A 127,247-nucleotide genomic window follows, 5' to 3' on the forward strand; every position below is an offset into this window, starting at 1 on the left:
CGGGCGGAGCCCCCGGGGCCATTTTCCCCCGGATCCCCCGCGGTACCGGTGTCGGTGATCCCCGCCGGTGCCGCATCCCCTCCGGAGCCCTCCCGGTGCCGGTGCCGTTTCCTCCCCCCCCCCCCCCCGGTCATGCCCCCTCGTCGCGTCTTGGCGGACATCGTGGCGCTCGGTGAGTTCCCCGCGCGTGGGACCCCCCCCCCTCGCCCACTCCCCCGTGGAGCCGGGGAGCGGCGGGGGTGGGGGGCTTGGAGGATGCTGCGGGGCTGCCGCAGGGCTTGGGGGGGGCGGGGGGGGAGGGGCTGCGGCCTGGAGGGGTGGTGCGGGAGGGCTCTGCTGCGGGTGCGAGGCGTGTTTGGGTGCTGAGACCCGAGTCTGGGGGCAGGAGGGTCCCCTATGGCCCCCGCTGTGGTGGGGGGAGGCGGCGCCAGGCCTGGGGTGGAGGGGCTGCTCGGGGGACGTGGGCGATGGAGCCGGTGACTCAGGCTTGGCACCGCGCTGTCCCCCACGCCCGCCCCCCCCCACCTGCTTCCCCGCACTTACGCCCCCACGGCCGCCCCCCATCTCCTCCCCACGCCCACCCCCCGCCGCCACCCCCCTGCCGGGGGTGCCGGTGATGCCGGTGATGTCGGTCACTCCGGGGTCCCAGGGAGCCGGGAGGGCCGGGCGCTGTGATGTCGGTGATGCCGGTGGCTCCCGGTGCCGGGCCCGGTGGTGCCGGGCCCGGTGACTTTCCCGGATTCGGAGCTTCTGCAAATGGCGCCTCGGCCGCGGCAATCGCCCGGTGCTGCCGGCTCCCCGGGGAACGAGCCCGAGCCGGTGTCAGGGCTGCGGAGGTGGGATCGCGGAGGTGCCGGGATCGCGGAGGTGTCGGGATGCTGGGGGCAGGATCACGGAGATGCCGGGATAGCGGAGGCAGCGGGATGGCGGAGGTGCCGGGATGGCGGGGGCGGGATCACGGAGGTGCCGGGATGATGGAGGCGGGATGGCGGAGGTGCCGGGATGGAGGGGGCAGGATCACGGAGGTACCGGCAGCAGAGTCATCCCCGCCGCTACCGGCACCCTCCCCTGGGAGCACTCCCGGCACCGAGGTGCCGTAACCGGCACCGACCCCGCGGGCCGGCCGAACCCGGGCCGAACCCGGCAGCCGCTCCGAGACACGGAGCCGGCCTCCCCGCTGCCCCGCTGCCGGTGCGGTCTTGTCTCCCACGGCTTCGGTCTGGCTGTGCTTCCCGTGCGCTCCCCGGCTGCGGCGGCACCGCGGGCGGTCCCAGGGGCGAGTTCCCGGTGCCGGACTAGCCATCACCGCGGCTCCCTGCCCGTCCCTTTGCCGCCGTGGCCCCGTGGGGATCGTGTCCCTAGCGACACCGCCCTGCACGGCACGGCTCGGCACGGACCCCGCTTCCCCGGGGCTGTCCCGAGGGGTTCCTCCGGGCGCCCCGTGATTCCGCCGTGTGCTGCACCGGGCGCGGCCGGTGCTGCGGTCCCGGTGCCCGGTGTCCCTGGCACCGCCTCTCTACCGCAGGAGCCGGGGTCGGTGGTGCCGGGGGTCCCCGAAGCGAGAGGGGGGGGCAGTGGCGGTGCCGGGGGTCCCTGGTGCTCCGGTACCGGGGGTCCCCGGAGCGAGAGGGGGGGAGTGGTGGTGCCGGGGGTCTCTGGTGCTCCGGTACCGGGGGTCCCCGAAGCGAGAAGGAGGGAGGTGGCCGTGCCAGGGGTCCCTGAAGCGAGAGGAGGGGGCAGTGGGGATGCCGGGGGTCCCTGGTGCCCCGGGGCCGGGGGTCCCTGAAGCGAGAGGGGGGCAGTGGCGGTGCCGGGGGTCCCTGGTGCTCCGGTACCGGGAGACATTGAAGCGAGAAGGAGGGAGGTGGCCGTGCCAGGGGTCCCTGAAGCGAGAGGAGGGGGCAGTGGCGGTGCCGGGGGTCCCTGGTGCTCCGGTACCGAGGGACACTGAAGCGAGAAGGAAGGAGGTGGCCGTGCCGGGGGTCCCTGGTGCCCCGGGGCCGGGGGTCCCTGAAGCGAGAGGGGGGCAGTGGCGGTGCCGGGGGTCCCTGGTGCTCCGGTACCGGGAGACATTGAAGCGAGAAGGAGGGAGGTGGCCGTGCCAGGGGTCCCTGAAGCGAGAGGAGGGGGCAGTGGCGGTGCCGGGGGTCCCTGGTGCTCCGGTACCGAGGGACACTGAAGCGAGAAGGAAGGAGGTGGCCGTGCCGGGGGTCCCTGGTGCCCCGGGGCCGGGGGTCCCTGAAGCGAGAGGGGGGCAGTGGCAGTGCCGGGGGTCCCTGGTGCCCCGGGGCCGGGGGTCCCCGAAGCGAGAAGGAGGGAGGTGGCCGTGCCAGGGGTCCCTGAAGTGAGGGGGGGGGCAGTGGCGGTGCCGGGGGTCCCTGGTGCCCCGGGGCCGGGGGTCCCTGAAGCGAGAGGGGGGCAGTGGCGGTGCCGGGGGTCCCTGGTTCCTCGGGGCCGGGGGTCCCTGGTGCCCCGGGGCCGGGGGTCCCTGAAGCGAGAGGGGGGCAGTGGCGGTTCCGGGGGTCCCTGGTGCCCCGGGGCCGGGGGTCCCTAGCCTATGAAGGCGATAGTCCCGGTACGGGGGGTCCCTGACGCCGTCCCTCTGTGGCAGGAGCCGGGGTCGGCGGCGATGGCGGAGGAGAGCTCGAGTGGCAGCAGCGGCTCGCCTGGCGCCGGGGACACGCTGCCCTGGAATCTGGGCAAGCACCAGCGCTCCCAGCGCGCCAAGGCGGCCGCGGGCAACGGGACGGTGCTGGACCCCGCCGAGAGAGCCGTCATCCGCATCGCAGGTACGGCCCGGGGGACGGGAACGTGTCCGGGGCCGTCGGGGTGTGACAGGGGAGCCGGGCCGTGACTGGTGGGCTCGGCGTGAGCCGCTGTGCGGGGGTGGGGGGCCCGGGAAGTGTCCGGGGCTCTGGGACGTGACCCGGGGGGACTCAGCGTGCGCGGGGGGATGGAGGGCTCGGCGCCGCCGTGGGGCGATGCCGTGGGAGTCCGCGGTGGCCGGGGGGGGGGGGGGGGTGGTCGGGGGGTGACGCAGCGCTGGGAGCTGTGCTGAGGTCGGGGCAGTGAAGCCGCTCTGGGGGATGCCGAGCCGCGCCGAGCGGTGCCGTGCCGTCCCCATACGGCTGCCAGAGCGTGTCCCCAAAAAATGCTCGGCGTTCCCCTCCCACAGAGCACTCAGCCCCCCCGCGGCACAGAACCCTCCCCCCCCCCCGGCTATTTCCGTTACACCTCCCCGTCCTTCCCCGCCTCCCTCCCTCCCCGTCCCGCCCCCCCTCATCCCCCTCCCCCCCCGTCGCTGTCCCCGCTCGAGTTTCGGGGCATTAATGTCTATTTTTAGGGATGACGATGCCCCGTCCCATGGGGCCGGTGTGTCCCCCCACCCCCCCCAAGCTCGCCCACGGCTGGGACTGGGCTCCGAGGGGGGGCCGCGGTGGGGCCCCCCTCAGTGCCCCTCAGGTGGCACTGGGGGTCGGAGCTTTAAAAGTCCCTCGGTGCTCATGGGGCTGCGGGGGGAGTCCCGGGGGGGGGCGTGACGCCCCTGTCCCCACCAGCAGGAGGGGACGCGGGGGTCTCGGTGAGGGGCTGGGCGTTCAGTAGGGGAGGGGGCGCCCGGTCTGCCCCTCGAGCGAGGGTGGGGAGGTTGGGGTGCGAATCGGGGGGGGGGGTCCCTGCGCCGGCTGTGGGGTGCACCAGGCATCCCCCCACCCCATCCCTCACCACATGCGCCCCCAGCCCCACACGGTCCCCTATCACCGGCGCCCCCAGCCCCACATGGTCCCCTATCACCTGCGACCCCTGTCCCTTATCACCCACCCCTCGCCCACCCAGCCCCGCGCTCCTCTGGGCACCCGTGGGTGCCCCACGGACGGGGCCAGCAGTATCGGGGTTCGGGCCGTGCCACATCCGCAGCACCGAGTGACCCGTTTTGGGGGGCGTAGAGGACTTCACTCGCCCCGTGCCCCACAGGGTGCTCTGCCCCACGGTGCCGTGTCCGTGGGTGCCGTTTTCCGCGAGTCGCGGCGCGCCTCGGGGCGGTGTCCGGCGGTTCCTTTAAAGGGCTGGGCGGGGGCACGTCCCGTCCCCCTGTCCCGTCCCCCTGTCCCGTCCCGTGCCCCTGCCCAGCCCGCGGGGTGCGGGGCCGCCGAGCCGCCGGACACGCCGGACACGCCGGGCACGCCGGACCCCGGCCCCGGCCCCCGCCCTCGCCCCCCAAAACCGCCCTCCGCCGCCATGGCCGCCGCCTGCCCCCCTCCCGCGCCCGAAGAGCAGGACTTCATCCAGGCCTACGAGGACGTGCGGGAGCGCTACAAGGGTACGGGACCCCTGCCCCACCGCGGGCCGCCCGGGGGGCGCAGTGGGGCGCCGGCCGCGGGGATTGGGGAGGGGGGGCCGCGGGGGAGCGCGGCCGCTCATTCCCATAATTGGGCACGACGGGCACCGCCAGCCCCGGCACGGCCGGGGGGGGCCGGGGTGGGGGGGCCGGGGGACACGGCCCGGCACCGCGGACCCCGCGGGGAGCCCCCCGGGGCCGCTGCCCTCGCCGGGGCTCGGTGCCCGCGGGCGGGTGGGGGAGCTGTGCCCGCGGCCCCCGGAGAGACTGGCGGGGTCGGTGGCGGCGTGGTGGGGCCGGGGGGGGGGGGGTCCCTCCGAATGTTCTGGGGACGGGCGCGCTGCCGGGGGCGGCGCGGAGGGGGGCGCGGGCGGTGAGGGTGCGGCGGCGGGGGGCGGCGGAGCGCCACAGCGGTGCTCGGCCGTGGCATCGGCGGCATCGGTGGCGTCTCGGGGTGCGAGCCCCGCGCCGGGTGGTGGCTCTGACCCCGGTGCTGTCCGCAGTGCCCCCGGTGCCTGCGCGTGGCCGAGGGCGCCCCGGTGTCGCGGCGTGGGGCCGGCAGCGGCCGCGGCCATGCCCTTACATGGGAGCGGGCGCTGCCTGCGGGGGGAGCCCCCCCCCCCCCGGCCCCACGCCGGGGGTCCCAGCTGTCCCCGCTGCGGGGTCCCGGCCGCTCCCAGCGGAGTGGGACCCCGGTGTCGGGGTGGTGGGAACGGCCTGCGGTCCCTGCTTGGTGCCACCGGCAGTTGTGCCGCAGCGCCGGTGTCCCCCGGCTGAGAGGGGGACACTTGTTGCTGTCAGGAGCAGCTCAGCGCGTCTGAGCCTGGCAGATGTCATCACGGTCCGGGTGCCACCGGCGGGGATGGCACACGGTTCGGCAGCTGCTGTCCCTCAGCGGTGCCAGGGCACCGTGGGATGGGTTGGTGAGACTTGGCTGGCGGTGCTGGGCAAGTGGCAGGGGTTCATTGTCACCTGGCTGTCCCACCTCCATGGGTGCTGGCAGGGGTTCATTGTCACCTGGCTGTCCCACCTCGATGGGTGCTGGCAGGAGTTCATTGTCACCTGGCTGTCCCACCTCTCCAGGTGCTGGCAGGGGTTCATTGTCACCGTGCTGTGTCACCTCTCCAGGTGCTGGCAGGTGTTCACTGTCACCGTGCTGTCCCACCTCTCCAGGTGCTGGCAGGGGTTCACTGTCGCCGTGCTGTCCCACCTTGATGGGTGCTGGTGGGTTTGGCTTTGTGGGTCCTGACGTGGGAGTTTGGTGTCATTCTGCTCCCACCTCACCATGTGCCACCAGGTTCAGTGTCACTCTGTGGTCCCCTCTCACCAGGTTCAGTGTCACTCTGTGCTCCCCCCTCACCATGTGCCACCAGGTTCAGTGTCACACCGTGGTCCCCTCTCACCAGGTTCAGTGTCACTCTGTGGTCCCCTCTCACCAGGTTCAGTGTCACTCTGTGGTCCCCTCTCACCAGGTTCAGTGTCACACCGTGGTCCCCCCTCACCAGGTTCAGTGTCACTCTGTGCTCCCCCGTCACCAGGTTCAGTGTCACTCTGTGGTCCCCCCACACCAGGTTCAGTGTCACACCGTGGTCCCCTCTCACCAGGTTCAGTGTCACACCGTGGTCCCCCCTCACCAGGTTCAGTGTCACACCGTGGTCCCCCCTCACCAGGTTCAGTGTCACACCGTGGTCCCCCCTCACCAGGTTCAGTGTCACTCTGTGGTCCCCCCTGACCAGGTTCAGTGTCACACCGTGCTCCCCCCTCACCAGGTTCAGTGTCACACCGTGCTCCCCCCTCACCAGGTTCAGTGTCACACCGTGCTCCCCCCTCATGCTGTGCCACCAGGTTCAGTGTCACTCTGTGGTCCCCCCTCACCAGGTTCAGTGTCACACGGTGGTCCCCCCTCACCAGGTTCAATGTCACACCGTGGTCCCCCCTCACCGTGTGCCACCAGGTTCAGTGTCACACCGTGCTCCCCCCTCACCAGGTTCAGTGTCACACGGTGGTCCCCCCTCACCAGGTTCAATGTCACACCGTGGTCCCCCCTCATGCTGTGCCACCAGGTTCAGTGTCACTCTGTGGTCTCCCCTCACCAGGTTCAGTGTCACACCGTGGTCCCCTCTCACCAGGTTCAGTGTCACACCCTGGGACCCCTCACCAGGTTCAGTGTCACTCTGTGGTCTCCCCTCACCAGGTTCAGTGTCACACCGTGCTCCCCCCTCACTGTGTGCCACCAGGGTCAGTGCTGTAGGTCCCGGGGCAGGTGTTTGGTGTCACTGTGTCACCCCCCCCTTGTCAGGTGCTGGCGAGTTTGGTATCACCACGTAATCCCGCCGTGCTCCGTGCCGGGGTTTGGTGCTGTTGGGCACGGGCTGGGCTCCGTGCCACTCCTCAGTGAGTGCCGGAGGGTTTGGTGTCACTCTGCGGTCCCACCTCACTGGGTGCCGGTGGGGGGCCGCGAGCGGGGGTTCCTGTCACCCCTTGCCGGAGGGCAGTTTGTCCGGAGGGGTGGTGATGTCAGAGCTGAGCCAGCACAGCCGGGAAGCCTCACGAGCCAGGCCAGGCGGGAAGGGTGACACAGTGGCGGTGGGCACGGCGCCCATCGGAGCCGGTGATCCCTGCCAAGCGCGGCTGGCACGTGCCGTCCCTGAGGCTCAGAGCCACAGGGCACCCAACACCCGCTCTGCCACGCATGGGGCAGGGCTGGAGGAGCTGGAGGTGGCCCCGGCGTGGGGCTGGGCGCTGGGGATGCCGAGGGTACTGGGATCCCCGGGTGAGATGGGCGCTGGGCACCTCGTGCACTCTCCGTTAGAGCCATTAATGTGGCACAGGGCCTGTGGGCACTGAAGCCAGGCTGGAGGACACCATCTGCACTGCCACCATCACCACTGTCATTGTCACTGTGGCAGCTGGGCCCCGGGCTTGGCATCCATAGTCACCTGTGGGGGACAGCTGGGCCCCTGGGACACCCCGGCTCTTCAGCAGGGGTGTGGAGTGGAGACCGTGCCAGGGTCCCTGCCAGGGTCCCTGGAGGTGGCTGGGGGGTCACAGTGGCCACAGTGCAGTGGCCGTGACACAGTCCTTCCCAGTGTCCCTGGGAGTGGACAGTGGCCCAGTGGCTGCACTGTGGTGACTGTGCCACAGACCCTCCTGGTGTCCCTGGGGGGCTGGCTGGTGTCCCTCCTGGTGTCCCTCCTGGTGTCCCTCCTGGTGTCCCTCCTGATGTCCCTGGGGCTTGGAGGTTGGCCAGTGTCCTGAGTGTGGTGGCCAGCAGCTATGGTGGCCGCAGTGTGGTGGCTGTTCTGCAATCTCTCCTCAGAGACTGGCTGCAGTGGTTAAGGTGTGGTGGCACTGTCCGGGTCCTTCTCAGTGTCCTCAGGGCTCTGGGGGTGGCTGTGGCGTGGTGACCAGTGGCTGGTGGCTGTGCTGGCTCTCTCCTGGTGTCCCTGGGGCCCAGGGGTTGGCCAGTGGCTGTGGTGGAGGGGCTGTGCTGAGTCCTTCCTGATGTCCCCAGGGCTGGTTGGTGGCCGCAGTGTGGTGGCTGTACTCGGTCCTTCATGGTGTCCCTGGGGCTGGCTGGTGGCCACAGTGTGGTGGCTGTGCTGGGTCTTTCCTGGTGTCCCCAGGGCTGGCCGGTGGCCGCAGTGTGGTGGCCATGCCACAGTCCCTCCTGATGTCCCCAGGGCTGGCTGGTGGCCACAGTGTGGTGGCCATGCCACAGTCCCTCCTGATGTCCCCAGGGCTGGCTGGTGGCCGCAGTGTGGTGGCCATGCCACAGTCCCTCCTGATGTCCCCAGGGCTGGCTGGTGGCCACAGTGTGGTGGCTGTGCTGGGTCCTTCCTGGTGTCCCCAGGGCTGGCCGGTGGCTGCAGTGTGGTGGCCATGCCACAGTCCCTCCTGATGTCCCCAGGGCTGGCTGGTGGCCACAGTGTGGTGGCCATGCCACAGTCCCTCCTGATGTCCCCAGGGCTGGCTGGTGGCCACAGTGTGGTGGCTGTGCTGGGTCCCTCCTGATGTCCCCAGGGCTGGCTGGTGGCCGCAGTGTGGTGGCCATACCACAGTCCCTCCTGATGTCCCCAGGGCTGGCTGGTGGCCACAGTGTGGTGGCTGTACTCGGTCCTTCCTGGTGTCCCCAGGGCTGGCTGGTGGCCACAGTGTGGTGGCTGTACTCGGTCCCTCCTGATGTCCCCAGGGCTGGTTGGTGGCCGCAGTGTGGTGGCTGTACTCGGTCCTTCCTGGTGTCCCTGGGGCTGGCTGGTGGCCACAGTGTGGTGGCTGTACTCGGTCCTTCCTGATGTCCCCAGGGCTGGCTGGTGGCCACAGTGTGGTGGCTGTACTCGGTCCTTCCTGATGTCCCCAGGGCTGGCTGGTGGCCACAGTGTGGTGGCTGTGCTGGGTCCTTCCTGGTGTCCCCAGGGCTGGCTGGTGGCCACAGTGCAGTGGCCATTCCTGGCTGGGTTTGGGGCTGGTGTGGCCACGCAGAGCTGAGGCTGAGGCCTGGCACCACCAGCTGGCACCGTGCCGGGGCTCCTGCCAGCCCCCCCCCCGAGGGACAGACGCCCACCCAGCACTGCTGGCCCGGCAGAGCTGGACTGAAGCCTCACGCCCTGGGGGTTGTCCTGGGCTGGGTGAGCCTGGAATGGGGGGCCGGGCACGGGGGGGGGTGGGGGGGGGCACTGTGTGCGCTGGGTGCGAGGGGGGTCTGCGCTGTGGGGGGGTCTGGGAGGTGGGAGCACACTGGTGGAGGGGCTGTGATGTTCTTGTGGGGGGCAGGGGGTCTCTGCTGGTGGGGGGGGGGCTGCGGGGCCGGTCCCAGCCGCTGGAGGGGGGGGGGGGGGCGGTGTCGGTGCCGCAGGGGCGGGGGTCTGCGGCGGTGGGGCGGGGCGGGGCGGGGCCGCGGCCGGGGGGGGGCGGGACGGACCCGCCCCGGGGCTGCGGGACCGGCCGGCAGCGTGCGGGAGTGCGGGCGGCCATGGAAGGGGCGCGGGGCATCCACCACGAGATCGCCTCCCTCAAAGGTACCGGGCGAGGGGGTCCCGGGGCCAAGCCCACGGCGACCGGCGGGAATTCCGCGTCCCGGGGAGGGTTCCGCGTCCCGCGGTGGTGGTGGTGGGGGGGGGGGGGGACCCGCGTCCCGGGGAGCTCCAGCCGCGCCGCATCCCTCCTGTGCCAATGTCGCAGCGCGGGCAGGAGGGCGGGGGTCACCGGGGACGCCCCGGCATCACCGGCATCACTCGGAGTTACTCGGTGCCGCCAGGCCCCTGCCGGGCTCCGCCGCGGCGGTGCCGTGTTACCGAGCCGTGCTGCAGAGCCGGCGCGCTGGGGCGTGAGTAACGGGCGCCGGCGGATGCCGGTCACGGGGCTGCTGGCGGCCACCGGCCCCTGTGTCACCGCAGCGGGCAGAGAGCCACGGCGGGGCCCGGCACCGCAGCGAGCCGCCGGGCCGGGGTCGGGCCGGAACGGGGCCCGGCGAGGGTCGGCGGGAGATGGGATGGACGCCGGGAAAGTCGCGATGGAGCCCGGGAGCCTCCGGGTGAAGTCAGCGAGGGTTTGGGGGTGGGATGGACACCGGCGAGGGTCGTGATGGACTTCGGGAGGATGGGGATGGGGTGGACCTCGGCCGGCTGGGGATGATCCCGGCAAGGTTCGGGATGAACCCGCCAGGGTCAGGCGATGTCGCAGGCCCCAGCGAGGGATCCCAGGTCGTGTCCCCTCCAGCAGAGCCCGGGCTGCGGCGAGACTGATTTACGGTGAGAAGGCGTCCCAGCGCCGGGATTCTCGCCGGCGCCGGGACCCCTGCCGGCGCCGGGACCCCTGCCGGCATCGGCCTCATTACGAGCCGGCCTCTGGCCGCGGTGCCCTCCGCGAACAGCCGCGGCTTTGTTCCGCTGGGCACGGGGAGCCCGGCGGCCCCGCCAGACCCCAGCACTGGCACCGGCACCGGCGCTGGCACCGGCACCAGGACGGCAGCGCCGGGCCCGTGGCCAGAAGCCGCTGCCACAAGCGCTGCCCGCCCCACATTTGGGGGGCTGCCCGAGGGTTCTGTGCGTCGTAGGGGTGAGGGGCTCGTGGGGCGCACCGGGATTTTGGGGGTGCCCCCAGCCCGTTGTGCTGGCAGCCGGTGCTCCCGGCCTGCCCCGAGACGCGAGGCGGCGAGCGGAGCTGCGGGGCCGATGCGGGAGGGCTCTGCCCCGGTGGGTGCGGGGCGGTGCCGGCGCCCTGCCCAGCACGGGGCAGCGGCGGGACGCTGGCGATGGCCCCGCTGTCACATCGCGTTGGATCACGGCGGGCGGCGGGCGCTGACGCGGCACTTCCCGGAGGGAGCCGCCGGCGCGGCCGTGACCCCGCTGCGGGCTGGGGGTGCGGGGCCGCGGCTGGGGGGACGCGCTCCTGCTGCCCCCATCACTTCTCTGTAGATGCCCCCATTGCCTCCTCCATCGCAGACACCATCGCTCCCCCGTTGCTGCTCCCCATCATTTCTCATCCCTGCCCCCCTTTGTCCCCATCCCTGCCCCACTTTGTCCCCATCCCTGCCCCCTTTTGTCCCCATCCCTGCCCCCCATCACTCCCCCTCCCTCGACCCCCAGCCGCTGCCCCCCTCGCTCCTGCCACCTATCCCACCCCGCTGGGATTCTGGGGTGCTGTGGGGCCCTGTGGGAGCAACATGCCGAGGTGGGGCTCAGACAGGCACCTGCTGCTCTCCCAGGGGATTCCCTCTTGGGGGGGGGGGGGGGTCTGGGCACCCCAGTGCTCCCAGTGCCCCTGCACCAGCTGTGCCGGGGGGGTCTCGCAACGGGAGCCCTGCTCTGCCACCCCCGTCTGCCCTCTGGGATGGGGAAGTTGTGCAAGTCCTGGTGGGGCCCCCGGAGACGCCAGTGCATGCACATCAGCCCCGCGGCTTTGGGATCCCCGGGGCCTGGCAGCTCTGGGGCGGGCACCCCACAGGCAGCAGCCCCCCATGCCTGGGTCGCTGCTCCCCACCAGTAAATCCCAGTAAATCCCAGTAGATCCCATCGGCAGGGACCGGCGTGCCGGGGGGGTGTCTCTCCATTCCCCCAAGGCTGCCGGGGGGCTCCTGCTGCAGCCTTGCAGCGTCCCTGTGCCCCGACCTCACTGCGCTTGGCCGGGGGTGCTGAGGGAGCCTTGGGGGGATTCCTCCCCTTTTGGCGTCTGTGGGCCTGGGATCCCCCCGGCGTGAGGGACACACCCTGGCACCCCAGTTCCTCCCACACAGTTCCTCCTGCTCTGGGAAGGGTGTGCCACCCCCACATCCCCTCACACGGAACCCGCAGAGGGGGGGGGCCGGCGGTGCCGGGGGTCCCGCTGCTGTGCCGGGGGCCATGCTGGGGTCCCCGCGGTGCCGGTGGGGGCTGTTGGGCGGTTCTCGGTGCCGGGGGTGGGGGGGGGGGGCTCGGGGGAGTGGCAGCTGCCGCGTCCCCACCTGCCACCCGGAGGGCGTGGTGTGGCGCAGCTGTGGCACCGCCGGGGCTGTGTCACTTGCCGGGGGGCGTGGGAGCCGTGGGGTCCCCCTGGCGATGCCGGGACAAACAGGGGCAGGAGCAGAGCAAATATTGACGTGGCAGGATGTGGCTGCCGAGCTCTGCCTGTGCCCCTGTGCCCGTACACCTGCTCGCGCCCCTGCCCGACCCCTGCCCGTGGCTCTGCCGGCAGCGCGGGATGCTCGGGCGAGCCTGGAGGGGCCGTGCCCGCCTCAGGGACAACCCCCGGCTCAGGGTCCCCTCCGGGGCACTCCACGGGGCCGGTCCCGGGGCGGGGGCAGGGCGGGACCCGCGGGGGTTCCCACGCAGGAACCGGCCGGGTGGGTCGGGGCAGGAGGGGGGGAAGCGGGAGGCGGGTCCGGCCGTGCTCCCCCCGGGCGGGAGCCGGGGCCGGGGAGGGGCCGGTGGTGAGTCAGGGCTGGGCCTGGGGCCCCCCCTGACCCCTCCCGACCGGGGGTGGAGCCGCAGCCGCTCCCGCCGTGCCGGCAGCCAGCACCGCTCGGTGTCGGATCGCGCCGGGACGTGCCGGGCCATACGGGGCTGTACTGGACTGCTGCTGGGCTGTGCCAGGCCATACCGAGCCGAACTGGACCGTGCCGGGCTGGGCTGGACCACACTGAGCCGTGTCGGACCGTACTGGGCTGTACTGGACCATAGTGAGCTGGGCTGTGCTGGGCCATACTGGGCTGTGCTGGGCCATACTGGGGTGTGCTGGAGCAGCCTGGGCCGTGCCATACGGAGCGGTGCTGGACTCTGTTGAGCTGTGCTGGGCGAGACGTGACCGAGCCCCGTGCCCTGCTGCCGTGTGCCGTGCCCTGTGCCGCGCTGCCCGCGCCATGGTGGCGGGGATGCTGATGCCGCTGGAGCGGCTCCGCTCCATCCTGGAGCTGCTGTTTCGCGAGGGTGTTCTGGTCGGCGAGCGGGACGGGTGCCCCCGGCGCACCCACCCGCAGCTGCCCGGCGTGGCCAACGTGGAGGTCCGGCGCGCCATGGCCTCGCTGCGCTCCCGCGGCCTCGTGCGCCAAACGGCGGCCTGGCGACACCTCTACTGGTACCTGACGGACGCCGGCGTCGCCCACCTGCGCCAGTACCTGCGGCTGCCGCCGGACGTCGTGCCGCGCTCCCTGCAGCGCGTCCCACGCCCCGCCGCCCCCCGCCCCGAGGCCCGCCGCGCCGCTGCCGCGGCCGGCGCTGGCACCCACCGGGCGCGTCCTGCCGGCGGCGACCGGCTCTACCGCAGGAAGGACGAGGGCGAGGGGCACGTGGAACCCGTCGCCGTCACCGCAGGGCAGGGGGTGTCCCAGCCGCCCCCCCAGCCCAGCCCGGCCACAGGTACCGATCAGCGCCCCGGGGTGCTCCTGGTGCTCTCGTGGGTGGCGGGGCACTCGAGCCCCTCTGCTCCCAGGGGAGGTCTGGGACAAGGACAAGTCCTTAAGCTCCCCTAAACCCCCCCGCGCTTCCTAGCCAAGGATGGGGTGGGGGGTACCTGCAGGCCCCGGCGCTCTCTGGGGAGGGAGGAGGGCGCCGGGGGGCTCCTCACTGTGCCCCCCAACCCCACGGGGACGCTCTGGGCAGGCGTGGTCTCTGGGGGATGACGGGGGGCCGGGGTGCAGGGAGGTGGCTTCCCGGGGTCCCCGAGAGGCCGGTGGGGTGACGGGACCCGGGGCGCTGCAGGGGTGGCATTGCTGCCGCCCTCCCGGGCTCCACCGAGGTGGGGAGGCGGGTGAGGCAGGGGAGCTGGACTGTGGGGGGCTGGAGGGGGGATGTGCCGGGGGGTGCCCGTGCCGTGGGGGGCGCGGGGGGGGGGCATTCCGTGGGGATTTTGCTCCCCGAAGTCCCCACTGGGCCTAGGGTGGGTCGGACAGACGGCGGCAGCTGGGGCGGGCAGTGCTGCTGGGGAGGGGGCTGCGACTGCGGGGAGGGGGGTCCCCAACCCCGCCTCCCTGGCGACACGCGATCCCGACACACGATCGGCGGCAGCTGGACCCGGCGGGGGTGCGGGGCGTCCGGTGTCCCACCCCCCCCCCCGCCCCGGGCGGGGCAGCTGTGGTGTCGCTCCGAGGCTGCGGTGAGGGGGCCCCCCCCCCGATCCCCCCGGGCTGTGAGTCAGCCCGTGGCCGTGGGCAGCCGCCTCCGGTCCAAGTTTCCAGCCTGGAGGCGCCGAGCCCGTTCCCTGCCAGCGCCGTGAGTCACCGGCCGGCGCGGGGGGGCCGGGCCCGCGGCGCTGCTGCCCCGTGGGTGCGGGTCCTGCGCGGGCGGCACCCACGTCCCGTGGGCACGGGAGGGGTTCCCCCGAGCTCTGTCCCAGGGCGGGGGGCTCACATCTGGCGCTGGGCTCCGGGGCTGCGGTCGCTGCCCGACCCTCGCGTGGGACGCGATCGCGGAGCCCCGGCCGTCCCGTCCAGTCCCGCCGTGCCAGCGGATCCGGCTCCGGGCTTTCCCTCCGCCCCGAGAGCCGCTGCCGGAAAGCCCGGCCTGGAATCCCGGCTTGCGAGGACGGGGTCGCGCCGGCGGCGGGGCGATTTCGGGGTCCCCGCGGGGCGGAGGGGATCCCGGTACCCCCCATCGGCCCCATTTTTCCCCCTACCCGGGGGGGCGGCCTCCCTCGGCGGCGGGGCCGTGCCGGGGCTCTTAGTCCTGATGTCACGGCGACCCCCGAGGTGACAGCCTGGTGACCCGCCCCGGTGCCGGGGGGTCCGGGGGTCCTGGGGCGCCGCCGCGGTCGCCCCGTCCCGCCCCCGCCCGTGTCATGTTCTAACTCGGGCTCGGTGACGGGCCCCGGTTATTTATATCGACACCCGCTCCCTGCCCGCCCCCCCCCAGCCCCCGCCGCCACCGGCGGAGCCGCGCTGCGCCCTCGCTCCGCGCTCCGCACCTGTCCGCACCCTGCCCGCACCTGCCCGCACCCTGCCTGCCCATGAAGGTCGTACCGGGTGGGTGAGACCGGTGGGGCTGCGGAAAGCACGGGGACGGGGTGGGGGGGGGGGGGCTGGCGCCGCCGGGGCGCCTTGTCCCGGGATATAAAAAGCCGGGATGAAGGGGACACTCGGGGGGGGTGGGGGGAGAGACGCGGAACGGGGGGGACACGGGGGGGGCCCTGCCGGTGCGGCGGGCAGGAGGCGTCTCCACGCCGCGGTTCGGGAGGGGTTAAGGCGGAGAGGGCGCTGCCCCGTGGGGGCGGGCGCTGGTTCGTCCCTGACCCGCGGAGCCCGGCCGGTGCCGAGCCCGTCCCGTGTCCCTCATGGAGGACACCGGGTCCCTGTTCCCGTCGCTGGTGGCGGCGGGGCACGCGGCATCCCTCGCCCTGGTCTGGTACTGGCGGCGGCAGCGGGACGAGCCGGGGGGCACCGGTGAGTTCGGCTCCGCTCGCCCCCCCCCCAACCCGCTCGGCTCGGCCCCTCGCCCCGCCCACCCGCCCCGGGGAAGGGGGGAGCCACACGACACCGGCAGCCCCGCTGGGTCCCGCGTGGGTGGGGGTCCTGGGGGGGACACACTCACCGTGGGGTGGGGGACAAGGGGAGAGACGTGCTGCCCTGGGTTCCGGGGGGCTTCACCTTGCCGTGGGGGAGCATCCCGGTGGGAGTGGTACCCAAGTGGCGGGAGCGATGGTACCCAAGGGTGACTCAGCACTGGCAGAGTGTGCCCCCCACGCCCGCCCCCCCAGTGCCGCCGCCCCGTGCCCACCCCGTCCACTCGGGCACTTTTTCGAGTGGAGGTCCCGCCAGGAGCTTCCTGGCACTGAGCTGGCTGCCCAGATCTTCCGCAGCATCCCCATCCCGAGGCATGAAGGTGCCAAGTATTTTTGGGTATCTGGTGACAGAAGGGGCCGGGATGGGCCGAGAGGATGCCGGTGCCTGGGGGTCCTCTGAGACCCCCACACGCACCCCCGGCGCGTATCCGTGCTGCCGGGTGCGCTGCCGGCGGCCCCGGCCCTCCCCGCCGGTACTTTCCAGGGCGTTGGCTGCGGCTTCCGTCGGTCTGTGTGTGGCACTGGGCACCGTCACGCGGCCGCCGCCTCTCCGGGATGGCCCCGCTCCCGCGGCCGCCGCGCTGGGAATCCACCGCCGAGCCCGCGGCCGGTGGGAGCCGCGGCGGCCGCTGCCGGTGCCGGTGCCAGATAAGGCGGGCAGGGGCACCTTGGCCGGGCCGGAGTCCCCGCTGCTCCCGGCCGGGGGGGGGCCGCTGGCTGTCCCTGGCGCCGGTCCAGCCCGAAGGACACCCCCAAGGTCGCACCTGCCGGGGCCCATCATCGCGCCGCGCCGCGACCCCCCCCCCCCCCGGGCTGGGAGCTCCCGGGGGGCTCCGGCAGCATCGGCTGCGCCGGGCGGTGCTGAGGGAGGCGCTTCTGCCGTCCCTCGGGGCTCGGGGCTGTGCCCCCGGTTGGTGCCCGCGCTCGGCTGCGCCACGCCGGGGCAGGGGGATCGGTTTAGAGCGCTGTTCGTGAAAGCCTGGTGGGGGGCAAGGGGGGCCGCCCGGTGCCCACGAAGGCGCTGCCCGGTGCCAGCAAGAGGCTGCCTGGTGCTTGTGGAGGGCTGCCCGGTGCCCGCGGGGGGCTGCCCGGTGCCCGCGGAGGGCTGCCCGGTGCCCGCGATGGGTTTCCCGGTGCCCGCGATGGGTTTCCCGGTGCCCACGATGGGGCTGCCCGGTGCCCGCGGGGGGCTGTACCGGCTGCCCTCGGTGTCACTTGTGCCACACTGTCAAGGCAGGTGCTTTCGGGGGACGCCACAGCTCAGCCGGAGCTCCCGTCCGGGTCTGCATCCCCGTGCCCGCGGGGCAGAGGGCTGGAGGGCAGAAGGCTGGGGGAAGCTCGGGCGGGCGAGGCAGAGCTTGGCAGCCCGGTGGCGGCGCCGGCTGGTTTTGGCAGCAGGATGCCGCTGTTTGTTTGGCTCCGCGCCGGTTTCCAAGGCTGCCAGAGACGTGGCGGCAGTGGGCGGGTGGGGGCCCCAGAGGTTTGGGAACCCCCCCCCCCCGGCCCGTGTCCCCCCTTCCGCTCCACTCAGCTTTTCCACCGCGCTGGCGGCTCCGGCTGTGCCAGGCCGGGAGCGTTGTTGGATGTTGCTTCTGGCCGCAGCAGTGACTCACCAGCCTCGAGGGGCCGTGGCTGGCAACCACCGGCATCCCCGGCGCGGGCCCCCCCCGACACGGCCTCCGCCCCCCGGCACTGCCTCTGGCGGCCATGGGGAAGCTCTTCCCGCCGCTGTCCCACGTCCTCCGCGGTGCAGCCGTGGGAAGCGTCCCGGAGCCGTGGGAAGCGTGTCGGAGCCCTGGCAGCGTGCGGGAAGCGTGGCGGGCGTGGCGGCAGGCGCATCCCACGGGACACGTGTCCCGTTCCAGGCGGCGCTCCCCGCTGCCCGGCTGCTATCGCCCCGGCTCGGCCCCCCCCCGCCCCCCGCCCCCTCGGGCTCCTTATCTCCGCAGCGCAGATGGGACGCCGCCGCTGCCGTGGGTCGGCACCGTGCCATGCCGTGCCGTGCCGTGCCGTGCCCAGCCCCCACTCCTGGGCCTCGCTGCTGACCTGGTTCATCCTGGCTGGCTTGTGCCATGTTGGGTTTTAAGGCTAGACCCCCCCTCCCAAGCCCCCCCGAGACCCCCCCAAGACCCCCGTGCTCCCCGCAGCAGGGATGTGCTTTGCTCCAGCAGCCCCCTCAGTGCCCAGGGTGCTGGCAGGGGCTGCAGCCGACCTCAAACTACTCCAGTGCCTCGCTGACCGGGGATCCTGTGCCATCCCATGCCCATGCCCATGCCATGCCCATGCCCATGCCCATGCCCATGCCCATGCCATGCCTGTGTCCCTGCCCGGTGGTTCCAGCCCCTCCAGCTTCGTCCCAGCTGCCCGCTGCGCCCTGCCCACAGCCGTGCGGGACCGGGGGGTCCCAGCAGAGCGGCCGGGGTTGGGCTCCGCGCTGCCCAGGAGCAGGAGGAGCCGGGCTGGCGGAGGCCGTGGGCTGTGTGAGTCACTGGCCGCCGCTCTGGCCGCGCTCCGGGCACGGATTCCGCTGCACTCCCACCAGACGCGGTGGGACGCCGAGCGGGGCGGGGGGACGCCGGGCCAGGACGCGCGATGGGCTTCTCGCTCTGCTGCTGTTGCTGCTGCGGGCCAGGAGAAGGTGACCTGCGGGCCGCGGGGGTTGGGGGGATCGGGGTGCCGTGGCATCCCCCAGGACCCCCGTCCCCGCCGCAGGCCCCTTCCCAGCACAAACGGGCCCTGCGTGTGCTGGCGGGCCCGTCCGACCGCGGGGCGGGGGCACAGGGGGTCCCGGCAGCTTGGGGGGCGTCGGTGGGGAAAACACCCACCGGAAAACACGCTGAGGGCTCCCCTTGGCACGGGGACCCCTGCGGGGAGAAGAAGCCGGGAGGAATGGGTGCTGGGGTAAGCGGTTCGTGCTGGGGGGCCCCCGGGAGCCCCCCAACACTCATGTCTGGGTGAGCTCTGTGTGTGCGGAGGGGCAGGGACGCGGGTGCTGGAGATGTCGGGGTGCCCCGTGACTGCAGTACCGGCTGGTCCTGGGGGCTCCGGCCGGAGGGGTGCGGCTGGGGGTGGGGGGCGAAAGGGGAGTGCGGGGTGCCGGCTGTGCGGGGAGCAGAGTCCCAACACGGGGGTCCTGAGTGCAGGAGGGGGTGTCCCGCCCGGACATCGCCCCGGGGTGTGGGATGGAGTTCCCCCGGATTGCAGGGACGGGGTGTTCCCCCCGGATCCCTCCGGTCTCCCCGGGTGCTGCGGGCGGTGGCGCAGCCGGGGCCGCTGAGGGGAGGGCGGGGCGGAGCGGGGCGGGTCCCGCCCGTTTCCCCCCCCCCGCCCGTCCCGTCCGCCCGGTGCCGCTGGTCGGTCCCGGCCGTGGGTCCGTCGGTCGGTCGGTGGATGGTGGGTCGCGTCCAGTCCCGTCCGGTGGAGCCATGTCTGGTCCCGGTGGGGACTGGCTGAGCGGCGGCTCCGGGCCCGAGCGGCGGCGGTACCTGAGCGCCCGGCTCTGCTGCACCGGTGACCGAGGGGAGCGGGGCCGGGGGGACGCGGGGGGAGGGAGCGAGGGGGTCCCGGGGCGGGAGGGGAGCGCGGGGGGGGGGGGGTTCGCGGCGGGGGTGCGGGAGCGGCGGGACGGGGGGGACCCGGGAGGGCGGGGGGACACAGGGAAGGGCGGGGTGTGCGCGGATCCCCCCCCCCATCCCGAGCAACGCCCCCTCTGTGACCCCGCCTTCAGGGCCAGGCTGGGCTGCGCTGAGTTTGGGGCGGGTTCTGCCGGGAAGGGGTGATTGTGTAAATGTGTGCGTGTGTGTTTGTGTGCGCCTGTGTGTGTGTTTGTGTGTGCCTGTGTGTGTGTTTGTGTGCGCCTGTGTGTGTGTGTGTTTGTGTGCGCCTGTGTGTGTGTTTGTGTGTGCCTGTGTGTGTGTGTTTGCGTGTGCCTCTGTGCGTGTTTGTGTGCGCCTGTGTGTGTGTGTTTGTGTGTGCCTGTGTGTGTGTGCTTGTGTGTGCCTGTGTGTGTGTTTGTGTGTGCCTGTGTGTGTGTTTGTGTGCGCCTCTGTGTGTGTTTGTGTGCGCCTGTGTGTGTGCGTTTGTGTGTGCTTGTGTGTGTGTGTTTGTGTGCGCCTGTGTGTGTGTTTGTGTGCACCTGTGCGTGTGTGTTTGCGTGTGCCTCTGTGCGTGTTTGTGTGCGCCTGTGTGCGTGTGTTTGTGTGCGCCTGTGTGCGTGTTTGTGTGCACCTGTGTGTGTGTGTTTGTGTGCACCTGTGTGCGTGTGTTTGTGTGTGCCTGTGTGTGTGTTTGTGTGCGCTTGTGTGTGTGTTTGTGTGTGCCTGTGTGCGTGTTTGTGTGCGCCTGTGTGTGTGTGTTTGTGTGTGCCTGTGTGCGTGTTTGTGTGCGCCTGTGTGTGTGTGTTTGTGTGCGCCTGTGTGTGTGTGTTTGTGTGCACCTGTGTGTGTGTGTTTGTGTGCGCCTGTGCGTGTGTTTGTGTGCGCCTCAGTGCGTGTTTGTGTGCGCACACGCACCTGTGTGCGGGTGCAGGTCCCTCGCCTGTGTCCACCCGTGTGTGTCCGTGCACTCGGGTGCGTACAGGCGTGCATGTGAGCGTGTGTGAGCTGCACGTGTGTCTGTGAGGGGATGCGTGTGCGTGGGAGTGAGCTGCTGCACGCTCGTGGGCGTGCGTGGGTGGTGTGCATGTCTGTGTGTGTGTGCATGTCTGTGTGTGTGTGTGTGTGCTTGTCTCTGTGTGTGTGCAAGTCTCTGTGTGTGTGTGTGCATGTCTGTCTGTGTGTGCATGTCTGTGTCTGTGTGTGCATGTCTGTGTGTGTGTGTGTGCAAGTCTGTGTGTGTGCATGTGTGTGTGTGTGCACACATGTGTCTGCACCAGTGCACACGTGTGCGTGAGCATGTGCACACCTGTGCAGGCCAGCGCGGGTGTGTCTCAGCATGCACACATGTGTCTGTGTGCGCACACAGGGCTGTCCTGGTGTGCGTGTGTGTGTGTACAAATGTGTTACACGCAGTGGCACACAGATGTATTCTCCGTGTGTGTGTGTGTGTGTGTGTGTGTGTGTGTGCGCAGTGTGCCCTGGTGCGTGTGTGTGTGTACAGATGTATTACACGCAGTGGCACACAGATGTATTCTGTGTGTGTGTGTGTACAAATGTGTTACACGCAGTGGCACACAGATGTATTCTCCGTGTGTGTGTGTGTGTGTGTAAGCCCCTGCACACCCACATGTGTTTGTCTGCACACGTGTGCATGTGCCGCTGTCTGTGTGTCTGTGTGTCCGTGTGTGCACGCCGTGTGTCTGTCCCAGCTCATCTCCCCGTGCCCGCCCACCCTGGCGCGCTCCCACACCTTGGGGAGTCGCTGCCCTCAGTGCCCCGCGTGCCCATCCTGCCCTGTCAGGTCCCCCTGCGTGTGTCGCCGCTGCTGCTGACCCCCTGCCCGGTGCTGTCCCCCCGCCCCTGGGCCCTGACACTCCCCCCGGTGCCAATCCCCGCTCGCTGCTGGCGCCCGGTGCCTCCTGGCACTCCCTGGCGTAGGGCTCGAGGTCTCCCCCGACCCTGGTGCAGTAGGGTCCCCGGGCCACCGCAGCGCTTTGCTGCCCCGGTGTCCTGGCCTGGTGCGTGGCGGTGTCGCCTGGCTGTCACCACGGCGCTGGGTGCAGCCCCGGTGGCGGCGGCAGCGCCCGTTCCGTGCCCGCGGGTGCCGCGGGGCGAGGGTGCCCGGCGCAGTGTCGAGGTGGGGGCGGCTCGGCGGGTCCCGGGGGTTCCCCCGGAGCCCTGAGGGTGGGAGACGCCGTGGGAGGGAGCCGGGCCGGCCCGGTGGCGTCGGCACCCGCGGGCGAGACTGAGGCGCTCCTGCCCGGCCGGCCCGGCTGGCCCGGGAGCCGCCGGAGCCGGGAGCTGCCAGGGCCGGGAGCCGGGCGCCGCCTGCCCCGGGAGCCGCCGGGGACGGTGCCAGGAGCCGCCCCGTCAGGTCTTCAAAGCGCTCGCTCTGACGCCGCCGCGTCCTCCCGGTCGGTACCTGCCGGAGCCGGGGTGCCACAGCCGGGGGGTGCCGCGGCCGGGGGGTGCCGGTGCTGGGGGCGCCGGTGCTGGGGGCGCCGTTCCGCCCCTCACCCCGCAGCCGTGCCAGGCTCTCGGTCTCGGCTCAGAACCCGTCGGTCCCGGCTCGGCACGTCGGGAGCGGTTCGGCCCGTGCGAGCGCGGTGCCAGACCGCAGCGGTGCCACCCTTGCGACCGCCCTGGCAGTGTCACCGCCGTGTCCCTTTCTCGTCCGGCCGCTCCTTCGGCCGTGTCGCGGTAGCCGCGGCTCCGGGGTGTCCCTGCCTCCCCCGACGTGCGTCAGCAGGGCTCCCACCGCGCTCCGGGCGCCAGATGTGCCTCTGCCAGACGTGCCTGTGCCAGATGTGCCTGTGCCAGATGCGCTCTCGGCGGAAAAATGTGCGTGCCGGGGCCGGGGCCGGGCCGGTGCCGCCCGCATTCCGCGGCGGCCGCGCTGGCTCTGTCCCAGCGGGCATCGGCCCGGCCGCGGCTGCCGCTCCCTGACGGGCCCCCGCACCCACAGCGTGTCACGGGTGGGTGTCGGGGTGGGTGTCACGGGTGGGCGGGGGCCGGCGGGGCTCCCGGGGCGCCGCCGGCGCGCGGTTGGACCGTGAGTCACGGCAGGACGAGGCCACGGCCCCGTGTCCTTTGGACTCCGCACTGAGGACGGGCGATGCCCGCCGCTGCAGAACGGGGGTGTTGGGGTGCAGACATGAATGTTGGGGTGCAGACATGGATACTGGGGTGCAGACATGGATACTGGGGTGCAGACATGGATTTTGGGGTGCAAACATGGATATTGGGGTGCAGACATGAATGTTGGGGCGCAGACATGGATGTTGGGGTGCAGACATGGATACTGGGGTGCAGACATGGATACTGGGGTGCAGACATGGGTGTTGGGGTGCAGACATGGATATTGGGGCGCAGACATGGATATTGGGGTGCAGACATGGGTGTTGGGGCGCAGACATGGATATTGGGGTGCAAACATGAGTGTTGGGGTGCAAACACGGGTGTTGGGTTTCAGACATGGGTGTCGGGGCGCAGGAAGTGAGCCTTAGGGCACTGACGTGTGTGTTGGGGTGCAGATCTAGGTACTGGGGTGTTGCCAGGCTGGCAGCGCCCAGGGCACCCGCAGCTGCCCTTTCCCCAGCAGCTGCCACCCCTGCCGTGGGTGACGTGGGTGACTTTGGTGACTTTGGTCACATGGGTGCTCTGATGGGCAGGACTGGCAGCTCCGTGTCACCCCAAGGGGCTGGGGATTCTCAGCCCGTGCCAGCCACCCTGGGGGTCCCCGGGGGGGGACATCCCGGGGGGACGCAGCACCCCATGGGGCACAACCCCTGAATTTGCCCTGTGGTCCCCTCAGCTGATGTTGTCACCCACTGGGGGAGGGCGGTGGGAGGTGAATCCCTGGGGAGGGGGGATTCCTACACTGCTGCCAATGCCCCCACCCGACGTGAGAGCCCGTGGGTGCTGTGGGGCGCAGGGCAGGGTGTGGGGTGCTGTCCTGGGGTGTTTGGTGGGAGCGGAGCTGCTGGCGGGGCTGGTGTGTGCATGGGGGCACCCGGGGGAGTCTGTGGGGATCAGTCCCCCATCCCAGAGATCCTGCAGCCCAGGGGATTGTGACCCTGAACCCCTCAAGAGGGGCCCCAGGGATCTGAGACCCCCAAATGTGGGACCTGGGACTGGGGCTGGTGAACCTGGGGGCTTGAGCCACAGGTGGGGGGAGCAGGGGTCCTACAGCTCCAGGGCGTGGGCTGGGGGGTTCTGGGGTGGTCCCTGGGCTGTGGCACCGGGTGGTGCCAAAACCCCCACAGGGACTGAAGGTCCCAGCTGGGGCCTGGGGTGCCGGGGAGCTCCTGACCATGGGGCCAGAGGGGTTCTGGGGACCCTCTGTGAGGGGCAAGGAGGGTCTTGACCTGGAAACCTGGGGGACCTGAGCCTCCAGAGCTTGGAAATCTGGTGGTCCTGAGGTGTGGTGGCTGGGGGTCCAACAGGCTGTGGGCCCCACCCCCTCGGACTTACGGGCCTGAGGGTCCCAAGGCCCCGAGGTGTGGGGCAGGGGGTCTGGCCGCCCTGGGTGAGGGGTGAGGGGTTTCTGAGCACCCCGATCTTCAGGAACCAGGGTCCAGCTCCCCGCGCTCGCAGATCCGGGGGTCTCGCGGCCCCGTGTGTGGGGCTGGGGGTGCCGGCTCCCCGTGGAGCGTCCCGTGGCTGCTCCCGTGGGTCCGTGTCCCATCCCGCCTGCAGGCGCAGGGAGGGGAAGGGTTAAAGCTCAGGAGTTTCCTGTGGGCAGGGTCGGGGCGTGGGGCTTGGGGGGCGGGGGGAGAGAGTCCCGTCTCCTCCCCGGGCCGCCCCACTCGCGGCGGGACCGGCGGCGGAGCGGGAAGGGAGAGCAGCTGTGTCGGGGCTCAGCATGTCCCGGCCGCGGCGCAGCTCGGAGGACGCTCCGGCGGTGGCCGCCCGAACGGGCTCCGAGGACAACCTGTACCTGGCCGTGCTGCGGGCGGCCGAGGGCCGCAAAGGTACGGCGCGGGGGGCGTGGGGGGGAGGCCGCCCACCATCGCATCCCCACCTGGGGCGGTGCCCCCAGGGCGGGCTGCGGGGCAGACCCCCGCACCAGGGCGGGGTCCGCAGTGCTGGCTCCGTGTCCCCGGGGCTGTGGGCCCCCAGGCGGGCCGTGGGGCAGCCCCCCCCCCCACACCAGAGCGGTGTCCCTGGGGCAGGGACGGTGTCCCCCAGGTTGGTGTAGCCAGGGCAGGCTGTGGGGCAGACCCGCACGCCGGGGCGATATCTCCGGCCAGGCTGCGGGGCAGACCCCCGCGCTGGGGCGGTGTTTGCGGGGCGGGCTGTGGGGGCGGACGGCAGCAGACCCCCCCCCGCCGCCGCCCAGCTCCATCCCCGGTGCCCTCGGTCGCTTCCTGCCACGCCCTGCCTGGCCGCCCCGGCCTGGCCGCGGCTCTCCCTGTGCCGCCGCCGCGGGGTGGGCGCCGCTCCGGGGACCCCTCGGGTGTCAATGTTGTGGGCGCGGGTGCCGGGGTACGGTGTCGGTGCCCCCCGCTCGGCGCGCGGTGTGCCCCACGTTTCCTTCCTTCCTTCCTTCCTTCCTTCCTTCCTTCCTTTCTTCCTCTCGCACCGTGGCCACTCCTGGCCCGGCACGCCCTGGCTGCGCCGCTGAGCGCCCGTGGGCCCGCGGGGCGGCTCGGGCTGTGCAGCACCCCGGGGTGCTCTCCCGGCGGGGAGTGTTGGCTGTGGGGCGCCGGGCGCCGCGTGGGCAGATCCCGGCACGCTCCAGCGGGGCAAGACCCAGCACGCAGCGCCCGGCTCGCCACGGCGAGGGCAGGGGCGCCTTGCGGCTGCCGCGGCACCGGTGGCATCGCCCCACGTGCGTGGGGTGGCACTTCTGGCCTCCGACCCCCCTTGGGCGTCAGGCTGGGTGTGGCACTGGCGGTGACACCGGGGACCCAGGGGGACAGGAGTGCTGGCAGTGGGGCGCTGGGGGTGCAGGGCAGTGGGCGCTGGTAGCGGGTGCTGTGGGGTGGGTCCTGTGGGATCCCAATGCGTCACCATTCCCATGCCATCCCCTAATGACAGGGCAGCGGGCAGGGAGCGCCGTGACTCACTGCAGCCCTGCTTGGCCCTGTGCCCGCAGAGAAGGGTGTCCCGGGGGTGTCCTGGGGCGTCCCACAGCTCTGGCAGTGCAGATGGTGCGTGGGCGCACCCCAATCCCTTACATGTCCCACTGGGGCCCTGCCTGTGGGGCTGGAACGGTGCCAGGGTGGTGCCAGGACAAGCACCCCGTGGCCTCGTCTCCGTACCATACCCAAACCGCTCAGTCAGTGCCCAGGGCAGTGCTGGGGCTCCTCAGAGCAGCGCCAGAGGGCTCAGGGTTGGGTGGGCACCTCCTGCTCCCAGCAGGCACGGAATATTCCGAGCTGAAAGGAGTTCCACAAGGATCACCAAGTCCAACTCCTAATTTGTCCGTACTGGGGTTGAACCTGCAGCCTTGGCGTTCTTAGCACCACGCTCTGGCCAACTGATCTAATCTCAGCGCTCAGAGTTGAGGTGTTGGTGGGTGTTGGCATGGTGCTGGCATGGTGCTGGCACGCTGGGGCCGATCCCCGTTAGCTGTTTCCTCTCCCCACACCCCCGTGACTCACCGTGGTTCCCCAGAGCGGTTGGCTCATCATTTCCTGCGCCAGCCGTGCCCCGCGGTGCCACCGGCGGGGCCTGGTTTTTTGCTGTGCCACGACCCTGGTGCCACTGGCTCACCTGTCCCTCTCCTCTCTTGCAGATGAGCGAGATCGTGTCCAGAAGAAAACCTTCACCAAATGGGTCAACAAGCACCTTATCAAGGTACGGGCACCGCCAGTCCAGCAGGCACCACTGCCCCAGCAGTCCCCGGCCCCAAATCACCCCCAGCCACAGCCCCGTGTGCTGGTACAGCCGAGGACGTGGCAGTGGAGGGTCCCCGGTGCTCCTGTGCCACACCTGAGGTCAAGGCCTCTCAGCTGCCTCCTTGGTGGGGTTCTGCCCTCCAGGTGGGATCTGCCCTCCCGGTGTGCCAGGAGGGAACGGTGCCCTTGGCACCTGGGGATGTGTCCTGTGCCTTGACGCCCTCAATCCCGTCCCAGCGCTGCCAGTCCCCAGTCCCTGCCCCAGGCAGAGCCCCACCTTGGCACCTGGCACACACTGGGACATGGCCCAGCCCCCCAGAGCGTGTCTCCACACGTCCCTGACCCTGCAGGGCCATCGTGGTGCCACCACGCTCTGCCCATCCTGGGTCCCCTCTCAGCTCTGTCCTAACTGCTCTCTTCTCTCTGCCCTGCGCAGCACTGGCGACCAGAGGTAGGTCCTTCCCCTCTCTCTCTGTCTGTCCCGCTGCGCTCCTCCTCTTTGCACACCCTCCTTTCCCCTGGGGCTGCCACTGTGGTAGGCAGTGGCCCTGACCCCTTCACGGTGGGTGTCTGCATGCCAAGAGTGATGCCAGAGTGATGCCGGAGTGATGCCAGATCCATCCCGGCAAAGGGGGAGCTGCTGCGTGTGTTTGAGGGGGATCGTGGCACTGGGGACACCAGCTGCACTTGGGGCTGTGTGTGAGCACCCGCTGTGCTGGGTGGGGTCACCGGGCACCCACCCCGGTGTTGGCTGGCAGGGGTGGGGGGTGCTCAGCTGGCCCCGGCCCCCCTGACACCGTCGCCTTCCCCGCAGGCGCAGCGCCACGTCAACGACCTGTACGAGGACCTGCGGGACGGGCACAACCTCATCTCGCTGCTGGAGGTGCTGTCGGGGGACACGCTGGTAGGTGCCACTCCGCCCTGCCCGCGCTGTCCCCCAGTCCCCGCACACGCGCCGGCACCCCTCCGCCGGCCGTCCTCATCTTCATCCTCGTCCTCGCCCTCGCTCGCTGCCTCTGTTCCCTCTCGTCCTGCTTGGCCGTCGGTCTGTCCCGGTGACCCCGGAGTGCCCGCGCCCCCCCGCCCCCGCCTCTAACCTCTCTTTGCTTTGGTGCCCTCTCTGCTTCCTGGCGCCGGCCCCCGGCCCACCGCCGCCTTTGCCTCCTCCTTCTCCTTCCTCTCTCTGCTCCTCTCCGCTCGGCTCGGCCGGGGCAGCCCCGGGAGCGCGACGTCCTCCGGACCTTGCGGTTGGTGAGTGGTTCCGCCGTCAGCTCTTGGCTGGACGGAGACAGCAGTGCCGTGACAGCGGCACGGAGCAGTGCCGAGCACGTCCCAGCGCGGTCTGCATGCCACGTGCCGTGTGCCGTGCCTGTCCCAGTGCTGTCCCAGTGCTCTGCTGCATGCTTTGCCTGTCCTGGTGCCCCCTGACGCCCAGAGCTGTGGGGGGTGGGTTTCCCTGGGCCAGAACTCGGTGGCAGCAGCAAGAGAGAAGTCATCCTCCACAGGCACCGTCACTGGGAGTGATCCCACCACGCTGGGTGTCAGGCTGGAGCCGGACTCTGGCTCCTGGCGTGCCCTGCGGGGTGGCTGGCAAGCGGGGTGGCACGTGGCCACCAACTCCCTGGGTCTCACGCTAGGGCCGGCCCTGGCCCCGAGCGGCTGCGGGTCCACGTTGGCCCCTTTCTGTGGGACGGGAGCGACCCTGGTCTGCTGCTGAGTGGCACAAGGGGGTTCATGGAGTCCCCAGCTCTCCCGGCAGCCAAATCTGGCCTTAGTTGGTGCAACATCGGCATTGCCGTGGGGCGGGAACATATTTGGGGGGTCTGGGCAGGACCCAGGGGACCCCGGCCGGGACCCACAAGTTTGGGGGGGCTCACCCAGCTTGGCAGTTCCCGGTCCTGCTGAGGGGACACTGGAGCGTGCTGGGGAGCTGCATGGCGAGCGAGGGACCGCGGTGGCCACACGTGCAGCGCTGCCAGGACCGCGGTGCACTGGCACCGGGGCCAGCAGCAGCCCCGCACACCGGGCACTCGGCTCCCCTTCGGGACGGCTGGGATGGTCCCGGTGCTGCCGGGCGTGGCGTGGGAACAGCCTGCGCCGCCGGGTTCGCGGGGGGAGCATGGGGAGCGTCCCCACCCCGGCAGGGGCAAAGTGCGAGGGCGGGTGCCATCGGCATGTGCGGCGCTGGGAGGGGCCGGACGGCACCGGGGGTGGGGGCGGCCGGGATGGCAGGACGGTGTGGTGGCATCGAGGCAGGGCGGTGGCCGCGGAGGGGGGGGCCGGGGGTGTCACGGGGTGGCAGGACACGGCAGGGATGTGTCCAGCGTGGCCGCGCTCACCACCCTCCTCTTCCCCAGCCCCGGGAGAAGGGCCGGATGCGCTTCCACAAGCTGCAGAATGTCCAGATTGCCCTCAACTACCTGAAGCATCGGCAGGTGAGCATGGGGAGGGACCCCTGGGATGCCCATGACCCCCGGGGCTGTGCCGGGCTCCCCCATCCCTGAGCCGCGTGTGTCCTGCGCTGCAGGTGAAGCTGGTGAACATCCGGAACGATGACATCGCCGACGGCAACCCCAAACTGACGCTGGGGCTCATCTGGACCATCATCCTCCACTTCCAGGTGAGCCCGGCGGGGTGGGGACGGGGACAGTGGTACCGAGGGGCCAGGATTCCGTGGTGCTGGGGGCCTCCCCGGGCTGGTCCGGTCCCCAGTGGGGCAGGAGTGGTGTCACTGGTCACTGGCAGTGCCATGCAGCGAGTGTCACGGTGCCGGTGCCAGTTTCCAGAGTAACAGCTGTGTCCTGGCAGATCTCAGACATCCAGGTGACGGGGCAGTCGGAGGACATGACAGCCAAGGAGAAGCTGCTGCTGTGGTCACAGCGGATGGTGGAGGATTACCAGGGCCTCCGCTGTGACAACTTCACCACCAGCTGGCGGGACGGGCGCCTCTTCAACGCCATCATCCACCGGCACAGGTGGGTGCCGTGGTGGTGCCGTGTGATCCACGGGCAGGCGTGTGCTCGTGGGGCGGCCGTGATGATCCCGTGCTCATGGGGCAGCCATGCCTGTGCTTATGGGGTAGCCGTGCTGATCCTGTACTCATGGGGGTGGCTGATCCTGTGCTCATGGGGCAGCCATGCCTGTGCTTATGGGGTAGCCGTGCTGATCCTGTACTCATGGGGATGGCTGGTCCTGTGCTCATGGGGTGGCTGTGCTGATCCTGTGCTCATGGGGCAGCCGTGCCTGTGCTCGTGGGGCAGCTGATCCTGTGCTTATGGGGCAGCCCTGCCGATCCTGTGCTCATGGGGCAGCTGTGCCTGTGCTCATGGGGTGGCTGTGCTGATCCTGTGCTCACTGGGGTGGCTGTACCTGTGCTCATGGGGCAGCTGTGCCTGTGCTTATGGGGTAGCCGTGCTGATCCTGTACTCATGGGGGTGGCTGGTCCTGTGCTCATGGGGCAGCCGTACTGATCCTGTGCTCGTGAGGCAGCTGATCCTGTGCTTATGGGGCAGCCCTGCCGATCCTGTGCTCATGGGGCAGCTGTGCCTGTGCTCATGGGGTGGCTGTGCTGATCCTGTGCTCACGGGGGCAGCCGATCCTGTGCTCATGGGGCAGCCGATCCTGTGCTTATGGGGCATCCGATCCTGTGCTTATGGGGCAGTCATGCTGATCCCTTGCTCATGGGGCAGCCTTGTTGATCCTGTACTCACGGGGGTGGCCGATCCTGTGCTCATGGGGCAGCCATGCCTGGGTTTATGGGGCAGCCGTGCTGATCCTGTACTCACTGGGGTGGCTGTGCCTGTGCTCATGGGGTGGCTGTGCTGATCCTGTGCTCATGGGGTGGCTGTGCTGATCCTGTGCTCATGGGGTGGCTGTGCTGATCCTGTGCTCATGGGGTGGCTGTGCTGATCCTGTGCTCATGGGGTGGCTGTGCTGATCCTGTGCTCATGGGATGGCTGTGTTGATCCTGTGCTCATGGGGCAGCCGTGCTGATCCTGTACTCACTGGGGCGGCTGTGCCTGTGCTCATGGGGTGGCTGTGCTGATCCTGTGCTCATGGGGTGGCTGTGCTGATCCTGTACTCACTGGGGCGGCTGTGCCTGTGCTCATGGGGTGGCTGTGCTGATCCTGTGCTCATGGGGTGGCTGTGCTGATCCTGTGCTCATGGGGCAGCTGATCCCGTGCTCATGGGGCAGCCGTGCCAATCCCGTGCTCATGGGACGGCCGTGCTGACCTTGTGTTCACCGGGGCAGCTGTGCCAATCCTACTCGGGGTGATGTGAGCACGTGCTCCTGACGAGTCCCGGCCCATCGGCCTGTGCTGCAGTGTGCCGTGCCCGCTGTTGGCGTGCCAGGGCGGTGGCAGGCAGGTCCCCACGGGTCCCGCTGGGACCGCTGCGTGCTTTTGGGGAGAGCAAATATGTGCAGGCCTGTGCCAGATGGGGGGGAGTCACCTGCACTGTGCCGTGTCACGGCTGTGCCGTGCTCTGCACCACGGCACTGCCACGCTGAGCTTGGCCCCACCGTGGAGCCCCACGGTGTCAGCCCCACAGGGGACTGGGGTGCCAGCCCCATGCAGGGTTGGGGTGCCCAATTCACAGGATGTGGGGGCTCTGACTGTGTCGGGGTTCCCACTGGGAACTCTGTGCATCCCCAGCCCGTCCTGTCCCTGTGCTGGCTGTGGGGGTCTCCCCTGCCACCGGTGTCCCCACCGGTGTGGGATGGCCAGGCAGGAGTACAGGCAGGGGAAGGGAGGCCCCAGAAAAGGGGGGACCTGCCCTCCTCGGGGTTTTGGGGTCTCCACAGCCCCACTGACCCCTGCTGACCCCCACCCGCAGGCCAATGCTGATCGACATGAGCCGGGTGTACCGCCAGAGCAACCTGGAGAACCTGGACCAGGCCTTCACCGTGGCCGAGCGGGATCTGGGGGTGACGCGGCTGCTGGACCCCGAAGGTACGGGCTGGGGTGAACTGGGGGGGGTCCCTCTGCAGAGCCCCATCCCTCCCCACCACGGGGTCCCCCAGCTGAGCCCCTCCCTCCCCACAGACGTGGACGTGGCGCAGCCAGATGAGAAGTCCATCATCACCTACGTGTCCTCGCTGTACGACGCCATGCCGCGCGTGCCCGAGGTGCAGGACGGCGTCAAGGCCAACGTGAGTTGGGGTGCTGGGGGGTCTGCTGCCACCCCCTGCAGCGTCACCCCCCAGCCTCACATGTGTCCCCCTCCCCAGGAGCTGCAGCTGCGCTGGCAGGAGTACTACGAGGTGGTGACGGGGTTGCTGCAGTGGAGCCGGCAGCACTCGGCGCTCTTCGAGGAGCGTCGCCTCCCCGCCAGCTACGAGGAGATCGAGGTGAGGCCACCGGCATGGGCATGGCAGTGGGGACAGGAATGGAATGGTGCTGATGGCCTGGCATGGGCACGGGGATCACGGTGCTGCCACAAGGGTGACCGACCCCGGGAGCCACTGGTAGCTGGGGCAGTGTGTGGGGCTAGCTGGCCTGTGGCCCCGTTGTGGGTGGCTCGTGGCCAGTGAGGGGTGCCAGCCGGCCGGCAGCTCCACCGTGGGTGGCTTGTGTCCAGTGTGGCAGCCCACGGCCAGCTGAGCTGTGCCAGGCAGTGGGTCACCGTGAGACCGGGGTGCGGCTGTGGCACGGAGCCCCCTCCGGTGCCAGCCTGGGGGTCTGCGGGGTTCGGGGACTCAGAGCCATGACAGAACCGGGTGCCCCATGAGGGGGGGGGGCCCCCCTGTGACTCACCCTCCTGGTTCTGCCGTGAGTCACCGCTGGCAAAGCCCAGCGCGGCCACTTCCTTCCCGCCGGCTCTGCGCACATGGAAAATTGCGGGGTGGGGAGGGCGGATGCTTGGGGAGGGGGCAGCAGCGGCTGGGGGTCCCCGCTCAGCTGTGCCCCCCCAACCCCCTCCCCCCCCCCGGCAGATCCTCTGGCGCCAGTTCCTCAAGTTCAAGGAGACGGAGCTGCCGGCTCGGGAGGCCGACAAGAACCGCTCCAAAGCCATCTTCCAGGCGCTGGAGGTACCGGCCAAGGGCTGGGGCGGGGCTCGGAGGTGGAGTCCTGGGTGCTTGGGATCCCAAGGGGTGGGGGGGGGCTGAGGGGGAGACCCTGCGGACCTCAGGTCCTGAGGGGTGGGGGGTCCCGGTAGCCGGGGGTCTCGAGAAGCTGGGGATGTGTCCCAAGGGGATGATGGTCCTGGGGGCCTTGGGGGGCTCTGGGTGGGTCCTAAGAGGATGATGGTCCTAGGGGCTGTGGGTCCTGGGGTGTCAGGGGTCTTGGGGGTGTGGGGTGGGTCCCAAGGGGATGACGGTCCTAGGGGCTGTGGGTCCTGGGGTGTCAGGGGTCTTGGGGGTGTGGATCATCCCAAGGGGATGACGGTCCTAGGGGCTGTGGGTCCTGGAGTGTCAGGGGTCTTGGGGGTGTGGGGTGGGTCCCAAGGGGATGATGGTGCCGCGGGTCCCGCGGCAGTGCCCCTTGGGGCAGCGTGTGACGTTTGGGGTGTGCAGGGCGCGGTGCAGTCGGGACAGCTGAAGGTGCCCCCCGGGTACCACCCGCTGGACGTGGAGAAGGAGTGGGGGCGGCTGCACGTCGCCGTGCTGGAGCGGGAGAAGCTGCTGCGGGCGGAGTTCGAGAGGCGAGTAGCGGGGGGGGGGGGGGGGGCCGTGGGGCCGGGCAGGGCCGCGCTGGCACCCACACCCCCCTCCCGCTGCCAAACCGCGGGGCTGGGCCGGGGTGGGGTGTCCCGGCCCCCCCGAGGGGGAACCACAGGGCTGTGAGTCACCGCTCCTGCTGGGAAACCTCTGCGGCCGCCGGCCTCCGGCACGGCACGGCACGGGCACGAGAGGGATGGGGGCCGGATCGGGGACAGCGGGGATGGGGGTGGGATGGGATGGGGACAGGAGGTGGGATGGGGGTGGAGGGTATTGAGAATGAGATGGGGGGGGCAGGATGGGGATTGAAGTGGAATGGGACGCGGGGGATTGGGATTGAGGTTGGAAGCAGGGTGGGGATGGGAAAAGGAAGATGGGGATTGGGAGCAGGATGCAGCGTGGGACAGGACCCATGCCGTGCATGGCCAGGACAGCTGCCCCCTTGGGCAGGACCTGATCTCTGCTGACCGTGTCCCTCTGTGTCCTCCCCCCCCCCCCCGCCCCCGTGTCCCTGCAGGCTGGAGCGGCTGCAGCGTGTGGTCACCAAGCTGCAGATGGAGTCAGGGCTCTGTGAGGAGCAGCTGAACCAGGCGGATGCTCTGCTGCAGGCAGTGAGTGCCGGTGGCACCGACCGGGGCAGGGGGGGCCTGGTGGGAGCAGCCCCCGGCCATGGCCCTGCCCTTACCGTCCCTGCCCCCGCAGGACGTGCGGCTGCTGGCGGCTGGGAAGGCTCCACAGAAGGCGGCAGAGGTGGAGAGGGACCTGGACAAGGCGGATGCCATGATCCGGCTGCTCTTCAACGACGTCCAGACCCTCAAGGACGGGCGGCACCCCCAGGGCGAGCAGATGTACCGTCGGTACGGGCGCTGCGGGGGTCCCCCACGGCTTGTCCCCGTGGCCCTGTCCCCCCAGAGCCCTCCTTGTCCTTCCTGCCCCCCATGTCCTCCTTGTCCTTCCTGCCCCTCAAAGCCCTTCGTGTCTCCCGTGTCCCCCATGCCCCCTGTGTCCTCCACGCTGCCCATCCTCCCCATGCCCCCCATGCTCCCTGCACCCCCAGCCACTCCTATGCCCCCCAAAGCCCTGCAAAGCCTCCTGTGACCCCCCCCATGTCCCCTGTACCCCTCAAAGCCCCCCATACTCTCCCCAAAACCCCCCTCCGTGACCCCTGTACACCCCAAAGCTTCTCATGCCCCCAAAGCCTCTCGTGTCCCCAAAGTCCCCGTGTCCGCTGTACCCCCCTTGCAAAGCCCTGTGCACCCCAAAGCCCCTGACGCCCCCCGAGTCCCCGTGGCCCTTGTGCCCCGGTGACACCTCCCTCCCCGCAGCGTGTACCGCCTGCACGAGCGCCTGGTGTCCATCCGCACCGAGTACAACCTGCGGCTCAAGTCGGGGGCGCCGGTGGCGGCGGCGGCCGCCGTGTCGGTGACGTCGGCGCAGCGGCGGCCGGAGCCGGACGAGGCTCCGCTGCGGTACCTGCAGGAGCTGCTGGCCTGGGTGGAGGAGAACCAGCGGCGTGTGGCCGCGGCCGAGTGGGGCGTGGACCTGCCCACCGTGGAGACCCACCTGGGCGCCCACCGTGGGCTGCACCGCGCCATCGAGGAGTTCCGTGCCAAGGTGGAGCGGGCACGGGCTGATGAGGTGAGGCCCCTGGGCGCTGGGGACCCCCTGCTCCCGGGGGTGACGAGGTGAGACCCTGCAGGGTGCTGGGGTGCTCCCAAGTCCTGGGGGTCCTCTGGGGCTGTCCCCACTGTGCTTCAGTGGGTCCCCCAAGTGCTGTGTCCTCCCCTCCTCATGAGCATTTCCTGTGGGGTGCCTTTGCTCTGTGCCTCGGGGTCCCTGAAGAACCATGGCCACCCCTCTTTCTGCTCCCCAAGGCCCCCAGGGCTCACCCACCTCTGCTCCTGGGGCTGTGCACAGCCTGGTGGGGAGGGGGTGGTTTGGGAAGAGCAGCCCAGCCCAGCTGTGCCCACAGCTGTGCCCTTGTTCTGGAGCCCCGTGGGGCCCGGGGTGCCCTGGGAGGGTGGGGAGGCACCGTGCCCCGAGGGCACCACCCCGCAGCCCCTCTACCCCTGGTGTGGCCCCTCCGCTGCCCTCCCCAGGAGTCCCCGCTGTCGCTCCCCTTGCGGGGCGCAGGGGGGCAGCTGGGGTGGGGGTCCCGGGGCTGACGGCGTCTCCCGCAGACCCAGCTGTCCCCCGGCCCCAGCGGCGCGTACCGGGAGTGCCTGGGCAAGCTGGAGCTGCAGTACGCCAAGCTGCTGGTGAGGCCGGAGGGGTGGGCGGGAATGGGGGGCAGACGTGGTGGGACCTGCTGGGGACGTGTGGCCTGGGGGGGGTCATGGGGGGTGGTAGACGTGAGGGGACCTGCTGGGGAGGGGGCCCTGCTGGTGGGGTGTGAGATGGGGGGGGGACCTGGCGGGGTGGGTGACATGGGAGAGAGCTGCTGGAGGAGGGTGTGACAGGAGGGGGGACAATTTGGTTGGGGGGTTGTGCTGGGGGTGAGTGCGGGGAGGGGGATGTGGGGCAGGAGGATGCAGGACTTGTGGGGGCAAGTGGGGAGGAGGTTAAGGGGGGGGGCAGAGGGTGTGCAGGGGGCAGCCGTGTGGGGATGAGGCCGCGCAGGGCGAGGGCGGAGCTGCAAAGCACCCCCGTGTGCCTCCCCAGAACTCCTCCAAGTCGCGGCTGCGGCACCTGGAGAGTCTCCATGGCTTCGTCAGTGCCGCCACCAAGGAGCTGCTGTGGCTGAGCGAGCGCGAGGAGGAGGAGGTGGCCTTCGACTGGAGCCACAACAACCCCGCCATGGCTGCCAAGAAGGAGAGTTACTCGGTACGGGCACGGCGGGCACGAGCACAGACATGGGAATGGGCAGGGACATGGGCACAGTGACAGACATAGGAATGGGCACGGACACGATATGGACACAGGGACGGGCATGGACATGGGCATGGACACAGGGATGGGCATGGACATGGCATGGACACAGGGACAGGCACAGGGATGGGCACGGGCATGAGCACAGACACGGGGGTGGGCACGGACACAATATGGACACAGGGATGGGCATGGACATGGCATGGACACAGGGATGGGCATGGACATGGCATGGACACAGGGACAGGCACAGGGATGGGCATGGACACAGGGATGGACACAGGGATGGGCACGGGCATGAGCACAGACACGGGGGTGGGCACGGACACAATATGGACACAGGGATGGGCATGGACATGGCATGGACACAGGGATGGGCATGGACACAGGGATGGACATGGGGATGGGCACGGACATGATATGGACACAGGGATGGGCATGGACACAGGGACAGGCACAGGGATGGGCATGGACACAGGGATGGGCATGGACATGGCATGGACACAGGGATGGGCATGGACACAGGGATGGGCACGGGCATGAGCACAGACATGGGAGTGGGCACGGACACGTTATGGACACAGGGATGGGCATGGACATGGGCATGGACACAGGGATGGGCATGGACACAGGGATGGACATGGACATGGCATGGACACAGGGACAGGCACAGGGATGGGCACGGGCATGAGCACAGACATGGGAGTGGGCACGGACACGATATGGACACAGGGATGGGCATGGACATGGGCATGGACAGAGGGATGGGCATGGACACAGGGACAGGCACACAGGGAATGGGCACGGGCACGAGCACAGACACGGGAGCAGGCACGGACACGTTATGGACACAGGGATGGGTATGGACACGGACACAGGCATGGATACGGGGATGGGCACGGACATGGACACAAGGACAGACACGAGGATGGGCATGGACATGATATGGATACAGACATGGGCATGGACATAACGTGGGCATGGACACAGGGACAGACACAGGGATGGGCATGGACACAGGGATGGACATAGGGATGGGCACGGACACAGACAAGGACAGGGACAGACACGGGGATGGGCATGGACACGACATGGGCACAGGGATGGACATAGGGTGGGCACGGACACAGACAAGGACAGGGACAGACACGGGGATGGGCATGGGGATGGGCATGGACACGACATGGGCACAGGGATGGACACGGACGTGGACATGGGGATGGGCATGGACATAACATGGGCACAGGAATGAGCATGGACACGGGCACAGACACAGGGATGGTCATGGACACGGACATGGACACAGGGATGGACAGGACATGGACCCAGGGATGGGCATGGACATAACATGGGCACAGGGATGGGCATGGACACAGACATGGACATGGACCCAGGGATGGGCATGGATACGGACACGGGGATGGGCATGGACACAGGGACAGACACGGGGATGAGCATGGACATGGGGATGGGCACGGACACAGGCATGGACGTGGGGATGGGCATGGACACGGGCACAGGGATAGGCATGGCCATGACATGGACATGCATGTGGGCAGACACACATGGAGGACACAGCTGCTCCACGTGGACACACCCATGGACACACACACACACGTGCCATCCCCGCACACGGACGTGGCTGCGTCACGTGGTCCCCTCCCCGCTCTGCAGCGCTGAGCCCCCGTGTGCCCCCCCACACCCAGAACCCCCCTAACCCTCTGAGCACCCCCAGAGCCCCCCTTGCACACGCAGCCCCAGGTGTAACCATACACACACAGAGCTGGGCACACGTGTGTGAGCCCTGGCCCCCCCCCACCCTGGCCCTGCACACGTGTGTGAGCTCTGCCCCCGGCCCAGGCGCTGATGCGGGAGCTGGAGCTGCGGGAGCGGCGGATCCAGGAGCTGCGGAGCTCGGGGGAGCGGCTGCTGCGCGAGGAGCACCCCGGGGCGCAGACACTGGAGGTGGGCGTGGGGCTGGGGGCAAATGGTGGGGCATGAGGGAGGGCTGGGGGGCTGCAGGGACGGGCTGTGCTGGGGCGTGTGGGGAGTCTGGAGGGGGCCTCGGGGTCTCAGTGATCTTGGGGGACTTGAAGGGGCTGGGAGAACCTGAGGGGCACCTTGGGGCCTTGGTGGGTTGGGGAGGGGGTTCAGGAGGGTCTGGGCACTGGGGGTCACTGGTGTGGGGTGCAGTGGGCACTGGGCATTACTGGTGTGGGGTGCAGCAGGCACCGGAGGTCACTGGTGTGGGGTGCAGCAGGCACTGGGGTCACTGGTGTGGGGTGTAGTGAGCACTGGGCGTTACTGGTGTGGGGTGCAGCAGGCACTGGGGTCACTGGTGTGGGGTGCAGTGGTCACTGGTGAGGGGTGTAGTGAGCACTGGGCATTACTGGTGTGGGGTGCAGCAGGCACTAGGGTCACTGGTAATGGGTGCAGTGGGCACTGGGGGTCACTGGTGTGGGGTGCAGTGAGCAGGGGGTCACTGGTGTGGGGTGCAGCAGGCACTGGGGGTCACTGGTGATGGGTGCAGTGAGCACTGGGGGTTACTGGTGTGGGGTGCAGTGGGCACTGGGGGTCACTGGTGTGGGGTGCAGTGAGCAGGGGGTCACTGGTGTGGGGTGCAGCAGGCACTGGGGCTCACTGGGGTGCAGCAGGCACCGGGGTCCCCGGTGTGGCAGCCTGTAGCGGTGCGGGTGCAGGTGTGGGTGCAGGCCAGGCGTGGGTGTGGGCACCGGTGCCCTCGGTGCCAGCCCCGGTGTCCCCCCCCCGCCACCCGCAGGCGTTCCTGGCAGCGCTGCAGACCCAGTGGAGCTGGATGCTCCAGCTCTGCTGCTGCATCGAGACCCACCTGAAGGAGAACACCAACTACTTCCAGGTACTGGGGGCGGGCTGCCGGGGAGGGGCTGGGAGTGGGAAGGGCGGGCGGGACCCCAGTGCTGACCCCCGGCCCCCCCAGTTCTTCGCCGAGGTGCGGGAGGCCGAGGAGCTGCTGCGAAAGACGGAGGAGGCGATGCGGCGCAAGTTCAGCTGCGACCGCGGCACCACGGCCACACGCCTTGAGGACCTGCTGCAGGACCTCGCGGTGAGGGCGCCCCCGAGACCCCCAGGGAGACCCCACCCCATGTCCCGGGGGACCCCCAGGGTAACCCTGCCCAGATCTGCAGGGTGACCCTGCTGCGTGACCTTGGAGCGAGGGCAAGTGGGAGCCCGGGGGGGACAGCCCAAGGGGACCCCCCCCAAGATCCTCAGGGCATCCCCAGCCCCATGGCAACCCCAGGCTGACCCTGGCCCCCTGCGACTCTGAGGTGACAGACCCCCTGCAGCCCCCAGGGTGACCCCCAAAATCAGAGTCCCACAGCTGCCCCTTGGGTGTCCAGCTGCAGAGTGCTGGGGTGCCACCCCCACTGCAGCCCCTGGGGTGACCCCAACACGTCCATTGCTGCAACAGACCGGGGTGACCCCCCTGCCTCATATTCCTGACCCCTCCCTAAACTCCCAGGATCCCCCCCGCAATATCCCAAGGGCTCCCAAAACCTTTGGGACCTCCTGATACTGAGCTCTCTCTCAAAAAAAAAACCTGGTATCTCCCTAAAATTCTGATGCCCCTCAACGCGATGGGACACCCCAAATCCTGAGGGGTCCCAAATCTGCCCCCCCACAGGAGCAGAAGGAGCAGCTGGCGGAGTTGGGGGCGCAGCTGGGGGGTCTCTCCCGCCGCGCCAGGACCATCGTGCAGCTGAAGCCGCGCAGCCCCTCGACCCCCCTGCAGGGCCGGCCCCCCATCCAGGCCGTCTGCGACTACAAGCAAATGGAGGTGTGGGGGGCACGAGGGTTGGATTAGGGTTGGTTCCCCTGGGGAGGCCGTGGGGGGGGTCCAGCACCCCACTCTGATGCTGACCCAGCCCCGTGGGGGGACACAGGAGGAACCCCCCTCTCGTCAGACACCACCCTGGGGGACAAGGGGACACATGGGGGGACCTCCCACCCTTCTCTCACGCTGCCCCAGCCCCATGGGGGGACACAGGAGGAACCCCCCTCTCATCAGACACTACCCTGGGGGACAAGGGGACACATGGGGGGACCTCCCACCCTTCCCTCACGCTGCCCCAGCCCCATGGGGGGACACAGGAGGAACCCCCCTCTCGTCAGACACCACCCTGGGGGACAAGGGGACACATGGGGGGACCTCCCACCCTTCCCTCACGCTGCCCCAGCCCCATGGGGGGACACAGGAGGAACCCCCCTCTCGTCAGACACCACCCTGGGGGACAAGGGGACACATGAGGAACCCCCCTCTGGTCTGACACCACCCTGGGGGACAAGGGGACACAATGGGGGACCTCCCACCCTTCCCTCACGCTGCCCCAGCCCCATGGGGGGACACAAGGCGTCCCCCACCCAGACTGAGACCACACCAGTCCCACAGGGGAATATGGGGGGACACTGGGGAATGTGGTAGAGGCACAGGTGGGCGCAAGGGCCCGCACCCCCACCCTGACCCCCTGCCCCGCAGGTGACGGTGCACAAGAACGACACCTGCGCCCTGGTGAACCACGCGCAGCCGCAGCAGTGGCGGGTGCTGAGCGCCGGTGGCAGCGAGGCCGTCGTCCCCTCGGTCTGCTTCCTCCTGCCGCCCCCCAACAAGGAGGCTCTGGACGCCGTGCACAGGTGGGGACGGTGACCCTGCACCCCACACGGGCTCCCCTGTGTCCCCCCGCCCCTTCCTCTAACTCCAGGTCCCCACAGGCTGGAGACCACCCACCAGCAGCTGCTGGGGCTGTGGCAGCAGCTGCACCAGGACCTGCGCAGCCTCCGCGCCTGGCAGTACCTGACCCGGCACATCCAGCAGATCCAGTCCTGGACGCACGTCACGGTGAGTTCCTGGGGGTCCCACAGCGCCACGGGGGTCCCGGGGGTCCCGGCGGGGGCTGACACGGCCGTGCCCCCCGCCCCCAGTTCCGCACGCTGCCGGCCGAGGAGGTGCGCCAGGTCCTGTCCAGCCTGGAGAGCCACTACCAGGAGTTCCTGCGGGACAGCCAGGACTCCCAGAGCTTCCAGCCCGACGACCGGCTGCAGGTGGAGCGCGACTACAACGCCTGCACTCACAAATACGAGCTGCTGCTGCGTAGCCAGGAGAAAGGTGGCTGTGCCCTCCCTGCCTCCTCTGAAGGGTGGGGGTTCCCCAGGGTTTCCCCGGGTGCTGAGCATCCCCAGGTCCCCGCGGTGTCCCTGGGGTATTGCCATGGTGCTGAGCTGTCCCAGCCTCCCCACTCCTCACACTGGCTCTCGGGGTGTCCCCAGGGTGCTGAGCCATCCCTGCATCCTCCCCTTCCCGACACGGGTCCCCGTGTTGTCCCCGCAGTCTGAGCCATCCCCGTGTCCCCTCTCCCTCCTCTGGGTCTCCAGGGTGTCCCCAGGACATCCCTCTGTCCCTTCTCCCTGCTGTGGGTCCCCAGGGTGTCCCCGGGACATCCCTGTGTCCCTAGGGTGTCCCCATGATGCTGAGCCATCCCTGTGTCCCCTCTCCCTACTGTGGGTCCTCGGGGTGTCCCCAAGACATCTCCCTGTGACCCCTCTCCTTGCTGTGGGTCCCCAGGGTGTCCCCAGGACATCCCTGTGTCCCCTCTCCTTGCTGTGGATCCCCAGGGTGTCCCCATGGTGCTGAGCCATCCCTGTGTCCCCTCTCTCTGCTGTGGGTCCCCAGGACATCCCTGTGTCCCCTCTCCCTGCTGTGGGTCCCCAGGGTGTCCCCAGGACATCTCCCTGTCCCCTCTCCTTTCTGTGGGTCCCCAGGGTGTCCACATGGTGCTGAGCCATCCCTGTGTCCCCTCTCCCTCCTCTGGGTCTCCAGGGTGTCCCCGGGACATCCCTGTGTCCCCAGGGTGTCCCCATGGTTCTGAGCCATCCCCATCTCTCCTCTCCCTGCTGTGGGTCCCCAGGGTGTCCCCAGGACATCCCCATCTCCCCTCTCCCTGCTGTGGGTCCCCAGGACATCCCTGTGTCCCCTCTCCCTGCTGTGGGTCCCCAGGGTGTCCCCGGGACATCCCTGTGTCCCCAGGGTGTCCCCGGGACATCCCCATCTCCCCTCTCCCTCCTCTGGGTCCCCAGGGTGTCCCCACGTTGCTGAGCCATCCTGGTGTCCCCGCGGTGTCCCCGCGGTGTCCCCGCGGTGTCCCCGGGCACTGAGCCGCCCCCCGTGTCCCCGCAGGAGAGCAGGACGAGTCTCTGTGCAGGAGCTACATCTCGCAGCTGAAGGACATCCGTCTGCAGCTGGAGAGCTGCGAGAGCCGCACCGTGCACCGCCTGCGCCTGCCCCTCAAGGCCGACCCCCTGCGCGAGTGCGCCCAGCGCCAGGCTGAGCAGCAGGTGTGTGACACGCCCGCGACACGCCTGTGACGCGTGTGGCGCGCACAGATGGGGGGAACCTCGGTGCCAGGATGGGCCCGGGGGAATGGTTTGGGTCGCAAAAGCCCTCAGAGCCCACCGAGTCCACCCGGTCCCCCGGCACTGCACCCCTGACACGTCCCCAGGTGAAGCACAGGGCTGTAAAACCTCCCCAGGGCTGGCGCTCCAGCCCTGCCCTGGCCAGCGGTGCCAGGGCTGGACAGCCCTTTCCAGGAGGAGTTCTCCCAATATCCTAAACCTCCCCTGTCCACCTGCACCGATGGGCTGCAGAGCCTTCCCCTGCTCCTCCCCTCCTGGGGTCCACGAGCATTTGGTCGGGGGTCGGCCCTGTCCTGCAGCCAGCAAGGACTGAGGGACTCCTTCCCCTGCAGCAAACACACCTGGAGCTGGAGGGCATCCAGAAGAACCTGGCCAAAGTCAGCGAGAAGACGGAGCAGGTGCTGGCGCAGCCGGAGCAGGCGGGCTCAGCCCCTGTCCTGCGCTCCGAGCTGGAGGTCACCCTGCGGAAGATGGAGCAGGTGTACAGCCTGTCCAGCATCTACCTGGAGAAGTGAGTGAGCCCTGGCAGCGGCACTCAGCGGCTCCGGGGCTGCCAACGAGCCTGGGCAGCTGGGAGGCCATGGGGAGCCTGGGGAGAGCCAGCATGCCTTTCCCTTTTTTTCCTTCCCTCTTCTCTTTTTCCCTTTTTTCCTTTTCCTTTTTTTTTTTTCCTTTCCCCCTTTTTTTCCTTTTCCCATTTTTTTTCCTTTCCCTTTTTTTTCCTTTCTCCCTTTTTTCCTTTTCCCCCTTTTTTTCTTTTCCCTTTTTTTTTCTTTTCCCTTTTTTTTCCCCTTTTTTCATTTTTCCCTTTTTTCTTTCCCCTTTTTTCTTTTTCCCTTTTTTTCTTTTCCCTTTTTTCTTTTCCCTTTTTTTTCTTTTCCCTTTTTTTTTCTTTTCCCTTTTTTTTTCCTTTTTTCTTTTTTTCTTTTTCCCCTTTTTTTCTTTCCCATTCTTTCTTTTTCCCTTTTTTCTTTTTCCCCTTTTTTTCTTTTCCCTTTTTTCCCTTTTTTTCTTTTCCCATTTTTTTCCTTTCTCCCTTTTTTTCCTTTTCCCCTTTTTTTCCTTTTCCCTTTTTTTCTTTTCCCATTTTTTTCCTTTCCCCTTTTTTTTCCTTTCTCCCTTTTTTTTTCTTTCCCCCTTTTCTTATTTCCCCTTTTTTTCTTTTCCCCTTTTTTCTTTTCCACTTTTTTCCCTTTCCCCCTTTTTTCCCTTTCTCCATTTTTTTTTCCTTTTTCCCCTTTTTCTCCTTTCCCCCTTTTTTTTCCTTGTTCCCTTTTTTTCCTTTCCCCCGTTTTTTCCTTTCCTCCTTTTTTTCCTTTCCCCCTTTTTTCCCTTCCCCCTTTTTTTTTTTTTTCCTTTTTTCCTTTTTTTTTCCTTTTCCCCCTTTTGTTTCCCTTTTCCCCTTTCTTCCCTTTTCCCCTTTCTTCCCTTTTCCCCTTTTCCTTCCCTCCTGGGTCTGCAGTGCTGCCCTTGCTCAGCTGCCCGCTCCCACCCCGATCCCGGCTAATCCATCCCGCTCCCACCCCGCTCCTGCTCCCGGCTGATCCCGTCCCCGTGCCGCAGGCTGAAGACCATCGGGCTGGTGATCCGGAGCACGCAGGGGGCTGAGGAGCTGCTCCGCAAGTACGAGGAGCAGCTGAAGGACGTGCAGGCGGTGCCGGCTGACCTGGCTGAGCTGGAGGCCAGCAAGGCTGAGCTAAAGGTACCAGGGGCTCTGGGGGGGTGCCAAGGGGAGCCCCAGAGGGTGGCTGGGGACACCGTGGCTGGCCCTGACCAGTGCCCATCTGCCACAGCGGCTGCGGGCGCAGGCCGAGGGGCACCAGCCCTTCTTCAGCACGCTGGAGACCGACCTCGGCAAGGCCAAGGACGTCAACGAGCGGATGGTCCGCGGCCACAGCGAGCGGGACGTGGACCTGGAGCGGTACCGGGAGCGCGTGCAGCAGCTGCTGGAGCGCTGGCAGGCCGTGCTGAGCCAGGCTGACCTGCGCCAGCGCGAGCTGGACCAGCTGGGCCGCCAGCTGGGCTACTACCGGCAGAGCTGCGACGCGCTGCGCCAGTGGATCCGCGACGCCCGGCAGCGCCAGGAGGCCATCCAGGCCGTGCCCATCACCGACAGCCAGGCCGTGCGCGAGCAGCTGCTGCAGGAGAAGGTAGGGCTGGGCTGGCCGTGGGGCGAGGGGCGCTCCCGGCCATCCCCAGTGGGGCGAGGGGTGCTCCTGGGCGCTCCCCAGCAGGACGAGGCGTACTCTCAGCTATCCCTGGCCGTGGCGTGGCAAGGGGTTCACCTGGCCATCCCCAGCAGAGTGCAGATCTGCCCATCTCTCTCTGTGGCAGAGTGAGGGGAGTGCCCAGCTGTCTCCAGCCATGGCACGTTGAGTGTTGCTCTCGGGTGGCTGCAGCAGGAGGGGGACCATCCCTGGCCATGGCATGTAGTGGGTGCTCTCAGCTATCCCCAGTGGGATGGGGGGTGCTCCTGCCTGACCATTTTTTGTCGGAACCCAAGGTGTCCCTCAGACACTCTCGGATGTTCCGGGTCCAGGGCAGAAGCCTCTGAGACCCTGGCAGGCAGCCGGAAACCCCTGTGGTTTTGAGTTTGACCCATGGAACAATTTACCAACTTTGCAGGAAGAACAAGAAATCACAGAAGTTTAGATATTATAATAGAAGTAGTCACAAAGTAAAAGGAAGGATTTTTGAGTGCTGTACAGGGGGGTTTTAGGCCTTGTACAGAGGGGTCTGAGTTTTGTACATGGGGGTCAGAGGTTCTAAGATGGAGGGATTTGGGCGTGCCCTGTCCTCCTTCTTTCTCCTTCCTATTCCCCATGTTCTTGGTGATGTTGGCACTCCCAGATTGGTTTAGAGTGGAAAGCCACTGTTCAATATAGGTGATAGGCATTGGGGAAAACTATAAACATTTAATACATAATGTGTGATATAAAAGATGGCACCAGCCCCTTGGGCGGGGGAGACGAAGACGGAGGGAGACGGAGAGAGATGCAGAGGGAGAAGGAGCCAGGGAGAATGTCAGGGAGTCTGTGTGCCTTGAGATAACATGCAATAAACTGCCTTGAGACCAGACGACTGAAGACTACTGAGTCTTTCTTTGAAGGCACAGCTTGGAGGAGAGACTTTACCACCACCCGGAGTCACCCCAATCTGGGGGAGACTCCGGCAATTTTTGGCTACATCAGGGTGAAGGGTGCTCCCGGCCATTCCCAGCCATGGCAGGGCAAGGGGTGCTCTTGGCCATCTCTGGCCAAGGTGGGGTGAGGTGTGCTCCAGGGTGGCCCTGGGGTGCCCGGGCTCACCCCCACATGTCTCCCCAGAAACTGCTGGAGGAGTGTGAGCAGCACAAGGAGAAGGTGGAGGAGTGCCAGCGCTATGCCAAGCAGTACATCGATGCCATCAAGGTGAGCCCACTGCCTGGGGAGCTGGGGAGGCAGCACAGTGTCCTGCAGGGGGTGGGCTCGCAGCACCGTGGCCAGGGGGCTCGTCCCACGTAGCAGAGCTTTGATCACCCTCTCCTCATCAGGACTACGAGCTGCAGCTGGTGAGCTTCAAGGCGCAGGTGGAGCCGGTGGCGTCGCCGGCCAAGAAGCCCAAGGTGCAGTCGGCATCTGACAGCATCATCCAGGAGGTGAGGGAGGCGTCTCACTGCCACTGCCCTGGGACGTCCTGCAGCAGCTCCCGGGGCGTGGCTGCTCACTGAAGGGGTGGATTTGGGGGTGTGGCGCGTGGCCGTGCCTCCGTGCAGCCCCGCGATTGCTGGGGTACCCGGTGGGCCACGGGGCAAGCCCCCCTCTCTCGTGCTGACCCACTGTCCCCACAGTACGTGGACCTGCGGACGCAGTACAGCGAGCTGACCACGCTCACCACCCAGTACATCAAGTTCATCACCGAGACACTGCGGCGGCTGGAGGACGAGGAGGTAGGGAGCGGTGCAGGGCGGCATGGCCAGCTGTATAACCAAAAGTTCACGGGGCCTCTGGCCCCATCGCTAACACCAGCCCACGGCCATGACTCCAGCCCTACCACTGACGGTAACTCACGTCCATGACTCTGGCCCCACCACTAACGCCAGCCCATGGCCGTGACTCCAGCCCCATCACTAACCCTGGCCCATGGCTGTGACTCCAGCCCCGGCCCCATCACTAACCCTGGCCCATGGCCGTGACTCCAGACCCGGCCCCATCACTAACCCTGGCCCATGGCTGTGGCTCCAGACCCGGCCCCATCACTAACAGTGGCCCATGGCTGTGACTCCAGCCCCGGCCCCATCACTAACCCTGGCCCATGGCCGTGACTCCAGACCCGGCCCCATCACTAACCCTGGCCCATGGCTGTGGCTCCAGACCCGGTCCCATCACTAACAGTGGCCCATGGCTGTGGGTCCAGACCCGTGACTAATTCTGGCCCATGGCCATGACTCCAGCCCTATCACTAACACTGGCCCACGGCCTCTAGCTCCTGCTCCCTGCTGGGCTCCTGGGAGCAAGGCTGCTGGCTCTGTGTACAGCGGGTCTCTGAGCCAAGCTGGCTCTGGGCACCGGGGGCTCTGGTGTGACTGGTGGTAGGAGGCACTTCCCAGATACACGTGGTGCAGTCAGCACCTGCCTGCGCATGCTGCTGTGCTGGGCGCTGGCCCGCGGGGTCTGGCGCGGGGTAACCTCTCTAACTCTTGGTTTCTGCCCTTGGAGCCGCTTTGCCAGCGCTTTTTCTTGGGGAATATTTGTGTTGGTGGGGATCTAATGGAGGGTAAAAAACCAGGATGACTCTGGCAGCCGTGCACCAGGTACTCACTCTGCGCATGCCTTCTCCCCGCGGCACCCTCCGCCTCCCCCACGGCTCACCCTCTCTTCCTCGCCCTCCTCTACATCTGTGCTGCTCCGGGACCAGGGGTCCGCTGTGGGGTCTGGCTCCCCTGCATGCGCTGCCCGGGCCCTGTGGAGCGTGCGGCTGCCTCGCTCGTAGTGCATGTGGTGCACGTGCTGCGGCACGGCCCCAAGCCGGGCGCCAGCTGCGTTGGCCCTTTGGCAGACCCTGCTCCCGGTTGCCTGGAGAGGGCTGGGAGGGGTTTGAACCAGCTGAACTGCTCTCTCCTGTTGAGGCTTTCCCGGCAGGGAAGGCTCTGCTGGCACCGCCCTCGCACCGCTCCCCTCTCTTCTGCTCCCAGTGCTCCGGCCGTCTCTCTCCTTTCCCCACGGCAGCGCTGTCTGTGCCAGGCCCCTCGCAGGGGGAGCCAGGGTGGTGATGTGCACGCTGCTCGCATCGTCTTCATCGCTTGGGCTCCGCTCGCTCTCTGTCCCTTCTCTCTGGAACGTGGCTTCCTGCGCTGCTGTCTGGCTCCCGTTGCCTGTCTGCCTGTGCTGTCGTGTGTCCCCTGTCGTGCCACACATCTTCTGGAAGCTGGCGTCACCGGCTCGTGCGGTGGCCCAGGGGCCGAAGCCATTCCACGCGCATCTGCCACCCCTCGGCTGTCTCGGCAGTGTGCGGCTGGGCCAGCATCGATTCCACGGCGCGATCGCATCCCTTGTGATTTGTCTCTCTCTCCCCTCTCTGTCCCCTGCACCCTCTTTCCCCTCCAGAAAGCCGCCGAGAAGCTGAAAGAGGAGGAGAGGAAGCGGCTGGCGGAGGTGGAGGCGCAGCTGGAGAAGCAGCGGCAGCTGGCCGAGGCCCACGCCAAAGCCAAGGCACAGGCGGAGGCGGAGGCGCGGGAGCTGCAGCTCCGCATGCAGGAGGAGGTCACCAGGCGGGAGGTGGTGGCCGTGGATGCCGAGCAGCAGAAGCAGAACATCCAGCAGGAGCTGATGCAGCTGCGGCAGAACTCGGACCACCAGATCAAGTCCAAGGTGAAGCTGATCGAGGAGGCTGAATACAACCGCAAGAAAGTGGAGGAGGAGATTCGCCTCATCCGCCTGCAGCTGGAGAGCACCGAGAAGCAGCGGGAGAGCGCAGAGACGGAGCTGCAGGAGCTGCGGGCACGTGCTGAAGATGCTGAGCGGCAGAAGCGGCAGGCACAGGAGGAGGCCGAGCGCCTGCGCCGGCAGGTGAAGGAGGAGAGCCAGAAGAAGCGGGAGGCGGAGGAGGAGCTGAAGCGCAAGGTGCAGGCTGAGCGCGAAGCGGCACGGGAGAAGCAGAAGGCGGTGGCAGACCTGGAGCAGCTGCGGCTGCAGGCGGAGGAGGCTGAGCGACGCATGCGGCAGGCAGAGGCTGAGAAGGACCGGCAGATCCAGGTGGCCCAGGAGGTGGCCCAGCGCAGCGCTGAGGCCGAGCTGCAGAGCAAGCGGCTCTCTTTCGCCGAGAAGACGGCGCAGCTGGAGCTGTCCCTGCAGCAGGAGCACGATGTGGTGGCCCAGCTGCAGGAGGAGGCTGAGCGGCTGAAGAGGCAGCAGCTGGAGGCCGAGCGCTCGCGGGAGGAGGCCGAGAAGGAGCTGGAGCGCTGGCGGCAGAAGGCCAACGAGGCGCTGCGCCTGCGGTTGCAGGCCGAAGAGGTGGCCCACAAGAAGTCACTGGCACAGGAGGAGGCCGAGAAGCAGAAGGAGGATGCAGAGCGCGAGGCCCGCAAGCGCGCCAAGGCAGAGGAGGTGGCCGTGCGGCAGAAGGAGCTGGCGGAGGAAGAGCTGGAAAAGCAGCGGGAGCTGGCAGAGGGCACAGCCCAGCAGAAGCTGGCGGCGGAGCAGGAGCTGATCCGGCTGAAGGCGGAGATGGAGAATGGGGAGCAGCAGCGCCTGCTCCTGGAGGAAGAGCTCTCGCGGTTGAAGGGCGAGGTAAACGAGGCCATCCAGAGGAGGAAAGAGCTGGAGGAGGAGCTGGCCAAGCTGCGGGCAGAGATGGAGGTCCTGCTGGAGAGCAAGGCCAAGACAGAGGAGGAGTCGCGCTCCAGCAGCGAGAAGTCCAAGCAGCGGCTGGAGGCGGAGGCCAACAAGCTGCGGGAGCTGGCCGAGGAGGCCGCCCGCCTGCGCGCCCTCTCCGAGGAGGCCAAGCGGCAGCGGCAGCTGGCAGAGGAGGAGGCCAGCCGGCAACGAGCCGAGGCCGAGCGCATCCTGAAGGAGAAGCTGGCGGCCATCAACGAGGCCTCGCGGCTGAAGGCGGAGGCGGAGATCGCGCTGAAGGAGAAGGAGGCGGAGAACGAACGGCTGCGGCGGCTGGCGGAGGACGAGGCCTACCAGCGCAAGCTGCTGGAGGAGCAGGCGGCCCAACACAAGCAGGACATTGAGGAGAAGATTGCCCTGCTCAAGCGCTCCTCAGAGAGCGAGCTGGAGAGGCAGAAGGGGCTTGTGGAGGATACGCTGCGGCAGCGGCGACAGGTGGAGGAGGAGATCCGCGCCCTCAAGGCCAGCTTCGAGAGGGCCTCAGCTGGCAAGAGCGAGCTGGAGCGGGAGCTGAACCGCATCCGTGGGGAGGCAGAGGAGGTGCAGCGCAGCCGGGAGCAGGCGGAGCGGGAGGCTGAGCGGCAGCGGGCGCTGGCGCTGGAGGAGGAGGGCCGCCGGCGCGAGGCCGAAGAGAAGGTGCAGGCCATCCTGGCGGCCGAGGAGGAGGCCGGGCGGCAGCGGCGGCTGGCCCTGGAGGAGGTGGAGCGGCTGCGGGCCATGGTGGAGGAGGCGCGGCGGCAGAAGGAACTGGCGGAGAAGGAGTCAGAGCGGCAGATCCAGCTGGCACGGGAGGCGGCGCAGAAGCGGATTGCAGCGGAGGAGAAGGCGCACCTGGCTGCCGTGCAGCAGAAGGAGCAGGAGCTGCTGCAGACACGCCAGCAGGAGCAGAGCCTCCTGGACCGGCTGCGCGAGGAGGCTGAGCGGGCCCGGCGGGCGGCTGAGGAGGCCGAGTTTGCCCGTGGCAAGGCCGAGCAGGACGCCAGCTTGTCCCGGCAGCGCGTGGAGGAGGCTGAGCGGCTGAAGCAGCGGGCAGAGGAGGAGGCGCAGGCCAAGGCACAGGCACAGGCGGACGCAGAGAAACTGCGGAAGGAGGCCGAGCTGGAGGCAGCAAAACGGGCGCAGGCGGAGCAGGCGGCCCTGCGGCAGAAGCAGCTGGCCGATGCCGAGATGGAGAAGCACAAGAAGTTTGCCGAGCAGACGCTGCGGCAGAAGGCGCAGGTGGAGCAGGAGCTGACCAAGGTGAAGTTGCAGCTGGATGAGACAGACCACCAGAAGGGCATCCTGGATGAGGAGCTGCAGCGGCTGAAGGAGGAGGTGACAGACGCCGTCCGCCAGAAGGCCCAAGTGGAGGAGGAACTCTTCAAGGTCCGGGTGCAGATGGAGGAGCTGGCCAAGCTGAAGAGCCGCATCGAGGAGGAGAACAAGGCGCTGATCCTCAAGGACAAGGACAACACGCAGAAGTTCCTGGCGGAGGAGGCAGAGAAGATGAAGCAGGTGGCAGAGGAGGTGGCCCGGCTGAGCGTGGAGGCGCAGGAGGCCGCCCGCATGCGGCAGCTGGCTGAGGACGACCTGGCGCAGCAGCGGGCGCTGGCAGAGAAGATGCTGAAGGAGAAGATGCAGGCGGTGCAGGAGGCCACGCGGCTGCGGGCCGAGGCTGAAATGCTGCAGAAGCAGAAGGATCTGGCGCAGGAACATGCCAAGAAGCTGCAGGAGGACAAGGAGCAGATGCAGCAGCGCCTGGCTGAGGAGACCGAGGGCTTCCAGAAGACGCTGGAGGCTGAGCGCCGGCGGCAGCTGGACATCACGGCTGAGGCCGAGCGCCTCAAGCTGCAAGTGGCGGAGATGAGCATGGCCCAGGCCAAGGCTGAGGAGGAAGCCAAGCGGTTCAAGAAGCAGGCGGAGGAGATCAGTGAGAGGCTGCATGAGACTGAGCTGGCCACACAGGAGAAGATGACGATGGTGCACACCCTGGAGATCCAGCGGCACCAGAGCGATGAGGATGCGGAAAAGCTGCGGAAGGCCATCGCTGACCTGGAGAAGGAGAAGGAGAAGCTGAAGCAGGAGGCAGCGCTGCTGCAGCAAAAGGCAGAGGAGGTACTGGGCTGTGGGTCCCCCTTAGTGGTGGTGGTACACAGGGAGGCTGTCCCTCTTCCCAGCCAGCCCACACCATCCCTGGGCCGGTCCCCAAGGACCACCACTGGGGATGGTGGGGCTGGACCCCCTGTGCAGGTCAGGGATATGCGTAAAGTTGGAGGCGGTGGAGCAAACCCCTCAGGCAGCGTCGGAGCAGGACCCAGAACCCCTGGAGCCATGGAGGTGGGATCCCCACCGCCTGGGCTGGCTCTTCCACCCCATTGGCACGTCCTGCCGTGTTCCTCTCTGTGCCCAGCTCCCAGCCTTAGTGCTGGGGGTTCCCTTGTGTCCTTCCCCTGCTCATCCTGCCCCGTGTTGTGTGTGGCTCCCTAACCCCGGCTCTGCTCCTTAACTCTTACCTGATGTAGGGAGTGTGTGGGTGACTCTGTGCCTCCGTGCCACCCCTGCTGCCTGTCCCCCTGCCTCAGCCCACCCTCAGTCCCCCACTGCCCTCCTGGGTGTCTGACCGCACTGTTCTCTCTCCCACCCCAGATGCAGGTGGCCCAGCAGGCTCAGCTCCGTCAGGAGACGCAGCTCCTGCAGCAGAGCTTCCTGACGGAGAAAGATGCCCTGCTGCAGAAGGAGAAGTTCATTGAGGAGGAGAAATCGAAGCTGGAGAAGCTCTTTAAGGATGAGGTGAACAAAGCCCAGAACCTGAAGGCAGAGCAGGAGCGGCAGCAGCAGGAGATGGAGCAGGAGAAGCAGCAGTTGAAAGCTATGTTAGAGGAAGCCAAGAAGCATCAGAAGGAAGCGGAGGAAAACGTCCGGCACAAGCAGGAAGAGCTACAGGAGCTGGAGAGACAGCGACAGCAGCAGGAGAAACTTCTGGAAGAAGAGAACAAGAAGCTGAGGGAGAGGCTCGAGCAGATGCAGGAGGAGTACAAGGCTGCCCTGGCCCAGAGACGGGAGATCATGATCCAGACAGATGACCTGCCCGGGGAGGCGGTTACGACAACGCAGCTGCTGGACATCAAGGCCGTGCCCAACGGCCGGGATGCAATGGATGGCTTAGCCCAGAATGGGGAGCCGGAGTTCGCCTTTGACGGCATCCGGCAGAAGGTGTCAGCAGAGAAGCTGGCTGATGCCGGCATTCTGAGCAGGGAGAGCTTAGACAAGTTGGCAAAGGGTGTTGTGAGTGTGGGCGAGCTCTCTCAGAGGGAGGATGTCAAGAAGTACCTGCAGGGCAAGAGCAGCATTGCCGGTTTGCTGATCAAACCCTCCAACCAGAAGATGAGCATCTACGAAGCCATGAAGAAGAAGCTGCTCAGCCCAGGCACAGCGCTGGTGCTCCTGGAGGCACAGGCTGCTTCTGGCTTCATCATTGACCCTGTGCGGAATGCAAGGCTCTCGGTGAACGAGGCGGTGCGAGAGGGAGTGATCGGGCCAGAGCTGCACAACAAGATGCTGTCGGCCGAGCGGGCTGTCACCGGCTACAAGGATCCGTACACAGGTGACAAGATCTCCCTGTTCCAGGCCATGCAGAAGGATCTCATCGTCAGGGACCACGGCATCCGCCTGCTCGAGGCCCAGATCGCCACCGGCGGCATCATCGATCCTGTCAACAGCCACCGCCTGCCCGTGGAAGCCGCCTACAAGCGTGGCTACTTCGATGAGGAGATGAATCAGGTCCTGTCTGACCCCACTGATGACACCAAGGGCTTCTTCGATCCCAACACTCAGGAGAACCTCACCTACCTGCAGCTCATGGAGCGGTGCGTGACTGACCCGGACACAGGGCTGTGCCTCCTGCCACTCACTGACCAAGCAGCCAAAGCTAGAGAGCTGGTCTACACCGACAAGGAAGCCAAGGACGTCTTCAAGAAGGCCACGGTGACAGCACCGTTTGGCAAGTTCCAAGGGAAGACGATGACCATCTGGGAGCTCATCAACTCTGAATACTTCACTGAGGACCAAAGGCGGGACCTGATCCAGCAGTACAGGACTGGCAAGATCACAGTGGAGAAGATCATCAAGATCGTCATCACGGTTGTGGAGGAAAGTGAGAAAAAGAGCCAGATGTGCTTTGAGGGCCTGCGGGGCCCCGTGCCCGCTGCCGAGCTGCTGGAGAGCAAGATCATCAACAAGGACCTCTACAACCAGCTGCACCAGGGCAAGAAGTCCGTAAAGGACGTGGCAGAGATGGAGTCCGTACGGCAGTACCTGAAGGGCACGGATGCCATCGCTGGTGTCCTGGTGGAGTCTACAGGCCAGAAGCTCACCTTCTACGAGGCCCTGAAGAGAAACCTGCTGAAGCCAGAGGTTGCCCTGCCCCTGCTGGAGGCACAAGCTGCCACCGGCTACATCATTGACCCTGTGGGCAACAAGCTCTTCTCCGTGGATGAGGCAGTGAAGGCCGAGGTGGTGGGGCCAGAGTTCCACGAGAAGCTGCTGTCGGCAGAGAAGGCGGTGACTGGCTACAAGGATCCCTACACAGGCCAGACGGTTTCCCTCTACCAAGCACTCCAGAAGGGCCTCATCCCCAGCGACACTGGGCTCCGGCTGCTGGACGTCCAGCTTGCCACTGGTGGCATCATCGACCCCGTCAACAGCCACCGGCTCCCGCTTGAGGTCGCCTACAAGCGCGGCTACTTCGACCCAGAGATAAACAAGGCTCTGACTGAGTTCCAAGACGATGCCAGGGCTTTCTACTGTCCCAACACCCAGGAACACCTCACCTATGCCCAGCTGCAGAAGAGTTGCCACCGCGACAAGCAGACTGGCCTGTGCCTGCTGCCCCTGTCCGACAAGGCAATCCAGTCACAGCAGGAGGAGGTCTACACCGACAGCCAGGCCAAGGAGTGCTTCGACAAAGCAACCATAGAGGTCCCGGTGGGCAGCATGAAGGGCCAGACAATGACCATCTGGGAACTGATCCACTCCGAATACTTCACAGAGGAGCACAGGCGGGAGCTGCTCCGGCAGTACAAGACCGGCAAAGTGACAATCGAGAAGATCATCAAGATTGTGATCACCATCATCGAGGAGGCAGAGACCAAAAAGCAGGAGAAACTGACATTCAGCGGTCTGCGTGCCCCGGTGCCAGCCAGCGAGCTGCTGGAGTCCTGCATCATCAGCAAAACCCAGTACGAGCAGCTGAAGGAAGGCAAGAAATCAGTGAAGGACCTCTTGGAGACAGATGCGGTGAGGAGATTCCTGCATGGCAGTGACTGCATCGCCGGTGTCTATGTGGAGGCCACCAAGGAGAAGCTGAACATCTATGAGGCCATGAGGAGGAACCTGCTGAGACCCAGCACTGCCGTGGTCCTCCTGGAGGCCCAGGCGGCCACGGGGTTCTTGATCGACCCTGTGAAGAACCGTAAGCTGTACGTCAACGAGGCGGTGAAGGCTGGCATTGTGGGGCCTGAGCTGCACGAGAAGCTGCTGTCGGCTGAGAAGGCTGTCACGGGGTACAAGGATCCCTACTCGGGCGATACCATCTCCCTCTTCCAGGCCATGAAGAAGGGGCTTATTGTCAAGGAGCACGGCATCCGCCTGCTCGAGGCCCAGATCGCCACCGGCGGCATCATCGACCCCGTGCACAGCCACCGCCTGCCCGTGGAGGTGGCCTACAAGCGTGGCTACTTCGACGAAGAGATGAACCGGACCCTCTCCGACCCCAGTGATGACACCAAGGGCTTCTTCGACCCCAACACGCAGGAGAACCTCACCTATGTGCAGCTGAAGGAGAGGTGCATCGAGGATCCCGAGACGGGCCTATACCTGCTGCCTCTGCGGGAGCCTGAGAAGCCAAAAGTGGTGGAAACCACTCAAATGTACACAGAAGCAGAGACACGGAAGGTGTTTGAGGAGACACAGGTGGACATCCCTGTGGGCAGCCGGGCAGGCTCCTCCATGTCACTGTGGGACATCATGCACTCGGACCTGCTGCCCGAGGAGCAGCGTAAGCATCTCATGGAGGAGTTCCAGTCGGGCCGCGTGTCCAAGGAGCGCATGATCATCATTATCATCGAGATCATTGAGAAGACTGAGATCATCCGGCAGCAGAATCTCACATCTTATGACTACGTCCGGCGCCGCATCACAGCCGAGGACCTCTATGAGGCCAGGATTATCTCACAGGACATCTACAACCTGCTGAAACAGGGCTCCAAAACCTTCCGGGAGCTCCTGGACGTGGAGACTGTCTGGAAGTACCTTTACGGGTCGGGCTGCGTGGCTGGCATCTACATCCCCTCCTCCAAGCAGACACTCAGTGTCTACCAGGCGCTGAAGAAGGGGCTGATCAATTCCGAAGTGGCCCGCTCCCTCCTGGAGGCCCAGGCAGCCACCGGCTTCATGATCGACCCCACGAAGAATGAAATGCTGACTGTTGATGAGGCAGTCAGGAAAGGCGTGGTGGGGCCAGAGATCCACGACCGGCTCCTGTCCGCGGAGAGGGCTGTGACCGGCTACAGAGACCCGTACAGTGAACAGAAGATTTCCCTCTTCCAGGCCATGAAGAAGGATCTCATTCCCAGCGAAGAGGCCCTCAAGCTCCTAGACGCCCAGATCGCCACCGGTGGCATAGTTGACCCGCACTTGGGCTTCCACCTGCCCCTGGAGGTGGCCCTCCAGCGGGGCTTCATCAACAAGGAGACGTATGACATGCTGTCGGAGCCCAGCGAGGTGCGCAGCTACGTGGACCCCTCCACAGATGAGAAGCTCAGCTACACGCAGCTGCTGAAGCGGTGCCGGAAGGACGAGAGCTCCAGGCTCCTCCTGCTCCCGCTCTGCGACACACGGAAGCTCACCTTCCGGGGGCTGCGGAAGCAGATCACCGTGGAGGAGCTGGTCCTTTCGCAGGTGATGGACGAAGCCACAGCCCAGCGCCTCCAGGAGGGTCTCACCTCTATCGAGGAGGTCTCTAAGAACCTGAAGAAGTTCCTGGAGGGCACCAGCTGCATCGCTGGCGTCTTTGTGGACTCCACAAAGGAGCGTCTGTCCATCTACCAGGCCATGAAGAAGGGGATCATCCGGCCTGGCACTGCCTTCGAGCTCCTGGAGGCGCAGGCGGCCACGGGCTACGTGATTGACCCCATCAAGGGCCTCAAGCTGACAGTGGAGGAAGCTGTGCGCATGGGCATTGTGGGCCCCGAGTTCAAGGACAAGCTGCTCTCTGCCGAGAGGGCCGTCACCGGCTACCGCGACCCCTACACCGGAAAGCTCATCTCCCTCTTCCAGGCCATGAAGAAGGGTCTGATCCTGAAGGACCACGGGATCCGCTTGCTGGAGGCACAGATCGCCACGGGAGGCATCATTGACCCTGAGGAGAGCCACCGGCTGCCTGTGGAGGTGGCCTACAAGAGGGGCCTCTTTGACGAGGAGATGAACGAGATCCTGCTGGACCCTAGTGACGACACCAAGGGCTTCTTCGACCCCAACACGGAGGAGAACCTCACCTACCTGCAGCTCATGGAGCGGTGCATCACGGACCCAGAGACCGGCCTCTGCCTCCTGCCTCTGAAGGAGAAAAAGCGGGAGAGGAAGACCTCCTCCAAGTCCTCCGTCCGCAAGCGCCGGGTGGTGATCGTTGACCCAGAGACAGGCAAGGAGATGTCCGTGTACGAAGCCTATCGCAAGGGCCTCATTGACCACCAGACTTACCTGGAGCTGTCAGAGCAGGAGTGCGAGTGGGAGGAGATCACCACCTCCTCCTCCGACGGCGTGGTGAAGTCCATGATCATCGACAGGCGCTCGGGGCGCCAGTATGACATCGATGATGCCATTGGCAAGGGTCTGATCGACCAGTCAGCCCTGGACCAGTACCGCTCGGGCACCCTCTCCATCACCGAGTTTGCTGACATGCTCTCCGGCAACATGGGCGGCTTCCGGTCGCGGTCGTCCTCAGTTGGATCCTCCTCCTCCTACACTGTCAGCCCAGCCCTGTCACGGACCCAGATCTCCATGTGGACTGACCCAACCGAAGAGACTGGGCCAGTGGCGGGCATCCTGGACACGGACACTCTGGAGAAGGTGTCCATCACGGAGGCGATGCGCCGCAACCTGGTGGACAACATCACAGGGCAGCGGCTGCTGGAAGCCCAGGCCTGCACCGGGGGCATCATCGACCCCAACACCGGTGACAAATGCACCGTTGCTGATGCGGTCACCAAGGGCCTGGTTGACAAGATCATGGTGGACCGCATCAACCTGGCGCAGAAGGCCTTCTACGGCTTTGAGGACCCGCGGACCAAGACGAAGATGTCGGCGGCGCAGGCCCTGAAGAAGGGCTGGCTGTACTACGAGGCCGGGCAGCGGTTCCTGGAGGTGCAGTACTTGACAGGGGGCCTGATCGAGCCCGATGCCCCGGGCCGCGTCTCCCTGGATGAGGCGCTGCAGAAGGGCACCATCGACGCGCGGACTGCCCAGAAGCTGCGGGATGTCAACACCTATTCCAAGTACCTCACCTGCCCCAAGACCAAGCTCAAGATCTCCTACAAGGACGCCATGGACCGGAGCATGATCGAGGATGGGACCGGCCTGCGGCTGCTGGAGGCCTCCTCCCAGTCCAGCAAGGGCTACTACAGTCCCTACAACATCAGCAGCGCCGGCTCCACCTCCGGATCGCGCTCGGGCTCTCGCACCGGCTCCCGCTCAGGGTCCCGGCGTGGCAGTTTCGACGCCACTGGCTCCGGCTTCTCCATGACCTTCTCTTCCTCCTCCTACTCCTCCTCGAGTTTCGGGCGCAGATACACAGGGGGTACCCAGGGCACCATGGAGGAGGCTGCCCTTGCCCTCGCCCCGGCCACATCCAGAAGCTGCGGGTGGGAGGCGAGCAGGGAGTGCCCCGGGGTGTCTGGGCCCCTGCTCCACGTGGCCTGAGACCTGCCAGCCCCCCGAGGCGCCGCCTCACCCGCTCCGCATGTGGCAACGCTGCTGGCTAATCACTAGTATTTTTTTTTTAAATTTTGAACCTCCACTCTTCTCCCAAAGCAGTGCCTCGAGTTTAACCAAAAAGACAAGACTAATAAATTAATATATGCGAATGTGCTGACAGTGTTTGTATATTAAGAGACAAGAGAGAATACACACTACCCTCCCCACCCTGTGCCCCAGGAGCCGGACACCATTCCTGCTCCTGGCCGCGCCAATCCCGCCGCTGCTCGCACACGGCGCGGCCGAGCCGGACACCAAGAAAACAGTTCCCCGTTTGGATCTAACCACTTAGCACTCTTTTGTAATTAACCTGCCGGCTTCAGACCCTGCACCCCAGAGGAGGAGACTGCCTTGGCCCTGTGGTGCACCCCACTGCAACCAATGTGCCGGAGGAGGACATCACCGGCTCCTCGGCACTGGACACACCACACCAGCCCTGAAGCTGCTGCCTGGACCCCTTCCACGCGCCCTCAGTGCAGCGGGGAGGGGGCTGTGCACCCCAGCCCCCCCGAGCTGCCCCATCTCCCTGCCTTGGCCTCCTGGCACGTCCCCACCACCACGCCGCAGAGCCGGTGCCCTGACCGTAAGTGCCGCGCTGGCGCTGCCCGGTGCTTCCGCGCCGTGCGGGGGGACCTGCCTCCGCTCGCCACTTCGCCCGCCGAGGGGCTTCACTGCGTGCCTGCCTCCGCCAGCCCACCCGCTCACCCGTCCTCCGGGACGCGCCCGCCGCGGTCGGCCGGTCTGTCTGTCAGTCTCTCCGTGTATCTGGGAAGTGCTTCTGCTCGAGGTTGATTTCCTCACACTCATGTGGCTCCCATGACCCGTCGGCAGGTGTCTGCCAGAGCCCGCGCCCCAGCCTGGGTCTGCGCAGCTCCTGCCCCCAGAACCCCCCGGAGCCGTGGGGGCTTTCCTGACCCTCGCAAAGGGCGTGAGGGCCATGGGACCCCTGCAGCACAGGGTGGGCCGTGGGATGCTGCAGCAGCCTGGCACACACTCTTGTTAGAAATAGGCAGATTTCTGTAAAAACAGCCTCCTTTTCCTTCTTCGCGGTAATTCCATCCCCCGGTTCGTCCCCGCGTCAGCGCTAACGCGCTCTCTCTCTGGCAGACGTCTTTTTCCAGTCCCAACAAAGACCTCCCAGTGCCGCTGGGCGAGCTCCTGAGCTGGGTCTCCGACATCAGCAGGTCGTGGATGGGCTCGAGGGGAGCCCCGGAGGCGGCAACTGCTCGGCCGTGCTCACCTGCGCAGGTAACGCCGACCTCCCCGGTGTGTCCCGGTCCCACGGCAGGTGCTCTGCACTGACGGCCGGGCTTGGTAGCTTCATTCCATGGATTGTTCTCCCTGTCTCATCCCATCTTTTCTGTTCGCTTTGTTGTAGCGTGGCTGGATGTCCATACCACTTCCCCTCATCGCCGCCATGGAGCCCGTCCCCCGCCCTGAGGCCGGTGGGACCGCACCTGAGGACACAGGGACGTTCTCCCTCACCCTTTGCACTTGCCAGAGTCCCCTGCCAGAGACTGGGGCCACAGTGCCCGAGCAGCCAATGGCCCAAGAAGCGCCCACAGGGTCACCTGGCCCCCACTCGCCCCACACACTCCCTCCTCCATGGGGACGGCCTCCCGGTGTGGTGTCGGGCTCACTGCGGATCTCCAAAACATCTCCTCCTTCCCACCTGCTCTCATCTGCCACCTGTAAATCCTGTCATGTTACCCTCTGCCTCTGGTGTCATTATTGCTCTCATGACCCCGTTTGGCTTTGCATGAGGTGCCACTGCACGCGGCTCCAGGACAGTCCCCACTCCCGGGGCCCCCCACACCCCGACCATCACTCATCGGGACAGTGGGGGTCCATGGATTACCCAAACACATCTCTTTTTGGGGGCAAAACACTAAACTTGTACATGCCACGGAGTGTCTGTAAAAGGAGCAGTGCGGACCCAGGGCTCCCCTGCAAGGGCAGTAAAGGAGAATCCTCTGAAACCAGCCGGCAGCTCTGCGTGATCTGTTCGCCCCTTGGCCTTGCCACCGTGGCCGTGGGCTGCCATTGCCTGCTGCAGCTTCATGCCACGGGCTGTATGGGCTGCCACAGGTCGGGGTGCCAGGGGTCTGACCAGCTCCTGGGCCTGGGTGTACCCGTGGTGCTGCCAGGCACTGAGCAGGGCCGCAGGGTTGTCCCCAGAGCTGTCCCGTGCTGGTGGCACAGCTGACACTGCTGGGAGGCCAATGTGGGTGCAGCACTGGGCTCCTGGTTTTGGGGAGTGGGTGCTGCTGGTGCTGTGGGGGCTTCTGAGCATGAGGACAGACCTGTCCCTTCATCAGTGGGGCTCTGGGCTGGGCAGGGATGCTGTCCTCCATGGTATTGTTCCCATGTGTGCTGCTCCCACTGCCGGCGCTGTGGGCAGTCTCTTTGGGCAGTGGGGGCTGTCGCGGGTGGATGGCAGCGGTCAGCCGTGAGGCTGAGGGGCTTCGGGGGGGTTCAGGATGTGATGGCCTGGCAACCGCTGGTAGGGCAGCAGCATTGAGAAGGGAAAGCCTGGCAAACCCGGAGACATCGGTGCAGCCACTGGCACGGGTGGCTCAAGGGGTCTGTCCAGCCCAGTGAGGCAGGTGCCACCACGCAGCCCAGGCTGGGACTCCCCGAGCACAAGGGTCATCCCGCAGCAGTGCCAGGAGCCCCAGGCACTGTGCCAGGAGCGCCAGAGCTGTCAGGACCTTGCCGGACCCCTGCAATGTCCAGGGGCTGGTGGGGTCTCAACTGTGCCAGGACCAGCCAAGCATGTCAGCAGCCCCGGGTGGGGCTGGCCGGGACAGATGGCGCTGGCTGGGCAGGACGTTAATTGCATTGTCCGTCAGCAATTAACCGCAGCGTCCGTCTGTCCCCACGGGCAGTGGGATGTGGCCGTTAGGTGCAGCTGGGCCAGGGGGACTCATGGGGGGGGCTGCAGGCTGTTGCAGCCATTGGGGGGGCTCAGGAGAGGTCCCAGAACAGCAAGACATTCCCCCAGGTGACACAAGCGGCTTGGGGCCCTGCCCCACCTCACTGGCCCCCCCAGATATTTCCTTGTGTCCCCCAGATGTTCCCCGCTCCCCCAGATACTCCTTGCTTACCTCCCAACTCCTCCCCCAGGGTGAGTAACCTCTGCTAAAGCTCATGAGACCACCACGAGCCCTCTTACCCATGGCCCAGTCCCATGTCATGGTCTGGAAGCCCCTTATCCCCCTCCCCCCCGACACTGGTGGGGTCCAACTCTGTTTCCCGGTGAGAAACACCCCTGCTCCCCACACCCATGTGCCAAGGGGGTCCCTATTCCCCACACCCCGTGCCCCTGGCATGGGGACACTCCCTGGTGTGCCTGAGGCTGTGGGATCCCCCCGCAGTGGCTGGCAAAGGAGGGTGAGGAGGGGGGATGCCCCGAGATCCAGGCTGACTGCTCCTGGGGTGAGCCGGCCTCTCCCCGCACGCAGCGCGGTGTCCCCTGTCCACGGACACTCTCCATCACCTTGTGCTGCTCCGTGCCAGCCTCCTGCCCCGCTGATAACCCCCTGTCCCTCCCACAGCCCCTTCAGCACCGTGCGCTGGGAGTGACCGGGCCAAGCTCGTCACCATGGAGAACTCCATGATATTCCCCATTTTAATGCCCTGCATGTCATCCTGCCCTGCTGCTGTGCGGAGGCTGGAGCTAACCCTCCCCGCCCTCCCCCCCGATTTAAACCATCCCTCAGCATTGCGCTGGCACGGGACGCACCGGCCGTGGAGGGGTCCCTCGCCCCCCGCCGGCGTTTGCCCACCGCCCTTCGGGGCGTGAGCGGCAGCACCGCCCCGTCCTGGCTGTGGTCCGCCGCGCGGGACCCGTGGCCGCTGTCCTGGGCCCTGCTGGCACAGAGCAGCTGCCAGCTCCCTGTGCCCACCGCCCCAGGCGCTGCTGGCTCGGCCCCCGCCGCGCCGGGAACGCTCTGTACTGCTTCTCCACAAAGACGGACCGGCCTCTCCCACGCCCCCAACCCTCGCTGGGGCGCTGAACCTCCTCATGGCCAGGGACCCCGGGACCCGCCCCCCGGCCGCGCCGCTGAGGCTCGGAGCCCGGGTGCGCCGGCCAAGGGCGGCTGTGCCCCGTGCGAAGCGCTGCCGGCTCTGTGCCCCGCCGGGGCCGCTGTTGGCTGGGCCGGTGAATCCCCCCGGCCACGGGGCGAGCGGGGACGGTGCTGCCGCAGGGCTGCAGCCTCCACGCCCCGCCGGGCACCGGGCGGCCCTCAGACCCCAGGCGCTGTGCGGAGCGCGGTGGTGCGGTGTGGGCAGCGCGGTGCGGGACCTGCCTCCCCCAGCGGCAGCGGGAGCTGCTGTCCGGCAGCTCCAGAGCTGTTTGTTCCGCCTGTCACGCTCTGAACCGTGCCGGGGCAGGCGGCGGCTGTGGGAGACCCTCCCAGGCGTGAGGGCACCCAGCGCCCGTCTGGGGTTCGCTGCTCCTCGCAGTCTCGTGTCTCTTGGCACGTCCCAGCTGGAGCAGCCGGTACAGCCATGCTGGCACCATGTCTGGGGCAGGCTGGCAGCGATCATCCCCGGCCCCAACCCCACCAGCCCAGGCTGAGACTGAGCTGGAAGAGCGTTTCCCAGTGCTGCTACTGTCTGCCCACCCGCGGTAGCATCCTCCGCCTGCCAGGTTCCCTGTGCCCAAGGAGGTTCCCTGCGCTCTGGCAGCAGGGCTGGCATTGTAACACTGCAGTCCCGCCCTGGGATGAGGGCTCACCGTGGGGCACACAGGACCAGGGACCACCAGCGTGGGGCAGGAGGGCTGTGGGACCACCTGTGACTGCACTGGAGCTGCCACGACCCCACGAGCCTCAGGTGGCCCCAGCTGTGCCATCCTGCTCCCTCCCTGGTCACTGACCTGGCCCTGGGCAGGGGGAAGCAAGGCGCTGCTGGTGGCTTATCCAGCTGGTGGGTGGCACTGCTGCCAGGGCTGGGGCTGGTGGCCACCCTGTGGGTGCGTGGGTTGGTTGGGGCCCCGCTGATGGCATGGTGACAGCAGTGTCTGCTGTGAGCACATGTCCCCACAGTGTCCCCGACGGGACTGAGCCCTGCTGGCACTCTGACCACGAGGAACTGCTGCGGCACCAGCACCCAGCACCTGCTGGATGCCTCTTCCCCTCATCCAGGGAATTCCCAGCTGCTGCTGGTGGCGTTCCTGACCAGACCCTGGCTGAGGTTCCTTCTGCAGCAGACATATCCCAGGCCCTCCCAGCCGCCTTGTGCTGCAGCTCCTGCTCAGCTGCCTTATGTCACCTTCCCTGGGTCCATCCATGGCAGCAGAGCCACGTCCCTCCTGCACCATGGGGGTTTTATCTCCCGTTTATCCAGCCCACATTCCCTGGCTGTTCCCCTGGTACAATATCTTGTGGGAGACATGGTCATGTCCTTGCTTGGGCCCATCACCACCTTTGTGGCATCACTGTGGCTGTGCCCCATTTCCCCCACAGGATGCACCGTGGTGTCTCCCCCTCCTTTGTGCTCAGCCAGGTGACCTGGTTTAATTAATCACCAGCAACCAGTTAATTACACTGCTCCCGGGCTGTGGGAGCAGCATGACCCTCAGCCTTTGGGTGCAGGCTTGGTGTGATCCCTCCTGCCAGTCCTGTTCTCCACAGGGGCACAAAGAAACTGCTGCCTGTTCGTGCCCTGCGTCCGTGCCAGGGCACTGCTGGTTTGTAGATCTTGGTGTTTGCCTGGCATCTGCTCCCATGTGTTGTGGCTGCACTTGCAGCACCTGAGGAGCATCTGGTCTGAGCCACCACTGCTCCGTGCCAGTGCAGCGGGTTTTCTGTGGGTCAGTTGGTAATTTTTTTGGTGGGGGTCAGTTTGCCCTGGCTTGGTTTGGGCTCGGCCAGGGGCTGGACCACGGCTCTGCAGAGCAGGTGAAGGGACAGCGGGGTTACCAGATGTGCTCTGTGAGGCAGCAGGGTGAGATCTGGGAGTGATCCCAGCTGAAAGAGGTTGGGAATTTGAGGTACTGCAGGAATGCAGAGGAGCTGGAGCCAAGCCAAAACCCGCAGGTACTGGTGACGGCTGGAGCACAGGACAGACGGGGGGGAGCCTGGCCAGGGGAGCTCTGTCCCAGCTGGTGGGGATGGGCTCTCCCTGGGGAGACACAACAACGCTCCAAACCTCCACACTGCTGTGCCAGGGGCACGGCTGTGGAGCCTTGTCCCCCGCCCCTCTGCCGGGACCTGGTGCCCTGTGCCCACCGCCCCTCTGCTCTCCTTGCAGGTGCACCGCGCGGAGGGGTCGCCATGGGACGGGGAGGAGATGGAGAGGTACGGGCACCGCCGGGCGCTGCCAGACGGGCCGTGCCGGGAGCTGCGGGTGTGCCTGGGTGTCTGCACCCTGATGGGGGAGCTGGTGAAGCCTTCACCGGAGTCTGGGGTGGGCAGGGCGTGGGCTGGCTGTGCTGGGGCGAGCAGGGCGGGAGGGAGCGCAGCCGTGAGCACAGGCGTGGCCGTGGCACGCTTGGCGCAGGCGGGCAGCAAACCAGGAGTTCAGGGCGCTGCGGGGAGGGGGGGACAGTGGCCGTGTCCCCCACAGCGTGATGTGTCTCCGCTCTCTCCCCAGAGCCTGTCTGCGGTCAGAGCAGAGACTGGAGGTGCAGGAGCAGCTGCTTGCCCTGCGGCACTGGCTGGACGCCGTAGAGAAGCGGCTGCTGGCGCTGCCAGAGCCCGGCACGGCCCTGCAGGTAACGTCTGGCCCTGGGTTGTGACTGGGCCGTGCAGAGCCGGCCAGGACCAGCCCACGTCTGCACCGAGGCTGGTGAGGTCTCGGTCCTTGCAAGGGAGGAAGGCATCTGGCCGCAGCAGAGCCCTGCAGCCGTCCGGAGTGTCAGGTCTCCTGTGTCCGGCTCCCTCTCCCCAGCCCATCCGTGCTGCTGGCTTGGAGCCCCTTGGCCCTGGCGGCACTCAGGGTAGCGCTGCCTTGGCGCCCTGCTGACCACAGGGCCACCACCTGCACCGGGTTCAGCCACGGCTCACGGCGCTGATGCCTGGGCACGGGGAGAGTGGCCGAACACCGGGGTGTGTGGCTGTGTGAGAGGTGTGAGGCTGTGTGAGGGGTGTACAGCCGGGCACAGGGGGTGTGAGGGGTGTACAGCCAGGCACAGGGGGTGTGAGGCTGTGTGAGGGGTGTACAGCCGGGCACAGGGGGTGTGAGGGGTGTACAGCCAGGCACAGGGGGTGTGAGGCTGTGTGAGGGGTGTACAGCCGGGCACAGGGGGTGTGAGGCTGTGTGAGGGGTGTACAGCCAGGCACAGGGGGTGTGAGGGGTGTACAGCCAGGCACAGGGTTGTACAGCCAGGCACAGGGGGTGTGAGGCTGTGTGAGGGGTGTACATCCAGACACAGGGGGTGTACAGCTGGGGCACAGGGGGTGTGAGGCTGTGTGAGGGGTGTACAGCCGGGCACAGGGGGTGTGAGGCTGTGTGAGGGGTGCACAGCCGGGCACAGGGGGTGTGAGGGGTGTACAGCCAGGCACAGGGGGTGTGAGGCTGTGTGAGAGGTGTGAGGGGTGTAGAGCTGGGCACAGGGAGTGCATGGTTTTGTGAGGGGTGTACAGTCGGGCACAGGGGGTGTACAGCCAGGCACAGGGGGTGTACAGCTGGGGCACAGGGGGTGTGAGGGGTGTACAGCCAGGCACAGGGGGTGTGAGGCTGTGTGAGGGGTGTACAGCCAGGCACAGGGGGTGTACAGCCAGGCACAGGGGGTGTGCGGCTGTGCACAGGGGCTGTACAGCCGGGCACAGGGGGTGTGAGGCTGTGTGAGGGGTGCACAGCCAGGCACAGGGGGTGCGTGGCTGTGTGAGGGGTGTACAGTCGGGCACAGGGGTTGTACAGCCAGGCACAGGGAGTGCAGGGCTGTGTGAGGTGTGTACAGCTGGGCACAGGGAGTGCATGGCTTTGTGAGGGGTGTACAGTCGGGCACAGGGGGTGTGAGACTGTTTGAGGGGTGTACAGTCGGGCACAGGGGTTGTACAGCCAGGCACAGGGGGTGTGAGGGGTGTACAGCCAGGCAAAGGGAGTGCTTGGTTTTGTGAGGGGCGTACAGTCGGGCACAGGGGGTGTGAGGGGTGGACAGCCAGGCACAGGGGGTGTGAGGCTGTGTGAGGGGTGTACAGCTGGGCACAGGGAGTGTGAGGCTGTGTGAGGTGTGTACAGCTGGGCACAGGGAGTGTGAGACTGAGGGGTGTACAGCCAGGCACAGGGGTTGTACAGCCGGGCACAGGGAGTGCAGGGCTGTGTGAGGTGTGTACAGCTGGGCACAGGGAGTGCATGGTTTTGTGAGGGGCGTACAGTCGGGCACAGGGGTTGTACAGCCGGGCACAGGGGGTGTGAGGCTGTGTGAGGGGTGTACAGCTGGGCACAGGGGGTGTACAGCCAGGCACAGGGAGTGGAAGGCTGTGTGAGGGGTGTACAGGTGGGCACAGGGAGTGGAGGGCTGTGCATGGGGTGTACAGCTGGGCACAGGGAGTGCAGGGCTGTGTGAGGGGTGTACAGCTGGGCACAGGGAGTGCAGGGCTGTGTGAGGGGTGTACAGCCGGGCACAGGGAGTGGAGGGCTGTTTGAGGGGTGTACAGCCGGGCACAGGGGGTGTACAGCCGGGCACAGGGGGTGTGAGGGGTGTACAGCCGGGCACAGGGAGTGGAGGGCTTTGTGAGGGGTGTACAGCCGGGCACAGGGGGTGTGTCGCTGTGCATGGGGTGTACAGCCGGGCACAGGGAGTGTGCCCTTGTCACGGCAGGTCGGGTGTGTGCCCGCGCACCGGCTGCGCAGCCGTGTGCTGCTGTGCCCCCTGCCCAGGCGCGGAGCCGCAGCGGGGGCAGTGCAGCGGGGGCTGCGGGCAGCCCCCTCCTCGCCGCCCCGCGCGCAGCCCCTCGCCGGCTCCTTTTGTTCGAGGCCTGGCCGGCACACGGGCTCCCTCGGCACACATGACGGCACAAACTGAAAGGGCCATTCATCCCGGCCCCGGCGCAGACAAAGCCGAGGCCGCACAGAAACCCACCCGGCTCCCGGGATCTGAGGCTGTGGATTCCAGCCGACCGCTCCCGCCCGGTGCCCCGCGCCGGGCTCCCCTGCCCGGGGCGCCCGTGCCACCCCGAGCCCGGTACCTGGGGCTGCGGAGCGTGCCGGGCGAGCCGCCGGCGGGGCGTGTGGGACGGAGGTGGCGAGCGGCTCTGAGGAAAGAGCTGCATCCTCACCCCCTGCCCAGCTCCTGCCCGGCGGGTCCCGGCTGGGCTCTGAGGGTGCTGTGGGGGTGCCTGGAGTACCGTGGGGCTCGGACCCGTGCCGGGTGCCGAGCACCTCGGTGCCAGCAGCGGGAGGCTCCGGAGCCGCGTGGGGAGGATGATGCAGGGCTGCCGCAGGACGGTGCGGAGCCACCGCGGCCCTGGCAGATGCTAATTCCCGGCAGCGTCTCTGGCAGCAGACAAAGCCCCCGGCCCCGCCGCCCGCCGCTCCCAGGAGACCCCAGGGAGCCCCATCCATCAGCGTGGCCGACGCGCCTGCAGCGGCCCCCCGGCTCCCGGGGCCCAGCAAGGGGCACCCATGCGGCTCTGTGGGGCAGGATGCAGTCCTGGGGGGCTCTCAGTGGCTGGGAGGCCGCAGTGCTGGAGCTGAGCCAGGGCAGGACGGGGATGGGGCTCACACCACGGGCAGGAGCAGCCCCCCGCTGGACACCTCCGGCTGCCCCCTGGTCCCTCCAGCACCCAGGGTGGCAGCGAGGGGGTTCTGGAGACCCAGGCCTGCAGCACCTTGTCTCTCAGGGTGGGCTTCGGTTTAGCAGCTGCGCCACTGAGCCCCCCGGGCCCCTGGCTGAGGGGTCCCCGCACCCAAAGAGCCCCAGGGAGCGGGGCCAAGCCCCTCAGTGACCACAGCATCCACTGCCTGGGGGGCCAGAGCCAGGGTGGGGGCTGCAACCCCAGAGCTGGAGGGGCCGTGGGGCTGTGACACCGTGGGGCTGTGCTGTCCTGGGGCTCACTGTGAGGCAGCACAGCCTGGGCTGGTACCGGTGCAGGTGCCGGTGTCGGTGTGGTGGCCGGTGCCGGTGCAGGTGCTGAGGCAGGTGCAGGGCGAGGCAGCAGCAGGTGCCGGTGAGATTACGGTGCAGGAGCAGGTGCCGGTGTTAGTGCTGGTGCTGGTGTCGGTACAGGTGCCGGTGCCAGTGCGAGGTGCGGGCAGTCGCCCCCCCCGGACGGCGCGGGGCGGGCGGTGGGCCGGCACCGCCCCTCCCCCGCGGGATGGCTGCGGGGCCCCGGGGGTTTCCCCGGTAACGGCGGCGATCGGCTCCCGGAGGGTTAACGGGGGCGGCGGTGTGCCCGGGGTCAGACCAGCCCCGCCGCGGCCGGGCCGCTGCCGGTGCGAGGGTCTCCGCCCGGTGCCCCCCGCGCTCCCCCCCGCGCCGCGGGCGCGGCGCACAAAGGCGGCGGGGCCGGGGCGGCGGTAACGGGGACCGAGTCTCCCCCCGCTGCCTCCGCCCCGCTCCCCCGCACAGGCCGGGCTCCCCCGGAGCGGTAACGGCGGCGGCGGCGCCCCCGGCCCGGCCCCATGGACGCCCGAAGTCGCCGAGGGGTGAGTGCGGGGCGGGGGCTCCGCGCGGGTCCGGGACCGCGGCGTGCGCGGGGCCGGGCGGGGTCCGTGTCCCGCAGCCCCGCGGGGCGGGTGGCGCGGGTCGGGGTCTCCGCGGGTCACCCCGCGCCGCGGCCCACCCACCCGCGCAGCCCCCGGACACGCGGGGGTGCGGGGGGGGGGGGTTGCGGTGGGGTGGGATCGCGATGCCCCGCGGGGATGCACCCACCGGGGTGTCGCGTCGGGACCCTGCCGTGGGTGTGTGTGCCGTGACCGCGCACGGGGGTCGTGCCCGTGGCGTGCGTGTTGGGCCGAGCGTGGGGGCTCAGGGTGCCCACGGTACCCCGGTGCCCACCAGGGGCACGGCCACGGCGGGTGCGTGCGGGTGCACGTGCCCTCCCCACGCGTGTGCGGGGCTGCTACAGGTGTGTTTCATGTCACGGCGGATGCAGGCGTGGGGGTCCTGTCGCTGACCCCCCCCACCCCCCCCCCTGCCCCGAGCAGGGGTGCGAGCGTGGGGTCTGCCTGTCGGGGGGGGGCGTGCACACGGGTGGGAGTGAGTGTGCGTGTGTTTGCACACGTGTGTGGTGTGTGTGCGTGTGTTTGCACACGTGTGTTTGTGTGTACACACGTGCACAGGGGCGTGTGCCCAGGGCCGGCTGTGAGGCCGGGGGTAGCAGCACTGCGGCTGCGGCGGGGGGGCTGCCGGGGGAGGGTCTTACCGGGTCACGCCGGGGATTTATGGCTGCGGCAGGGCTTGCAGGCTGGAGAGGCCACCTGCCCGTCCCCCGGTTGGTGCTCCCACCGCCCCCCGTCCCCCCGGGCAGATGCTCCTCTCTCACGGCTCCTCGTTAATCCAACGGCACAGGGCGATGCCGGGCGGGAGCATCTGCCTCTCCCCAGTGCCTGGCGCTGCTGCCACTGCCGTGTCCTCTGCCGAGACGCGCAGGACAGGCACCCTGGGCTCTGCCGAGGGTCCCCGTGGCCAGTGCCCCATCTCCCTATCCCGGTACCCTGGCTCTTGGCAGCCCTTTGGGGCGGGGGGGGGCAGGACCCCCCAAGACCGGAGCGCGAGGTCCGGCAGCGCCGTGGAGTTGAGGGGGTCGACCCGAGCGCAGGCCAGCGGCTTTTGGGGGCCCCGCGGTGGCCCCGGTAACGCACATCCCCTGGCTCATTGCAGGCCGGGATTTGAGGCGGGGGCCCGGCGCCCGCGCCATGGGGAATTCGGTGAGTCGGCCCAGCTGCCTGGGCGAGAAGAGCCGGCGGCCGGAGGAGCTCCTGCGGGAGCCTGGGCTGGACGCGGGGCAGCCACCCGCCGGAGGCGGCACGGAGGCCTGGCCGGGGCTGCTGGAGAAGGCGCCGGTGCCGGTGGAGAACGGCTGGAGCCCGGTGCCCGGTGCCACCCGGAGCCGGCCGGGCAGCCCGGTGCTGAGGCGCAGCCAGTCCGAGGTGGCGGTGCAGAACGGGGGCGCAGCTGGAGTTCCGGTGAGGGGGCAGGTGGGGGGAGCAGCCTGGACCCCGCCCCGGGCCGGCGTTCCCCGCAGCACCTGGTCCTGGAAACCCGTCACCACCCGGGAGGTGACGGAGGTGACGGAGGTGACCGAGACCATCGTGACGGAGATCGTGGAGGTGACCGAGTACCCGGCGGGTGAGAAGGGTGGCGAGCCCGTGGTCACCCGGACGGTCACCGTGCTGACGGAGTGCATGGGGGAGCTCACTGCTGTTGGCTGCGCCGGACACACGGATGCCACCGAGGTGACCGACGGACAGAGAGCCTTGCTGGGAGGACACTGTGCCAAACCCCGTGCCACAGGGCCGCCCTCTAGCATGGTTTTCTCCACAGCGAGTCTTGACCTTCGTGTCCCTTGGCCAGGGCTCGTGTGGAGTCGTTGTCTGTGCCCTGGCGTGGGCTGGGCCGGTGGCACCGCTCGTGCTGGGCACCCAGCCTGGTGCTGTAGGACAGGGAGCTCCCTTCCCTCAGCTTTGGCTGGGGGGGCCGTGGGTCCGGAGGGATCCAAACGGCACCGGGTGTGCAGCCCCAGCTTTGGGGAGCGCTGTGAAGGATGCCAGGGAGGACCCCACGGGCTGGACAGGGCCCCACTGTCACCGGTGTCACCTCGGGGAGAGGGCATGGTGTGGGGGCAGCTGCCCAGCCCCACGCCTGCCCTCCGCCTGCCCACATGGGCGGCTCAGCCACCTCTCCCCACAGGTGTCCTCACGGGCTGTCCCTGTCCCAGAGGAGGCAGCGGACCGGGGCCAGGAGACGCTGGAGCGGCTGCTGGCCTGGGTGGCCGACATGGAGGAGTTGGTGAGCAACCAGAAGCCGCCGTCGGCGGAGGCGAAGGTGGTGAAGGCGCAGCTGGAGGAGCAGAAGGTCAGCAGGGCCAGCCGGCGTGTCCCGCCCACGCGTGCCCCGCCCGGGGATTAGGGGGCCGGGGTTCAGGCGGGCCGTGCCGAGGTGGGAGGGGTGCACAGGAGTCCCCGGCACAGCGCAGTGTCCCCCGTGCCTGCAGCTCCTGAAGCGCCTGCTGGAGGAACGGAGGCCGCGTGTGGAGCTCGTCCTGCAGGACAGACTGACAGCACAGGGCGAGGCGGCGCCCGAGGGCAGTGCCGGCCTCCTCAGCCTCGGGGAGAGGTGGGACAAGCTGATGCAGGAGGCTGAAGCCAGGTGGGTCAGGGGCCAGGCCCTCATCCCTGGGCTGGCATGCCCATCCCGCTGGCACGGGCTCTGCCCTCTGGTGTCCCCCGCATGGCGTCTCCGTGACACCCTGATGTCCCTGTGCTCTGCCCCGCCGGCACTGGGGCCACCACGATGGAGGGACTGTCCCCATCGCGTGTGCTGGGGCTGCACAGGAGCAGCAGGCCCGGGGCAGTACGGAGAGTCTGTCACACAGCCCTTCCCACTGGCCCCTCTGTGGGGACACTGGCCCCCTCTGTGGGGACGCTGGCCTTGCTGTGTCCCTGGCTTCAGGGCAGCACGGGGCGTGGGCACTCTGGTGTGGGGGAGAGGGGGCTTTGCAGGCTGAGACCTCAGTCTTGGGGGGCTCACCAGCCCTCCCGGCGCAGGTACGGCTGCCTGGAGCGGATCCTGCCGGCAGCCCAGGGCTTCCAGGAGGCCGTAGACGCCTTCCAGGAGTGGCTCGGTGCCACAGAGCGGCAGCTGGCCCAGCTCTGGCGTGCCGACGGCTGTGTCGGCCGCGTGCAGGATGCCCACCAGCAGACCCAGGTGGGCGCAGGTTGGGCGCGGGGTGGGCGCGGGGTGGGCACGGGCACCTGTGTCATCGCTGGTCACTGCTACAGGCCCTCTGTGAGGAGATCCGCGGGCGGCTGGGAGAGCTGGATGGCGCCCTGGAGAGCGGGCAGCGGGTCCTGGAGCTGGTGACAGGCGAGTGGCGATGGCTGGGAGTGGTGGCCACAGGGTCAGGAACGTGGGACTTGGCATGGGATGAGCACAGACAGCGGCAGCCCAGGCCAGCAAGGGGGCCCCTGGGCACTGGGGGTCCTTGGGGTGTGCTGCTCCTCACTGGGAGCTGTGGTGTGGTGTGAGGAGGGGGCAGACAGCACCCACTGGGATGCAGAGGGGCCAGGGCAGAGCCTGTGGGTCAGAGCCGTGGTGGGGCAGGGTTCAGAGGTGGCGAGGTGCAGCTGAGGAGGTGGGTCTTGCTGGCAGAGGCATGAGAGGCCGGAGCTGGGTCCGGGAGCAGGGGTAGGAGAGGGGAAAGGCCAGGACAGAGTGGCTGTCACGTGGCTGGAAGCTGTTGGTGTGGCCAGTTCCATGTCCAGGGATGCCAGTGCGGTGGCACTGATGGCGGTGCCGCGCTGCCACAGGGGAGGAGGCCCAGCTGACACAGGAGAAGATGGAGTCCCTGAGGATGCGGTACCTCATCGTGGGCCAGAGCAGCGCTGACACCGCTCACCGGCTGGGGCAGACCCTGGAGGCCTCGTCTCGCCTGGGCACGGCCCCTGAGGACCTGGCGCTGTGGCTGAGCCGCATGGAGAAGGAGCTGGGCGAGCAGGAGAGCCAGCAGGATGGCCAGGAGCCCTCAGTCACTGCCAGTGACAGGGAGAAGGTGTGGGACACTGGGCTCCCTGAGCCCCTCACCATTCCCAGCGTCGTTCCCGGTGCGTTCACGCCCTCCCTGGCTGACGTCTGTCCCTCTGCTGCAGTTTGAGCAGGTCCTGGAGTCCCAGCTCAGCCGTGTGGCTGGGCTGGCTGAGCGGCTGGAGGAGATCGGCCGCGTGCAGCTGGATGCTGAGGCTCTCCGCTCGCAGCTCTCCGAGCAGAAGGTGGGTCTGCAGCAGTGCCCAGGGGTCACGGGGGCGCTGGCTTGGCACCCCCATCCCGCCGGCTCCTGCCAGGGACCTGGCACCCACCTGCGGCTCCATTCCAGCTGCTCTCCGCCGAGATCCTGCATTGCCGGGGCCTGGTTGAGCGTCTGCTGGGGTTCTCGGAGCCGCTGCTGCGCTGCTGCCCCGAGCCCCTGCGGCAGCGCCTGCAGGTGAGCCGGGAGGGTGCCGGGGGGACATTGCCAGCACCCAGGGATGATGGCTGTGCCCCGTGTCCCCGGCCATGCAGTGACTCCCCGTCTCCGCAGCCGTCGGCGCAGGCGCTGCGGGAGCGCACGGAGCAGCTGTCCCTGCGCAGCGGCGCCTGTGCCGTGCAGCTGGAGCACGCCCAGTCCCTGCTCACCCAGTTCTCCGAGGCCCTGGAGGAGCTGCTGCCCTGGCTGGAGGAGACGCAGGCCCTGGGGGTGCAGCTCTCCCCCAACGCCATCAGCTACGAGGCCTTCAAGGAGCAGCAGGCGCTGCTGCAGGTGTGGGCAGGGCAGGGGCAAAAGGGACTCGCTCGGCCACCTCACAGGTGGGAGCGGTGACGGGATGGGGGTGGCACCGCCACGGGGACCGTCGGGCTGGGACGCCCAGCGAACAGGAGTCCCCTGGGAGCAGCCCCGGGTGCACCAGCGCATCCCTGCGGGGTGAACCCCATGGGGAACATCCCACCCCAATGCGCCCCCCACGGCTCTTCCCCGCTGCCAGAGCCTGCGGGAGGCCATCGCCGAGCACCGGCCGCTGGTGGGGAAGCTGCAGCGCGTGTCGGCGCAGCTGCTGGAGCTGAGCCCAGAGCAGGGAGCCCCGTTCCAGCGGCGCTGGCAGGAGGTGGAGGAGCAGTACGGCCACATCCGCGAGCGTGTGCGCCAGGCAGCGGCTCTGCTGGAGGATGCCCTGCCGCGATACAGCCAGGTACGGGGCTGGCACTGCCCTGGTGGGGCGCGTCCCCAGGGCCGTGCCGCCGAGTCACCGGGCTGCTCCGCAGCTGTCGGAGCGCATGGATCTGCTGCTGGAGTGCCTGGAGCGGCTGCAGAGCCGGCTGCAGAGCCAGCCCCCCGTCCGCGGCGACGCGGCCCACTTGAGGGAGCAGATCCGGGAGAACAGCCTGGCCCTGGGCGAGCTGGAGAAGCTCGGCGTGGCCCTGGAGGGCATCCGTGCACAGGGCGAGGAGCTGCTGGCCACCATGCAGGCGGTCAGCTCCGACGCCGCGGCCAGAGGTACCGGCACGGAGGGGTGGGCACGGCCCGGCCGGCAGGCGATGCGTGTCCCTGTCAGGGCCGTGTGCGGGTGCCGGGGCGCTCGCCGCACGCCGATCCCTGACCCGCTGCACCCCGCAGGGATCCAGGAGCGCACGGCGCAGCTGCTGTCCCAGTGGGGCTGCCTGCGCGGCCGCTGCCAGGAGCGGGAGCGCTGGCTTCGGGAGCTGCTGGCACTGGCCGAGCGCTTCTGGCACGGCCTGTCTGAGCTGGCCGTGGCGCTCGGCGACACCCAGCAGCTGGTGCTGGGGCTGGAGGAGGCCGGTGGCGAGCCCGAGGCCATCCGCACGCGGCTGCGCACCATGCAGGTAGGGCCGCAGCCGGGCGGGGGCTTGGTGGGCAATGCCGGGGCTCAGGGCAGCCCCCAGCGTGGGCAGCCCTGAGCCCCGTGCCCCGCACAGGCGCTGCGGGAGGAGATCGACGCGCTGCAGGGCGAGCTGGACACGCTGGGCAGCCTGGGCGTGGAGCTGATGGCGTCCTGCGGGGACCCCGACAAGCCCGATGTCACCAAGAGCCTGGACGATGTGAGCGTCCTCGGGGAGGGACAAGTCCTGGGCGTGTGCGGACGCTGCTTTGTGGGGGTGGCGTGTCCCCGATCCCCAGCAGTGCCACTGACCCCCACTCAAGGCCACTGATCCCGTGCCCAGGCACTCCCGTGGTGCCTCCAGGCCTGGATGTCCGTGTGGTGCCACCCCTGTGGCCCAGCCGCCTCCCTGGCACTAGTGACCGCCACCGCCTGTACCCCCGGGGGGCACTGCTGACCCCTGTGCCCTGTCCCCTCTGTCCCCCACGTCCCGGCCCCGCTGTGGCACCACTGACCCCCGTGCCCGGCCGCAGCTCTACTCCTCCTGGCACAGCCTGAGCCGGGTGTGGACGGAGCGGAACGGGCGCCTCGAGGAGCAGCTCCAGGCCGCCCTCAGCTACCAGGACACCATGCAGGTGGGTGCGGGGTGCCCTCGGGCAGAGGGGGCCGTGTCACCCTCCTGTCCCCACTCAGGGGGGGGGTTGAGGGGGCCACCATGGGGCCCCCCCAAGCCCGCGTGTTCCCTGTCCCCAGCGGCTGCTGGAGTGGCTGGATGCAGCCGAGCTGCGCATCGCCGAGGAGTTCCTGGTGGGAGGCGACCTGGACATGGTGCAGCAGCAGCTGGCGGAGCTCAAGGTGCCGTGCCAAACCGTGCTGTGCCGCGCCGGGCTGTGTTGTGCCGTGCCAAACCGTGCTGTGCTGTGCCAAACCGTGCTGTGCCGCGCCGGGCTGTGTTGTGCCGTGCCAAACCGTGCTGTGCTGTGCTGGGCCATGCTGTGCTGCGCCAAAACTGTTCTGTGCCACACCAAACCGTGCTGTGCCACACCAAACCGTGCTGTGCCACACCGGGTCATGCTGTGCTGGGCCAAACCATGCTGTGCCACACTGGGCCGTGCTGTGCTGCACCAGACCGTGCCATGCCGTGCCTAACCGTGCTGTGCCACGCCAAACTGTGCTGTGCCACGCCAAACTGTGTTGTGCCACACCAAATCGTGCCATGCCATGCCAAACCGTGCTGTGGTGCACCAAACCGTGCTGTGCCACACCAAACCGTGCTGTGCCACACCAAACTGTGCTGTGCCACGCCAAACCGTGCTGTGCTGCACCAAACCGTGCTGTGCTGCATTGGGCCATGCTGTGCCACACAAAACCGTGCTGTGCTGCACCAAACCATGCTGTGCCACGCCGTGCTGTGCTGTGCCACACCAAACCGTGCTGTGTCACACCAAACCGTGCTGTGCCACACCAAACCGTGCTGTGTCACACCAAACCGTGCTGTGCCACACCAAACCGTGCTGTGTCACACCAAACCGTGCTGTGCCACACCAAACCGTGCTGTGCCACGCCGTGCTGTGCCACGCCGTGCCCCGATCCCTGGGGGCCGGCACAGGCAGGGAGGGCAGTGGGTACTCCGGGCAGAGGGGGATGGATTGGGATGGCAGGTCGGACAGTGCCCGCGCCCCAGTGCGCTGGGTAGCCAAGTCCTGCCCGGGGCGGCCAAATCCTGAACCCCACGAGCCCCTGAGGAGGTTGGGCACCCCCAGAGGAGCAGCTCAGGGCCCAGGTGCCTGTGCTGTGCCGTGGGGTGCCGGGGGGTCAGGCAGACCCTGTCACCAACCAGTGCCGCCTCCCAGGAGTTCAAGCGGGAGCTGTACCAGTGCAAGGTGGATGTGGAGAGCCTGCGGCACCAGGGGGGCACGGGGCAGGGGGACCCCCCGGCCGCGCTCAGCGACTTCCGCCAGCGCTGGGACCACCTGGAGGAGGAGATCGTCAGCCGGCAGGTGGGGAGGGGGCACGGGGGGCACGGGGCAGGGCTGGCAGGGCAGGTGGGGTGCCATGGATGTGCTGGCTGGGCACGTCCTGTGGTGCTGGGCCAGCGCGGGGGGTTGCAAGTGGGCACTGGGTGTGGGTGCACAGGACAGGTGGGCACTGGGTGGGCACTGGGTGTGGGTGCACAGGACAGGTGGGCACTGGGTGGGCACTGGGTGTGGGTGCACAGGGCCATGTGGGCACTGGGTGTGGGTGCACAGGACAGGTGGGCACTGGGTGTGGGTGCACAGGACAGGTGGGCACTGGGTGGGTTTTGGGTGGGTGCACAGGGCCATGTGGGCACTGGGTGGGCTTTGGGTGGGTGCCCAGGGCTGTGTGGGCACTAGGTGGATGCCCAGGGCCGTGTGGGCACTGGGTGGGCTTTGGGTGGGTGCCCAGGGCTGTGTGGGCACTAGGTGGATGCCCAGGGCCGTGTGGGCACTGGGTGGGCACTGGGTGGGTGCCCAGGGCTGTGTGGGCACTGGGTGGGTGCCCAGGGCCAGGTGGGCACTGGGTGGGCTTTGGGTGGGTGCCCAGGGCTGTGTGGGCACTGGGTGGCTGTCCAGGGCCAGGTGGGCACTGGGTGGGCACTGGGTGGCTGTCCAGGGCTGTGTGGGCACTGGGTGGGTGCCCAGGGCCATGTGGGCACTGGGTGGGTGCCCAGGGCTGTATGGGTGCTGGGTGAGCGCCCAGGGCCGTGTGGGCACTGGGTGGGCATTGGGTGGGCGCTGGGTGGGTGCTCAGGGCCAGGTGGGCACTGGGTGGGCTTTGGGTGGGTGCCCAGGACTGTGTAGGTGCTGGGTGAGCGCCCAGGGCCGTGTGGGTGCTGGGTGGGCACTGAGTGGGTGCCGGGTGGGCACGGGGTGCCCAGGGCCGGGGCTGCCCTTGCTTCCCCTGACATCCCGGCTCCCTCCCGGCAGCACCAGCTGGAGGCAGCGCTGCTGGGGCTGGGGCAGTTCCAGCACCAGCTGGCCGAGCTGCTGCAGTGGCTGAGCCGCACCGGGGAGCAGCTGCGCGGCCCCGCGCCCCTGCGGCCCGACCTGCAGAGCTGCGAGATCGAGCTGGCCAAGCACAAGGTGAGGCTGCACGGCGGCCCGAGGGACACGCGGCCACAGCCACAGGGGCACTGCCGGGCTGGGTGTCCTGGGGGGCTGGCCCTGGTGGCACCCCCAGGGTGTGTGTCCTGGGGGGCTGGCCCTGGTGGCACCCCCAGGGTGTGTGTCCTGGGGGGCTGGCCCTGGTGGTACCCCAGTGTGCGTGGGTCTCCTGACCCTGGTGGCACCCCAGGGTGGGTGTCCTGGCAATAGTGGCACCCCCAGGGTGGGTGTCCTGGCCCTGGTGGCACCCCAGGGTGGGTGTCCTGGCCGTGGTGACATCCCCAGGGTGGGTGGGTGTCTCCTGGCTGTGGTGGCACCCCCAGAATGGGTGGATGTCCTGGCCCTGGTGGCACCCCAGGATGGGTCTCCTGGCCCTGGTGGCACCCCAGGGTGGATGTCCTGGCCCTGGTGGCACCCCCAGGCTGGGTGGGTCTCCTGCCCCTGGTGGCACCCCAGAATGGGTGTCCTGGCCATGGTGACACCCCTAGAATGGGTGTCCTAGCCCTGGTGGCACCCCAGGGTGGGTGGGTGTCCTGGCCCTGGTGGCACCCCTAGGGTGGATGTCCTGGCCATGGTGGCACCCCAGGATGGGTGGGTGTCCTGGCTGTGGTGACACCCCCAGGCTGGGTGGGTGTCCTGGCCCTGGTGGCACCCCAGGATGGGTCTCCTGGCCCTGGTGACACCCCAGGCTGGGTGTCCTGGCCATGGTGGCACCCCAGGATGGGTGGGTGTCCTGGCTGTGGTGACACCCCCAGGCTGGGTGGGTGTCCTGGCCCTGGTGGCACCCCCAGGATGGGTCTCCTGCCCCTAGTGGCATCCCAGAATGGGTGTCCTGGCCGTGGTGACACCCCCAGAATGGGTGTCCTAGCCCTGGTGGCACCCCAGGCTGGGTGGGTGTCCTAGCCCTGGTGGCACCCCAGGCTGGGTGGGTGTCCTGGCCCTGGTGACACCCCCAGGCTGGGTGGGTGTCCTGGCCCTGGTGGCACCCCAGGCTGGGTGGGTCTCCTGGCCATGGTGGCACCCCAGGGTGGGTGTCCTGGCCATGGTGGCACCCCCAGGCTGGGTGGGTCTCCTGGCCCTGGTGGCACCCCAGGGTGGGTCTCCTGGCCACAGGGCTCTGCCCGGCCCCTCCTCAGGTGCTGTGGCGGCAGGGCCGGGCAGGCTGCAGCGCGGGGACGCGTCCCCTCCCGCGCTGACACCACGGCAGGAATGAGCTGTCTCAGTGCCGGCCCCGTGCCACAGCCCCTTGCCCGGGCACGCTCCTGGCGTGCCTGACGCAGGCGAGGCTGCGAGGGCCGGGCTGTCCCCAGGGTCCCTGTCCCCTCTGCGCCTTTCCCGGCCACCCCGCTGCCACGAATCGGCAAATCCTGTGCCTCACCACCCTGCTGAGATCAAGAGCCCTGGCACCAGCTTGGAGGCACCCGTGGGTGCCACCCTTGCCCCGTGTGGCACCCCCAGTCCCCAGGGCTGTGGTGGCAGCAGAGGTGTCTCGGGGCGAGGGGCTCTGCGCGGTGCAGACAGAGGAAAGCGGGGTGCGGGCGCCCCGGCCCCAGCCGTGACGCCGCCGCTCCGTGCCCAGGTGCTGCGCACGGACGTGATGTCCCACGCCCGCACGGTGCAGTCGGTGACCGAGGCTGGGCAGGGGCTGCTGCTCTCCAGCCTGGGGGAGAGCGTGGAGGGGCTGCAGCGCAGCCTGCAGCAGCTGGAGCAGCACTGGGACCTGGTGCGCAGCGAGACCGAGAGCCGGCAGCTGGAGCTGGAGAACAACCTCAGCCAGGTACGGCCGCGGCTCCGCGGCGCCGCCGGACGGCGGGGCCGGCGCTGAGCCCCGCCTCGCCCCCAGGTGCAGGACATCACGCTGGAGATCACGGAGCTGCTGCAGTGGCTGGAGCAGGTGGAGCTGCAGCTCTTCTGCTCCAAGCCGGCCTGGGGCCACCCGGATGTCACCAAAGAGAAGCTCAACGCGCACTTGGTGAGAGCCAGCGCCAGCCTGGGCCCTGCTGCAGGACCAGCCCCTGGGGTCTTTTGGGGGGGATGTGTGCCCCAGATTCACCCTCTCCACACTGCTGGGCCAGGATCCTTCTCTGCTGCCTCCTGTCCCCTGCCAGGCAGAGCCTGGTACCCCTCCCTCAGCTGCTCCAGCTCCATAAGACAGAGCAGGAGACATCCTTGTCCTTGTGCCTTGCCCTGAAACTGTTCCTGTCCCCATCCACATCCCTATCTTTATCCCCTCTCCTTGTTCACTGTGGCTGTCTCCCTTGTCCCCATCCCCTGTTCCCATCCCTGTTCCCTGTCTGCTTTGCCTGACCCCTCCACATCCCATCTCCCACCCTGTTCCCATCCCCATCCCCGTTCCTATCCCCATCCTTGTACCGGTCACTCTGCCTGCCCCATCCCTGTTCCCATCCCCATTCCCATCCCCATCCCCGTTCTCATCCCCATCCCCATTCCCATCCCTGTTCCCATCCCCATCCCTGTACCTGTCACCCTGCCTGCCCCATCCACATCCTCATCCCTACCCCCATTCCAATCCCTGTCCCCTGTCTGCTTTAACTGACCCTTACATATCCCCATCTCTGTCCCCCTTCTCATCCCCAACCCTGTTCCCAGCCCTGTTCCCATCCCCATCCCTGTCCTGTCTGCTTTACCTGACCCATCCCCATCCCCATCCCTGTTCCCATCCCCATTCCCATCCCCATCCCTGTACCTGTCACCCTGCCTGCCCCATCCCCATCCCCGTTCCCACCCCTGTTCCCATTCCCATCCCCATCCCTGTACCTGTCACCCTCCCTGCACCATCCACATCCCCATCCCTGTTCCCATCCCCATCCCCATCCCTGTTCCCTTCCCCGTTCCCATCTCCATCCCTGTTCCCGTCACCCTGCCTGCCCCATCCCCATCCCTGTTCCCGTTCCCATCCCCATCCCTGTTCCCATCCCTGTTCCCGTTCCCATCCCCATCCCTGTACCTGTCACCCTGCCTGCACCATCCACATCCCCATCCCTGTTCCCATCCCTGTTCCCATTCCCATCCCCATCCCTGTACCTGTCATCCTGCCTGCACCATCCACATCCCCATCCCTGTTCCCATCCCTGTTCCCATCCCCATCCCTGTACCTGTCACCCTGCCTGCACCATCCACATCCCCATCCCTGTTCCCATCCCTGTTCCCATCCCCATCCCTGTACCTGTCACCCTGCCTGCACCATCCACATCCCCATCCCTGTTCCCATCCCTGTTCCCATTCCCATCCCTGTACCTGTCACCCTGCCTGCCCCATCCCCATCCTCACCCCCATTCCCGTTCCACTCCCTGTCCCCCTCCTCATCCTGCCCGCCGTCCCGGTGCTGATGCCGCTGCCGTGGCGGGCGCTGTCCCGGTGTCCCGGCAGGAGCTGTGCCGGGAGCTGGAGGCGCGGGCCGTGACCTACCGGGGGCTGCGGGAGCGGCTGCAGCGGCTGCTGGACTCGTGCCGCGCCGGCCGGCCCTGCAGCACCGAGCACAGCCTGCGGCTCCTGGAGCAGAAGTGGGAGAGCGTCCAGGCCGAGGCCCAGGAGAGGAAGGTGTGCGGGGTGGTGGGGGGGCTCTGACCCCCGGGGGGCTCATCCCGACCGGACCGGGTCGGTCGCCGGGAGCTCGTCTCCACCGGTGCCCGCCCCTGCCCGCAGGAGCGCCTGGCCGAGGGGCTGACGGTCACCACCGAGTTCCACGGCTCCGCGCAGGAGCTGCTGCGCTGGGTGGCGCACGCCGAAGAGCTGCTGGGGTCCCCCGCGCCCCCCAGCTTCGTCCTGGACACCGTCACCGCCCAGATCCAGGAGCACAAGGCAAGCGCCGTGCCCTCGGGGCCGCTTCGTGGAGCTGCGGTCCGCCCCAGGGGTCCCGCGTGGCACCTGCAGGGTGCCCGGGGCAAGCGGCGCGCGTGTCCCCGCCGCAGCGGAGCGAGCGCGCCCTGTGCCCCATCCCGGCGTGTGCCTGGCGCTCCACGTCCCGTCCTGGCACGGGCTGTGGCCGGGGGCTCCTCACCCGCCCCGGGGCCAGCCGCGCTCAGCTGCCCCCTTCCCTTCCCCGCAGGCCCTGGTGAAGGAGGCGAACGCCCACGGGGAGAAGCTGGGCGGGCTGGAGGCCGTGGCCGCGCGCCTGAAGGATTTCAGCCGCAAGCAGGACGGGGCCGTCATCCAGAACCTGGTGCTGGCGGCCCGGGAGCGGCTGGGCAAGGTCCTGCAGCGGGCGGCCGAGCGCGGGGCCGTGCTGGAGGAGGCCCGAAAACGCAGCAAGCAGGTACCGGGACACAGCCCCGGGCTGGGGAGGGGGCTCTGGCCCTTGGTGTGCTTTGGACACGGGCCTGGAGGGACAGGACAAGGGGGAATGGCTTCCCGCTGCCAGAGGGCAGGATTAGACGGATCTTGGGGGGAAATTCTTCCCTGTGAGGGGGGTTTCCCGGAGAAGCTGTGGCTGCCCCATCCTCGGATGTGTCCAAGGCCAAGTTGGACGGGGCTTGGAGCAGCCTGGGCTAGCGGAAGGTGTCCCTGCCCGTGGCAGGGGGGTGGAACTGGCTGGGCTTTAAGGTCCTTCCAACCCAAACCGTCCCGGGACTGTTGATTCCATGCCGGGAGCTGTGCCGGGAAGGGACCACGCGGCTCCGGCGTTGTCACGGTGCCGTACCGGCCCGTGGCGGTGCCCAGGCCGTGCCACTCCCTTGTGTGGCTCCGTGGCTCCTGTTTGGGTCGCCCCGGACCCGCTTTTCCCCCGCAGCCCCCTCAGCCCTGCCCTCCCCTGCAGTTCAGCGAGTCCCGGCGGCTGCTCCTGGACTGGATGGACGAGGTGGAGCAGAGCCTGGAGGTGCCGCAGGACGCCGCCACCAGCCAGGAGGAGATCAAGTGCCAGCTGGCTGAGCACAAGGTGGGGCCGCCCTGCTCCTTGGCACGGGCTGGGGGGCAGAACTGGGGTTCTGGGGGCTGCAGGGGGGGAACCCCGGCTCCCAGAGGGGTTCTGGGGGCTGCAGGGGGGGATCCCCAGCTCCTAGCGGGGTTCTGGGGGCTGCAGGGGGGGATCCCCAGCTCCCAGAGGGGTTCTGGGGGCTGCAGGAGGGGATCCCCAGCTCCTAGAGGGGTTCTGGGGGCTGCAGGGGGGATCCCCAGCTCCCAGAGGGGTTCTGGGGGCTGCAGGGGGGGATCCCCAGCTCCTAGAGGGGTTCTGGGGGCTGCAGGGGGGGATCCCCAGCTCCTAGAGGGGTTCTGGGGGCTGCAGGGGGGGATCCCCAGCTCCTAGAGGGGTTCTGGGGGCTGCAGGGGGGGATCCCCAGCTCCCAGAGAGGTTCTGGGGGCTGAAGGGGGGATCCCCAGATCCCAGGGGTGTTCTGGGGGCTGCAGAGTGGGGATCCCCAGCTCCCAGGGGGGCTCTCGGGGCTGCAGGGGGGGATCCCCAGCTCCCATGGGTGTTCTGGGGGCTGCAGGGGGGGATCCCCAGCTCCCAGGGGGTTCTGGGGGCTGCAGGGGGGGATCCCCAGCTCCCAGAGGGGTTCTGGGGGCTGCAGGGGGGGATCCCCAGCTCCTAGAGGAGTTCTGGGGGCTGCAGGGGGGATCCCCGGCTCCCAGGGGGTTCTGGGGGCTGCAGGGGGGGATCCCCAGCTCCTAGAGGGGTTCTGGGGGCAGCATGGGGGGATCCTCAGCTCCCAGGGAGGTTCTGGGGGCTGCAGGGGGGATCCGCAGCTCCCAGAGGGGTTCTGGGGGCTGCAGAGTGGGGATCCCCAGCTCCCAGGGGGAACACCCAGTACCAGGGGGATTGGACAACTCCCCAGGGCCATCCTGCACAGCCGGGAGACCTGGCGGGGAGCGCTGGGCCCGGGGATGTTGGGCGTGTAGGGCGTCCCAGCTGCCCTTGGGGGAGGAGGGAGTGTCCCCCCCACAGCTGGGGGAGCCGGCACCCAGCTGTGGGGTGCGCGGGGCCCCCGCAGGCATTCCAGAAGCTGCTGCGGGCCAAGCGGCCGGTGTACGAGGCCACGCTGCGGAGCGGGCGGGCGCTGCGGGAGGGGGCGCGGCTGCCCCAGGACCTGCAGCCGCTGGAGGAGCTGCTGGGGGAGCTGAAGGAGCGCTGGGATGCGCTGTGCAGCCACGCCGCGGAGAGGTGGGAACGGCGCGGGAGGGACTGGGGTGGGGTGGGAAGGAGGTGGTGGTGGGACGGGGTGGGCTGGGATGGGGGGTGGGATAGGGAAGGGGTTGGGATGCAGGTGGGATGGGATGGGGATAGGGGTGGAAATGGTGCCCGCAGCACTTCTGTGAGGGTTTGGGGTGCTGGGGAACCCCGTGCCCGCTGCTGTGAGGGTTTGGGGTGCACAGGAATGCTGTGCCCACTTCTGTGGGGGTTTGGGGTGCACAGGAACCCTGTGCCCATTGTTGTGAGGGTTTGGGGTGCACAGGAACTCCGTGCCCGCTGCTGTGAGGGTTTGGGGGCACAAGAACTCCGTGCCAACTGCTGTGAGGGTTTGGGGTGCTGGGGAACCCCGTGCCCACTGCTGTGAGGGTTTGGGGTGCACGAGAACTCGGTGCCAACTGCTGTGAGGGTTTGGGGTGCTGGGGAACCCCGTGCCCACTGCTGTGAGGGTTTGGGGTGCTGGGGAACGCCGTGCCCACTGCTGTGAGGGTTTGGGATGCACAAGAACGCTGTGCCCACTGCTGTGAGGGTTTGGGATGCACAAGAACGCTGTGCCCACTGCTGTGAGGGTTTGGGATGCACAAGAACGCTGTGCCCACTGCTGTGAGGGTTTGGGATGCACAAGAACGCCGTGCCCACTGCTGTGAGGGTTTGGGGCGCTGGGGAACCCCGTGCCAACTGCTGTGAGGGTTTGGGGTGCTGGAGATCCCCGTGCCCACTTCTGTGAAGGTTTGGGTTGCAGGGGAATCTGTGCCCACTGTGAGGGACCGTTGGTTTCTTTGGTGTGGCCTCTCTGTAATTGTTCTTTGATCAGTTGTTTGAGGGAACTCAGTTTCTTCTTCTCCAGGGGCCTTTGACTCACCCAGACAGGATTTTTAGTTTTCCATGACAGCTTCAGGGCGACGAGTGCCATCATGGCCCCTTTCAAAAATCCACTTCCAGCTGTGGCACGATCTGTTCTCTGCTCGCTGTGTGGGTCCCAGGCGGGCACATGGAACTGCCCTTCCCCCCTGAGCATCCTGCCCCGGGACCCCATTCCCAGCATTGCTGGGCTCCGCCCTTGGGGTGCAGCTGGGCCCCATCCCTATCCATAATGGTGCTGCCAGGACCTGCCCCTGTCCGTAATGGTGCTGCCAGGACCTGTCCCTGTCCATAATGGTGCTGCCAGGACCTGTCCCTGTTCATAATGGCACTGCCAGGACTCATCCATGTCCATAATGGCACCGCTGGGACCTGTCCCTGTTCATAATGGCACTGCCAGGACCTGTCCCTGTCCATAATGGTGCTGCCAGGACCTGTCCCTGTTCATAATGGCACTGCCAGGACCTGTCCCTGTCCATAACGGCACCACCAGGACCTGTCCCAGTCCATAATGACACTGCCAGCTCCATGGGGTGGCTCCATGAGGTGGTTCCATGCGGTGACCCCATTGGGTGGCTCCAAGGGGTGACCCCATAGCATGGCTCCAAGGGGTGGCTCCAAGGGGTGGCCCCATAGCATGGCTCCAAGGGGTGGCTCCAAGGGGTGGCCCCATTGGGCAGCTCCATGGGGTGGCCCCATGGGGTGGCCCCATGGGTGACCCCATTGGGTTGCTCCACGGGGTGGCTCCATGGGGTGGTTCCCTGGGGTGACCCATAGCGTGGCCCCATTGGGTGACCCCACTGGGTGGCCCCATTGGGCGGCTCCATTGGGTGACCCCATTGGGTGGCTCCATGGGGTGGTTCCCTGGGGTGACCCCGTAGCGTGGCCCCACTGGGTGGCCCCATAGCGTGGCCCCATAGCGTGGCCCCATGGGGTGGCTCCATGGAGTGACCCCATTGGGCGACCCCATTGCGTTACTCCACGGGGTGGCTCCATTGGGTGGCCCCATAGCGTGGCCCCGTAGCGTGGCCCCATTGGGTGGCCCCATAGCGTAGCCCCATGGGGTGGCCCCATGGGGTGGCCCACCGGGTGGCCCCATAGCGTGGCCCCATTGGGTGGCTCCATGGGGTGGCCCCGTAGCGTAGCCCCACTGGGTGGCCCCACTGGGTGGCCCCATAGCGTAGCCCCATTGGGTGGCCCCATAGCGTGACCCCATGGGGTGGCCCCATAGCGTGGCCCCATAGCGTGGCCCCATTGGGTGGCCCCATGGGGTGGCCCCATAGCGTAGCCCCATTGGGTGGCCCCATAGCGTGACCCCATAGGGTGGCCCCATTGGGTGGCCCAATAGCGTGCCCCATGGGGTGGCCCCACAGCGTAGCCCCATTGGGTGGCCCCATAGCGTGACCCCATTGGGTGGCCCCATTGGGTGGTCCCATGGGGTGGCCCCATGGCCTGGCCCCATTGGGTGGCCCCATGGGGTGGCCCCACAGCGTAGCCCCATTGGGTGGCCCCATAGCGTGGCCCCATTGGGTGGCCCCATTGGGCGGCTCCATGGTGTGACCCCATAGCATGGCTCCAAGGGTTGGCCCCACTGGGTGGCCCAATTGGGTGACCCCGTGGAGTGGCCCCATAGCTTAGCCCCATAGCGTGGCCCCACTGGGTGGCCCCACTGGGTGGCCCAGCGGCCGGCCGGCGGCTGCAGCATCTCCTGTGCCCCTGGCAGGCAGCACAAGCTGGAGGAGAGCCTGCTCTTCTCGGGCAAGTTCACGGACGCGCTGCAGGCCCTCATGGACTGGCTGTACCGCGCCGAGCCGCAGCTCAGCGAGGACGTGCCCGTCGGAGGGGACCGCGACCTGGTCGGGGACCTGATGGACAAGCACAAGGTGAGTGGCCCGGGGCCTGCAGGGCCCCCAGGAAGCCGCGGGCGGTGCCCACCCTCCCTCTGGGACAGGACGGGGCGTCACCCACCGGGGCGACCCCTGCTTGACCCCAGCTTGCGCCCCTCGCCCTGGTACTGGGGGATGTGCCCCAGAGCTGGGAAGGGTTTGGGGTGCAGGGCAACCCTGTGCCAACTGCGCTGAGGGTTTGGGGTGCGCATGGAACCCCGTGCCTGCTTCTGTGAGGGTTTGGGGTGCGCATGGAACCCCGTGCCTGCTTCTGTGAGGGTTTGGGGTGCACATGGAACCCCGTGCCTGCTTCTGTGAGGGTTTGGGGTGCACATGGAACCCCGTGCCTGCTTCTGTGAGGGTTTGGGGTGCGCATGGAACCCCGTGCCTGCTTCTGTGAGGGTTTGGGGTGTGCATGGAACCCCATGCCTGCTTCTGTGAGGGTTTGGGGTGCAGGAGAAGCCCATGCCTGCTTCTGTGAGGGTTTGGGGTGCAGGGCAACCCCGTGCCCACTGCTCTGAGGGTTTGAGGTGCAGGAGAGCCCTGTACCCACTGCTGTGAGGGTTTGGGGTGCACAGGAATGCTGTGCCCACTACTATGAGAGTTTGGGGTGCAGGAGAACACCGTGCCTGCTTCTGTGAGGGTTTGGGGTGCTGGGGAACACTGTGCCCACTGCTGTGAGGGTTTGGGGTGCACAGGAACCCCGTGCCTGCTTCTGTGAGGGTTTGGGCTGCAGGAGAGTCCTGTGCCCACTGCTGTGAGGGTTTGGGCTGCACAGGAACCCTGTTCCCACTACTGTGAGGGTTTGGGGTGCTGGAGAGCCCTGTGCCCACAGCTGTGAGGGTTTGGGGTGCAGGAGAACACCGTGCCTGCTTCTGTGAGGGTTTGGGCTGCAGGAGAGTCCTGTGCCCACTGCTGTGAGGGTTTGGGGTGCTGGGGAACCCCGTGCCTGCTTCTGTGAGGGTTTGGGGTGCTGGAGAACCCCGTGCCCGCTGCTGTGAGGGTTTGGGGTGCACAGGAGAGCCCTGTGCCCACTGCTCTGAGGGTTTGGGGCGCAGGAGAACCCCGTGCCTGCTTCTGTGAGGGTTTGGGGTGCTGGGGAACCCCATGCCTGCTTCTGTGAGGGTTTGGGGTGCTGGGGAACCCTGTGTCCACTGCTGTGAGGGTTTAGGGTGCTGGAGAACCCCGTGCCCACTGCTCTGAGGGTTTGAGGTGCAGGAGAGTCCTGTGCCCACTGCTGTGAGGGTTTGGGGTGTACAAGAATCCTGTGCCCACTGCTGTGAGGCTTTGAGGTGCAGGAGAGCCCTGTGCCCACTGCTCTGAGGGTTTGGGGTGCACAGGAACCCCGTGCCCACTGCTGTGGGGGTTTGGGGTGCACAGGAGAGCCCTGTGCCTACTGCTGTGAGGGTTTGAGGTGCATTAGAGCCCTGTGCCCACTTCTCTGAGGGTTTGGGGCGCAGGGGAACCCTGCACAGTCGCGGGGTCCCTGTCCCACCCTCCCGCCCTCCCTGCCAGGTGTTCCAGAAGGAGCTGGGCAAGCGTGCCAGCTGCATCAAGACGCTGAAGCGCTCGGTGCGGGACCTGACGCGCGGCAGCAGCAGCGTGGACTCGCAGTGGCTGCAGCGGCAGGTGGAGGAGCTCAGCACCCGCTGGGACCTGGTCTGCAAGCTCTCCCTGTCCAAGCAGGCCCGGCTGGAGGCTGCGCTGCGGCAGGTGAGGGCTGGGCTGGGCTGGGGGGGCAGCCGGGGAGCCCCTGGGTTGGGGTCTGTGGTTGGGGAATTCCCGGGTTGGGTTCTGCAGCAGGGGAATTCCCGGGTTGGGGTCTGCAGCCAGGGAGCCCCCAGGTTGAGGTCTGCAGCTGGGGAATCTCTGGGCTGGGGTCTGCAGCAGGTGAACCCCCACACTGGAGTCTGCAGCAGGGGAACCTCTGGGCTGGGGTCTGCAGCAGAGGAATCTCTGGGTTGGGTTCTGCAGCAGGAGAATTCCTGGGTTGGGGTCTGTGGCTGGGGAACCCCTGGGCTGGGGTCTGCAGCAGGGGAATCTCTGGGCTGGGGTCTGTGATTGGGGAATTCCTGGGTTGGGGTCTGCACCTGGAAAAACCCTGGGTTGGGGTCTGCAGCAGGGGAATCTCTGGGTTGGGGTCTGCAGCTGGGGAACCCCCGGGTTGGGGTCTGCAGCCAGGGAGCCCCCGGGTTGGGGTCTGCAGCAGGGGAGCCCCCACATTGGAGTCTGCAGAAGGGGAATCCCCGGGTCGGGGTCTGCAGCAGGGGAATTCCTGGGCTGGGGTCTGCAGCAGGAGAATTCCTGGGTTGGGGTCTGCAGCTGGGAAACCCCCGGGTTGAGGTCTGCAGCAGGGGAATCTCTGGGCTGGGGTCTGCAGCAGGGGAGCCCCCACATTGGAGTCTGCAGAAGGGGAATCCCCGGGTTGGGGTCTGCAGCTGGGAATTCCCGGGTTGGGGTCTGCAGCAGGGGAACCCCTGGGTTGGGGTCTGCAGCAGGGGAATCTCTGGGCTGGGGTCTGCAGCAGGGGAATCTCTGGGCTGGGGTCTGCAGCAGGGGAATCCGTGGGTTGGGGTCTGTGGCTGGGGAACCCCTGGGCTGGGGTCTGCAGCAGGGGAATCTCTGGGCTGGGGTCTGTGATTGGGGAATTCCTGGGTTGGGGTCTGCACCTGGAAAAACCCCGGGTTGGGGTCTGCAGCAGGGGAATCTCTGGGCTGGGGTCTGCAGCAGAGGAATCTCTGGGTTGGGTTCTGCAGCAGGAGAATTCCTGGGTTGGGGTCTGTGGCTGGGGAACCCCTGGGCTGGGGTCTGCAGCAGGGGAATCTCTGGGCTGGGGTCTGTGATTGGGGAATTCCTGGGTTGGGGTCTGCACCTGGAAAAACCCCGGGTTGGGGTCTGCAGCAGGGGAATCTCTGGGTTGGGGTCTGCAGCTGGGGAACCCCCGGGTTGGGGTCTGCAGCCAGGGAGCCCCCGGGTTGGGGTCTGCAGCAGGGGAGCCCCCACATTGGAGTCTGCAGAAGGGGAATCCCTGGGTTGGGGTCTGCAGCAGGGGAATCTCTGGGCTGGGGTCTGCAGCAGGAGAATTCCTGGGTTGGGGTCTGCAGCTGGGAAACCTCTGGGTTGGGGTCTGCACCTGGAAAACCCCCAGGTTGAGGTCTGCAGCAGGGGAACCCCTGCGTTGGGGTCTGCAGCAGGGGAATCTCTGGGCTGGGGTCTGCAGCAGGGGAATCTCTGGGTTGGGGTCTGCAGCAGGGGAGCCCCCACATTGGAGTCTGCAGCAGGGGAATCCCCGGGTCGGGGTCTGCAGCTGGGAATTCCCGGGCTGGGGTCTGCAGCAGGAGAATCCCTGGGTTGGGGTCTGCAGCTGGGAAACCCCCGGGTTGAGGTCTGCAGCAGGGGAATCTCTGGGTTGGGGTCTGCAGCCGGAGCACCCGTGTGGGGAGGCTGAGATGGATGTGGGAGTGTGGGGTGCTCGGGTGGTGGGTGGCCGTGTTTTGGGGGGTGCTCTATGGTGTGGTGGGTGGCCGTGTTTTGGGGTGTGCTGTGTGGGGTGCTCGGGCAGGGGGTGGCCGTGCTTTGGGGTGTGCTCGGGTGGTGGGTGGCCGTGTTTTTGGGTGTGCTGTGTGGGGTGCTCGGGTGGTGGGTGGCCGTGTTTTGGGGTGTGCTGTGTGGGGTGCTCGGGTGGTGGGTGGCCGTGTTTTGGGGTGTGCTGTGTGGGGTGCTCGGGTGGTGGGTGGCCGTGTTTTGGGGGGTGCTCGGGCGGTGGGTGGCCGTGTTTTGGGGGGTGCTCTATGGTGTGGTGGGTGGCCGTGCTTTGGGGTGTGCTGTGTGGGGTGCTCGGGTGGTGGGTGGCCGTGTTTTGGGGGGTGCTCAGATGGTGGGTGGCCGTGCTTTGGGGTGTGCTGTGTGGGGTGCTCGGGTGGTGGGTGGCCGTGTTTTGGGGGGTGCTGTGTGGGGTGCTCGGGTGGTGGGTGGCCGTGTTTTGGGGGGTGCTGTGTGGGGTGCTCGGGTGGTGGGTGGCCGTGTTTTGGGGGGTGCTCTATGGTGTGGTGGGTGGCCGTGCTTTGGGGGGTGCTCAGATGGTGGGTGGCCGTGCTTTGGGGTGTGCTGTGTGGGGTGCTCGGCAGGTGGGTGCCCGCACTTCCAGGGTGCTCCGTGGGGTGCCCAGGCTTGGTGGGTGGCCGTGAACTTGGGGAGGTCTCCTGGGCTACCTGGGCGGTGTGGGGGCTGTGCCGTTCGGGGTTCTCTGTGGGGTGCCTGGGCTCGGGGTGTGGTGCTGCGAGGTGCTGTCGCAAGGTGCCAGGCCGGGTGCCAGGCTGGGTGCCTGTTACAGGTGTGAGTGCGTGCAGAGTGCCCGGGGCAGGTGGCTGGGCGGCACAGGGAGGTACTGGAGGGTCAGAGGAAATTGTGTCCCGGTGTAGTGAAACGTGGAGACGAAAAATCAAAACCCCACAATTCCTATAAAGATTTGTAGGGACGGTATGTTTATTTCAGCGTGTGAGGGATTGTTCCCTTTCAAAGGACATGCATGCCCCTGAGGACTCCTGATATTTTCTTATTACTCCTTGCTAATTTACATATGTATAGAATTTCACAATAGGTTCATGTATTCATTCTGCTGTTACACTTGCAGCTGGTTACACTTGTACTTAGGTTTTTGTCACAAAGTACAGAAAGAACTCCTGGGTCACTTTGCCTTGTCTGTTTCAAGGTTCGAGGAGTCTTTCTTACCTTTTATCTCTTCGGCTTGGAAATTCAAATTCTTTCTCCTCAGCTGGGCCAGTTTTACTAGTGTTGCAAAGTTACCAGAATAAACAGCATATTTTACTCACGCTAGCAAGCTCAAAGAGGCACATTTCACCTAAATCTAAATGGATTTCTACCTTGTTAGATTTCCACTCTGCCTCAGTAGAGCTGGGTGCGGGGTCTCCCCCCTCGATCCCACCGTGGGATTGGAGCGGGGTTGGCAGCAGAGGCTCGTCCACCCAGCAGCGCAGGGCTCGGGCTCTGCCCAGGAGATTCAGGGGCCGGGGGCTCAGGGGCTGGGAGCTGGGGCTGCAGGGCGAGTGCTGAGCGGGTCCCCACTGTCGTGGCAGGCGGAGGAGTTCCACAGCCTGGTGCACTCCTTCCTGGGGCGCCTGACCGAGTCGGAGAAGACCCTCAAGTACGGAGTGTTCCCCGAGGAGGAGGCGGCCGTGCAGGAGTGCCAGGCCCAGCTGCAGGTGGGTGCCAGCCCCCACCAGCCCCCGCCCCAGGACCTCCATCACTGGGGTCAGCCGGCCCCTGCTGGCCTGTGGTGGGCAGACATGGGATGCTGGGTGCCACCGCTGAGAGATTTGGGATGTTGAGCACCAAGAACGCCGGGCTTGGGGCCCCCAGATGCCCTGAGGTGGGGAGATTTGGGCACCCCCACCCCAATCCACCAGTCCCTGTGCTGCAGGGGGGTGTCTGGAGGGCTGAGACCTGACGGTGCCGTGGTCCGTGTCCCCCCAGGAGCTGATGCAGTCCTTGCAGTGCCAGCAGCTGGAGCTGGAGTGCATCACCTCGCTGGGGGAGGAGATCCTCACCACCTGCCACCCCGACTCCATCATCACCATCAAATCCTGGGTCACGGTCGCCAAGAGCCGCTTCCAGGAGGTGAGGCAGGTGCCCCGTTCCCATCCCTGCCCAGGGGAGCAGAGTGGCACCTGCACCTGGGGAAAGCACGGCCCCATACCTGTGCCACAACCCCACGCCTCTCCCAGCCACCAGGGACTGCCAGGTGCCGTCCCCCCCAGCCAGAGCACTGCAGGATCTGGGGGTGCTCGGCCCCAGAGGGTCTTGGCCTTGCCAGTGTCACCCCCTGCTCCCCCATCCTGTGGCCTCACGGGGTCACCTGGGGCCTCCACAGCCCCCTTGGATGGGGGTGGCTCATTCCCCTGCAATGGCAGCCGCCACGCAGCTGAGGCAGGGAAACCTGGGAGCAGTGTCCTAGGGACCCTCACCCCCGACCATGCTCCCACAGTGGCCCAGAGCCTCCCTGGGTTGCTCAGGATTTGCAGGTAAGAGGCTCCTGGCACTCCTGGGACTGGTCTGGCGAGTTCAGCCGATCCCACACAAAGCCCTTATTGAGCAGAGACCTGCAGGATCTGCTCTGGGGCTGCCGCCCCCCCACCCCACTCACCCCAAAATGGGAGAGCAGCCATGTCCACGCAGCACAGACCTGGGGACCCCCGGCACATGGGGGCAGCGCCTCCAGCCCTGCCCCAGCTGTCCAGCAGGAGCCTGGTGCTGCCCCGTGTCCCTGCCCTGTGTCCCTGCCCCGTGTCCCTGCCCCACATTCACTACAGCTGCTGGCCGGGGGTCCATGTGCCTGCCCCACAGTCGTGGTGGGCTGTGCACTCCCCAGTCCCTGCCCCGTTGTGGTAAGTACTTTTTTTTTTTTTTTTTTTTTTTTTTTTTTTTTTTTTTAGGATTTTTTTTTTATAGAGTAGTATAGAGGACACAAAGAGAAAACAATTTCTATTTATGCTCCTTGGTTTTTTTTATGTGGAATGTGTTTAGAGAATTGTTTGCTTGGGGCTTGATTAGATTTTGGTGAGGATTGTTTGAGCTTGATGGTTAATCAGATTTACTTGCGTTTAGACTCTCGAGAAGAGAGTCACGAGTTGTGAGAGAGACTTAGTAGTTAGGAAAAGTAAGTATGTAGTTTCAGTATCTTCTTTTATATAATATATTAATGTATTATAGCATAGTTATAACAAAGAAATCATTCAGCTGTCTAAACTAAAGTTAGACATCATAATTTCTTCCCACTGGGCTCACCTACGTTTTACAATGCCCCATTGTCACTGGAAGTTGGTGGGGGTCCCTGAGCCTGTCCCGCGGCCGGGCTGGCCGCGGCTCCCGCTGCTGACTCGTCCCCCCGCCAAAGCAGTGGCCCCGTGGCATCCGCCCCAGGGGGGGCATCCCGGTGCCCCCACCCCCGTGCCCCACTGTCCCTGGCTGCCCTGCAGGTGCTGAGCTGGGCGCAGCAGCAGGGCGAGCGGCTGCGGGCGCAGGCGGCCGCGCTGGCGGCCGAGCGGGAGGAGACGGCGCAGCTGCTGGACTGGATCACGGCGGCCGAGGAGGCGCTGGGGCTGCGGGACCAGGAGCCGCTGCCGGAGGAGGCCGAGCCGCTGGAGGAGCTCAGCGCCCAGCACGCGGTGAGGGAGCCCCAGCCCGGCTCTCCCTGGCGACCGCGGCATCCCCCCGAGCACGCCCCGTGCGGCCCTGGGCCAGCGCCGGGGGGGACTCTGGGGAGCGCTGGGCTCGTGGGTGGTGGTCGCTTTCGAATTGTGCTGCCCGAGCCCACCGTGTCCACAGCACACGCTGCTGGTTCGGGAGGGGACAGCGGGTCTGCAGTCCCCGGGGCTGGGGAGCAGAGGGGGGCTGTAGAGCATGGGGGTCTGTGGAGAACGGAGGGGACTGTGGAGAACAGAGGGCTGGGGAGCACGGGAGAGCTGTGGATCACGAGGGGCCTGGGGAGCACGGGGGGCCTGGGGAGCACGGGGGGTCTGGGGAGTACAAGGGGGATGTGGAGCACGGGGGGGCCTGGGGAGCAGGGGGGGTCTGTGGAGAATGGAGGGGCTGTGGAGCACGGGGGGGATGTGGAGCATGGGGGGATGTGGAGCATGGGGGGGCCTGGGGAGCACGGGGGATCTGTGGAGAACGGAGGGGATGTGGAACATGGTGGGGCTGGGGAGCACGGGGGGTCTGTGGAGAACGGAGGGCTGAGGAGCACGGGAGAGCTGTGGATCACGGGGGGCTGAGGAGCACACGGGGGCTGTGGGACATGGGGGCCTGGGGAGTACAAGGGGGATGTGGAGCATGGGGGGGCCTGGGGAGCACGGGGGTCTGTGGAGAACGGAGGGGATGAGGAGCACAGGGGGAGGCTGTGGAGCATGGGGGAACTGGGGAGCACGGGGGGTCTGTGGAGAATGGAGGGGATGTGGAGCACGGGGGGATGTGGAGCACGGGGGGGATGTGGAGCATGGGGGGCTGTGGAACATGGCGGGCCTGGGAGCACGGGGATCTGTGGAGAACGGAGGGGATGTGGAGCACGGGGGATCTGTGGAGAACGGAGGGGATGTGGAGCACGGGGGGGATGTGGAGCACGGGGGGGATGTGGAGCACAGGGCAGGCTGTGGAGAACGGAGGGGATGTGGAACATGGCGGGGCTGGGGAGCACGGGGGGCTGTGGAGAACGGAGGGGATGTGGAGCACGGGGGGGATGTGGAGCACAGGGCGGGCTGTGGAGCATGGGGGGCTGTGGAACATGGTGGGGCTGGGGAACACGGGGGTCTGTGCCGGCCCGCGCTCAGCGCCAGCGCTCCCCTGCAGGTGTTCATGGAGGAGCTGAACCGCAAGCAGCCTGACGTGGAGAAGGTGACCAAGAGCTGCAAGCGGAAGCTGGCGGTGGATCTGGGCCCCCCGGCCACCCGCCGACTGGCCACACGTAAGGAGCCCCATCACCGCCCCCTCACACGCCCCGGAGCCCCGGCCGCCCCCTCACCCCCCTCTCCGCAGGTCGCCGCAGCGGCGGGAAAGCGCAGGGCACGGCGGCGGTGCCGCTCGGGGGGCTGGAGCCCCAGACGCCCCTCATGGCCCAGCTCCTGCACCGCTGGCAGCAGCTCTGGCTGCTGGCCCTGGACCGGCAGTACCGGCTGGAGACGGCCCTGCAGCGCCTGCGGGAGGTAGGGGTGGCACCCCGGGGGTCCCACTGCCCTGGGGGTCCTGAGTAGTTCCTCTCATCTTCTGCCCATGAGCCCCCCCCCGCCCCCGGCCGGGTCAGATGCAGATGGGGTCAGCAGCCCCAGAGCCTGTCCGTGCAGCTGGGGGTGCCAGCACACCCCGTGGGCGCACCTTGACATCCCAGAGTGGCTGCCGGAGCCCAGGGGCCCCCGTGCACCACAGAGTCGGGGGTCCTGGGCAGAGACCCTCCCCCCCCCACCTTGCAGCTTTGGCAGCGCCAGGGCTGGGAGCAGCCAGGCTGTGCGACTGAGGCTGAACGTGGGCACAGCGTGGTGAACCGGGCTGGCGCGGGGGGCACGAGGGGGTCCGGCTGCCGTGTTCATCCCCGTGTGCCCCTCCAAGCTGGAGGAGTTCGCGCACTTTGACTTCGGGGTCTGGAGGAAGCGCTACATGCAGTGGATCAGCCAGATGAAGTCCCGCGTCCTGGACGTTTTCCGCGGCATCGACAGGGACCAGGACGGGCGCATCAGCCAGCGGGAATTCATCGAGAGCGTCCTTGCCTCCAGTGGGTGCTGGGGCGGGGGGGGCTGGAGGAGGCTGAGGGGGCTGGCACTGGGGGGGCTGACGGTCCCCGTCCCCACCCCACAGAGTTCCCCACCAACGTCCTGGAGATGAATGCCGTGGCCACCATCTTCGACATGAACGGCGACGGCTTCATCGACTACTACGAGTTCGTCAGCGCTCTGCACCCCAACCGGGACCCGCTGCGCCGCTCCGCCGACGCCGATCAGATCCAGGACGAGGTGTGGGGCCGGGCAGCGGCGGCGTGGGGGGGGGGGCGGCTGGAAGGGTGGGGGCCCCGCCTGGGGCTGAGCCGAGCGTGCCCCCGCAGGTGAACAGGCAAGTGGCCCAGTGCAACTGCGCCAAGCGCTTCCAGGTGGAGCAGATCAGCGCCAACAGGTACCGGGTAAGTGCCGAGCCGGGGCTCCGGCTTGCTCCGACACCCGCCCCGTGCAGGGGTCCTGTGTGCCGGGGCAGGGAGGGGGCACATCCCCCTGCCCCGAGGAGCCCTGGCCCCTGCGGGAGGGCAGTGCCAGCGGGGCCAGAGAGGCCGCAGGAAGGGGCAGGTCTGGGTGCTGCCCTGGCTGCTCTCGCTGCTGTCCCTGCCCTGGTGCTGTGCCAGGCTGCTCTGGCACCCCTTGCCAATGCCCAGCCCTGGCAATAGCCCCCGCCCTGCCCCAACGTCCCTCTCGCTGCAGTTCGGGGAGTCCCAGCAGCTGCGGATGGTGCGGATCCTGCGCAGCACCCTCATGGTGCGGGTGGGTGGGGGCTGGATCGCCCTGGACGAGTTCCTGGTGAAGAACGACCCCTGCAGAGGTGGGTGTGGGCGTCCCACACGGGGCACTCGTGCGGTGGGGTCCCCGTGCCTGGCACGGTGCCTGCGGGGCCATGGGGGGCACAGCTTAGCGCGCTCCCCAGGGTCTCGCACTGCTGGGACCCCATCACTCATCGCCCCCTCCGTTGTCCCCAGTGAAGGGAAGGACCAACCTGAAGATCAACGAGAAGTACCTGTCCTCAGACGTCTTCGGAGCCGCCGCCAGGTGTGCCGGGAACCAGTCGGCCGCCTCCTCCAAAGTGCTGTCCCCGAGCCGCTCCAACTCCAGCCTCAGCCTCTACAGCAGCGCCTCGGCCCCCAGCAGCCCCCTGGCCAGGAAGGTAAGGGCCGCGGAGCCCCCCCGTGAAGTCCCGACCCCCCTCCTCAACCCACCCGCCGCGGGCACTGACGCTCACCCTCCCCAGTCGGTGCTGCGGAGGACGCGCTCCGGGGACCGGTGTCCGCGCTCCCGGGGCTCGGGACTGCCCGACGGAGCCGAGCTGCAGTTCAGCGCGGCTGAGGAGAGCCTGGCTGTGGCACCGCCAGGTGAGCGCCGTGCCGCCCCGTGCGGCTGCGGGGCACGGGGGAGCCGGGCTCGGCGTGTGCCGTGGCGGTGCGGCAGCGGGGCTGTCCCGCCGGGCCGGGCGCAGGAGAGCTCCGTGCCCCAGCCCCTCCGTGCCCTCGCAGAGCCGCCCGAAGGGTCCCCTCCGGAGCGCTGCAGCCCCTGCCGCTGACCCCCGCGCCCGCCCTGCGCCCAGCACCCTCGGCCGGCCCCACTCAGGACCCTCCTCCACGGGGCTGGAGGACGGCGAAGCCGCGGCCGCGCCCCCCGCGGGTCTCCGGCCCGGCGCTGCGGCCCCCCGAGCGGGGCTGAGCTGTACGCCCGTCACCGACCCCGCCGGCGCCCGTTCCAGAGGATATGCAAGTATCTCCCGACACTCACCAAGCCCCCGGGCTCTGGTCTCACGCCCCACGGCTCCAGCGGGCAGCCCCGGTGCCCCGCTCCGAGTGCCCGGGGCTGCGGGACCGGCCGGGCACCCCCTGCCCTTCTCCCGTGCCGCCAGCTCAGGGTGGCTGCGGTACCCCCGGCATCCGGCGCTGCTGACGGGGGTGTCCCCATCGTGCCTCCCATGCCCCGGCGGGAAGTGGCCGGGCTCGGTACCCGGGCACCGGGCCCCCTGGCCGGATGCCGAGCCCCGTTTCTGGTGCTAACCCTCACCCCTCGGCCTTCGGTGCGTGCGCTCGGGCCCCCGGCTCTGGCCGCCCCCTGTCCCGGCGGGGCCCGGGGCCGCCACGGGCGGGGGTCCCTGGCGCTGCACTCCCGTCCTGCCGGCGGCACCGGCGGGCAGCGGGACCCCCGCCCTGCTGACGCATGCTCGTGCCACCGTGCCACCCCCGCTAACCGGACAGCAGTAGAGCTGAATGTAACCCCGGCCGGGCCCACCCGCCGCCACAATAAACCGTAGTGAGGTTCCTTTTTCTACGAGCACCCCGTCCGTCCGTCCGTCCGTCCGTCCGTCTGCTCGGGGAGGAGCTCCGCGCCATCCGTCTGCCTGCTTGCCCCTCAGCCGAAGCAGGGGTCGGTCGGTCTGTCTGTCTGTCTGCTCGGGGCGGGAGGATGCGCTCTGTCGGACTTGTGTGCTCACCCCACTGTCAGGATGGGGAGCCAGTCTGTCAGTCTGTCCATCTGCTCAGGACAAGGGGCTGCTGTCTGTCTGTCTGTCTGTCTGTCTGTCAGTCTGTCTGTGCTCAGGACAAGGAGCTGCAATGTGTCAGTCTGTCTGTGCTCAGGACAAGGGGCTGCAGTCTGTCAGTCTGTCAGTCTGTCAGTCTGTCAGTCTGTCCATCTGCTCAGGACAAGGGGCTGCAGTCTGTCAGTCTGTCAGTCTGTCAGTCTGTCCATCTGCTCAGGACAAGGGGCTGCAGTCCGTCAGTCTGTCTGTCTGTCTGTGCTCAGGACAAGGGCTGCAGTCGGTCAGTCTGTCCATCTGCTCAGGACAAGGGGCTGCAGTCTGTCAGTCTGTCAGTTTACTCAGGCTGCAGTCTGTCAGTCTGTCCATCTGCTCAGGACAAGTGGCTGCAGTCCGTCAGTCTGTCTGTCTGTCTGTGCTCAGGACAAGGGCTGCAGTCGGTCAGTCTGTCCATCTGCTCAGGACAAGGGGCTGCAGTCTGTCCAGCTGCTCAGGACAAGGCGCTGCAGTCTGTCAGTCTGTCTGTGCTCAGGACAAGGAGCTGCAGTCTGTCAGTCTGTCCATCTGCTCAGGACAAGGGGCTGCAGTCCGTCAGTCTGTCAGTCTGTCCATCTGCTCAGGACAAGGGGCTGCAGTCCGTCAGTCTGTCAGTCTGTCTGTGCTCAGGACAAGGAGCTGCAATGTGTCAGTCTGTCTGTGCTCAGGACAAGTGGCTGCAGTCTGTCAGTCTGTCTGTGTGTTCAGGACAAGTGGCTGCAGTCTGTCAGTCTGTCAGTCTGTCTGTTCTCAGGACAAGGGGCTGCAGTCTCTCCATCTGCTCAGGACAAGTGGCTGCAGTCCGTCAGTCTGTCTGTCTGTCTGTGCTCAGGACAAGGGCTGCAGTCGGTCAGTCTGTCCATCTGCTCAGGACAAGGGGCTGCAGTCTGTCAGTCTGTCCATCTGCTCAGGATAAGGGGCTGCAGTCTGTCACTCTGTGTGTTCAGGATAAGGAGCTGCAGTCTGTCAGTCTGTCCATCTGCTCAGGACAAGGGGCTGCAGTCTGTCAGTCTGTCTGTGTGTTCAGGACAAGGGGCTGCAGTCCGTCAGTCTGTCTGTTCTCAGGACAAGGGGCTGCAGTCCGTCAGTCTGTCTGTTCTCAGGACAAGGGGCTGCAGTCTGTCAGTCTGTCCATCTGCTCAGGACAGGGGCTGCAGTCCGTCAGTCTGTCTGTTCTCAGGACAAGGGGCTGCAGTCTGTCAGTCTGTCCATCTGCTCAGGACAGGGGCTGCAGTCTGTCAGTCTGTCTGTTCTCAGGACAAGGGGCTGCAGTCTCTCCATCTGCTCAGGACAAGGGGCTGCAGTCCATCAGTCTGTCTGTCTGTCTGTTCTCAGGACAAGGGGCTGCAGTCCGTCAGTCTGTCCATCTGCTCGGGAACAAGTGGCTGCAGTCCGTCAGTCTGTCCATCCCCTCGCTGCTGTCAGGGCAGGGGGTGTCACACCGCCACAGCAGGTGCGCAGCAGCGCGGTGGCACACGGAGGCCGGGCACGGCTGGGTGTGCCCCAGCCGGTGCCACCGGCAGAGCCGCCCGGCGCCGGAGTCGCGGCTGGCGAGCCCCAGGCGCTGCAGCGGTGCCAGCGGGCACGGCGCCGCATCCCCTCCTTTCCTAGGAAGGCATTGCTGGCATTCCTGCTGTGCCCGGCTGCCAGCGCCCACCGTGGGCAGCACGGCGAGAGGCCAGATCCCTGTCCCTGGCTGCTGGCTGCTTTTTGGACACCCCGCAGCCCTGAGGGCACCGGGAATGTCCGCGTGGCCCCCGGCCAGCACGCTCCTGGCAGCTGTGCACCCACCACCTGCACGTCCTGTCCCAGCTGGGGTGGGCCCAGCTGCCTGTCAGGATGGGATGGGGTGTCTGGGGGCACTGGTTGTGGCCCCACTCCTAGAGGTGGGGGACACCTTGAGCACGGGGACTGTCCCCAGGCACTGCAGCACCACGACCCTTGCCTGGCACCTCCCTGCCTTGGGGGAGTCCCAGACCCCCGCACATGAGGGCTGTGGTTGTTCTCTTTGATCCCCCACCAGCACTGCCTGGCTGTCCCCTCCCAATCCCAGTCCTCTCGGTCACCCGGCCATGTCCTCATGGCTTCCAGCTCTGTTTTTGCACTGTTTCACCCTAAAACCCTCTCTCCACCATTTCTTCTCTGAATAAGCACAGAGCCAAAGTGTCCGGGACTGGAATTGTGCCCGTGCTGGGCACATCCCTGGCCGTGCACGGAGAAGCCCCATGGATGCCCTGGCACAGGTCAGGACCCCTTGCCCAGCCCTGCTGCAGCCCCCCAAGAGCAGGGCTGAGCCCAGGGCTCTCGGTGGCACATCTGCCAACGCGTCCCGGGCTGGAACCGCCGGCGCGAGTTGCGCCGCACATTCCTGCGCCTATGGAAATCTCACCCACCACTCCCAGCTGGGGCAACGTGCCTTGGCACCACCGGCACCGCCGGCACCGCGGCTTGTGTCAGCCGCATCCCGAGCCCCGGGCAACGGCGCTGGCTTGGGAAGCAGAGACAGCAGGCACGGCGTGGCTGGGCCCACACCAAACTCTTTTGTGTTTTCGCTGCGGCGCAGCCCCTGGGCAAGAGACACGAGCAGCTGTTAGTTGCCAGCGAGGCTGGCAGTGATACAATGGGCAGACACACCCACGCGGAGCACAGGAATGGGCACACGGGAACCTCACCCACTGGAGCTTCACTGTCCTCAAGGAGATGAGGTGGGGAGCGGGGATGTCCTGGGAGAGCCTCCGTGGCTCTCCGTGGTTGGTGTCCACGGCACGTGCCGAGTTTGAGGGATCACATTGCCAGGGCAGCGGGTGAGTGGGTGGCAGCAGTGGGGAGTGGGGCTGGAGGCTTGGCCAGGGGTGGGACCACCGGCCCCAGGTGACACCACCAGCCCCAGGTGGGACCATTCAGCCCCAGTTGGCACCACCAGCCCCAGGTGGCACCACCAGCCATGAGCCCCTGAGCCCCCCCGAGTCCCACAGCGCCGCTGATGGCTCAGAGCAGCTGTCCCAGAGCTGGCTGACCCCAGCACAGGGAACCAGAGGCGGGTGCTGCCCTGTTGCCCAGCCACCCCAGCACTCGCCCTGTCTGTGGGAACCCTGGGAGGGGGACGTGGCCGGCCTGATGTCCCATTCCACACACCCCACACAGCAATCCCGGACCTGGCTGGAGCCCCTCGCTTCCTCCCTGCCAGCCGAGCCTGGCTGCACCGTGCCCCAGGACTGAGGATTGGCAAAGAGGAGAGCACTCAAGTCCCCCCAGACTCCTCTCCTCTCTCTGGGGTGTGAAGAGAACCGGTGCCAGGGCAGCTCTGCCAGGCCCGGGAGGCACAGCCCAGCTTGTGCCACTCTGCTCCTGGCTTTTCCTCAGCCCAGCTGTGTCCCAGGCTGCTCCATCTCCCACCCGCAGGCACCAGGCTCTCCTGCCTGCCACCTGCACCCGGCCAAGCCTTTTCCAGCACCTTGGCACGGTGCGGCTGGGGAGGGGACAAGAGCCTGGAGCCCTCCGGCCCCCATCCTGCCCCGCGAAGCCACCATCCAGGCCCAGGGCTGGGACATCGGCGGGGCTGGAGGCAGTGGCACGTTGGCAAGGGATGCTGGCAGGGCCGGAGGCCTCGGTGCCACGTGGGTTGGCGTCGACAGCAGCTCTGATCCCGGGCTGGGGCCAGCGCGTGTCCAAGCGCACGCGTGTGAGCGTGAGGAGCCATTCGCACGGCGAATGTGCGTGAGCACCTGAGCTCACCGGGGCGTGAGGCTGCGGGCACCGCTTCTGGTGCCCAGCGGGCACCTCCCAGCTCTGACCCCAGCCCGGGTGGTGGCTGCGCTCCTGCCCTGCTTCGGCCCTTCCCCAGCAGCCACCCGGAGAGGTGGGGAGGGTGGCTACTCACAGCCAAGCTGGCCTGGCCGCCGTGTGCTGCCACTGCCGCTCCTCTGGTGCCACCGGCAGCTCCCGGAGCCCCCCAGAGCCGGGGCCTGTGCACTCTGCTGCTCGCCCTTGGGCTGTCCGTGAGGCTGGACCGACAGCGGCTGGGACAGGTGGACACGGCACAGGGGGCTTGTGCTGCCTGCTGGGCAGCGAGCGCCAGGGGCTGGGACGTCCCTGCGTGTGGGAGCAGTGGCTGCTGCTGGGACCCCTCGCTGGCTCTGCCAGCTCAGCCCGAGCTCCCACCGCTCCCGCTGGGACCCAGCGCCCTCCCTGCAGCCCCTGCCGGCGGCCGGGCGTGGCAACTCTGCCAGCGCGCCCATGACGCCCACCTTGGCTGCCCACCAACCCACCCACGCGGGGTTTCTGGTGGAGGACAACTCCTCCAGCACGGAGTGACCATATCCCAGCGCCTCTGGGCTCCCCTTCCCCACAGCCAGTGGCCCTGTGGCCCCGCAGCTTGGCCGGCACGGCAGGGGTGCCACCGAGGCTCCGGGAGCGCAGCTGCCCACAGGCAGGGGAGAGGTGCCCAGGCTGGTCGCTCCTCGTCCTCGCCGGCAGCCCTGGAGCTTTGATGAAGCCGCGCGTGCTTTGGCTGGATCTGCCCAAATCGCAGCTGCTCATTACGGCTAATTAACGCCACAGCCCCTCCGCGTCCCGCGGGCAGCTGCCCTGCCCTGGCAGGGGGAGCGTGGCAGGCTCAGCATGGCCCAGTACGGCCCAGAACAACCCAGTACGGCCCAGCTCAGTGCACTGGCTCCTGTGGGCACAGCTGTGCTGCCCCGACAGGGACCTGAGATCCCCTCCCGCCTGTCCCTGCAGCCCGGCAGGGAGGCCGTGCCCCCGTCGGCCGTGCCCATCTGTCCGGTCACTGGCCACCGTGCCCGTGCCTGGTGCCGCTGCAGCCCCGGGGCTCTCTGAACTTCCAGCGTGGGTCACAGGGCCCCAGGGGAGCCGCCGAGACGCAGCAGGAAGGTGTGTGGGGCCGGCGCCGAGCCCTCTGTGGTGTCACCGGGCGCCCATCCCTGTTTGCCGATGGATTAAGGCTCTCAGCGCCTCCCGTGAGCGACACCTCCGCCAGCGCCCGGGCAGGCGTCAGAAACTTGTGCCGGCTTCTGGGACACAGCTGCCATCCCTGCAGGAGCGGGGATGGCATTATTCTGTGATTCTGGGTACTGCAGCCACCCCCCTGCCGGGGAGGATGCAGCCCCTGGCCCTCTCACTGGCCCCACTGGGGCTGCCCCTGTTCTGACACGGCCCCACGAGTCCAGGGCAGAGTGCCAGCCAGTGCCTCTCTCGGCTCTGCAGCTCTGGATGCTCCAGGTGACCCTGCCCAGCCTCCTCTGCCCTTCTGGACCACACCAGCGTGGCACTGCCCAAGCAGCAGGCACAGGGGGGCCTCCCTGCCCAGGTGTTTGCCATTCCAGTGGGAATGCCCCTCCAGCTGGGTGCACCAGCGCTGCCAGGACTGCCCGCACCCACGGCGGGCACCAGGGCTTTGTGCCCACTGGCCCGTGCCCGTGGGCTCGGCAGCCAGCCGTGCCTGGATACCGGCACCTCTCCAGACAACACACTCCCACGCGCCGTAAACACCTTGCCCAAGCGCCGCATCCTCCCCGCAGCACCTCGCCCTGCAGGGTGGTAGCCAAGGAGGCTGTGGCACAGCCCCCCTGCCCCGGTGGCCACAAAGGCCTCTTCGCCCGTGCGAGGTACCCGCTGCTCTTCCAGGGCCCACTGGGCACCTGTGGCGCTGGGGAGGGGGCTCAGGGTGCTCAGGGGGCAGCGGGAGCAGCTTGTGGGGCTGGCTGCAGGGTCTGGAGAGAGGGTGTGGAGCTGGTGACGGAGGCAGGGCAGGGACGTTTGGGTGACTCAAGCAGCAACGGGATGGTTTGGGCATGTTTGGGGCAATTCAGGCTTTATGCACATCCAGGGGCGTGGGCAAGACTGGGGGGAGCAGGGAAGGGTCCCCCTCTCTACCCCAGCTGCCGTGGTGCCAGGGCTAGGCCTACACTGGGGTTCCATCAGCCCTGCACCTGCAGCCTGGGTCCAGCCACTGCAAGCAGGCACAGGGGCACTGCTGGCAGCAGGGAGGGTTCGGGGGGTGATGGAGAGAAGGATGAGGAGCTGCTGGGCAGTGCTGACCCTGGGGTGGAAGGTCTCTACCCTTCGCTCTCACCTCCTCTGCGGAGGGCACAGCCCACCGGGACGGGGCCACCTCCTGCAGCACCGCAGCCGTTTTGGGACCGGTGAACCCCTACAAGGAGGGACCCCAGCTCCCAGAGGGAGCCGTGGGGAGGGCTGGCCCGCGAGTTTCTGCAAGGGCTGGGCCGGTGTGTCATCCCCAGGGGCGGGGAAGGGCCAGGTTTTAAACGTGCTCTGGTCCCGGGCAGGAAGCAGCGGCAAAGCCGTGGAGCGCCAGGCACCTGCCAGGGGAGCCCGCGGTGTGAGCACCTTGCACAGGTAGGAGAGGGCCCTGGCTGGGCACTGCGGGCCGTGCCGGGGCTACAGGGCACGGAGGCGCTCTCGCCATCCCCGGAATGGGAGGAATGCGGCAGCGCTCCCGGTGCCGGGGCGGGACCGCGGGCGCAGGGCAGCAGCCGCACGGCGCTGTGGCACCCTGGGCACTACCGGCCGCCCTGGGGCACAGCGGGAGGATGGCGGTCCCTAACCCCGGCACGTCCCAGGAGTGGGACAGGAGGTGATGGCTGCCCAGGGAAAGCCCGTGATGCCTCGAGGCTCCGATGGCACGGGCGGGCTCGGCGGAGGAGGCGGGTAGTGGGACAGGGCAGGCGGAGGACTGGCAGGACCCTCCCACGGCACCCGGTGAGGTGTCCCCGTGGACAGGGTGCGACTTCATCCTACAGCAGCCCCTTCGGGCACCGGGCAGGACCCCGGCACGGCGGGGGTGCCCTCCCTGTTCCCATCGCCCTCCGTCACTGCCCCAGAAAATTCCCTACTGCTGTCCCTCCCCCGAAACACCGCCGGCCTCGGCCTGCCCCACAGACACCACCCTGCAGGCGCTCCCCGGCCCCGCCAAGCTCCCACCCCCAGCCCCAGCCTCTCCCAGCGCTCTGCAGTCCGTGCCCCCGCAAACAACTCCTCCGCCACCCTCTCCCGACACCGAGTCCCGCACTCTGCCAGTAAAACCTGTCCCTTCTCCCGGTCCCTCCCCAGGGCCCCCGGCAGCGCCTCCTCCCCAGCCGGTGCCGGTCTCCGGGTGCTCCCTGCGGGTGCAGACGTGCGGATTGCCCCGCGGGGGCTCCCGTGGGTGGCGGTGGGCGCGGGGGCCGCGGCTCGCACCGGTGCCAGCGCGTTCCCTGACGCAGCCGGGAGCGAAAGCCGCGGAGCAGCGGCTGCGGCTGCCAAGGGAGCGCTGCCCGCGTCGGGGAGAGACCGTGGCCCGAGGGAGGGTGGCAGGTGCCAACACCTCTGCCAGGAATCTCCCTGCCTTCGTCGGCAGAGTCGGTTACTCAAAGTTTCCGATGGGGCTGACGCCTTTTGACGAAAGGGAGCGGGGCCCTCCCCTGCTGCGCGCCCACCGCCTCCCCCTGCCCGGGGAGGGGCGGGGGGCAGCACCCCGGCCCTTTGGCTCCCCGGCCGCCCAGGCTCCCAGGCTTCCACAGGTGTGGGTGGCAATTCCATCCCAGTGGCCCAGATTCCATCTGCGCTCCGGTGGCGGCGGCCACTTCGGTTCTGGGGACATGTGGGGACCTGCCTGGGGCTGTCCTGACGCTGGAACCGCACCGGCGCTGGTGTCCGCGGCCGCCCCAGCTCTGGGGCACGCAGGGACCCGCCGGGGGCTCTCCAGACGCCGGAGCCACACCGGCGCTGCCAGCGCTGCTGTGCCCACGTCACGGCTCCTTCCAAGGGCAGCACAGCCGGTGCCGTCCAGCCCGGAATCGCTCTGCCGGGAGAGGGCTGCGGGGCCAGCCGCGGCTTCCCCGGCCCCAGGAGCGGGGCGGGCAGAGCCGGTGGGAGGTGCTGCCAGCCCCGCAGGTGTTTTGCATGAGCATGGCACAGGGATGCCCGAGTGGGCGTGGGCGGCCGGGGTGAGCCCGTGGGACAGAGGAGGTGGGGAAGCCCCTGGCTGCCAGCCCGCAGAGCAGGACACGGCAACTGTCCCGGCTCTCAGCCAGCAGCTGGACCCCTCGCCCTCCCCCGCAGGGTCCCCCTTCCCCCCAGGCAGAGACCCCCGAGTCCCCCTGCCCTCTCCAGTCCTTCCCGGAGGCCGGCGCAGCCCCGGGGCCTCCCGCCCGTCCCCACCTCTTGGCGCCGGAGCCGGGCGCGATCCTGATCCTGCAAACACAAACAGCATTGCCCGGGCAGATCCGAGCCGCGCTGACATCACCGGGCGGAGGGAGCCGGCTCCTGTCGAGACCTTTCCCCGGGCCGGGCAGCGAGCCCGGAGCACGGCTGGGACAGAGGAGCACGCGTAAGGAAGAGGTGCTGGCGTGGCCGAGGGGCACGGAGTGCGCTGGAGGGACACGTGGGGACGAAGCCGGGTGCACGGAGCCCCGCTGGAGAGGCTGCTCCTGGGGTGGGCAGAGCCCGGGCACAGCACCCGCCGGCACCTTCAGGGTGCTTTTCGCTCCCGGCACTTGTTTACACGGCTGGGGCCGGGGCGCAGATGAGCTCCAGGCAATGAGACAGAGCCGCTCCACGCTGTCCCCACTCGATGTGACCTCCGCGTGGGGGTCCGTGTGGCACAGAACCCTGGGGCTCTGTGTGGTGGACACCTCGAGGCAGCCCTGCCCTGGCTGTGCCCTTGCAGCCGGGTCCAGCGATCCCGGAGGGCAGCACCGTGACCGCCCTGCTCGGCTGCAGGAGCTCGGCCGGGCACGGCTCCTTGGTCCCCCCACTGCACTTGGTGCTTGGCCCGTGGCCTCACCGACCGCTGTGGGGGCCAGTCCAGCCCTGACAGAGCCCGCTGGGCACCGGGGCTGGGGCTCTGCCCTGGGCGGGTGGCGTTCACGAGGGAATCAGCCATCCCCCCTGCCCTCCCTCTCCTCCAGCCGGCTCCCACCCCGCCGCCTGCTGCTGCAGGACGTCCTCCTGCGGGGTGCTGGCACCGAGGCTGCGGAGGCTGCGGGCAGGGAGGCTCCCGTGCCGCCGTGTGCCGCGGCCACAGCCCGGAGGCCGAGGCTGACCGCAGCTCCCAGAGCTCGGCACGCCCCTGCTCCACCACGGGCACCCTCCAGCCTGCCGGGCGGGGGGCAGATCCAAGCGGTCAGGATGCAGTTATTAAGGTTATTAGGAATGCCTCCGCCCGAATTAAGGTGCAAACGAAACCCTATGCCAAAGTCAATAGTATGGGTTTTATCTGATAGTAAACATGCGAGAGAGAGAGAGAGAGGGAGAAAGAAATAGAAAAATAGAAAAGAGAGCGACAGAGACAGAATAAAGAAAATATCACCATCCGTGGAGCCCAGCGATGCTCTGCTGATCCCCTCTCCAGCTGGTCCTGGTGGTGCTTTTCCCCCTGGAAAGCACGGGTGGGTTAATATGCTCAGGCCAGGTAGGAAACCCCCCCCGGGGATTGCCATTGTCCCTTACAACAGACTCCCGGTTTGTCTAGCGCAGTCCTGTGGTGCAAGGCTTCAGGAGTGACTCCGGGGGCCACTTCGGGGGTCTTTGATGGAGGAAGGCACCCCTCAGCCGCCTCTGACGTGGATGTCCCGTGGATGTGGCCTTCCCCGAGCTGGGGGTTCCACGGCCAGGGTGTGTAAGGGAGGATGGGCTCACTGCCCCTGAGCACGGGTGAGAGCACACCGAAACTTCCTGCCCCACCTCGGCTGGGGGGGAATCTCTGCAAACCTGCTCCCAGCAAGGGTTTTTTTGGGCCTCGCCCACCCCGAGGCAAGCCCGAGACGGTTCCTAGCGCAGCTGCTGGCTTTGGCTCGCATTCTTTTCCTTGTTTACTTGTTTACTTCTCCCCTGAGGAATGGCTTCCCCTTTATCTAATCTCAGCAGTTCGACTTTCAGCCCGAAGTTCCAGCCAGGCATTCTTTAGGGAGGGGTGGGCTTCGTGAGCACAATTTCATAGCAATGTTTGAGGCACGAACTGTTCCGGTCTCTGGCACGAGTGCATCCCACAGCTTTGCAAGCAGGAGGGCAGGTTTGGACTAGGTGCAATCTCACCCTGAGGTAGCCCTGGAGGTGGCCTGGTGGCCACTGCGCGCCGAGATGGAGCCTCTGCCTTCCTTGCATTGCTTGGACAGGGTGACAAGGGGGGGACAGGGGAAGGACAGGGGGGTTCGTGCAGCAGCCGTGTGGGAGCACATGGACCTGCATGCCAGCACCCCCAGAATCACAGAATCATGGAATGGTTTGGGTGCAGAGGGACCCCAAAGCCCATCCAGTCCCACCCTGTGACATGAGCAGGGTACACCTTCCACGGGACCTTCCAAGCCCCATCCAGCCTGGCCTGGAAAAATTCCAGGGATCCAGGGGCAGCCACAGCTTCTCTGGGCTCCCTGTGCCAGGGCCAAACCACCCTCGTAGGGAAGGATTTCTTCCCAAAATCCCATCCGTGCCTGCCCTCTGGCAGTGGGGAGCCGTTCACCCTTGCTTGTCACTCCAGCCCCTTGTCCCACATCCTTCCCAGCTCTCCTGGAGCCCCTTTAGGCCCTTCAAGGGGCTCTGAGCTCTCCCTGGAGCCTTTTCCTCTCCAGGTGAGCACCCCCGGCTCTTGCAGCCTGGCTCCAGAGGGGCTCCAGCCCTGGAGCAGCTCCGGGGCCTCCTCTGGGCTCTCTCCAGCAGCTGGGGCAGCTCTGCAGGTCGGCACAGGGACAGAGGGGCAGAATCCCCCCCTTCTTTGCTGCTGCCCACACTGGGGGATCAGCCCAGGGCACGGGGATTTTGGGGGTGCCAGGGCATGTGGAGCTTCTCATCCACTGAGTCCTTGAGTTTGGCCAGATCCCTCAGGATGGCACACCAAGTTTGGACATGTTCAGCCTCCGGCTGTCACTTCCTCCTGCCTGAGAATATTTCTGTTTCCGATTTCCCTGTATTTGACATGCAAACCATGGAGAAGTTGATTTCTCACTGAGCTCTCCCTCTCTCCGCAGAGTCCTGAGAGCTGTGAGAGGCGTGCAGCAGGAGGATGGAGAGCAAGCCAGCAGTGAATGGCCACGCTGTTCCCAGCTCTCCCGGGGAAGACGTGTCAGGGACAAACCGCTTGTGCCAGGACACGATGCCGTGCAAGCAGCAAAAAGCAGCTGGCAGGGACGCGGGGCCGGATGCTCCCGGGGAGCCCTCGGAGACAGCTGGCAGCATTGCAGGCGTGTACGTAGAGGCTTCAAAGAGGATAATGAGCTTTTATGAGGCCACCAGAGAGCACCTGCTGAGCCTGGATTCGGCCCTCTGCCTCCTCGAGGCCCAGGCGGCCACGGGCTCCATCTGCGACCCGCTGAGGAGCCGTCGTGTCCCCGTGGCAGAAGCCGTGCGGATGGGGCTGGTGGGGCTGGAGCTGAAGGAGAGGCTGCTCTCGGCTGACAGAGCTGCTACTGGCTTTGTGGACCCCTACACAGAAGAGAAAATCTCCCTCTACCAGGCGATCCAGAAGGAGCTGGTGGGGAGGGAGCAGGGCATTCGCCTGCTCCAGGCCCAGATGGCAACTGGAGGCGTCATCGACCCGGCCACCGGCGGCCGGCTCGCGGCAGATGTGGCCTGCGAGAGGGGATATTTGGATGAAGAGATGAGCCAGCTCGCCTCTGAGCCCGGCAATGAGGACAGCAAGGTGTTCCTTGAGCCCAGCACTATGGAGAAGGTGACTTACTCGGAGCTGAGGAGGAGGTGTGTTGTGGATCCAGCCTCAGGCTTCCTCCTCTTGCCGCTGCAAATCACATTCCCAGGGCTGGGAGGGAGGGTGAGCAGCAGGGACCTGATGGACTCTGGCATCATCAGCCATGACGTGTTCCGAGGCCTCGAGGAGGGAAGCATTTCTGCCCAGGAGGTGGCAGAGAATGACATTGTTCAGCACTTCCTGCGTGGGACGAGGAGCGTGGCTGGTGTTGTCCTGCCTTCCGGGGAGCAGAAGAGCCTCTACCAGGCGCTGAGGGAGCATCTCCTCGTGCCTGGTGCTGCTCTCATGCTCCTGCAAGTCCAGGCCTCCACGGGCAGCCTGACAGACCCCCTAAAGGACAAAAGCTACTCAGTGGACGAGGCTGTCAGGGTTGGTCTCATTGGCCCAGAGCTTTACGAGAAGCTGTCTTCAGCTGAGAAAGCCATCACTGGATACAGGGACCCGTCCACCGGAGAAATGCTCTCCCTATTCCAAGCCGTCAGGAAGGGCTTTGTTCCCAGGGATCACGGCCTTTGCCTTCTGGAGGCTCAGTTGGCCACGGGGGGTGTCATCGCCCCAGGCAGGCACCTCCGTGTCCCCATGGAGACAGCCTGCGAGTGGGGGTACCTGGACGAGGCCACCAGGCAGCTCCTCTCCAGCCCCCCTGACGACACGAAGGGGTTCTTCGACCCCGGCTCCAAGGAGAAGCTGAGCTACGCCGAGCTGCTGCAGCGCTGCGTCACCGACCCCAGCACGGGGCTCCTGCTGCTGCCGCTCGCTGGGGACGGCAGCGAAGGGTCCCGGGGGACACTCGGCTTCTTTGACCACAGGGCCCAGACAGCTCTGGAAAACACACAGGTACCCGTCGCTGTGGGGAAATTCAAGGGCAAGTCGGTGTCTCTGTGGAAACTGCTCTTCTCTGACTACATCCAGGGTGAGCAAAGAGCTGCGCTGGCTCAGCAGTTCCTGGCAGGAATGCTCTCCCTGCCGGGACTGGGAGAGGCCATCAGAGCCGCCGTTGAGGAAAAGGCTGCCACTGCTAATGTCACCTTCAAGGGCCTGAGGGACCAGGTGACGGCTGACCAGCTCCTGAGCTCAGAAATTATCAACAAAGACTTGTTCAAGAAACTCAAGGAGGGAGAAACTTCGGCCAAGGAAGTGGTCAGCATGGACACTGTCAGGAAGTACCTGCAGGGCACAGGAAGCATCGGCGGGCTGCTGCTCCCCGACTCCCAGGAGAAGATCAGCATCTACCAGGCAAAGCGGAAGGGACTTCTCAGGCCGGGAACGTCTCTGATTCTCCTGGAGGCGCAGGCTGCCACAGGGTTTGTCATTGACCCAGCTGCCAACAAGAAGTATTCCGTGGACGAGGCTTTACGAGCGAACGTCATTGGCCCGGACGTTTACGACAAGCTGCTGGCTGCGGAGAAATCTGTCACTGGCTACCGAGATCCTTACTCAGGGGATAAGATCTCCCTCTTCCAGGCCATGCAGAAGGACCTGATCGTCAGGGACCACGGCATCCGCCTGCTCGAGGCCCAGATCGCCACCGGCGGCATCATCGACCCCGTCAACAGCCACCGCATCCCGGTGGAGGTGGCCTACAAGCGTGGCTACTTCGACAAGAAGATGAATTTAATCCTCTCCGACCCCAGCGACGACACCAAGGGCTTCTTCGACCCCAACACCCACGAGAACCTGACGTACCTGCAGCTGAAGGAGAAATGCATCACCGAGCCCTCCACCGGGCTCTGCCTGCTCCCTCTGAACAGCAGGAAGCGGCAGTTCGTCGATGAGGCCACCAGGCAGGTGTTCAGGAGCTCCTGGCTGCCCGTCAGGTTTGGGCGCTTACGGGGGGAGAAGGTCTCTCTGTGGGACCTGCTGAACTCCGAGTACTTCAGCGAGGGGAGGCGCCGGGAGATTTTCAACCACTTCCAGCTGAGGAAGCTCGGCCTGGAGCAAATCCGGCTCATGCTGGAGGAGGAGATGAAGAAATGGGCCCCCATCAAGTTCCCGGCCATGAGAGGCAATGTCAGCGCTTATCACCTGATGGAAACCGGTGTCATCGACAGGGCCCTGTTCGAGCAGGTGCTGGAGGGATCCGTCACCCCAGAACAAGTCCTGCACATGGACTCTGTCAGGAAGTACCTCTATGGCTCGGGCAGCATTGGGGGGATTGTGCTCCAGCCGTCCAACCAGAGAATGAGCATTTACGAGGCCATGAAGCAGAACATCGTGGTGCCAGGAGTGGCCCTGCCCCTGCTGGAGGCCCAGGCTGCCACGGGCTTCATTATTGACCCCGTGAACAACCAGAAGCTCTGCGTGGATGAGGCCGTCAAGGAGGGAGTCATTGGGCCAGACGTCCACGAGAAGCTGCAGCAGGCGGAAGGGGCCGTGACGGGCTATAAAGATCCTTTCACGGGCAAGAAGATCCCCCTTTTCCAGGCGATGAAGAAGGGCCTGATCGCGGATAAGCAGGCCATGCAGCTCATGGAGGTGCAGATGGCCACAGGAGGCATCATCGACCCAACGTGTGGCCACCACATCCCCCTCGAGTCGGCCCAGCAGCGAGGCTGCCTGGATGAGGACACAAGCAAGGCCCTTTCCAAGCCCAGTGATGACCACAGAGTCTTCTGCCTGCCGGACAGCAAAGAGAGCGTGACCTACGCCGAGCTCATCCAGCACTGCCAGAAGGACGACGTCTCCGGCTTCCACTTGCTGCCTCTGGCACAGACAGCTGCTCCTGCCTACACCGACGAGCAAATCCAACGGATCTTCAAGGAAACCATGGTGAAGGAAAAAGGAGTCTCCCTCTGGGAGCTCGTGCACTCGGGGTATTTCACCGAGGAGCAGAGGAGCGACTTCATGGAGAAGTTCCGGTCAGAGGAGCTGTCGCTGGAGCAGCTGGTGGCTCTTGTGCTCAGGCTGGTGGGGGAGATGGAGATGAAAGCCAGGACCCAAATCTCCCTGGAAGGCCTGAGGGGCAGTGTCCCTGTGGTCTGGCTGCTGGACACGGGCATCATTTCTGAGAAGACCTTTGAAGAACTGGCTCAGGGCGTAAGAACTGCCGAAGAAGTGGCTGCAATGGAGAGTGTACAGAGGTACTTGAAGGGCACGGGCAGCATAGCTGGGGTCTTCATAGAGGCATCCAAACAGAAGATGAGCTTCTATGACGCCATGAAAAATAATCTCCTCCTCCCTGGGGCTGCTCTGAGGCTGCTGGAGGCTCAGGCGGCCACAGGATACCTGACTGACCCTGCCACAAACCGGAGGCTCAGCGTGAGGGACGCCGTGAGAGCGGCCGTTGTTGGGGAGGAGCTTACTGAGAAACTCCTTCTGGCTGAGAGGGCTGTGACGGGCTACACGGACCCCTACACCGGGGGCTCCATCTCCCTGTGCCAAGCGCTCAGGAAGGAACTCATCCCCCTGGCAGAGGCCGTGCCCTTGCTGGAGGCCCAGCTGGCCACGGGAGGGGTCGTTGATCCCATCCACCACCTCCACCTGCCACTCCAGGCTGCCTGCAGGTACGGCTTCTTCGACGAGGACCTGAACCAAACCCTCTCCCAGCTGGATGACAGCACCAAGACCTTTTTTGACCCAAACACCAAGGAGAACGTGACCTACCAGCAGCTGAAGGACCGGTGCATTCGTGAGGCCGAGTCGGGTCTGTGGCTCCTCCCTCTGTCAGAAAACGCGATGTTCTGCGTGGATGAGCAGACCATGAAGGTGCTGAAATCTGTGACTGTTTGTGTCAACGTGGGGCGGTTCAAAGGACAGACCGTGTCTGTCTGGGACCTCCTCAACTCCGAATACTTCTCAGACAGCCATAGAAGAGAGCTGGTGCAAAAGTACAAAGATGAGAAGGCTGAAGTGCTGCAGGAAATCACAACAATTATCACCACAATCATCCAAGAGACTGAGGCACAGGGCAAGAAGTTCGCATTCAAGGGCCTGCGGAAAAGAGTGTCCGCCAGTGACCTCTTCCAGTCCCAGCTGATCGACAAAAAAACCCTCGATGAGCTCAACCAGGGGAAGAAAACAGTCAAAGAAGTGACTGAAATGGAGTCTGTCCGCAGGTACCTGGAGGGCAGTAATTTCATAGCAGGGGTCCTTATCCAGCCAAGCAATGAGAAGATGAGCATCTACCAGGCCATGTGGAAGGGCATCCTGAGGCCAGGGACCGCCCTGGTGCTGCTGGAGGCACAGGCAGCCACCGGCTACATCATCGACCCTGAGAAAAACAAGAAGTTTTCAGTGGAGGAGGCGTTAGAGGTGGGTCTGATTGGAGGGGAGATTTTTGAAAAGCTGCTGGCGGCGGAGAGAGCCGTGACGGGCTACACCGACCCCTACACCAAAGCCCCAATGTCCCTGTTCGAAGCCATGAACCAAGGGCTGATTGTGAAGAGCCACGGCATCCGCCTGCTCGAGGCCCAGATCGCCACCGGCGGCATCATCGACCCCGTGCACAGCCACCGTGTCCCCGTGGAGGTGGCCTACAAGCGTGGCTACTTCGACCAGGAGATGAACCAGATCCTCTCCGACCCCAGCGATGACACCAAGGGCTTCTTCGACCCCAACACCCACGAGAACCTGACGTACATGCAGCTCCTGGAGAGATGCGTCCAAGACCCAGAGACTGGGTTGTACATGCTGCAGGTTGTAAAGGAGGGAGGGAAGTACTTCTACATTGATGAGTCCACAAAGCAGGCTTTGCGCTCAAAGCCCCTTCAAGTGAAGGTTGGAAAGTTTAAGGACCAAACAGTTTCCGTCTGGGAAGTCCTCTGCTCTCACTACATCTCAGAGCAGAAAAGGAAGGAGCTGGTGATGCAGTACAAAAGCAAAACCCTAGCGCTGGAAGAACTGATATCCCTCATCTTAAAAATCATCGAGGACACAGAGCAAAGAGGAGAAGCCCTCAAGGTCAGAGGACTGCGGGGGGAGGTGTCGGTATCAGAATTGTTCAACTCTGAGATCATTGACAAGAAAACTCTGGATCAGCTGCACGATGGGAGTCTCACACTCGCCAGCCTCGCAAAGAGGGACGCCATCCAAAGGTACCTGGACGGCACTGGGTGCATCGCTGGGGTTCTCCTCCCGTTGAGGAAAGAGGTGATGAGCATCTACCGGGCGCTGAAGGAAGGCCTCCTCACAGAGCAATGTGCGCTGGGGCTGCTGGAGGCGCAGGCGGCCACCGGCTTCCTCCTTGACCCCCGGAACAACCAGAAGCTCCCTGTGGACGAGGCTGTGTCCTCCGGGCTGGTGGGCAGCGAGCTGCGCGAGCAGCTGCTGTCGGCAGAGAAAGCCGTGACGGGATACACGGATCCTCAAACAGGAAGTAAAATATCTCTCTTCCAGGCTGTAAGACAGAAGGTAATAGTCAGGGATCGCGGCATCCGCCTGCTCGAGGCCCAGCTTGCCACTGGTGGCATCATCGACCCCTGGCATGGCCACCGCCTGCCCGTGGAGGTGGCCTACAAACGTGGGCACCTGGACGAGGACATGTTCCTCCTGCTTTCGGATCCAGATCACGGTAGCAAAGGCTTTATAGATCCAAACACTCACGAGAAGATCAGTTACAGCCAGCTCCTGCAGAGGTGTGCCAAAGACAGGGAGAGCGGCTTGTACCTGCTGCAGGTCCTGGAAAAGGAAGGCGACTATTTCTACATCGATGAGCAAACGAAAAACGCCCTGCTGTGCACAAAGGTCCAGGTGCCTGTGGGAAAATACAAGGGACAAGTCTTATCGCTGTGGGAGCTTCTCTGCTCCGAGTACATCACAGAGGAGAAAAGAAAAGAACTGGTGAAAAAATACAAAGCAGAATCCCAGCACATTGTGCAAGGAATCATTGAGACAATACTAAAGATCATTAGGGAAAAAGAGGAGGACAGGAGTGACGTCTGGTTCCAGGGAATCCGTCAGCAAATTACAGCATCAGAACTCCTCAGTGCACAAATAATTACAGAGGAAACAATAGAAAAACTCCATGAAGGAAAGGAGACGGCACAAGAAATAGCAAAAATGGACAGTGTGAGGAGATACCTCGAGGGAACTGGAAGCATCGCCGGCGTGCTGGTGCCCTCCAAGGCCGAGGCGGGCAAGATGGAGAAGATGAGCATCTACCAGGCCATGTGGAAGGGCATCCTGAGGCAGGGCACGGCGCTGGTGCTGCTGGAGGCGCAGGCGGCCACCGGCTTCATCATTGACCCGGTGAAAAACCAGAAGTTGTCTGTGGATGAGGCTGTGTCCTCTGGGCTGGTGGGCAGTGAACTGAAAAACAAACTTCTAAGCGCTGAGAGAGCTGTGACGGGCTACACCCACCCCTACACGGGACAAAAGATGTCCCTGTTCCAGGCAATGAAGCAGGAGCTGATCGTCAGGGACCACGGCATCCGCCTGCTCGAGGCCCAGATTGCCACCGGCGGCATCATCGACCCCGTGCACAGCCACCGCCTGCCCGTGGAGATGGCCTACAAGCGTGGCTACTTCGACCAGGAGATGAACCAGATCCTGTCCGACCCCGGCGACGACACCAAGGGCTTCTTCGACCCCAACACCCACGAGAACCTGACGTACCTGCAGCTGCTGCGCCGCTGCGTGCCCGACCCGGAGACGGGGCTGCTCATGCTGCAGCTGATGGACAAGGGCTCCGTGCTCTACCAGCTGACCGAGGATGCCCGCAGAGCCCTGCAGGCCGCCCGCACCATGCTGCCTGTGGGGCTCTTCCAGGGCCAGAGCGTCACCGTCTGGGAGCTCCTCTTCTCCCGCTACGTCCCCGACCACCGGCGCCAGGACCTCCTGCGCCGGTACAAGGCGGGGACAGTCACCGTTGCGGAGATGATCGAGGTCCTCACGGCCATCGTCACCGGGGCTGAGGCCCAGGGCCACGGTGCCCAGGGGGCCCCCAAGTCCCCAGAAAGGGAGGTCCTGCCCGAACCCGCCCAGAACGGCAGTGCCGCCAACTCCCAGAAGGAACGGGAACGGAATCTGGAGCGGGAGCGGGAGCAGGAGCTGGAGCAGTGCCTCAAGTCCCACACGGTGGAGGTGTCGGCAGGCGGCTTCCACGGCAGGAAGGTGTCCCTGTGGGAGCTGCTGTTCTCCAAGTTCGTGTCAGAGGCCAAGCGTCAGGAGCTGCTGGGGCGGCTGCGGGCCGGGAGCCTGGCGCCGGCCGAGCTGGCCACGCTGCTCACCCTCCTGGTGGAGGAGGCGGCGCGGCGCGGCAGCAGCGTGAAATTCACGGGCCTCAGGAGGCAGGTGAGCGCCTCGGACCTGCTGGACTCGGGCATCATCGACACGGGCACGCTGGCCGAGCTGGTGCAGGGCGCCAGGACGGTGCAGGAGGTGACGCAAATGGCCTCGGTCAAGCGCTACCTGGACGGCACGGGCGTCATCGCCGGCGTGCTGGTGCCCTCCAAGGCCGAGGCGGGCAAGATGGAGAAGATGAGCATCTACCAGGCCATGTGGAAGGGCATCCTGAGGCAGGGCACGGCGCTGGTGCTGCTGGAGGCGCAGGCGGCCACCGGCTTCCTGGTGGACCCCGTCAAGAACCAGAAGCTCTCCGTGGATGAGGCTGTGTCCTCGGGGCTGGTGGGCAGCGAGCTGCACGAGAAGCTGCTGTCGGCGGAGCGGGCCGTGACGGGCTACTCCGACCCCTACACGGGCGACAAAATCTCCCTCTTCCAGGCCATGAAGAAGGAGCTGATCGTCAGGGATCACGGCATCCGCCTGCTCGAGGCCCAGATCGCCACCGGCGGCATCATCGACCCCGTGCACAGCCACCGTGTCCCCGTGGAGGTGGCCTACAAGCGCGGCTACTTCGACCAGGAGATGAACCAGATCCTGTCCGACCCCGGCGATGACACCAAGGGCTTCTTCGACCCCAACACCCACGAGAACCTGACGTACCTGCAGCTGCTGCGCCGCTGCGTGCCCGACCCGGAGACGGGGCTGCTCATGCTGCAGCTGATGGACAAGGGCTCCGTGCTCTACCAGCTGACCGAGGATGCCCGCAGAGCCCTGCAGGCCGCCCGCACCACGCTGCCTGTGGGGCTCTTCCAGGGCCAGAGCGTCACCGTCTGGGAGCTCCTCTTCTCCCGCTACGTCCCCGACCACCGGCGCCAGGACCTCCTGCGCCGGTACAAGGCGGGGACAGTCACCGTTGCGGAGATGATCGAGGTCCTCACGGCCATCGTCACCGGGGCTGAGGCCCAGGGCCACGGTGCCCAGGGGGCCCCCAAGTCCCCAGAAAGGGAGGTCCTGCCCGAACCCGCCCAGAACGGCAGTGCCGCCAACTCCCAGAAGGAACGGGAACGGAATCTGGAGCGGGAGCAGGAGCTGGAGCAGTGCCTCAAGTCCCACACGGTGGAGGTGTCGGCAGGCGGCTTCCACGGCAGGAAGGTGTCCCTGTGGGAGCTGCTGTTCTCCAAGTTCGTGTCAGAGGCCAAGCGTCAGGAGCTGCTGGGGCGGCTGCGGGCCGGGAGCCTGGCGCCGGCCGAGCTGGCCACGCTGCTCACCCTCCTGGTGGAGGAGGCGGCGCGGCGCGGCAGCAGCGTGAAATTCACGGGCCTCAGGAGGCAGGTGAGCGCCTCGGACCTGCTGGACTCGGGCATCATCGACACGGGCACGCTGGCCGAGCTGGTGCAGGGCGCCAGGACGGTGCAGGAGGTGACGCAAATGGCCTCGGTCAAGCGCTACCTGGACGGCACGGGCGTCATCGCCGGCGTGCTGGTGCCCTCCAAGGCCGAGGCGGGCAAGATGGAGAAGATGAGCATCTACCAGGCCATGTGGAAGGGCATCCTGAGGCAGGGCACGGCGCTGGTGCTGCTGGAGGCGCAGGCGGCCACCGGCTTCCTGGTGGACCCCGTCAAGAACCAGAAGCTCTCCGTGGATGAGGCTGTGTCCTCGGGGCTGGTGGGCAGCGAGCTGCACGAGAAGCTGCTGTCGGCGGAGCGGGCCGTGACGGGCTACTCCGACCCCTACACGGGCGACAAAATCTCCCTCTTCCAGGCCATGAAGAAGGAGCTGATCGTCAGGGATCACGGCATCCGCCTGCTCGAGGCCCAGATCGCCACCGGCGGCATCATCGACCCCGTGCACAGCCACCGTGTCCCCGTGGAGGTGGCCTACAAGCGCGGCTACTTCGACCAGGAGATGAACCAGATCCTGTCCGACCCCGGCGACGACACCAAGGGCTTCTTCGACCCCAACACCCACGAGAACCTGACGTACCTGCAGCTGCTGCGCCGCTGCGTGCCCGACCCGGAGACGGGGCTGCTCATGCTGCAGCTGATGGACAAGGGCTCCGTGCTCTACCAGCTGACCGAGGATGCCCGCAGAGCCCTGCAGGCCGCCCGCACCACGCTGCCTGTGGGGCTCTTCCAGGGCCAGAGCGTCACCGTCTGGGAGCTCCTCTTCTCCCGCTACGTCCCCGACCACCGGCGCCAGGACCTCCTGCGCCGGTACAAGGCGGGGACAGTCACCATTGCGGAGATGATCGAGGTCCTCACGGCCATCGTCACCGGGGCTGAGGCCCAGGGCCACGGTGCCCAGGGGGCCCCCAAGTCCCCAGAAAGGGAGGTCCTGCCCGAACCCGCCCAGAACGGCAGTGCCGCCAACTCCCAGAAGGAACGGGAACGGAATCTGGAATGGGAGCAGGAGCTGGAGCAGTGCCTCAAGTCCCACACGGTGGAGGTGTCGGCAGGCGGCTTCCACGGCAGGAAGGTGTCCCTGTGGGAGCTGCTGTTCTCCAAGTTCGTGTCAGAGGCGAAGCGTCAGGAGCTGCTGGGGCGGCTGCGGGCCGGGAGCCTGGCGCCGGCCGAGCTGGCCACGCTGCTCACCCTCCTGGTGGAGGAGGCGGCGCGGCGCGGCAGCAGCGTGAAATTCACGGGCCTCAGGAGGCAGGTGAGCGCCTCGGACCTGCTGGACTCGGGCATCATCGACACGGGCACGCTGGCCGAGCTGGTGCAGGGCGCCAGGACGGTGCAGGAGGTGACGCAAATGGCCTCGGTCAAGCGCTACCTGGACGGCACGGGCGTCATCGCCGGCGTGCTGGTGCCCTCCAAGGCCGAGGCGGGCAAGATGGAGAAGATGAGCATCTACCAGGCCATGTGGAAGGGCATCCTGAGGCAGGGCACGGCGCTGGTGCTGCTGGAGGCGCAGGCGGCCACCGGCTTCCTGGTGGACCCCGTCAAGAACCAGAAGCTCTCCGTGGATGAGGCTGTGTCCTCGGGGCTGGTGGGCAGCGAGCTGCACGAGAAGCTGCTGTCGGCGGAGCGGGCCGTGACGGGCTACTCCGACCCCTACACGGGCGACAAAATCTCCCTCTTCCAGGCCATGAAGAAGGAGCTGATCGTCAGGGACCACGGCATCCGCCTGCTCGAGGCCCAGATCGCCACCGGCGGCATCATCGACCCCGTGCACAGCCACCGTGTCCCCGTGGAGGTGGCCTACAAGCGTGGCTACTTCGACCAGGAGATGAACCAGATCCTGTCCGACCCCGGCGACGACACCAAGGGCTTCTTCGACCCCAACACCCACGAGAACCTGACGTACCTGCAGCTGCTGCGCCGCTGCGTGCCCGACCCGGAGACGGGGCTGCTCATGCTGCAGCTGATGGACAAGGGCTCCGTGCTCTACCAGCTGACCGAGGATGCCCGCAGAGCCCTGCAGGCCGCCCGCACCACGCTGCCTGTGGGGCTCTTCCAGGGCCAGAGCGTCACCGTCTGGGAGCTCCTCTTCTCCCGCTACGTCCCCGACCACCGGCGCCAGGACCTCCTGCGCCGGTACAAGGCGGGGACAGTCACCGTTGCGGAGATGATCGAGGTCCTCACGGCCATCGTCACCGGGGCTGAGGCCCAGGGCCACGGTGCCCAGGGGGCCCCCAAGTCCCCAGAAAGGGAGGTCCTGCCCGAACCCACCCAGAACGGCAGTGCCGCCAACTCCCAGAAGGAACGGGAACGGAATCTGGAGCGGGAGCGGGAGCAGGAGCTGGAGCAGTGCCTCAAGTCCCACACGGTGGAGGTGTCGGCAGGCGGCTTCCACGGCAGGAAGGTGTCCCTGTGGGAGCTGCTGTTCTCCAAGTTCGTGTCAGAGGCCAAGCGTCAGGAGCTGCTGGGGCGGCTGCGGGCCGGGAGCCTGGCGCCGGCCGAGCTGGCCACGCTGCTCACCCTCCTGGTGGAGGAGGCGGCGCGGCGCAGCAGCAGCGTGAAATTCACGGGCCTCAGGAGGCAGGTGAGCGCCTCGGACCTGCTGGACTCGGGCATCATCGACACGGGCACGCTGGCCGAGCTGGTGCAGGGCGCCAGGACGGTGCAGGAGGTGACGCAAATGGCCTCGGTCAAGCGCTACCTGGACGGCACGGGCGTCATCGCCGGCGTGCTGGTGCCCTCCAAGGCCGAGGCGGGCAAGATGGAGAAGATGAGCATCTACCAGGCCATGTGGAAGGGCATCCTGAGGCAGGGCACGGCGCTGGTGCTGCTGGAGGCGCAGGCGGCCACCGGCTTCCTGGTGGACCCCGTCAAGAACCAGAAGCTCTCCGTGGATGAGGCTGTGTCCTCGGGGCTGGTGGGCAGCGAGCTGCACGAGAAGCTGCTGTCGGCGGAGCGGGCCGTGACGGGCTACTCCGACCCCTACACGGGCGACAAAATCTCCCTCTTCCAGGCCATGAAGAAGGAGCTGATCGTCAGGGATCACGGCATCCGCCTGCTCGAGGCCCAGATCGCCACCGGCGGCATCATCGACCCCGTGCACAGCCACCGTGTCCCCGTGGAGGTGGCCTACAAGCGCGGCTACTTCGACCAGGAGATGAACCAGATCCTGTCCGACCCCGGCGACGACACCAAGGGCTTCTTCGACCCCAACACCCACGAGAACCTGACGTACCTGCAGCTGCTGCGCCGCTGCGTGCCCGACCCGGAGACGGGGCTTTATTTCCTCAATGTGTTTCAAAAATAATTGCAAAATCTTTTTATTTTTTTCCTTGTTTGTGCCTTGTGGAAGAATGTTACTATTGTGAATAATTATTTTGCTGCTGGTGTTTGTCTTTCTTTTTCTGAACATTTTTTTTACCATTTATGATCCCAGTGAGGGAATTTCCTTCATGATCTCTTTTCTTTACCACCACCCACCCACATCAGGTGCAACTTTGAAGTGCCTCCCCCTGAGCAGTGTTGTTGCATTGCATTGTTCATCTTTTCTCGGTCACCTTTCAGGAACAGAGGAGGATGCCCGGGTTATCTCAGGTCATTTTGGTGAAATGTGTCATCCCCATTTTCCTCACGCAGGTTTTAGTGCAGGTCTTTCTTCTGTATGGGTGTTGCTGTGAGTGGTATTTTTATTCTCTGCCTCTATTTTCCTGCATGTGCCAGCTATTTTCCCCAGAAGCTTTGCAGGACGATATTTGGGTTGCAAGTTTTCAAGCCGGGACAGCGTGGAGAGCAGATTTCTGCGTGGGCAGGACGCCAGGCTTGCGTTGGGTGTCACCGGCGTGGCAAATACATCATCTGTGTTTGCACTCCGTGCCTCGGCCTGTCCTGCCTTTCCGGGGGTGTCTGGAGCACGAACAGCCTCAGCCCGGAGTGGTTTGGTCTGTCTCTGTGCTTTCCCTCCCTCCGTGAAGCCTCCGTGGGGATGGATCCTCACAGGAGCTGGGAGCGGACGTGGCTGTGCTGTGCTTTTAGTCTGTCCCTCCACAGTGGAGCCTCCCTTCCCTCCTGCTCCTTTTGCCCTCCCGTGTCCTGAGCTGACTCAGCCACACGCCACAGGAGAGGAACAGCCCCGGAGCCACTCTTCCATGCAGTTCAGGGATGAATAATTCCACTGCCGTTTAATGGGAGGAAACTTGCCCTCCTTAAATGTGCTGCCTTGGGGTGTTTGCCTCAATTAACCTGGTAATGTCCTGGAAAATGGACTTTTGGCCACAAGCTTGTACAGCTGGGAACAAGTGTAGAGGAGGTGTGGGACTCCTCACCGTAACCTGCTGTGGGGCCCAGAGAGTTCCAGAAAATGAGGGGACAAACTAATGGGAGAGAAGTCACGGAATCAGGGAATGGTTTGGGTGGGAAGGGGCCTTCTCATCCCACCCCCTGCAATGGCAGGGACACCTTCCACTGTCCCAGGCTGCTCCAAGCCCCATCCAGCCTGGCCTTGGACACTTCCAGGGATCCAGGGGCAGCCACAGCTTCTCTGGGCACCCCGTGCCAGGGCCTCACCACCCTCACAGGGAATTCCTTCCAGTATCTAATCCACAAACTAGTCTTCCAGTTTGAAGCCAATCCTCCTCTTCCTGTCACTCCAGGCCTTTATCCCAGGTCCCTCTCCATCTCCCTTAGTTACTGGGAAGCCACAATGAGGTCTCCCAGGAGGTTTCTCATCCTGGAAATCCAGTCCTGCCTTCCACAGAGGCAAACAGCAGCAGTGGGTGCGGGGTCCCTGGGCTGTGTCTGTGACATCCCACTGTGCCGGTGCCAGCGCGGCGTCCCCGCGGCTGCTGCCCTGGGACACGATTTGGGACGCTCTCCAGGGCAGGGCACGAGCCACCCTGGGGCAGGCAGGGCTGAGCTGGGGCCTCCAGGACATTGAAGACTGGCACAGGCAGGAGTGCCAGCCCTCCCTGCCTGCCTGGACCTTGTCCTCTGTGCCACGCTGCCTCCTCCCCGCCTCCCTCCCCACGGAATCTTTTGGGTTGGGAAGGTCCTGTGAGACCGTGGAACCCAGCTGCTCCCCCAGCACAAGCAAGGCCACTTCTAACCCGTGTCCCCAGATGTCACAGCCGCACGTTTATTGAACTCTTCCAGGGATGGGGACTCCACCCCTGCCCTGGGCAGCCGTGCCAGGGCTGGACAGCCCTTCCCAGGAGGAATTTTCACAATATCCCACCTAAACCTCCCCTGGCCCAGCCTGAGACCGTTCCCTCTCCTCCTGTCCCTGTTCCCCGGGAGCAGAGCCTGACCCCCCCCGGCTGTCCCCTCCTGCCAGGAATTGTGCAGAGCCACAAGGTCCCCCCTGAACCTCCTTTTCTCCAGGCTGAGCCCCTTCCCAGCTCCCCCAGCCCCTCCTGGGGCTCCAGGCCCCTTCCCAGCTCCGTCTCTGGACACCCAGGCAGCAGCGGGGCTGGGGAGAGGAGGCACTGGAGCATCTCTGAGGGATGGGCTGAGGGAGCTGGGCCTGCTCAGCCCTGAGCAGAGACAGCAGAGAGGGCACCTGTGCAGTGAAGGCTTTGCTCCCTGGTGGCAGCCACCAGGACATGAGGCAACGGGCAGGAACTGATGCCCAGCAAGCTCCAGCTGAACAGGAGGAAGAACATTTTCCCTGTGCAGTGACCGAGCACTGGAACAGAGACCAGAGAGGGTGTGGTGTGTCCCTCAGCAGAGATATTCCAGAGCCCTCTGGACACAATCCTGTGCCACGTGGTCTGTGATGACCCTTGCTGAGGACCCCCACGATGGCTCCTTCCAGCCTGACCCATCCTGGGATTCTGTGAGTCTGGGATTTCGTAACCCCACCGTACCCAGCCCAACCCACGGCCTCTCTGTGCCCAGGGGCGCATTTGAGGATCAGCTGCTGGCGAAGCTGAAAGTGGAAAACACAAGCACCAAAGGCCGTGCTGAGGCACAGGAAGGGACTCAGCTCTCCCTCTCCCTGCAGCCCAAAGCTGACCTGCTGGGGAAGCCCTGGGTCCCTCTTGGTGGGGGTGCAGTTGGAGTACCGTGTGCCCCAGCTGTCCACAGCACAGCACACCCCGTGTTCCAGAGCAACCCCCTGGATTCCTGGGTATTGGGAAGAGATTCCTCCCTGGGAGGGTGGGCAGGCCCTGGCACAGGGTGCCCAGAGCCCCTGGATCCCTGGAAGTGTCCAAGGCCAGGCTGGACGGGGCTTGGAGCAACCTGGGCTAGCAGAAGGTGTCCCTGCCAGTGGCACTGAAGGTTGGAAGTGGATGATCTTTAAATTCCCTTCCCACCCAAGCCATTCCATGAATCCTTGACTCCTGAGCTCCTGGCAGAGGCACATCTGCCTTTGCTCTGTGCTCAGCCCTCGTGGGCACATTTTGGGACTGCTCAGCCAAGCACCACGAGCTGGCACAGGTCTGCAGGTCCCCAGAGGCCACTGCCCACAATCTGCTGTGGCCACAAGTGGCCACGTGTGTGGCACTGTCCTCCTGAAGGCGTTGGTGGCCCCGTGGGCTGAGCGGGTGGTAGGAGGCTCAGCCAGCCCAGGCAGAAGCAGCCACCACCTTATGGGGTGTTATCAGTTATCAGGTGATGATCTCTGGGGCAAGATTTGCCCTGTCTGCTCTCAGCAGGACGCTCACCTGTGTCCTGGGAACGGGGGATGGCACGGATGGCTGACCCTGACCCTCGGGAGAAGGGCGGTGCAGCTCCATCTTTGGCCAGCTGGGCAGAGCCAGTTCCAGTGAGATCTGCTCGTCCTCCAGTGCCCAAGGAGAGCTCTGGAGATGCCCCCATTCCCATCTGAGGCTCTGGGAAGCTCGGGGGTTTGGGGAGCCCTGGAGCAGGCACTGAATGAGCAGAGCTCTGTCCATACCTGTGTCCCAATGTGCCTCGGGGGACAGCAGGAGTGTGGCTGGAGGCAACCTGGGCCAGATCTCAAGCGTGATCCTTCCCCTCGCTGTGCTCCAGAGCTGCCGAGGGAAACTCGGCTGCCAGGAAGCCAAATGGTAAAGAAGTTCCCTGGGAAGGGTGCAGCTGTGGCGCACCCCTGGGACCACCCCAATGAGCCTGACGCCATCCCTGCAGCTCTGGCACCACCCCAGCACCCCCAGATTATCTCCCTCTCGGGCCCTGCCACAGGCCAGGCGCCCTGAACACCAGGAAAAGCCTGGCCGATCCCTTTTTTCCCAGGAACCACGAGGCAGGGCAGAGGATATTTGATACTCCCTTTCCCACAGAGATCAGAGTTGTGCAATCTCTCCCAGCCGGAATAAAGAGCATTTTTGTCCGTGTCCGTGTCTGCCCGTGCCCGTCCCCTGGGCGCGGGGATGGGCTGGCTCCTCGTGGCTTTTGAAAGGGAACATTTTTGTTATTCTTTCCTCCGGAGGCGCCGGCGCAGCGGAGGAAGAGGCGGAGCAGGGGCGGCGGCCGGAGGTACCTGCCGAGCAGGTGACAGCAGCGCCGCCGGGCTCCGGCCCTGCCGAGGGTCCCACATTGCCGAGGATAAAACCCTGCCGAGGATAAAATCCTGCCGGGGGTCCCACATTGCCGAGGATAAAACCCTGCCGAGGATAAAACCCTGCTGGGGATAAAACCCTGCTGAGGATAAAATCCTGCCGGGGGTCCCACATTGCCAAGGATAAAACCCTGCTGAGGATAAAATCCTGCCGGGGGTCCCACCCTGCCGAGGGTCCCACATTGCCAAGACACCAACCCTGCCAAGGATAAAACCCTGCAAAGGATAAAACCCTCCCGGGAGTCCGGCCCTGCCGAGGGTCCCACATTGCCGAGGATAAAACCCTGCTGAGCATAAAATCCTGCCGGGGGTCCCACATTGCCGAGGGTCCCACATTGCCAAGGAGAAAACCCTGCCGAGGATAAAATCCTGCCGGGGGTCCCACATTGCCGAGGATAAAACCCTGCCGAGGATAAAACCCTGCTGGGGATAAAACCCTGCCGGGGGTCCCACCCTGCCGAGGGTCCCACATTGCCGAGGATAAAACCCTGCCGAGGATAAAATCCTGCCGGGGGTCCCACATTGCCAAGGATAAAACCCTGCCGAGGATAAAATCCTGCCGGGGGTCCCACATTGCCAAGGATAAAACCCTGCCGAGGATAAAACCCTGCTGGGGATAAAACCCTGCTGAGGATAAAATCCTGCCGGGGGTCCCACATTGCCAAGGATAAAACCCTGCCGGGGGTCCCAACCCTGCCGAGGATAAAATCCTGCCGGGGGTCCCACCCTGCCGAGGGTCCCACATTGCCAAGACACCAACCCTGCCAAGGATAAAACCCTGCAAAGGATAAAACCCTCCCGGGAGTCCGGCCCTGCCGAGGGTCCCACATTGCCGAGGATAAAACCCTGCTGAGCATAAAATCCTGCCGGGGGTCCCACATTGCCGAGGGTCCCACATTGCCAAGGAGAAAACCCTGCCGAGGGTCCCACCCTGCCGAGGGTCCCGCACTTCCAAAGGGATGTTCCCCCGAGGGTCCCACCCTGCCGAGAGTCCCACATTGCCGAGAATAAAACCCTGCCGAGGATAAAACCCTACCGAGGGTTCAACCCTACCGAGGGGCCGTTCCCCTCGGGTCCAGCCCTGCCGAGGATAAAACCCTGCCGAGGATAAAACCCTGCCGAGGATAAAACCTTGCTGAGGGTCCAGCCCTGCCGAGGGTCCAGCCCTGCCGAGGATAAAACCTTGCTGAGGGTCCAGCCCTGCCGAGGGTCCAGCCCTGCCGGGGGTCCAGCCCTCGGGTCCAGCCCTGCCCGGCCGCTCCCGGGTCACTCCCGCTGCCCCGTCCCGCTCCCGGGAATGCCGGCGCTCGAGCTCCACACCGCGGCTCGGGCCGGGCACGGGCACAGCGGGTGCCGCTGGATTTCTCTGGTTCCCGGTGTCCGCCGGGTGTCAGACCGAACTCTGTCGGACAAACCGGCTGAGCCCTGCGCCCCTCGCGCCCCCGATCC

At 66.8% G+C, this 127,247-nt stretch overlaps 4 protein-coding genes across 13 annotated transcripts; all 4 read left to right on the forward strand.

Annotated features, from left to right (window-relative positions):
- The first annotated feature begins 2,614 nt into the window (after nucleotides 1–2,614).
- On the forward strand, nucleotides 2,615–57,713 carry PLEC (plectin). Of its 10 annotated transcripts, none has more exons than XM_053946391.1 (33): nucleotides 2,615–2,789; nucleotides 25,643–25,704; nucleotides 26,182–26,196; nucleotides 26,560–26,649; nucleotides 28,103–28,180; nucleotides 28,273–28,365; nucleotides 28,554–28,720; nucleotides 30,582–30,697; nucleotides 30,791–30,897; nucleotides 30,976–31,095; nucleotides 31,681–31,776; nucleotides 32,263–32,390; nucleotides 32,924–33,017; nucleotides 33,109–33,263; nucleotides 33,732–34,044; nucleotides 34,587–34,664; nucleotides 35,068–35,229; nucleotides 37,135–37,239; nucleotides 38,054–38,149; nucleotides 38,231–38,356; nucleotides 38,936–39,088; nucleotides 39,788–39,942; nucleotides 40,021–40,147; nucleotides 40,231–40,414; nucleotides 41,483–41,640; nucleotides 42,051–42,229; nucleotides 43,282–43,420; nucleotides 43,512–43,868; nucleotides 45,045–45,128; nucleotides 45,251–45,355; nucleotides 45,548–45,646; nucleotides 47,304–50,684; nucleotides 51,216–57,713. In XM_053946391.1, the coding sequence occupies exons 1-33, from the start codon at nucleotides 2,630–2,632 to the stop codon at nucleotides 57,543–57,545; spliced, it is 13,812 nt and encodes a 4,603-aa protein (XP_053802366.1). In that variant the 5' UTR covers nucleotides 2,615–2,629; the 3' UTR covers nucleotides 57,546–57,713. The 10 variants fall into 10 exon arrangements, with proteins under 10 accessions (XP_053802366.1, XP_053802374.1, XP_053802408.1 ...); XM_053946433.1 differs by lacking the exon at nucleotides 2,615–2,789 and adding an exon at nucleotides 4,237–4,318; XM_053946375.1 differs by lacking the exon at nucleotides 2,615–2,789 and adding an exon at nucleotides 12,657–13,167.
- A 10,429-nt stretch (nucleotides 57,714–68,142) lies between these two features.
- LOC128790030 (microtubule-actin cross-linking factor 1, isoforms 6/7-like) lies at nucleotides 68,143–97,680 on the forward strand. The gene is made up of 39 exons (XM_053946460.1): nucleotides 68,143–68,201; nucleotides 69,379–69,953; nucleotides 70,408–70,572; nucleotides 70,712–70,866; nucleotides 71,265–71,424; nucleotides 71,499–71,583; nucleotides 72,027–72,268; nucleotides 72,366–72,485; nucleotides 72,590–72,697; nucleotides 72,794–73,012; nucleotides 73,236–73,439; nucleotides 73,513–73,744; nucleotides 73,865–74,091; nucleotides 74,185–74,307; nucleotides 74,621–74,722; nucleotides 74,841–74,942; nucleotides 75,941–76,087; nucleotides 77,036–77,191; nucleotides 78,792–78,989; nucleotides 79,056–79,184; nucleotides 80,603–80,773; nucleotides 80,879–81,034; nucleotides 81,282–81,488; nucleotides 81,990–82,109; nucleotides 83,164–83,333; nucleotides 85,945–86,104; nucleotides 87,623–87,820; nucleotides 91,204–91,329; nucleotides 91,601–91,744; nucleotides 93,103–93,291; nucleotides 94,469–94,583; nucleotides 94,655–94,821; nucleotides 95,222–95,384; nucleotides 95,468–95,622; nucleotides 95,712–95,786; nucleotides 96,079–96,196; nucleotides 96,351–96,535; nucleotides 96,620–96,740; nucleotides 96,882–97,680. Exons 2-39 carry the CDS (start codon nucleotides 69,414–69,416, stop codon nucleotides 96,926–96,928), a joined length of 6,201 nt encoding a protein of 2,066 aa, XP_053802435.1. The 5' UTR covers nucleotides 68,143–68,201; nucleotides 69,379–69,413; the 3' UTR covers nucleotides 96,929–97,680.
- Nucleotides 97,681–108,604: 10,924 nt separating this feature from the next.
- Nucleotides 108,605–110,126, forward strand: LOC128790496 (epiplakin-like; the record flags this gene model as incomplete). The annotated part of the gene is made up of 1 exon (XM_053947317.1): nucleotides 108,605–110,126. A coding segment is annotated over exon 1 (1,188 nt), but the record flags the coding sequence as incomplete, so codon positions are not given.
- A 7-nt stretch (nucleotides 110,127–110,133) lies between these two features.
- Nucleotides 110,134–121,633, forward strand: EPPK1 (epiplakin 1). Its single transcript, XM_053952363.1, has one exon. It carries the CDS (start codon nucleotides 110,220–110,222, stop codon nucleotides 121,566–121,568), a length of 11,349 nt encoding a protein of 3,782 aa, XP_053808338.1. The 5' UTR covers nucleotides 110,134–110,219; the 3' UTR covers nucleotides 121,569–121,633.
- The last annotated feature ends 5,614 nt before the right edge of the window (nucleotides 121,634–127,247 follow it).

The sequence above is a fragment of the Vidua chalybeata genome, chromosome 1 (genome assembly GCF_026979565.1).
Source record: "Vidua chalybeata isolate OUT-0048 chromosome 1, bVidCha1 merged haplotype, whole genome shotgun sequence".
Classification (NCBI taxonomy): domain Eukaryota; kingdom Metazoa; phylum Chordata; class Aves; order Passeriformes; family Viduidae; genus Vidua; species Vidua chalybeata.

What these genes read in the sequence shown, in the direction of transcription:
- LOC128790030 (XM_053946460.1), top strand. Translation starts at nt 69,414, where the DNA reads ATGGGGAATTCGGTGAGTCGGCCCAGCTGCCTGGGCGAGAAGAGCCGG. An exon ending in TCGAGCTGGCCAAGCACAAG is followed by an intron (nt 77,192 to 78,791) that starts GTGAGGCTGCAC and finishes CTCCGTGCCCAG; the next exon opens with GTGCTGCGCACGGACGTGAT. An exon ending in GCCAGCTGGCTGAGCACAAG is followed by an intron (nt 82,110 to 83,163) that starts GTGGGGCCGCCC and finishes GGGCCCCCGCAG; the next exon opens with GCATTCCAGAAGCTGCTGCG.
- PLEC (XM_053946375.1), top strand. Translation starts at nt 12,672, where the DNA reads ATGGTGGCGGGGATGCTGATGCCGCTGGAGCGGCTCCGCTCCATCCTG. An exon ending in TCCAGCATCTACCTGGAGAA is followed by an intron (nt 42,230 to 43,281) that starts GTGAGTGAGCCC and finishes CCCGTGCCGCAG; the next exon opens with GCTGAAGACCATCGGGCTGG. An exon ending in TGCAGCAAAAGGCAGAGGAG is followed by an intron (nt 50,685 to 51,215) that starts GTACTGGGCTGT and finishes CTCCCACCCCAG; the next exon opens with ATGCAGGTGGCCCAGCAGGC.
- EPPK1 (XM_053952363.1), top strand. Translation starts at nt 110,220, where the DNA reads ATGGAGACAGCCTGCGAGTGGGGGTACCTGGACGAGGCCACCAGGCAG.